The sequence below is a fragment of the Danaus plexippus genome, chromosome Z (assembly GCF_018135715.1).
Source record: "Danaus plexippus chromosome Z, MEX_DaPlex, whole genome shotgun sequence".
Classification (NCBI taxonomy): domain Eukaryota; kingdom Metazoa; phylum Arthropoda; class Insecta; order Lepidoptera; family Nymphalidae; genus Danaus; species Danaus plexippus.
In genome coordinates this window covers 8,913,618-9,026,676 of record NC_083559.1, presented here as the reverse complement: position 1 = coordinate 9,026,676, position 113,059 = coordinate 8,913,618, and the positions used below count along the sequence as shown (strand labels likewise).

The 113,059-nt window shown below is 30.0% G+C and overlaps 1 protein-coding gene and 2 long non-coding RNA genes across 6 annotated transcripts; 2 read left to right on the top strand and 1 right to left on the bottom strand.

The window, feature by feature from the left end:
* Positions 1-1,315: 1,315 nt before the first annotated feature.
* Positions 1,316-73,003, bottom strand: LOC116777877 (glutamate receptor 1-like). Of its 2 annotated transcripts, XM_032671646.2 has the most exons (19): positions 72,762-73,003; positions 51,064-51,216; positions 45,112-45,239; positions 43,564-43,693; positions 27,833-28,086; positions 26,875-27,024; positions 21,717-21,923; positions 21,065-21,172; positions 20,248-20,476; positions 18,489-18,577; positions 17,621-17,788; positions 12,687-12,818; positions 12,489-12,577; positions 11,782-11,920; positions 10,252-10,379; positions 7,830-7,944; positions 5,820-6,062; positions 4,712-4,778; positions 1,316-3,645 (listed from the first exon to the last, which is right to left on the bottom strand). In XM_032671646.2, exons 1-18 carry the CDS (start codon positions 72,859-72,861, stop codon positions 4,719-4,721), a joined length of 2,622 nt encoding a protein of 873 aa, XP_032527537.1. In that variant the 5' UTR covers positions 72,862-73,003; the 3' UTR covers positions 1,316-3,645; positions 4,712-4,718. The 2 variants fall into 2 exon arrangements, with proteins under 2 accessions (XP_032527537.1, XP_032527536.1); XM_032671645.2 differs by lacking the exon at positions 4,712-4,778.
* LOC133319994 (uncharacterized) lies at positions 35,534-36,477 on the top strand. The gene is made up of 3 exons (XR_009753470.1): positions 35,534-35,624; positions 35,974-36,171; positions 36,279-36,477. It is a non-coding gene; the product is annotated as an uncharacterized LOC133319994 (long non-coding RNA).
* LOC133319993 (uncharacterized) lies at positions 36,563-46,122 on the top strand. Of its 3 annotated transcripts, XR_009753469.1 has the most exons (4): positions 36,563-37,040; positions 37,586-37,681; positions 37,782-37,809; positions 45,120-46,122. It is a non-coding gene; the product is annotated as an uncharacterized LOC133319993 (long non-coding RNA). The 3 variants fall into 3 exon arrangements; XR_009753468.1 differs by lacking the exons at positions 36,563-37,040; positions 37,586-37,681; positions 37,782-37,809 and adding an exon at positions 42,780-43,165; XR_009753467.1 differs by lacking the exons at positions 36,563-37,040; positions 37,586-37,681; positions 37,782-37,809 and adding an exon at positions 43,547-43,814.
* Positions 73,004-113,059: the final 40,056 nt, after the last annotated feature.

Sequence of the window (113,059 nt, the reverse complement as noted above, 5' to 3'; positions counted from 1 at the left end):
GCAGGGAGGGGAGCTCCAACAGTGCCTGGGACTTGCGGCCCAGGTGTAGGTTTAAGAGGCCCCTATCTAACGCGCGTTAAACGCTCACCTCCACTGTCCAAGCTCCTCTCTCTATCAAACCAAATATGAAACGAACCTGCTAGGGCTGCCTTCGACACACGTTCCAAGAATGAACTGTTCTTGCCAGGCCTAAGTCTTTTAGCAGCTTGTAGAGAGATTTGACTGTTATACCTCTCGCTCCTACTTCTACCGCGTACAAATTTACAACGAACATATTCTTAGTGAGTTCGTTAGTGAGCAATAATACTTGTTGAGCTTGATGGCATGGTCTTTGGGGATGTTGGTTTTCTAAGGAACCGTGAGCTCTATTAGTACAACAGCTCTTTAAAATTCGCGAATATAAAAATATGTCCGGTCTGGAGGTCGACGCACAAATATCCTCTGGTATCTTATATTGCTTCTTATAAGTGTCCATCATTAAAGTGCAATCCGAAGCCACTTTAATAATAGAGTAAGGCTTGACATTTGATTTTGTAGCCCTAGTGCCTCCTCTGACAAAATCTACTGATCGTTGGTTCGTGGTTTTTTTTTTCCGCTCTTGCTACCGATAGACTAACCGCTTAACGTATGACTTCTAAAATCCTATCGTTACGACGCGAGTATTGACCGCTATCTAGGAGTACCCTACATTCAACTGCCTCCCCGCAGGTGCAGCAAGTTTTTTCGGTACCTTGGCCCAATCTTACTAAATTACTCTGATCTGGGAGAGTCATCAGGAATGCATTGAGGTAAAATTTTAGCAGTGTTGGCGACCAATCATGAATTAAAGTGCGCTATTTTAGTGCTAATGGGATGCAAAAATCTCCTATGTGTAGCCATTCATTCTGCATTTATAAGCATATTGCATGGATCTTATATTTAGAATTCTCGTCTTGCCGAATAAAGGTCTTTAATATATCCGTATATTTGGCCTTCCTACTTGATCCTAACCCTTTGTGCCCCTATCATAAACTGTTTGTGGAATTGAAGTCTCGATTCTAGCTCTAGAGCATCATTGTCTTTTGGGAGTGATGTAACGACGTCATCCTGGGATGTCCCCAGGATATGTCTCTTGGAAACTCTCAGGTGTTTATAGAGCTCTGATGGCCTTTTTAGACTCATCCCAAAACTATTGCGATCCCTGAATAAAGTAGATGAGTCAGCCATAAGCGCAGGCCGAGCCACCACTTCAACATCTTTATGACGCCTGCATCTAACTTTGACAAAAGAGTTTTATTAAAATCATAGACGATATAACATCAAATAAAATAGCGTATAAACATCAAAATTTTATTAGAATGAAATATTATAATTGATAACATACATGATGGCAGTGCTAATATTGTATTGATTTAATTTAATTTAAATATTACGTTGACTAATAAGTTAAATAGTAAGTTCATTATTATATTGAAGGTGAAATATTCACTAGCCTATGGTATTAAATCTGAAATAAGGACATTGTTTTATCTTTAAAGAAATGATTGTAGATGTACTTAAAAAAATTAGTCAACAGTGCTTTTTTAAATACCTAGCATCATTAAGATTTAGGATTTTGTCGATAAAGGGTGACAGAAGTTTCCAACGGCAATCTTAATTTTCTCTCTATATAACTTAACTAGTGATTGATAGAAACTTCGGATATTTTCCTGACTTCTCTGAGTTTATCTTTATTTACTAAATGATTGCAATTCGTTGTGGGACAATCATATTTTTTTTCAGACTCGTGTTTATTTGTTTCCCTGTTGTTTATGTCCATAACTTGTATCATTGAGTTTCAAATACAAAATGATTTATTTTGTATATTGTAATTCAAATTCATTTCTAAATAAGTGTCATGCTTTAAAGAGACAAATGAACACATATTATAGAAATGGATATTATAAAGCAATTACATATTTATTATAATTATAAATATATGATAAATAAATCTTCCCTGACTAACATTATTTAAGATACATCTACAATTTATTTATTTTAATTACATAAAAAATGTCCGTATAATAACGTTGAGAGTTAAAGAACAGTAATTATTATCACATATTACAAAATTAAAAAAAAATAAGTCACATATAAAACTGATACGTGATGTGACTTCTGTTGTCATCTTTGGTACATACCAAATTATTGTTTTATATTATTTATATAATTTTATAAGAAATTTATATTTATTTGTACTACACTTAAAAGCACAAGCAAGGTGAATATATATTAAGAGAAAAATAATATGTCTAATTAGTAAGAATAAATAATTATTCTAAACTTATTTTATAATGATAGGTTCCTTATTGATAGATTAGATATTTTCAAAATATTTCAAAGGGAAAAAATTTTATAAGCTAGCCGAAATTTTAAAAATTACCGAAATATAGTTCTTATATCAAAATGTGTGAGAACAGCTACATATTACTTTTACATACTTTTATTATTCTTATACTTAAGTGCACAAATTATTTTTATGAAGTTTGTGAAATACAATTCACATAAAGTATTTAGAAAAAAATAGTATTAAATCTAATTTAAAACTACATGGTTCAATATTAAAATAATATGTATGTTATTTTAAACACAACAAAAAAGTTTCGATAAGATTGACAACTCTGTCCCGAGTTAGATAAATATTGTCAATATTATTTAGTATTATTACTAAAACTTTATTATATTTAAGCATAACAATTGATTATCTGGAATTTTTTTAAACAATTGCTATATTTCCTACATGTGCTGAGTTATGATATAATTTAACAAATGTATTCATGTTAAATGTATTAATAGGTGCATAAGTAAAAAAGGTACAAAACACAACACCTGTCATATAAAAAATGGAACATCGTAAGATTAATAATATTATAAGTATTAATATTACTAATTCATATCGTCTAAATAATCTAAAAAAATTAACGACATTCAATAAACTACAGAAATAGTTTTTAAGATATAATGGCCTGAGTAGTTTCATTATTATAAAACCTTACTCTAAAGAAGAAATTAATATTTAAAGATTTTTGCAGCCCAATTGTGTTGTTTTTTCGTTATGGACTTAAGCTAAAATCGTCGCACAGACAACAAGAAGTACTTTTCACGTAGTTACTTCTTAAAAATAAAGGGTCTCTCAAGATTGACTTCAAAACTTTAGTAGTTGATAAATACCATCTTGTCGAATCTATTCCCGCAATTTAATATAATTATTTAATTTGTCATATCGACATAGTTGAAAACAATTTACAAAAACACGTGCAAATTGTGTTTTATCAAATTTTGTGATGCAATATTCTTCTTGGGTGTTTGAAAAGAATAAAGGAGTTATATATTACAATAATATTTGAATTTAAAAATAAAAAACACTTAATGCGAGACCCCTTATCATAAAAATCATATACATAAAGGCTTGGATTACAGAAAATTAAAATTGTTATAAGATAAATAACATAAAATGGATCAGAAAGTTAGAAAAGACAATAGTTACAGTTGATAGAGGTCAACATTATTAGGTTTTGATAAAGAAGAGCGACGTAAGTTAACGCCACTCTTCTTTGCGGATCAGACATGCGTGAAATTTGCGTGGGCCGTGTCGTCTTGTGAGATTTGAGTCCCAGCAGCGAAGTACTGAAAACATGTAGTAAGCACCAATGTTAATAAATATTGTCTTAATTACTTTTCAAAGTTGTGATAGGAGAGTTCTCTAAATCATGATAATAAGAATGAAAATTTTTTAACTTTCCGTTTCAATATATTGAAATATAATGGTTAATTGATAATATTATTTTTTTACTGTAAATTATGCAAAGAAATAAAATTGCAAGCTAGTGCTGACAACTTCGATTAAAATTAGCTTGATTATGCGCCAGTTAATAGTCAATACAAACCTTGATTTAATCTGTTTCAGACAAAGAAAATCTGTATAATATTTTCAGTATTTAAAATACACACAAGAATACTCACACACATAAATACTGCTTACGTTTTGTACTGTATAAAAATTTTCTGCATGGATATAGATTGTAAGACTGTAAGTACATGAATTTAAATCAAATAATATACTTCTTAATATCATTCTGCTACAAGTAGGAGAACGTGTGACGTGGTTCCTAATTTGGAGTGGTGTAAATTATACAAGCAAAAAAAAACATAATACATCGTTAGGTAATAGAAATACATATGTATATGGATACATATCTCCCACTTATAATGAAACGATGACCTTTTCACTGAGAGAGTAAACTCGTTATAGCATCGTTAAAAAAAATTAAAATTGAATCTGCAGTTAAAAGGTATTTATATTTAATAATTAAGACAATAGTGATATGAATGATGGGTCTTTTTTGACAAATTTTCGAATGAATAGCCTTTCTTTCTAATAGTCCATAATAATTTCTATTATATATTTTTTTTAAGGTCTTATCACACTTAAGTGAATTGTAAAATTTGTGTTATTGTTCATGCAACCAAAATGTCAAATTTGTTGTATACGAGTATCGACATTCCAGGAATTTATAAATGCATAGGAAAGGTTAATGCACTGTTTCAAACACAAACATAGGATAATATAACATAACAAATGAGCTGACTCTTACTCTTTTAATAAAACTAAAACCTGCGGTAATTGTAAGATGTGTATTAGGGATTAACATTTTAACAGATAATAACTTTCGTAGCACTTCATATAACTTACGGAATGTCTAATACATCTTCCGATGTCTATTGCCCATTGTTTCTCTTCCTAGTAAGAAGTCGTTATACTAGGACAAAAAAATATATTTATATTTATTCTCTGTTGCTTATTGAAAGTTTGTCTAATCTTAATAGCTTTACCTCAATAAATCAAAATTGGTTCATATGAAATGAAATTTTAGTCTTACCTATTCATTGCAATGACATTTTTCTTTTCCGTTAATTTATAGTTGATTGAATTTTTTAAATTCTTCAACTGTAATTAGATGTAAGTCCCAATATAATTTTTAAATCTACATATGAGGAAATGTTCATCAAATAGTGCTTTTTATTTTAACGTAGAGGCAAATTACAACATTATCACTTTGAACTTTGTACAAATTGAACTAGATGCTGCCCTGGACTTGGATAATTAGCTTGGTTTGGAGTTTAGCAATGAAAAGCGGTAGGCTGATTTCATTGATTTAGTTTATCTTGTATCTAGATCGATAGATACCATTGGTAGATACCAGCCACCATATCTTAACAGGCTAAAGAAACAGATGAGAAGGATCTCATTGTTTTTCTATTACCCAACGACATGTATCTTTGAATCTTTGACTTAATTTTTCTTCCATTCGATCAAATTACGTTAACTGCATTAATTTATATGTTATATCTTAATATATTTTATATTAAAATCATAGGTATAAGTTATATTAAGCCTTACCTTTAATAGACTCTAGAAAAATGCAAAATGTATTGGAAGTCTTTTATGTTCTCAGTTATATTTTATACTTATATTTATCAAAGACAGAAAATTACAATTACTTTTTTTGTATGTTGAAAGGTCTGTAAAGTCATTAATAGATTCTTATAGACTATCGAGAAGAAAAATGTCATTTCTTTAAACAATTTTAAGTAAATTAAATATTATGTGAAAATCCTAGAAAGAAGATAATTCTGTCAACTGTTTTAAATTTTACTATTCTGTCGCAGATCACCTTTTAGTTGTTGAATTGTGTAAATGTCCCACTAATCTTATCATATAATTTTACTTTCGTGTAAGTAATACTAAAGTGTAATAATGGATCATGATCTCTCTTCCTGTACATGGTTAACTAACATACCCCAGAAAACGCAGACCCGTTCCATCCAAGCCTTTCCTGATCACGCGTCTTGCGTTCATGGGTGGCCATTTTAGCTTTAGCTCTTAAAGCGGCCCGGAGCGGAACATTTGCCTTAGCAGCTTCAGCACGACCGTGTTGACAAAACTCCAGTAAAGCTACGCCAAGAGCCACCGCAAGACCACAAACAAGTACGTAAAAAACTCCTGCAACTTGGCTTAAAGTCATCTCCGTTATAGTAGTTTCCTGAAATGTGAAAAGCGAAAATGCGTTAAGCTCTGCTTCGTTTTAAATAACTTATTTACTGTAGAATATTCTTATTTATTTAGTTCTTTTATACTTTTTGCCCTACGAAAATTTATACTGAAGATGCCTTTGCACAGAAACTGTAAATATTAATTCTTCATTTAAATGTAACTAAGGTTCTCAGATAACTGTACTGGTTTTTATTTTTTTATGACTACATAATCCCCTTACTTTCATTAAAATGAATACTCAAATTTTTTTTTTTTTAAAGATTTATCATGGTAAAAAATAGCTTTCTTCGCTTTTAGCTTTCTATCTTAACTACCTTGATTCAAAGGCAGATATTAAAAAATCTTTATATTTAGATAAATTTTATTCAATTAATTTTTTTAATTATTAGCAAACCTGTTTTTGTTATTTCATCTCAAAAAAATTTGGTTATTAAAAAACGGTTGGCATTTACATATTAGCAAAATTAAAAAAATGGCATAAATGATATTATCATTTTATGCAACTAGTACAATAATCAAATATTTAAATTAAAAAAAAAATTTTTTTTACTTACGAACTTTCTAACCATAGTTGAAAATTAGAAACGGTTTGATGATGCAGTTTTTGAACTCATTAAATTTTATAACACTAAAGTAAAAAATATAAAAATACTAAGAATATAATATATTTTACCTTATTAATATACAATAATATAGTTGGCTATAACAAACAACTTAATAGTTAATTACAAGATATTATTTAAAAACACACAACTATGCCAGTAACTTCCGCTATCCCTACAGCAGGTGAAGAATTCGCTTTGATGTTAAAAATAAGCGCTACTGAGTAGTAATAGAATTACTACGCCGTTTTCCGTGTAATTAGTTTCTGTTGCTAACTCATACGTATGTAATATTTCAAATACTTTAATATTGACAGATTTTTCAATTGCAGTTATTTGTTAGAAGACACAAATATTAAAATGTTACTCAAAAATAGATATATACAAGTAAAAGTTATAACAGCCGTTTCATAATTATATTTTAAATAGATAGTACGGCCAGGTTCAGTAATCTCCTTTCACTGGTGTTTCATTTTGTTGTGAATTGATGGATTTATTCTAGATTCATGTTGCAGACGACATATGAAGTTCACGATTATTATTTTTATATCGTGCAAAAGATGCACAGTGCTTAAGCTTTATTCAGATTCATATTTTGGTCACGTGATATTTTTAAAACATCATGATATTAAGTTTGTACAATCGAAATAGTGAATATACAATACATAACAAACGTCTTACATAAAAAAAATATTAAAAAAAAACATTTATTTAACCGTTTTAAAAATCCAGTGTTAATAATATATTGTAAAGAAAAGTGAAACAGCAAAAGAAAATTTTAATTAATAACAGTAATAAATAAAAAAAAATTACTTGTTTAATTAGTTACTATAAAAAAAAATTTTTTCATTTTATGGCAAAAATTTCTGCCCCGCTGACGACTCCTTTTAAAAAACAGTTTTTATTAAGTATTTAAAAAACTGTTAATTATGACCATTTTGCATTTTTAAAGTATTATTTAATAATAACGTAGTCTTGATACAGTATAATTAATCCTAACATTTATTAAAACTGTCAGATCAGGACTATTTTAATATAACAATCCTTATGATTCTGACATTTTAATTATACTAAAATTTTACAGTGTGCGTTCCTTTGATCTTGTGCCGTCAACATTAATATAAATGTAGAGGTTAAAAATAAATAAAGGGCACCTCATCTTTCACGAGGTCGCAGTCAGGTTTGTTTGTAGTCAACAGCCACTTCTTCCATAACTTAGATATAACACCATCTTTCTTCATATTGACGATCGCTAAATTTATTCCCTCCCTGAAATCGATGTACTAAATATTAATACATAGAATATGTAATGAAGTTATTTTATGTAGATAAGTAATGCAGGTCTATTCATATATTGATAAGATTATTATTAGTACATGGATTAATATTGTTTTGCAATGGTAAAGTTTTAAAAATATTATATACATATATCTATATCCGCCCTGTACAACTTACAACCTCTATACAATTTTCACCTTGATAGTTTGGTTACTTATAAATTTAAGGATTGAAATATAAATCAGGATACTAAGCTAGTTGTACATAATTAAAATCACAAGCCGCAAACACAAAATCCCATCTATAATTTTTAGTTAGTTGGTTGTTTTTTTTAAATATGGCCTTCATCCGTGCAAAGACGTGCACAGTATATTCTGCCAGTGTCGCGTAGAATGGAGGAGACACGAAAAAATACATGTATGAATATGAAGTGAAGTGATATCTATATAGATAATGTCACAATATGAATTTATTAGTATTTCTAAAGTAGTTTTTCCCTTGACAGTCAACATACATTGTTCCTCAAAAAATTATTGAATCAAAATTAATGTACGGTAAAACGCTTCCAACCTAGAAACGCCATCCGTTTTCCCATTTTAAGAAATATTTTGTTGGTTTTGCTTTATAATTTACAGAATGCAAGAAACGTTTCTTCGTCGTTCCTTTTCATATTTATTTTTAATTTTTAATTCATATCTATTTTTTTTTATATAATGTGAATTTTATATTTTTTTGAATCATAATCGCAAATCATGTTCCATAAAAATACCGAAATATAAATTCTAAATGCAGGACAACCCACTTTTGACAAACCCCGCGTATATTTACGACTATTCAAAATTCAACCGGGAATTACAGAGATTTAGACTAGATATCGGCGCCTCCCCGCGCTGTAGTTTACCAACCAGCCCGCCTCCAACATGTATTACCTCGTTTTTATTTATGCTATCGTGCCTCTAGAAATGGACTTTTACCGACCATTAACTTTTTCCAATTTGATCTTTATAGGATTTGTGCACTTTTCTCGCTTATATTTTGAAGCTATTTTAGAAGTTCGACGCCATAATTCACTTTTCTGCTTGAAGACACAATATAACGTATAGGTTGTTATTTAGCTGAGCTACATTGATCTTTGTTTATGCTCATTTGAGATCCTTTATGAATTAAAGTACTGTAATCGTTCCCAGCTTCTTCATAAAAGGTTGATTGTAATAAGTTTTTTGTATCATATCCAAGCTTTGGATGATCTTAATTTTTTATTGTTTCAATAGATTATAATTGTTGTCCGACTTTATAATAGTACGAATACAGATATTTTTTTACTTAGTTATGACATATACATGAGAATTTATATTTAAAAATAAAATTTAAAAACGCTTTTAATAAACCATTTCATTTTCGGGACGAAGTAAGCCTTCTCAATAAGTTGGTTCACAACGAAATGTGACACAAAAGTTATTTTGATATATCTAGCAGAAAATATCTATGATTATTATTGCTAGAAAATAAAAAGGTAAGAACTTATGTTAGATATAAATTTTGAATTGCAATCAAAATGTTTTATTCTTAAAAATGTTGCTTACAAGACGAATCTTTTTTATATAAAAATTAATTTGCTCAGACCAATCATTTTAAAAGGGATTTTTTTCTAAAAAAAAATTCGTAATGTTCTTTTGACCACTCGCGCATACCATATTGCCCGCTAAAACAAATACAACATATCGAAAGAACGAAGTAGTCGCCACAAACTCATGTTATTACAGACCTTAAAAACTTAGTTTCTGGACACAGAACGAAAAACGTCTTTTAGAAATAGATGTTAATCACATATTTAAGATAAAACTTTATTGTAAAACAAAAGAAAATTACCAATCACTTCAGCCTGTAGATTTATAATAAAGAATACTTATGTAAATTAAGTATTTGTTTAGAATTATACTTCGCATATATTACTATATATGTGTACTGTACACATACTAGTGTATTGCAAGATCTATTTTCATTATAATAAATATTTCAACTTAGGTATGTTGTAATATAGAAATGCAAATAGAGAACTCAATATTTATTTTATAATTTTCTTTTATTATAGTTAATTCTATTGACTTTTGTAAGAATATATTTTAGTTATGTTGTAATGAAAAGGTTATTCAACAGTGTTATCCAAAATGTTACCAATTACTTCATATGCTATGTAATATTTTTAAACTAAATTATACAATTAACGTCACAAACTGCATAAAGGTTAAAACATTTAAAACAAAAAAATAATAATAATATTATAAGTAGCTTTCTTACCTTAGAGAAGATCCCTTAGCCATGGCAATACCAAAGTTTACTTGCTTGTATTTACATGCACGGATATCTCGATAGTGAGAAAAACTCATATCGAAGTCACTGACTAGATCAGGGTTTGTGTTTGGGGTCTGTAAGTATATTTAATTTTATTTTATTACTACATATGAAATTAAAATTATCAGTTTTTGCAACAAGCTATAAGGAAAATATATCAAATATTTTTGTTATATAACATGTGTATATATAGAAAATATATAAGTGTATATATAGAAAATAAATAAAGGCAAGAAGATTAGTAAGGCAATGTTCCTAAATAGCAACTATTTAATTGCTAGGTACAGACAAATATCTCTAGATAAAGGAATTAACTAACTAAAGAAAATGTTAAACTATGAAAGTGACTATGACCATACATCCTTTTTAAATTAAAAATATAAGTAATATAAATATATTCAAAGTCTATTTTTTTTATATTGACACTGTGACAGGTTTTTATCAGGTTAATTCTGCTTCCACTTGTGCAACGTGTTTACATTTTATATCCCGTGTAGTGTTCCAAATGTCGTTGTGCCGTTGCCGTCAAAGAAAACTTAGATGTAGAACAATGTTAGAGAGCGAAAATGAAGGATCTTTTGCTCATTTTGGGAATTTCCAATGTGTTTCTAAGAAGTAACAGAAAACTCTTGCTTCTGGCTTTTACAATATTTTAGCTGCTCAGTTTTATGTTTATATATATAAATAGCTCCAATGTATTTTTCGATCACCGCTGCTTTGCCAACTATATATATATATATATAAATTTGACGAAGGCTTTTTCAAATATCCAAATTGTTTCAAATATTAAGCTATATAATTCTCCGCTTAGCTGATTATTAGCTGTTTGTCATATAAAAAAATGGATGTAGTTTAGGTTAATACAATGTTTAAGAAATAAATTATATCTTTACATTTATTATATTGTTATTTATAATCTTATTAGAAATATCAAAATAGAACAATTTACCATTGATAGTCACATTAGAAGTTAGGGTCTCATAATTAATGAAATCGGAAATAAGTGTACCCATTTGTTATTCATGGCGCGTTCTTACAAACGCAATTCTGAGTTGCAATGTTCTAAAATACTCTTAGTTTGACACTATGCGGTTAATAATTTATAGAGTTTGCAAGGATACTTCAGAATTGAATCTTAATTCAATGCAATAATAATAAGTAGATATTAAACAAATTCAACTATTTTATCTCAAATATATTTTAAGATGACATAAAAATGTTTACATGTACGATAAATAAAACGGACAGATATAAAAACAAAAAAGCATTGTCTATGGCTTTGGAATAATATTATGTCAATTATTAAAAAAGAGATATAAAGTGTGTAAATTAATAAACTATACATTTTATTAAAAGTAAGTAGTCGGTGTTTTAAAGTAAAATGAAAATGATATCTGTTTGCCATGAAACGTCTTCAGACAGTCGCCTTGCTCTATATCTACTTTTAATTATATTTTACCTGCTATTGTGCCTTACTTCGTTTATAGACTCGTATCTAATAGGTTGCGAGATGCGTTCAACAATCAAGTATGCAGCTAGGTTTGCAGTGTATGAACACACGAGAATTAGTGCGAAGAACCACCATACGATGCCAACTATACGACCCGATAGAGACCTGATAAAAAAGGAATAGTTTCATGTAACAAAGGGGCGGATTAACTAATTAAAATGTACATTTTATTAACAAAATCAGTTTTAGCTCTTTTGCATCTAGTATTCAATATTATAGATAAATTATTATGTTACAGAATTTTAAAAGATAAAGTAGTACAAATATATATAAAAAAAAGTTGCCGAGAAAAAAAGAATATCACTTTACGAGTAAGTATGTATGTATGTATGATATGATTAATAAATCGAAACTCATAAAACCGGACCACTCAATGTTTATTATATCATTATTTTTGATGTAACAGTTGTTTTTCTGTAATTGTATGTTTATTGAGCCTCCTATGCCAGTTATAAATGTGCCATACTGTTCCTAGTATTATACACGCACATTTTTACACAGAACAGGAGTATTTTATTTAAATTGTCTTGCTCAAGATAGCTTTCTTCACCGGTCCTAATACTGCACTTTTATATTCTTTAGTATTATAGTTCAGATAAGTTTATATTTTAACTATAGAAAATTTATAATTATTAAGAAATCTAAGTAATTATATCAAGTTATTATAGCTTACTTTGGTACAACATCACTGCCTTGCTGCATAAACGATCCGAGGGAGAACCAAAATGAATTCCAAATGCTGAATTTGTTGTGCAAGATAATCTGAAAATATAAATAAAATCATATTTTCTGAAAAATAAATCACACAACTTGCTAAGTTTTTCATTGTATTTCATAGTATCTTAAGAATAAATGCATTGCATTATTTTACCTCATTGGTATTGCTAATTGGGTGTTCTAAATGTGTATCGGTTATAGACACAGATCGCCACTCGTAGGGTGAGAATCTCGACACTAAGAATAGTACTATACTGACGGCAAAAAAACTGAATATAACACATAGCTGAAAAATAACATAAAACATACGTTACATTTAAGTATTAATAACATATAATTTAAAGGTAAAGTACATTAAGAGTGATCAGTGTCGAAAATAATTTTGAGCTCAACGGTCTAATTTAAAATATTCATCTATGTTAAATTTTTAAGGCAAAGCGATACGTGCAATGCTATGACATCTTTATTTGCTTATGATGTTCAAGATCAGAAAATAAAACACTGTAGTGTAAAGAAGAAAGAACCAAAAGTAGGTAGCGGTGAGTTGGACATTATTGAACATCTAAGAACGACATATATTGTTAAACAAAACAAAAATAGAGCGATTACTAGTAAATTTATTAAACTACGTACGCACATTGCATTGCATCAATCAATTAAATTTATATTTATATGTAAAAAAAATAAAAGGGCGTGATATTACCAAACTTATGAAATAATATCGTACCAAGTTCTAATACAATCGTATCCATATTAATTACTCATTCCGGTAATTGTCTAAAGCAATAATAAAAAAATCAATATAATTTTAAGTTTTCACAAACGCGACGTACAAATAAGGACACCAAAATCCTTTTTATTTCTAGCAATATTCCAAAACAATATGAAAGTATAATGAATAATAACAAAAACTTAAATTCTCCGTGGCAACAAAATATTGATATCTTTCTGAATACGTCACACTCTAAAATAATATTTGATCTACATTAATATATAAGTTGGTTCAAAACTATCAATCATAAAGTTTTTATTAGACGCAACTACAGTAAAAACCTCATTTTTACGCAATTCTAGCAGGCGATTCGTTTTCTTTTTAACACGTCTATGTATTTAAATTTTGTTGTTGGACAGAACTCAAACCTTCCTTACAATTTTTACTTTTTTATATGCTTTAAATTTGAAACGAACTTACTAGGGCTGCCTTCGAAGTACGTTACAAGAATAAATTGATGTAAGTTCAGGACAGGCCCAAGTCTTTTAGTAGGTTGTAGAGAGATTTAGCCGTTATACCTCTCGCTCCCACTTCTACCGCGTATAAATCCACGACGAACCTATTTCGAGTGAGTTCGTTAGTGAGCTAGTAATATTTGTTGTCCTTGATGGTATGGTCTTTGAGGTTGTTGGTTTCCCAAGGAAGCGTAAGCTCTATCATCACAACGAGCTTTAAAATTCGCGAATACATAAATATGTCTGGTCTGGAGGCCGACGCACAAATATCGTTTTTGACGCACAAGTATTGTTTTTCATACGTATTCATCATTATAGTTCAAGCCGAAGCCGCTTTAAGGATGGAGTAAGGCTTGACATTCGATTTTATAGCCCTAGTGCTCTCTCTCACAAAACCTACTGATCGGTCGTTTGTGCTTATTTCCCTTTGCGCTCTGGCTACCGAAAGACTAACCGCTTCACGTATGATTTCCAGAACCCTATCGTGACGACGCGAGTATTTACCGCCATCCAGGAGTATCTTATATCACCTTATATCACACTAACAAATGCTTAGCAGTTCCAACTGCCTTCCCACAGATATAGCAAGTCTTTTCGATAACTTTACCCCATCTTACTAAATTACTCTGATCTGGGAGAGTCATCTAGAACGCATTGAGATAGAATTTTAGCAATGCTGGCGACCAATCATGGATTAAGGTGCGCCATTTTAGTACTAATGGGATGCAAAAATCTGCTATGTCTAACCACTCTTTCTGCATTTCTAAACTCATTGCATGGATCTTATATTTATCATTCTCGTTTTGCCGAATAAAAGACTTCAATATATCCGTATCTTGGACTTTCTTACTTGATCCTAACCTTACTCTGTTACTTACTCTGTTACTCCTATCATAAACTGCTTGTGGAATTGAAGCCTTGACTCTAGCTCTGGGGCATTTTTGTCTTTTGGGAGCGATGTAACGACGTCATCCTGGGATGTCCCCAGGATATGTCTCTTGGAAACTCTCAGGTGTTTATAGAGCTCTGATGGCCTTTTTAGACTCATCCTAAAACTATTGCGATCCCTGAATAAAGTAGATGAGTCAGCCATAAGCGCAGGCCGAGCCACCACTTCAACATCTTTATGACGCCTGCATCTAACTTTGACAAAAGAGTTTTATTAAAATCATAGACGAGGAAAGGCCAATTTAAACGTGATGTTAGGTAATTATCGTAGATCCAAGCTTTTTTAACGTTACTGATCTGTTGGCTATCTACCTTGTTGAGATCGTTTAAAAAGCTATCTACTATACCTTCTAAAGATAGAGTACAACCTATATTATCAATCTTCCGACCGAGAAATTTAAATGGTGCATTTTCTGTAACCGTAGAAATGCATTGACCGCCTAACTATAATCCCGGATCGTATGAGGTGTATCTTGTACTCCGCCTACCGAGACACAGACAGTAACATTTACTTGGTTTTGTCCTCAATCCATCGGTCCACTCACAGAATCTATCCACTTCATCTAATAGTACTTGACAGTGTTTGGGGTTACGTGTCAGTATTGCGAGATCGTCAGCGAAGGCTAAAATGGATTCCGTGTATTTATTATTAAACTTGAACCGATACCCCCATTTTTTCTCGTTGCTGATTAGTTTATCTCCTAAGATATTAATTACAATATTAAATGCAATTGGAGATAAACAGCAACCTTGAAATAGTCCTACATTGTAACTAAAAGTTTTTGAATGGCCTTCTTTAGTTATTTAGTGATATCTAAGATTTCACCGCGTATACATTCAAAATATAGATTGAAAAAAATAATAATTAAACACAAATTTAACACTTGAATAAACGTATTAATTAAGATTAACATTTATGTTTCTTTAGTAAACGCTACTTTACTAAATATTTGAAAGTTTCATTTGAAGGAATCTTACGTATTATAGTAGACACTGGAAATCGTTTGAAAGTCGATTAGCTATTATAACAAAGGAGCTATATAAAAATTCAGGAGTTAAAAAAGTAAAAGAGTAAGTAAAGGAGTAAAAAATCAGGCATTAATTTCGCCTAGACGAACGGACGGACTTACGGAGGACAGAAGGAGTACAGTAAGACGAACTACTGACACTACACATAAGTTGAAATCATCGAATACACTGAGATGTTTTTCATGTTGGAGGGATGACATAAAGTAATTTAATTTTATATCTTAAAATGCTATATATTTATGTACATTTATAAGTACATCAGTAACGTTTTTTGTGAATTCCAATATTTCCCATTGCAGATAATTTAATTGTATTTGAAATTCATTTAATAATAAAGGTTATGTTCTAGCCACTTAACGTACTTTATTAAAAATCCCTATACATAAAATAAGTTACAAAAAATAAAAAATATACATGTTTCTTTCATAGTATTAAAAATCTAATTTATTATAATGTATTAAAATATTATTTAAACACAAAATACCCAAGCTATTTTGCATTTTCCACCGAATTTTGTAATTTCGGTAATTTACATATAGTAATTACACTCAATGTACAATTAGAATTTCAATTTATTCATTGTAATGGAAAAGACTAATGCGAAACCTTATAGTTTCACTATAAATCAGTTAACTAAGAGCTTCGTACTCAGACCAAGAACTGTCATAAACATGGGGGAATAAGCTTTTATCGGATAATGCTTGTAGACGTCTTAGACAGTTATAAACACTTAAATTTTTACCGGGCTATATGAAGATCTTAAATAAATAACAAATATATATTATTTGCAATAATTAAAAAATATAACTAAGGTTAGTATAGTAACATAATAATAATAATTTGTGAAAATTATATTCTTCATAAACAATTTTAATCTGTTTACGTACACTATTCGTACATATAGACATTCATAGGACCTCACACTCTATACGACTTTGACCACTAACATTTAAAATGAATATTAAGCAAATAAGCGAAGCACAACGTGGAGATAGAAAAGTAGATCACAGAAAATTTGATTCCAATATGAAGAATAAAAATTAGCTTCCTCATATCTTAAATTAAGCTAAGTGGAATTAAGAACACAAAGAAACTATCTCAAAGAAGATATAAATTTTCAACGGATAACAAGAAAAGATTAAGGAAGAAAATAAAGACAACCACAAAAAATAAAGAGAACAATTATTTGTAAAGGCCGAAATAGTGAAATGTAGTATAGAATTTATTGATCTAATTTAAACAGGAGCTTAATAAAAAGGTTGCACATTTGCCATTTTGAAAGTGCACAGACCAATTTGGTATTTTAAGATTAAAAACTTTCAAGGGAAAATTCACTATTTGAAACGTTTACAAGATAAATTTAAATATTAACAAAATTACAACATCCAACTGATATTTAAATAAATACGCCAATCAATATAACACGAATAAAATAATAGTATATATTTAAAAAAAATTCATTATTTTGGTTCAATATGTTTTGAGAATTAAAATATTATTATCAAATAGTCGTAAAATTCGACGTGAAAACTGTTTATTGGGTTTGCATGAAACTAGTGCAACATTAAAAAACCATTGCATGCGTTTTAAAGAGTTGAAAACTCTTACTCCTGTTGATTACTTAAATGAGATAAAAATTAATATCTTAAAATTATGTCACGTACAGTTGTGGTTATGAATATTTAATAAGCCATATATTATATCACTCTTTACTGTAAATTGATAGTTAAAAATTGTTAAACATTCTTCTTTCATGATAATAAAAAAAATATAATAATAACGGCGCTTTAAAAATTAAAAATATACATATGGTTAAAAAAATATATACACTTTCAGATATACAAATTAAATTATAATTTATTATCTACAATTTTTTTAACTCACCCAAATTTCCTTGGATAATGGCCGGAGAAAACTAAAGGTACCAGAGAGATGCTTAGCATTTTTGGCTTGTTTAATCGGAGTTTCAATCGTAAGGAAAGGCTCACTGAAATCGATTACTTTCTCTCTTTCCGTGGTAATTGCTAGCGGCGCCACAGCTATTTCAGAGTCCTAGAAGAATATTGTTTTGTAAAACTTAAAAGTATTACAAACATAGTTTCCAACCATATTCCTTATCAGTATATCAAAATAACAATTTTTTTTCAGGTTCATATTTATCATTATTTTTCTTAACAACAATGTAAAAAATAATAATTTAAACACATGTAAAGCTGAAGAAAAAATTTAAATATTTCAATTAAAATTTGGCAAACTTCCGTAAAGATATATAAATAGTTTCCCTTTATTACTTTTTATATCTATGAGTACTTTACAACTAGCGCAAGCTAAATCTCATATATAGACGGATAGACTTGAAGCTTGGGCGGATATTAAATACTTGGCTGAACTTTAAACAAACGACTGAACGCCTAAGAGCAAAATACAAGATCTCTAATTCTAATGATACTTTACATTTATTCCGCTATTTATGAAGTACAGGCCGTTTTAATTCAACTATGGGTTATTTGGTAAGTTGCTTTAGTAGTATTTGTGTAAAATCCTGCGAAGCCAAAGAAATATCTTTTGAGATTTGATATAAAATAATAATAGAGGGAATTCGATTTAACTTCATGCTGATATACTTTAACTTAGGCTATTACAATTAGCTCATATACTTCATCTTATGACAATTGAAGCATCCTTTCATAAAGATATTTTGAAATACCAATTCTACTAAAGTATTTCCAATTAATAAGGAGACAGGACTTACCTTTCTTAATATTTCTCCCACAAGTCCGGACCAAATACGATGTGAGACTTCCTTACCAAACTTGCCATCTCGAACTACACGTATCTCATCTATAGAAAAATTACAATTAATTGAACGTTGAATGTATTTTTTACATTTACAGCGGATCAAAGTCTCTTAATGAATTGTTGTTAAATCTCACATATAATTTAATTGATTTTTACATTTTTAAAATGAAGTAGTTGTTTGTTTTTTTTTTCATAGAGAATCGGTCCTTTTAGTTTTTGGAAGGATATAATATCTTTAATTTTTTCATAATTCTACTTAGAAAAAAAAATATTTTTAAAAAATGAAAAATATTTTAATGAACATGGGTTAATGAATTCAAATGGGTCTTGTAGACAAGCCAAAACTTTTGTAATGAAGATAAATCGGAATGTAGCATAACTATTATTTATTAAATTTTATTTTAAAGGAATTATTAACCATACACCATTTTAGGTACCCGGCTATGTAAAAAATATGTACCAAGAACAAAAGTTTGCTGTTTAGGGTAATATTCTTACTGCAAAATTTTATTTGATATCTGAAAATGTTTCATAGAGGTAGATGAAATAAATACAAAACTAAATTACTCCTACCACTCCTTAATCGATTTTAGGGCAATGTTTTATTTGCATCATTTAAGTAAATTGCATTTGAGACAAACGCCAATGTAAGTCATTACGAGTGCGTCTTATTTGGTTCGAAAATTTGGTATATTAGCTTTCCTCTTACGTAGTATATTTTCTTTACATAAATTTAAATTTGAATGAAACTAAAAACTTTGTCAAGTTACATAAAATGACTGAATGTGTTTTAAAAAAAGATAAAGAGTTGTGTGTTTTCATTTTATTAAATTTTCGCTTGCGTAAAAAGAAATTTCCTTGCAAAGGGTTTAATGTATGGTGGATTAAGGATTTCGATGCTTTAATATTTCTTTTATTTATTAATTTTTTTAAAGTTTGAGAGCCGAGATAAACATTATCACAATAAAAATATTACATATATTACATTTATTCAAACCGTTAGTAACAATGACCGATCTTTTCTTTATATTTTTATATATAACCTAAATTTATATTTTTACAAACAGTAATGCTCTGGGTTTTTTCTGTTTTTACATTTTATAAATAGACTTTCAACAAGACATTTCCCATGCCACAATTTAACTTAGAACTTTATACAGATATTTTGTTCTTCTTGGGATCATTTTATTTTCGACAGAAATGGTAGAAATGTTGTGATTCCAAAAGAAAGAAAAGATGGATAACTACCCGTTTCCATAATTTACTCCAATAATTTTCTTTTCTGTGTTGGTCCTACAGTGATTAAATTAGTTTGATGTCATTGTAATTTATATTTCCCTAATTCTAGTTTCCCTAAGCATGTCTATTTTTGGTAAATTCAATTGTTCGTTATGGTCATGAACAGGGATTTGTTTATTTTTTAAAAAGTTCCTAAAGTAGGTAAAATTTATATAATTATGATAGTTTAATTATTCCGTCAAAACTTTTGTAAATAATATACAAATGTGTAAAAAATGTCATGTAATATTTTTTGCAACATGTTAAAATTTTAGTTATACTTTGAAAATATATCACGTATACTTTGATTAAGTATTTATTTATGTGGTTGTGCTAGTATTGCCAGAAAAAGCTTCAAAAACTTGTTGAATAATAATATGTAATTATAAATTAATATATATAAAAGTTTAATCCTTTAATTAAGTAAAATTTACATTTGATTCCGAGTTTAGCGGCAATTAGATCAACCAAGTCCTTGCAAAATCCATGAAATTGGTCTTCTCGTTGCCCATATTCCACCGGCTTCATCATCATAAAGGGATCTTGTAAAATTGTTGTAATTGTGTACGTTTTATTTGTGTCGAAGAAAACGGGAGCAGTAGGTAGTTGAATATTTTTTGAAGGAACAAGCGTTAAACCTTGTTTATCTGTCCATGTTGCGACCTGTGTTAGAAATAATTTCTTGATATTGATATCAATTTATATACATGCATTTATTATTTTGATATGTCAAATGATCAAATGATCAAATGATCAAATGATCAAATATCATTTAAAATATTTTTGATTAATTCAGTTATAAATATTTAAAATTCTAATACAATTAAAAAAGCTAAATTGTAAGTCTATTGCAAAACAAATATAAAATATATATAGGCGGAAAATTATAAAAGTTGTAAAATGTACTTTTGGTATTACTATGGATATCGGTGGAAATTGATGAGTCCATCGTTTGAAAACCGAAAGCCTGAAATTTGCAATCTCCGGAGGCTAACTTTGATCCACATTAATGATGTCCGTGAGATTAAAACTATCGATTCAAACAAACGAGGAGTTTATTAAAAACTATAAGGATAATGGTTTGTTACATTTTTGATTTTTTTCTTTTTATAAAAAAACGTAGAATATTTGAGTAAATATATTTTACTTAAATTGTAATTTATGACTAAATATATATTTACTTCTATTTTTTCTGTTATGTCTAAATAATTAGGCATAACAGAAAAAATATTGCAATATAAAAAACCTTACCTTCACCATAGCACTTCGCACTGTCATTTCCATCACATGCAGCGTAAAATTACAACGGTGCCCTTCTTCATTAAACGATATATTTCCGGTTAGACCCTCGATATCCGTCTAAAAAAAAATTAGTTTTGCAAAAGATTTTGATATACAGCTGTGAGAACATAAAATGAAGGTGACCTCAACATATGTCCAACGAAATGTTTTCTAGTTTGAAACACTGGTTCAGAAATCACTTTTTATCTCAGATCCTTGGCCCTTTCTGTAACTTATGTGAATGGTTACAGAGGATCGTAAATATTTTTTATACTCTCGACCTACATTATTCGATTTTTATTATAGTTACACGTGTACGATAAATTATCTTATTATTAAGAATATAATCTTAAAAAATAAGAAAAAATCCGCAGTCTTTTAAAATTATATATATAACTTATACTACAGCTAAATATTTGTTTAATTTTGATATTTTATTACAAAAGCAGTGTCAAAGTCTTTTAATTCAATTTTCTAAAGCAATCGTCGACACAAGAAAGTTTTTTTACTAAAAATACTCTTGAGATTTGAATGTTTGTTATTATTATTTTTATGTTGTTTAAAATAAATAAATAACAGTCTCTATTTTAAGAGACATTTCAATGTTTTTAAGTTTTCTTACCTTCTTAATAAGTCTTGATATTTTATCTCCATGCTCAAATGGTACTACCCAGCTTTTTCCTGGATTGCAATCGATGACTTTGGTTGAATTCGCTTGAGCGGCAGCGCGGCGGAGGGCACTTCTAAATGCGTCTGGTTTTTTTTTCCACAGGCGTCCTAAGGCATCCATGAGCACCTGCACTCCATCATACATAAGTGCAGTTTGAGCCTAAGACAGATGACCAAATGACATACGTAAACTTTTTAAAACAGTACTCAAAAAGAAGAAATAATAAAATATTTACAAACAGAACTCTATAAGACAACATTTTTTCGTAATTGACAGTAAATAATATAAGCAACCGCAATTATTAAAGTTTAAACTGTTTTGAAGCTGATGACACATATTTTATACAAAGCCCATACTTATGGTTTCATTAGAATTTAAATTAGTGAAATCTACATAAACGCGTTATTACTCCACGTCGAAATTTTCTTCGAGATCCATATTTACACCTCGAGAACAAACTTTATGTTACGCGAAGGGTTATCGTAAAATTTTGTTGATACTGTGCAATAAACGAAGTTTACAGATATAGTCAATGATTGTGTCTATATTTTTCATATTCATCGACGTTTTCTTGTATTTTACGTTACTAACTTTGTTTTTTATTGGAATGGTTAACTTTGTTTCTTAGACCAAGCCAGGAAAAACAGTAATAATCAAACTTTAGTAGGTTTTGTAGAATTGAAGAGTAAGCTTTAAAAACGCTCAACACATTAATAGAAGTATAACTGTAACTTTATAAGTCTCAAAAAATATATATTTTCTTGTAAGCATTCAATTTTTTGTTAACATTTGTTTAAATTGTTAATGATTACAAATTATGATGTATAATTAGGATTTTATTTAAAATTTAGCTTAAGTATTCCGAATTTAAGAAAGTTCTAATATAGGTTCAAAGCGTTATGTTTCAAATCAAAAATATGTTTTTTTAAATGAGCCTAAAAACACATATTACTCTTGTGAGTTATATATTCGAGCTTTATTCTACTTTGGTACATAGTTTTACTAGATAGCGTAAAAATAGGTTCTTAAAAAAATAAACCTGAAAATTTTGCAACTTTTATTAACTGTTTTAGAAAACAGACTTCAATAACAAAATTGTTTATATGTATGGAAATTTTAATAACATCCTGATTTAAAAGGAGCTTAAGGTACGCATTATCAACAATATATCATCCATACATTCGAAAGTCTTGTAATTCGACTTTCTGATCAAAATATTGATGTAAAAGTATATTTTTTCTAAGTTTTCTCGTTTTCCCCCGAAGATAAATATGGTTTCAGCGATAATTTACATGCCATAGAAAATATTTTTTTTTAATATATTAAAGTAAGGTTAACAACTTCTATTTACTAATAAGTTTAAAAAAAATTGTATAATTTTATTTTTTTAAGATATATTTTTTAATACATATAAGATAGGAAACCTTATAGCTCAAAGAATTTATGTTTTAAGTTTACTGATAGCTAAAAGATGTCGGAAGTAATGGGGTTGTTAAATTCGCTTAAGTGCTGATCACTGTCACATCACTTTCGACGTGGGTCTCCACCGTCCTGACTGTTCTTTTTCAGGAGACTCGATGACCTTGATTTGAAACTTGTCGATCCAATTAGTTTGGTCAGCTCAAAGTACTGCCAAAGGGACTAAAGAGACCAAACCATGAGGAAATTAACTTCCCGCAACAACGCCAAACAACAGATGTTCTGGTGTTTATGTTCGTTCTGTGTGTTTTAGAGGGCTCCCTCACATTTCTTACTCACCAGACTGTTTTTTCCATCGGCTTAAAGGAAGAAAGACTGGTAATTCTTCAGAAAAAAGGTAAGAATAGCTGAATCTTCCTTTTGAGATTCGTCTGATATACTTCCGGGAGGAGGCGGGACTCGTAGTACGAGCAATATCTACTCCTATCAGCGAAAAACTCTTGTGCTCGAGGACAGATTTACCGGATTGCTAACTGGGATTCCGGTGGAGGAGACCGTCTATAGGTATCATCAAGTCACGGATGGGGGTTTGCTATGATAAGTCAAGGTCAAGGGATTCGGAATCCTTCTCTTTCAGTTAATAAAGGAGGTCCCCGAGTCATTAGGTGCTTTTTTATTTGAGGGATTTCGCTTTGGTTTACCTGTCGTTCAAAGCAGTAAAATTAATCTGTAGAATCGATGGAGAAACGCAGGTTGAAGTTTGTTGCGAAGAATTTGTAGGGATCTATTTTGAAGTTTCTGCTGTGGAACTTTGCGTAGGTTGCTTCGTAGCTACTTATACTGGCTATTTATGTGATCCGAAATAAAGATTTTTTTAAAGTTATTTCTCTTCATAATAGAAAATGAAACGCTTGTTTAGATATAATGTACTATTACTGTAAAACAGTGATTTAGTGATAGTGGAAAATTTTATAACTGAAATGACTTGAGAAAACAGTTATTATTGATTAACTCAAATTGGCATAGTGTGAAAAGATTGTATTCCCGAAAAAGTTATCTCTAATGATAATTCCATTCCTAATCCATCTAACTCTTTTGAAAACAATTTTTACATATATATATATTGAGGACTTATTAGTGTGAATTTCTTTTATCAATAAAACTCTTTCAGGACTACTATGTAAAAATATACATTAATGAAACATACTAAGTGGAATTATGGAAATATCCCATTTTTAAATATATTATAATCATTTATAGTTAATAAAATAAGTCTTATTGAATTGTATCACTATTGATAAGGATTGTAATGAGAGGGACTTAGCTTCACTAATTTCATCTAAAAGCAAAACCATGATGATATTAATACTATATCGATTTCTTTTGAAGTTGTGCAAGTTATTATGAAGGATACATTACCCTATTAAGTAACGACCACGCAATTAACAAACGGAGCTACGTGAGTGTTTTTATTACATGGAATTAATATTTTATTAACGTTTCTACATTCATTAAAACAAGGATAGGGTTATTAAAAGTTTTGAACTATAATGTTTGATTTTTAACGACTTGTTATATCAATACAAATTATAAAAAAAAATTCGTCGCTGAGTCTGTCTGTCTGTTCGTGATGAACGGAAAAAATTATTGCACCGATTATCAAACAGTTATTATCACTATGTGGTAGCGTGATTCTCGAGGAAAGTTTTAGTATATAATTTGTTAACTTTTTGTACTTAATTATGTATACGTTAACGATATTTGTTGAAGATGTTGGGAATACATGAGCCGTCTGAGAGCTTTTAACGAAAACGCTCCCTTAAGTCTTTGAGATATAACAAAATAATATATGTTGGAATTGTGTATCTTATATAGGTCTACAGTAAAGTCCCCGGTGGCATATGTCTATACCTTAAGGATAACATACTATATAAATTTTACAGCTTTTAGAAATTCGCATTCCTAAAGCGTTTCTTAGAAGCTATTTAAATAAATACGGTATTAAGTCTTATCAAAATAAATAACTTCGTTTGTAAGCCTACATCAGTATCTGTAAATTACTTTTTAAATCATTTAAATTGGGTGTATTTGAAAGTTATCATGATAAAAATTTAATAATTCTCAAAATTAAATAGGCTATTTTATAGTTTTTGTAAATAGCCACTGCGAAGCCGAGGCTGGTACCTAGTGTATTTATACAATTTTTTGACTATTAAAAAAGCGATAAAACACATACAGGTTAACGAGGTTTCAATTTTAAAGCTTAGTTATAAAGCAAGCAACAATTTTTTTTTTTGCACAAACTAAATGTAGAAGAAATACATTGTTACGGAGAGCAACCGAGCAGACGGCCTACCTTATGGAGGTAGTACCGTCGCCCATGGACATCCGCAACATCATTTTGCGAATGTGTTGCCACCCTTAATTGGGGAAGATGGGGAGGAAAAGGTGGGAAAGGGAGGGAAAAGGGAAAGGGTAGGAAAGGTTTCGATAAGGGAAAGGGCAGCCGGCAGTCTCATTCATCGGACGAAACGCAGCTATTAAAGGCTTTTCTGTGAGAGGGTGGTATTTCCCCGGTCGAGCCAGCTCATCTTCGAGCTGCAGTAACTTGACCACAGCTAGGCTCTACCACCTCAAAAACTAACAAATATTTTTAGTTTTGGTTTGAAACTAACAAATATTTTTACTTTTGGTTTTGTACGTTGGTGATCTTATTTCATAATAAATTATTTTTACATTATTAAAGCGTAAAGATACGTTCTTTCAGTAATATATAATTTAATAATCATAAATTATACTGCAAAACATAAAATTATTTCGCAGTATTAAGTATTTAATTCAGAAAAATTTTTGAGGTAACGAAAGAAATTTTCACAGTTTTATAACTAAGATAGACTAATGTGTATACATATAAGCATAAATATATATAGATTTTTTCAAACAATAACATTTGTAATCCGTAGTTACAAACATTGGTTTTACATATATATGCACAATGAAATTTATAAACATGCCTGGTACAATGTTAATTACTATTTAATGAAGAGTTATTTATATTCATAACAAAATATAAGAGATGGAGTAAATATCTAAATCAGTTTTCTCCTATTACCTTTTAACAGAAACTTAATTTACAACCTGGCATGTCGAATCATTGGTTTCTAATTTTATAAGGTCTTTTTGATTTTTGAACTGTCACTAAATGTGTTAACTATTGTAAAATTGGCAATAATAAACTTGCTGTAGCAATATGATTTTATGTTATTTCTATGTTATAAGATAACAGATGATATAAGGATAAATTACATTAATATTACGACGTAAAGTCTTGGTACAGTATAATATCCATTACTTCCAATGAATAGGAAAGTGTGTCATCCAAGCAGCCTCATCGGATTTAGTCCTACTTTTCTATAAAGTAAGATAATTTTAAAACTTGTCATGATTTTTTTTTATACTTTTATTATGGAACGGGAATGAAATCAGCTAGCTTTATTCTCAATTATTTCAGTTTCTACAATCTGTTTCATAAATTCACATAACTATAATATCATGTTTAAATACAATTAAACTATATTAAATAACTGTTTTTATGAGGTAATAAAATTTAATGATTAACATCTTGGACGATATAATATATTTTAAATAAATATGCTAGTCCTAAAAATCCTTTCATGAAAAAGCTACTCACCGACACGGTACCCTTAAACCGGGGATCCATTCGTTTTAAACCTTCCATAAAATCCTTTACATTTTTTCTAGAAAGATCGACTATACGGAATCCGGTAATATTGAGTGCCCCGTACTCCGTTACCTCATCCTCCCAATGATCGTCCATAACCTGTAAATGAGAATGCCTTGAGTTACTCTGTTACGTGATTGAATTTAAAGAAAAAATTTGTAATATATTATTATTTATAAATTTCAATAAAAAATATGAAAAGTATAATAAATTTGTTTTTATTATTAAAGGTTATGAATCATTCTAATCTTTTTGTAAAAGCAGATGTCTTTAGATAGCTAATAGTGTCCTGTTAGTGTCTCGTTAGTGTTGAGTATTGAATTAAAATTATTTCTTAAGTGAATTTTGAACTGACTTTTTTTATGACATCTAAGACTTTCGCGGGTATTCATTTAAATGAAACAAATATTTTTCGGATTATTCTATGCGTATTTTATTATTTTATTAACTACATACTCCCGACGCGACGTTGTGGTTACTTTGCAGGAACCGTGATAACGGGCAGACGAGATGTGAATGTCTGTCTGTGTGTCTGTGTCTGAGACAATTAGGAAGTATGTAGTTTTTAAAAAAAATAAAATACGCAAAGTATAATGCGACAACCATTAGTTTCATTTGACTTTTGAAAGTAGATAAAATAGTATGCAGATTATTGGAATACTTGTATCTTAAATATTTATAAATAAGTCAAAAGATCTTAAAGGAAAGTAAATGACATTGAGTGATTGACCTTACGTTGAGTTATTGTGATGGTGCATTATTAAAATTTATTATTATTCATTAATATTTTCAAAATTTATATACATTATGGTCAAGAATTAAGAGCACATAGTATAATATTGAATCCAGCGTCTTCTTAATTTGACTATGATTACTTTAGGACTATTAATAATTCAAGATAACTGACCAGTCCGCTCAGCATGTAATGGTAAGTCCGACGGCCTAACTGTACTTTTCGTACGTGTTCCACAAGAATACTTTTTGCATTTTTAGCGTTGCAGTCCAGTACTATACGCTTGTTACTCCACCGGTCGTATTGTTCCAATGCTAAAAGGAAATCCATTGCGTCGGATGCATTGTATATGCGTTTTACTAAGGATATTTTAAATGCTGTTCTGCCAGGCTGCATTGTCTGATACAGTTGTTGTAAGCGCAGTAAGCCTATAAAAAAGAGGAATGAAAAAAAATGTTATCAATAAACATTGTAAGTAACAATAGTCGTCTTTATTATTGTAGATAAAAACATTTATTTTAAAAATTAATTTTAATTATAATTAATTGAACGAAATTAACTCTATCTTATAAGATGACTGTAATGTAAAAACACTTCCATTTCGAAGCATCTTATCTATAAACTGAAAGGGCCAATTGAACTTTGTTTCAAAGGTAATTTAGAGCATCGTTTTTTACATTCTCAAACTTTATAAATGTAAAAAATAAAAACATTTGCTAGGTTAATGTTTAGAGATTAATGTGATATATCAATTAAAAAAATACTAATGTTTTGGGTTTCTGCAATTCTCCACGTATAATTGTAAATTAAATGAACTAATAAAATTTATTATGATAAAAGACGTAAGGCTAAAATAATTTTACCTAAATTAATAATCAAACAATAAATTAAAAATGAAGGAAAATCTTTTAGGAATTACAAGAGTTGGAAAATATAGATTTTAATAAATTTATGTAGCATAAATAAATACTGCCAAAAAACTGTTGGTATTTTAAATAAATTCGAAATAAACCTTTTGAAAAACTTTAAGATTTTCACAACCGTATTCTTGTGTATATAACAGCCGGCTACATCTATTTGCCAATATTCCTAAACCAATTGAAGGCCGCACGCATTTTATCGAATTAAACGCCCCATATAAAATAAGCGATACGAAAAAAGGACAATGTGTGCTTCGAAGAGGCAAAAAATAAAATCTGTTTTCTGTAGAAAAGCTTTGCTTTTATATATTATATACGTGGTACGTTACTTTGAGGCGCGGAATTGTAAGCTTTTTTCTCTCGAAAACCACAGAGTAAGATAATGTAGACGAAAGTTTCACTAAAGTATCGTTGAATAACGTAATTTTAGAAATGTTTATCAAGGTTTATGGATAAGCATTAAAAGATGTAAATGTTTCTAATTTTAAAAATAAAAATCATAAAAAGGAAGAAAAAAAGTATGGTTCAAACTAGCTTATTTGGAAAAATAAGACCTTCAATTATCAGTGTTATATATTTTCTCAGAGTTTCAATTAAAAATAGTAAAGAAAATATTTTAGCCAACATAAACAAGTGTGATATAGAAGAAGTTTTATTCTTTTAATATTATTATCTTCTGGTAGGCGCAGGTTATTTAGTTTCTAAGCTCAAAATGTTTCATTTCTTCAAATTCAATAAATAAATTCAATTCTTAATCCTTTAATTCCAAACTGTTTCGATGTTAAGAGACAAATGTGCGGGTAGCGTGGTGAAAGTTTCTGATGCCGGACTATTTGCAACATGTGACGCGTTTGAACCCGTGACCCTTGAGGTTTCTGTCACCACTCGACTAATGGCATGTGACGTCAGCTGGGCAACATTAGTTATAAACTTATTGTCCTTTTTGTGCCTTTTTCATTATATTAACACGCTTGGTCCACTTTACTGTTTATTACAAGTAGTTTGATCAAAAATACTTTATTTTGGCTTGGTATCATGTCATAAAAATTATAATATTATAATAGAAGTATTACGACATGGGAATAGTAAAGATAGGTTTTTTATTCAATGCTTATATTAGCATTTGCAACGTTAATAAGAACCGATAGGATTTCTTTGCGTTGTTTCCTAATTGGAATTCAGACTATAGTTATGATAAAAAGTATTATCATCTGATATTACAAAACATTGAACTTTAAAATATATGCATGTCGTTTTACGATTTGAAAATGGTAAAATAATTTAATACTCCTTTTTTAAAAAAAATATTTTAATTATAATATTTAACTAAGTTAGTTAGACGAAAATATTTCCCTTTTTAAAAACTATTGTTCAATACAAAACAACTTTCAATGTCGTGAACAAAATGAACAGAACTGCGTGATCTGTGACGTTAGAAACATTTAAAAGCTTATCTTTCAGAAAATAATATAGTTGTAATTTACTTTATTAGATACTCCATACAAACAAAATAACTTTTAAAAGTGGACACAATTGAATTTAAATAACATTATCGTCACGTATTATTTACGATCGTCAGTAATGGAAGTCGATTTTCGTAATCACCTCGCTCGGCGATCATAAAGTTTTATTAAATACGAAACTTATTAAATAGCTGTAATTACGGGTCGTAAAGGCAGGAATTAAAAGCATTTTCGTCGCTTTGCGGCTACGGCTTTGCGGTTTGTTCACCTTAGGTAAATTGTTGTGGAAAACAGTTGTTGTTGACGAGACTATAGCAAGATGAGAATAATTTAGGAAAACAAAAAAGTTTTGATATAAAATTGTATTTTTGAAATGCAAAAACATTTATAAAACTGTGGTTAAACTGTACTAAATCGTATACTTCTTAATATTATACCATTATTCATAGTTTTACTAACAAATACGTGTTTATTATAGCAAACGACTAGAAGTACTCATCATATTTTGGAAAAGTTTCAAATCTATAATCTAATAGTGTTTGCGAATGGTACATACACTATCACGATTTGATGTCGAGTATACGTCAAGTAGTGTTGTATACATGTTACATCAGTTGACGTCGGTGTTCCATTAATATCTTTTATATGCATTAAATATTTACTAACAATGACTATGGTAATCGATTATGGTGGCTAGTAGATGGAACAAATTGGTGAATAGAATGCCTCTATCGGTAAATCTTCCATATTGAAACTGGAAGGCCTTCGTGAAACGATAACAAGTAAAAGCAAAATTTTCACCCTAAATACATAGCATTTACAAAAATTTTGTTATTTTAGTACACTTAATCTAAACAAGACATTAAACACCATACCTATATTCAAATTGAATATAGCACCACTTTAAATTATATTCTGTGAAACTCATAACTCTTTGAATTAAATTATTTTCTACGAGATGAAAGTTATCGAAGTTTAAACTGTATTAATAATTTAAGAATGTACAAGATCTGCCATACTTAAGCTTGTTTGAGCATCTTAATGCTTTTATTCAAGCATAGAATATTTAACGTCATAATTGAGTTTGATTAAGTTTTTCGGATCATTTAGTGTCAATTGTACGAAGGAAATATTTTCAAATAAATTTTCATTCCCGCGTATTCTCAAGATCGTCATTGCTTTCCTCAGATATATTTATATTGAATTTGTAATAAAATTTGGTAATTATTGACAAAGTAATTTGAGAGAAAGTTATATATATCTGCTAATCGGTTACTTCTTTAAAAAATATGTATCAAATAGAAAAAATATTTTTCCTACAATATGAAGGAATGGAAATAATAATTTGAGCCGTGCGCTAGCTGCCAAAATGTTATATACATATATTTTTATTTTCAACTAAGACATGTCCTTTTAATATATATATATATATATATATATATATATATATATACATGTCTTAGTTGAAAATAATAAAAAAAAAATTATTGATTAATAATTAAAAAAGCCCGGCTTAATATCATAAAAATATACTATATAATTGATAGGGTGGGTAAATGTAGTGAGCATTGCATTTGTAAAGATAATTTTTGTAGTCATGAAAGGTTGGTAGTCAGTGGCCAGTAAAAAAACATTTTTAAATATAAGGCACCTTTCGTAAAAATATCCATAACTGTATTATTACATATTTAAATTCACTCTATAGGATCTTAAAAAAATGAAAAGTAATTTTGTCCCACATCTAAATTGACAAAATGGTGTAAATGACATTAAAAACCAATCAAGTTTCTTTGGATATTTTTTACTTGGACTTATATTGTTGTTCAAATTGTTTTGAAGTTATCATGTTATTTGGATAATATTAAAAGTTAGTTTTTCAGTTTCTTGTATGTTTGGTTTACATATATAATCTAACATTTATTTACGAATTAGAAAAATCTTCATGATGGGAACTTGCAAAAGAATTTAAAACAAATTTAAAATATACTATAAAAAATTTAATTTATCAATATCCTGCTAGAACAGATCTTTATGCAATTATAAGATTTTTTAAAAAATGCTTTATTGTTCATGTTGGCCTTCATACTACTCATCAGACAAAGCCAAGCCGCCAACCGCATCATTGAGTACTGGTATGTTGTCTCATGATGAGTTGTATGGAGGATGGATCTAAACAGTTCCCTTAAAATTTAAGCCGAGTGTAAATTCAAAGTGCACTTACATTAGTGATCTACACTGTAATGCCAGACCACAAAAATCTAGTGTTTCTTTTTGTAAGATAGCAGCAGATTCTTTTTACTGTACACGTGGCGTATTTCATATACACAAAATACATACTCGATTATAATGTAAATTAGTGTACCAAGATATTTCTGTATTTTCCTTATGCCAAGACATGCTGTCAGCGGCCCAGTCACATTACATGCCAGAAATTTTCAAGCCTTTATGCTACTGGACACCGGTGTGAACAAAATAGCTGGTGTTTACCAAACGCAGACCAGAAAACTGACAGATTATTTGAAAGACCCATTCAGGCGGATGTTTCCTTTAGCAACCTACAGCGGAATTGGTATATTTTGGAGACTTTAGTGTCCACCATCATGGCTTCCTGTTCATTTATAAGCTAACTGACCGGCCTGGGAGAGAATGAGTAAATGAAGGTACATGGATGCCGGATGTACAAGTACTGAGAACTTTGCGTCTTTTTACATGCTTTTTATTTTAAGTAAATAAAGTTAGTGGGCTTGATGGTAGTCTAGCCATAGGATTTAAGACATCTGTATACCTGAGCTGTCTCCTGCTCTGAAATAACTGTTAAAATGCCTAAGTCTTGGAAACTTCACAACGTGGTACATGTACCTAAAATAGAAAGCCATGCTGGCCCAGCTAATAACCGTTTGATTTCGATTACCTCTATAGGCTTTAAAATTACAGAACGTATATTAACGGACATTAACTATAACTTATAGAAGGATTGTTAATACGGATCTTCCCAGTGATGGATAATACGCATTTCGACAAAAACAGTCGACTTGAATGGTGAAATTATAATTGAGTAGGTATCTCGTTACACAACTAGGAGTGATGATCTTCTCAATGACCATACCGATGATAACAATACCGATTTTGCTGAACTTGGTTGTCCAAAAACATAAGTCTACTATAAATTTTTGACCTTTTGAGGGAACGTGCTCTATGAGAACCTATTAATGTGGATTCAACACAGTCAAGAGCCAACACGATATTCCTGAAGGGTGTGTCTTCTCTGCAATTTGTTTTATGCTAGGCATTATCAAGCTCATATAACCGGGTGTTTTTGATTTTGCAAATAGAAGTATAATTGTGGATTGGTATATATGCAGCTATTGAACCAGCGAGGATAAAAATAGAGGTAATGAGGCTGGAAATGGTTTTCTATGTTACTTAAAAACTACAAAGTTAGCCGCCGCAGGGAACGTAACAGGCGTTGGGGATCACGAGACGATCTCCAGCCACCGTAAGCGCGGGTCTGCGGACGGTGAGCAAGGGTAGCTTGTCGCCCGATCAGAACCAGACGTAAGCGTATGGCGCGTAGCGTACCACAACCGCCTCAAGGAGCCATCAGACCACCACAGATGGGGCTCTAGAGCCGTTGCCAAGCCGGATTGCGGGTGCAAGCGCAATGATTTACCGCGGCCTGGCTCAGAGCAGGAGAAGGTACGGGGGTTTTTAGTCAGTAAGAGCCTGACACTCCCTTTTGCCCCACCCAGGACAAGAGCGGTCATATGATGATTTTCCCTTTTATAAAAAAAAGACTGAAGGAAATTTGGTGTCTTTACAAAACTTCGGTACATTACCTTAGACCGGGATAGTTTCTTTGTCACTACACAGCACAGGTCTAATCGTGTGTGAAATACTGCTGTCACTTTTAAGCGGTTTGTATCTAGGGTCACTTCACAGCTTTTGACTCTATGGAGAATCATTGCAAATAGAAGTTTAATATCAAGTTTTAATAAAATCTATCTTGTCAATCTTGAGTCCCAGTCGTAAAATATCTAGCTTGTTGTTATGACATAAGATTTGGAGAGTGCTCAGGAATTGCACAACTTAACTGCTTTATACCTTTTCTACTATTGAACTAATCGAGGCAGGGGCCTCTGTCCTTACATTGTAGACCTTGCTCTCAGGCAGATGAAGCATTACGCTTCCTTCTTTAAGCATACATAACGAATAATAAATAACGGGAAAAAAATTATTTAAAATATAAATTTTTAAGATTTATTCTAATACTTTAAAATAAATCCCTGTTTGTTGGTTCAAAAGGTCTAGGGAACATTTGATCTCTTCATTTTCCTTTGCATACACTAAGCCTTTCGACGTACGCCTTACCATGCCTCTATATTGATACAGCCACGGTACTGATATTGAGCAAACATAAAATTTATTATTATGTAATGGTTTTTGTGATGTCACTAGTAAAATACGTAATGGAGTAATGTCTGTTTAAATGTCTTAACAAGACATTAATATTAATTCCTGATCTTGGGGTCCGTCAAATAGCTGGTGGACTGTTCATCTATTGTATTGTCAAAAATCAAATGTCAATTCCAATCCCTGCTTTTGTAGGCATAGTAACGCAATATTTTTTTTTTCGACTTTTCCCTTGTATTTATTAATAAGATAAATTAAAATTTCCTTTTCATATGATGAAAAATGTTGCCCCCGGCTTTTCTTTGATATAGCAAATTAGGTAATCTTTTTTTCACTTATAGCTTGAAACCAATTTATGCCAATAAATTTATACTATTTGGATAGTTTTTAGCTAGTAAACTGAAAAGAAAGTTTTTTGTGTGCCAAATATTTGAATCAACGATATATAAAATTTGGTCTCATAAGCAAACAAGTGACGTATCGAGGGATATATAAGATCATAGGATAAAGCGGTGCGTCGCTGCAAAACATGTCATGTTAAACGCAATTACCTCAAATTGGTTGTCTTATAACAAGAACTAAATTTTTCATCATAGGACGTAAATATTTTGGGGGAGAATTATATTTTTGAGAGTTTGGTGAAACTGGGTCTAAGTCTAGCAGTGTATCCGCATGTCATATCATCCAACATTTATATAGCTTTTTGATACCACTGAAATGTGAAGTATTCCAGCTAAGAAGTAAAAACGTTACTGTTCCTTAGTGGACTACAAACCTATTAAATTGCTAGTCTTACCATTCAATGTTATTTTCGCTTTACGTCCAACACTACGCAAAGTTGGTTTTACTAATACTACACAAATTTCTTAACAAACTGTCAGGTTTTTGTATTAGTTGCCGTTTTCTGTGAAGGAAACTAGATCATTTACTGTCTTTTTTCAGAGACAAGGTTAAGAAATTCTTTCTCACCTGACCTTTTTATGATTCTTCTGTCTATTTATATAAGCATTAAGAAATTTTTGTACACTTTTTATACATTTTATAAACATGTAATAATAACACAAGTATATCTTTTATTTATAGATTGAATAAAAACTCAAGAATGGACGGATGGACCAATTTGGGTAATTTTGGACTTGAATTATTTGTCGAAGTCCAGAGAAGGTTTTAAAGGTAAATATATATGAAAATTGTTAAATATCTTTAAAATTATTTTCATGTAGATTGCTAAGTCTTAAGTTTTGTCACAAAAAAAAATTTAAACGAAACCATAATATTGGACAAACGAGAATCAACTAATATGTCGATCCATCCTCTACGTCGACTGTTGGCCAATACTTTAGAAAAAGAATACATCCTTCTAAATTTGTGAGTCGCGATTACCGCTACATGTGCGAGAATACTCTCTATTTCGGTGATTCTTTCTAATAGGGACATTTCAAGTTATGTGCTCTCTTTTGTTGATCTTTTGTGATACTGACACTTTACTGTTACGTGCACGCAAAAAGCTTTTTGGTTACAGCTCTGATGACGCGAGAAATATAGATATAGAAAATAAATACATTACTCTGTAAGAATAGCTTTCTTTAAGGAGCGATAGATCAACAGATCAACAATTCAAATGGGGAAGTCGATAAGTATTGTTCTCACAATTCGCGTGTGGATGGAACTAGTGTCCAATAATTACAAATGTTCCTTTATCAGAACAAAAATTTAGCAAGTATGTTCGAAATAGCATTGGATCGATAGCATTTGATAGACATAATATAATATATAACCATAATATTTTCATTTTGCTGACAAAACCCTTGCTGGCGAACCAACAAGGATGTTTAATTCACCTACCATTTACGAAGTGGCTGTTGTTACTGTGGGAGAAAGTTTATAATCTAGAGAGATTATGCTACATCGTCGGAAAAATTAATTAAACAACAACAACAACAACGCTCTACACCAATGGACTTATGATGCGTTTGCAATGTGATTTCATCTTCTGACAAGGATAAAAGGATACCATATTAATATCAATATAGTAGGTTACATAATATTTTTAAATTAATTTTAATCGAAATAATAATTTTAAAAATATTTATTTTTGATTGCAGGTACTTGAACTAACAAAAAAAGTTAGTGCTATGAATAGTCTCTTCATTTATATGGTGAAATATGTAATATTTTGAAATGTCAACTACTTTTTTATCAGCTTTTTATCAGCATCGCCTGTGTGGCCAAGTCCGTTATTGGATGTACTTTGTAGAATTTAGTCAGATTAGTAGACAAAATAAGACTAGATGAGATTGATTCATTAATTTTAGCTGGAATTTCTGATAAAACAGTCGACCCAAGATTGCATGCAGTAACTACTGCATGCAATCTTGGGTCCCAAGCAAATAGACCTTGGAAAGTTTTCAACTATAACTCATCCTGTATGTTTGACTGAAAATGTTCAAAGCGATACCCAAGAGTTTATTTACGCACCACAAAACAAAACAAAAGATATAATTGATCAGAATTGTATGATAACTGTGTATTTTTCAATAACAAATTGAAAATCTATGAATAGCCAGTATTTAAAGAAAACTGTGTTTTGTAAGTTTATTGTATATAAAAGTTTATGTCTTTTATTTATCGATCGATGATGATAATCTGCCGGGTCAGGTAGTTAAATAATATAAATTAATGAAATTCATATCTCCCATTCCTCTAGGGTTCTGTAGAAGTAATCGCTCTTAGCGATAAGGTCACCTTTTGTACTTTCAGTCTTTTGTGCTGTTCTTTTATATGTATTTTTTATGTACAATAAAGAACATATATTCATATATAGTACAATTATAATATAAAATTACAAAAACACTTGTATACAAAATTCATTAATACCAATTTAGTATTGTCAATGATAAGATACTAGCTTAAAAATTATTATATATAAAAAAATATATATTAAAAATTTATCAAGTGCCAATTTGTGTATAAATTTTTTTGAAGCAGTATTTTTATTGAGAAACTAAAGAAATATATATGATGCGTTAGCGTAAGTAGATGAGAGAATATAAATTCGAATTAAGTATTTGTTTTTAATATTTAAATAGTTTTTTTGTTAATAATTCATTAATAACACCACTATAATATTTCAGAAAAGCATGAAATCATAACGGTTATAGAGATGAAGAATATATGATCACTATATTTATCAAAACGACCACACCTAAATGCAAAATCAAGGGTCATATGTACGTATACATACAAATGTATTTGTAATTTATATATGTATTTTGTTTAAATTAATTCACCAAGCTTCTATATTATAATCAAAACTTAATACTTTACTAGGAGCAGGGGAAAATCATGTTCCGTGAAGGTAATTAATGTTCATTATTGTTTATAAGTTAAAATTAATGTAACTTCGCCTATAACCCTTCACTCTGGTCCTTGAACTAAGAGCCACCTGAGCACAAGTTAATGTAATCGATACCTGCAATGTTCTTAGGATTTACAAGAGAGTTGTTTTTAATCAAGCTAATTGTGTTCCATAAAGTTTAATAGTTTAGAAAATTCTCTATATGTTGTTTACATTTCTCAATTATAACAATGATTTAAACTTCATGAATTGAAAAAAATCAAGAACTGTATAGCTATTATTTATAATAAGTCCCAATGTTAAAAAAAACAAATATTACAATAATGAAAAACGGTACGTATTAATTATTTTTTGTCTTTATATCAATTCTCTTAATAAAGCGAAAACCGTTAAGATTCAAAAATTTTATTAAAAACTATAAAAATGTGTCAATTTTGTCTCAAAATTCGTGTTTTTATATCGCCAAGCTTAATCAAAACTAAGTACTATTTAAACAAGTAGTTATTTTAAGTCACCGTTCAAGGTTCCTCGCCCTAAAATTTACAACAGGACGTTAATATCAATACCAAGGTTGTTTTCAATAAATTCCCATTTCTACATTACCCGAGTTACTTGATGCTACGAGTGAGGATATAATTACACTAATTTGAATATATCTTGTTTGGATTCATTGCTTCGCTTGTTATATTTACGGGCACATTCTTTTAAATTTATATTTTATATCAATACAATAAAAATAAATTTATTTTCTAATTTATTTATAATTCGATAAAAATTTACGGCAGTATTTCCAACTTTAAGCTCGTCTTATAAGCTGTATTTGTGTTGATATGACAAAATATTCTCATAATAAAATTCGAGTTTAAGAAGGCTGGTATAGTATTATGTGCATTTGCGAAAGACATTTCAAAATGCTTCTGAATGCCTGCCATATCCCGGAGCTCGAGCAATGTGTGACTTACTGTGTACAGTTTGCTTGCATCCCCTGAATAAATTGAATGCCGATATCGTCTCGGTACTTGCTATGCATACCTCTATACGTTTGGATATACAATGTTTTATCTCCAGCTTATCGGGTAATGAAATCAAATGGTAGCTGGCGGGTAAAAGAGAATTGTATGAGAAAACTTAGACGAAACGGATAACATAATAACAGGTATACAAATTCAACATCACATTTGTATACGAAAAACTAATAGCATATGAGCAATGAATGATAAAAAGCAATATAAGAGTAAAGTAGAAATATATTTCTTAATATAATATGATGGTTTGAAAGCATTTAATATCACGAAGTGGATTTGTATTATATTTCGTAGCAATATCAATTCTATTATTATATAACTCGAATATTTTTTCATAAAAGTTATTTTTTTATTTACAAATAACAATAAGAAATACTTTGATAAACAAAAGTTATAATTTTTGTGTTTCCAAAATTACTCAAAATAATATTATCAGCGCATGAGTATGATATAGTCAAATAGTCAATTTCTACATTTATTTGTAAAAAATATTCACAGTGAAATAAATTACTTTGTAAAATATTGACACTGTCTACTTAAAGGCGATTTTTAATATCTTTGAGTTATAGCAATTTGTAAAGGTGGCCAAGATGTGAATAGAAAATTTATTTAGCGTAATTGTGATAGTATTTTTATTAAAACAGGGACTTTTCAAAAGCAAGGTTATCTGCGAATTCCCATCGCTCCCTGTCCAATGTCAACTAGGTAGATCTTCTTGAAAGTAGGAAATTACAACACTGTGTCATTGACTGGGGAAATAAGAATTGTTGAACGGAAAAGTTTATTAATATCTTCAAGATGTAGTAGTAAATATCCAGTTGATCCAAAACATTACCGCCGTCGCAGAAGAACTTTATTAAATCAGCGTTCTTTATTGATTGATGTGTGCAGAAAATAATTGTACTTGAATTCATTATAGGTACGATCGTTGGACGTTGGCTCTAATAAGATCCAGGTTTTAAGGCTGTATAAAGTTATAACACATCAATAGTGGTAGTTGCAATTAACCGGAGTTATATTGCTGTTTTGAGAGAACTGTATTAATTACCCTTCAATCATCTTAATAATTTATAAACAAATTAATTGATAAAAACTGAGAAATAAAAAATAAATTTAATATTTTTTTAAAGCGGGAAAATCATCATTTGACCCTTCTGGGTCTGAGTGGGGCAAGAAGGAGTGTCAGACTTTTTCTGACTAGAAACCCCCGTACCTTCTGCGCCGAGCCAGACAGCGGTACATCATTGCGCTTACATTCGAGACCCAGTTTGACATCCCAGCTTGATCCCCAATGCTCGTAGCGTCTCCTGCGGTAGCTGGGGTGTGAGAAAAGTCGATCCCTCACGCGCGCCGCATCCTCCTTAGTTAGCATGATTGCTTCGCAGAAGGAGAATACAGCTTCAAAGTAACTCTCGCTCCGCACCATGGCCTAAAGTCAGGTCGGGCGTGAGAGGTCAAAGCCGCCGATCGCTACTCTAAGAATACGGCGGTGATCAGCCCAAGCTGGGCACTCCGCCACCGTAATGATAACACCCATATGTTTCCTACCTCAGAGTCCGAAACATTTACCTCCCGAAACTTTCATGCTTGGTAAGCTAGTACATCAGGCGGAGGGTAAAAACGCCAAGGCGTCTCTTCAGCCATTCCTTAAAGAGGGGTCTTACTGATCCGGTGCGGAGTTTGGCCCTGGTGACAGGCTTCAGTACGCAAACTGAATACTTGCGTGAGCGCTTTCGGCTCTAGATCCCATGGCGATTATCTGTCAAGGAGGTTCGCTTCCTCTCAGGAGATCGAGCGATACCCACGGAATATCCGAATTTTCGCGACCCTCTGGGACGCGATCAGGGCACGAGCTGGCTGCCGACTTTGGTTTGGTGCCCAAACAGGGGCCCCATAGAGGGCCGTAAACCGCACGATTACCGAATATAACCTCCGGCAGAACTAAAACCTAACGCTGTCGCTTCTGTATAAACAAGTTTTCAATATTTATACGTTTCATTTTTGCTAAACTCCCTGGGTTCGATATTTAAATAAAAACTTTTAGAGTAGAATTTTATTTAATAATAACGAAATTTTTTTGGAAAAATTCACGATATTTATTGTTGATAATATTTCCTGATATATGTTTTGGTAAAGATGCCTTTCAGTTTTGTCTAAAATTGTCTAGAATGAGTGTTTTATGTTAGAATTTAATAATTATTAAATTCTAGTCAGTTTGAATTTCATCATCAAATAATTTTGTACTTATTTATGTGAAGAAAAAAATCTTAAATTCTAAATAGTTTTTCCGCAGATAAAATTTTTATTGAAGTATTTAGGTTTAAAAAATATTTGACTGAATGTATATTTATTTTTATGTATATTTTTGATGTATAATGACTTGAAATATAATTGTGAAATCAAAATATAAATTGAATTTAAATTAATACTGTAAATACAGAAAACTAGAAGGAATAATATATAACCACAATAAAAGTGGTACATCGTTTGCTTTACTTAAAGAACAAAGCGAGACCACAAAGACAGCTCAGAGTGCAAACTATTTCAAAACAGTTCAATAAATAAGTTGTCTGATCCGAACCACTGAAGATAAATATTGCATTTAAATACAGACATGACTATTATATAATTCTGCTATAAAAAATAATTCACTTAGTCTTTACTGCTTAAAAATTATATCCGATTCTTTGTCACATCAACAAAATATGCTGTCTTGTTGGTTGGCTAATGAGTATTTAGATTTTTTACAAATGAAGTATATATAACTTATATGATTAACTATCAATGTTTTATAACTAAAATGTAAAGATGTGATAGGTATTACTATTAACAATTAGATAGATATAAGTATTCAACTAGTGTATGTGTATACGTGCTATAAATGCAAGTACATGTATAAATTACCAATATCCTAAACATGTCCGAGTTTGAAGATATAATGTTGCATGGTATTATTCTATATTGCTGTTTTTTCTTTACCTGTAGGTGCAAAACCACGTTAAATTCGTTTTCTTCATATAAACAGGTTCATAAATATATAATTTTTACTAATATTATGTCTGAATAAAATGAGAGACGATGTAAAGTATGAATCACGGAATTTCATTTAACTCTACCTGTTCGTGTCAAATAAGACTTTAAGAGAGGTTATAAATTGAATAATCGTCGTCTATTATGTCGTAGCGCTAAACTATTATGTGATGTCGCAACTAGACATTTATTGCGTTTAGTGTATAAGGACATCTTTGTAGGTGGTTCTAACAAATACATAAGCAAAACTTTTAGTGTTCATATAGGGATCATGTATAGCAACTCATTGACTATAAATTGACGCGCTCCATAACTTGAACTAGTAAGTTGGCTAGTGAGGTGTTCAGCTCTTGTCTATAAATATTCTTACATACAAAGCCCCACAGGAGCTTGAATAAAGATAGAATGATTTGAAAATGAATTGAAGTCAAATTTTTTTAGTAACATATCTAAATAAAATGAATGAAGTTATGTTTAAAATTATATCATAGTCATTGTTGAAATATAATTATAATTTTATTTTTACTCATGCGATATGAAATGCTCTTGGAGTACATTTAGACGAACCGTCCGATACTTTTTATTTGTTTTTCTATAATCAAGATTTCTAAAAAGTAAGTCAAACGTCGCATAAAATCTGAAAATAAATACGCGTGTATATAATATCGTAATGGTTAGTTTTATATAAATTCTATTTTTCTAATCAAAACAGCATTTCCCTTGAAAGTATCCCACCTCCCAAGTTCTCAGGGCAGCATTTGTTAGATATGTACCTATTCATTGGTCCGTTTTAGGTTGACTTTTGTATGAAATAGGTTTATAACATTATATAGAGGCAAAAAATATAATTAAAATTTTTAATTATTTTATATCGTGGTTATCGTCGCATTAAACACGAGCTATTTTTAAGTTCTAAAGAACTACTTCTTCGCCGAGCTGTTATAAACCATTATACTTGTTTTTTTTTTTTTGCTAAAAATATCAATACTTATGAATAAAACTGGCAAAAGATTACTTTTACTTATTATTTTTTTTTGAACTCTACTATCTTAACGAGTACCCACTTTAAACCAAACCATAATTATGTCATTATATTTAGGGTTTAGTTATCAAGTTTCGAATACAATGTTCGAACAAATTAAATAAAGTTGGCGATGTTCCATTGGTGATAGGCACACCATTAGACTCGGCTGTGACTATTAGTGTTCGTTCCCGTTTTAGCCGCAATCTCTTTCAAGTCGACATTTTATTATCGAACGAGTCAGCTTCTCTGTAATCCCTGGAGTTGTACGGTGGACCATGTGAGTACTCGAGCATTATGACCCTAATGCTTTCAGGCATAAAGCTACGGTCATACGAATATAACTTGCCATGTGTACCTCACGATAAAACGAAATGTAAAGGAAATAAAATCAAATTGAAGGAAATAAATTAGTCGTCTTCATAAAATTTTAACAAAATAATGAGTATTAAGATAACAAACAAGACACAGTAACGTCTAAATGAATAAAAAAAACAATATACAAAAACACAGAGTTGTAATTCTTAAAAAATACAATATTTCATTTGGAATATTTTAGCTGTCTACTTAAAATTACACCCAATGCCTCTAAGAGATTTGGAAATTATAGTAATGTTGGTTTTTACCATCCATCAAATATAAATTTTGAGTATAAATAACTACTATATTAATACTTACCATCATGGGAGTCATAGATGTAAATGATTTCTTTCCATCCGTAGTGTACTATTGTATCGACGATTGCCCTGTGGTAATCCGGCCGCATGCTAACCGCGTGGTCAATTAATCCCGACGATGGCGGAATTACCTGATGACGTAAATAAGATTAATTTCTTATAAACAAAGGGGTGCATCGAAATCGCAATCATCGCATCGCAAATATCTTAACATCTTAGTCAATAACAAATAAACTTCTGATGTGATAAAAAGTACGTAAGTCATCTGTTCAAAGGAATTTTAGAATAAAACTTTCTTACTTGACTTATTTAGTCTGATAGAAAGGTTTTCTAGAGTAGAATTGAAATTATGAACATTATTTTCTAGAATTTCCGGAAGATATTTAAGTGGATAATGGTAATCAATCAAATTTGCCGGTGACACATTAATCTTAATGTTTTTCCATTTCAAAAAGTATGTGTTGAAACTGCTTTCGAAAAAAAAGTAATTAAGATATTTCTCAATAAACTAAGATATATTTCAAAAGCTTTTTGTTGACATTAAGGTATATATTTTATTTTTAAAAGGTAATTTTTTAGAGAATTCCATAATTAAAAGTATACAATGAAAATGTTAAAGTTCTGTTTATCACAGCTTTATCGGGTTTGACAAAATATGGACCCTTTCTGGGGCAAGATTTAATCAATTCTTTGTTTTTCAATATTTATGAATTGAAAATCCTTCGTAGTTATTGTCATAAAATTCTTTACCGTCTGCAATATTTAAGATTATTTTGTATTGTTCGTTTTAAGTTTTTATCACTGTTTATATGTTTTGTTCTTTAAAGTCTATCCTAGATATCTTTCTATATTATTTTTAACTATAAAATCAAAATTTTCATTATATATATGTATGTGAGAGTTGAAGAAGATCAGAACTGCACAGCATATTTAATAAAATGTTCAATAACTGTCACGTACATGATGTTCAAGATAATGGAACTTAGTGAATTGTTCGTTTCACAATTGTTCTATTTCAAATTAAACAATTCTTGTCATGTATAAAATTGGACTAATCGTTAGGAAGGTGATATTTTATCAAAACAAATACTTCATTTGATTTAAGAATACACTGAGGCTTATAATTTAATATTATCTATTGTTTTAAAGTATTAATAAAGCTTTCAGCACGCTTACATTATTTTATTACAAATAAAGTTATGTGAATTGTCTTAAAAACAATACTAATTGTGGTTTAAATTTTTAAATAAAAAGTATGTTTTGAAAATTTTTGTAACGTCGTCACTTCATCAGGTCGGTCACAGCAATCAATTTGGGGGCATGGTATGAAGATACTGCTTTAGAGAATTTAAATTATTCATCTTTATACTCTGACTAATGTAGAAATAAGAAGCATTTGTTTATTTTATAATCATATGAAATTTAACTTCATTATCTATTTCTTATTATAGTTGGGACAATATATGGTCAGAATTTATCGAAAATGAAGATAAATAAGTAATTAAAAAACCCAATATTGTTTCTTGCTATATTAAGGACTAAATATTACCTTTTCAGGAAACCACGGTGTAACGAACGGCATTTGAAATGTGTTGGTGTAGGAGTGCAGGGTATCAAACGATTCCGGAGTGACTGCACCCAGCATCGCAAACACACCTCGCGCAAATTGGTTGCAGACTACGGACAAGGATACATACAATTTATGATAATTGAAATAGTTAGATAGATAAGATTGTGGTTTTCAGATTGAATGACTGAGAATAATGTTTAAAAAACAGAACAGCTTCGATCTCAGTATCTCCAAAGTTAGTTAAATATTTAGTAGTAAACTACATATTTATGTAGTAGTCTATCCTTAAAGGTTTTTTAAAACTTTTAAATGTTAAAATAAATGAATTTGAATATTGGTTAAGCAATAATTTATATGAAGTGGTAGTATAAGTAGTATAGTGATTAAAATTTGGAATCTATGTTATGTCTCCAATGGGATTCTAAAGAAATTTTCTTTGACTTGTAGAAAAAAAATTAATCAATAAAAACGAGAGTGTCTGGATCTCAAACAAACTGTCAAAAGTTTTCATTGAAGGTTTTTAATAAATAAATGTAAAATTAAGTAAATTTTACTGAATTCAAAAATGTCACCTGAATAATAAATTTCTTGCCTAAGCAATCAAATTCAAATGATTAGCCTTTTTAATGTACATGATAAATTTTATTTTTTATTTCAGCTAACAGGTTACGAGTAAAGTTAACGCCTTTTTTTATCGTTACAAAAGCCGTTCAATTATCTAAAAGTCTTAGAAAGTGGTCATCGTATTACATTATTTCCCAACCGACTCGCACCTCCATTGCTGTAATTACACTCTAACACAATTACCCTAAAAGCCTGTCACTGGAGAGAAATTTAATGAACTTTGTAATAGATTGAATTGTCTTAAAATTAATCTGCCTTTCACCTTTTTTCTTCAAGGATGCGAATCTTGGTAAATGTCTATTATATTCTATCCTTGACCATTTTTATTGAATTATCGTGTAAAATATGAATATATCATATATTGTTTTTATTTTTTATTTTTCGTAATGAATACCACTCCTTAACCCAAAATAATGAACCTATTATGTATAAACTATGTGATGGTTTTTAAAATACTTGACTTAAACTCTAGTGCTTATAGAATTATAATATAAAACGTGCAGGGCATAAATATATCTATGGTAGCAGTCAAATAAAAACTGTCATAGTATCAAGTATCAAGTAGAGTAAGAGGAGTATCATAAAACACAGTAGTCATAGCAAGCAGCGATTACGCGAGTCAGTTAATCATTGATGAATTGCTGGTACTTACAATGACACAAAAAAAAAACGCAAAATCAAAAGGTCTAAGACAATAAAGCGCGTTCTTAAAAAACAAGATATTCTTTACTATTTATGAAAAAAGAACATTGATATAAAAATTTTCATTTTATATATTGAACATAACAGGTAGACTCTCATTTTTAGTTTTTTTGTGTAAAATTTAATTAAAAATTAGTTTTTGAAAATACATTTGTTAAGTTATTAGCTGAATTAAAAATCATAAACGTTATCGCGACAGACTATTATTATAAAAAATTTCTTTGAAATTCTTCAGGACAAGACCACAGGATATAAAAACTGCTCATTACAGCGGATAGGCGCTCATCCCCTTACAAGCGATTTGCTTTTGTTTCTACTTTTAATTTCCGAGACAGTATTTTTGTATTGTTCCTTTTTTCAGAAGCTTATGTTATTTTTCGCCTTTCCGCGATATCTCTGAGACGCAATGACCGAGGATTAAAGCATTAAGACGATAAGTTTTTTCCAGAAACGCCAATAAGGATGATGCTTTTGTCAAGAAACAGTATTTACAGCAGCTTTCACAAAAGGATTGTTTGAAACTTTTAATGAGCATATTAAAAAATTACCTTTGTCTGTCCCCGTTCAGTTGATACTCAATAATTAATTATAATTTTATATAGACAGGGGAATAGGTACATTCGTATTAATAATTAAATATATTAAAAAAATCTAAAAACTAAAATGTAGAATGTAAATGACACAATATTATTTTTATTTTCGTAAAAGTCTAAAAGCCATTTTGCAAACAAACACATCTAAAAGTATCAACTTATCAGGGACGAGTTTGTGATTTTATCTTACATTTTGTCATGTTACATTTTTTACCTAGAAATGTATCTTGTGCATCAATTGTGAGATAAAGGGAGCTTTTACATATACACACCATAAAGCTTTTATGACTAGGTGAGGTTAATATTATGTGGGATGAGGGCTTTGAATTTTAATGCTAAAAGAACCCTAGCTTCTTTTGTTTTTGCTACACTTTTCGCTTATAAAAAGAAAGTTTATAACAAAGAGTCATGTTAATACGTATTATGTAATAAATAATTTAATTATAATACTTATTATTTATAAAGTTTTACTCATTTAAACGTGTTAATAGCACTAAATAAGGAAGTCCAAAAGTTTGAGAAATTTTCATACCTTTTATATTAAGTTGTTACAGTGTTAATACCAGGGGCTATAAATTGAAAATGAGTAAAGTTACAAGCAATCATCAAATCAATAAAAAGCTCCAATCACTCAATGTCAACAATTCTACCGTTTCTTTTGAATGGATATCCTTTAGAAGACCGTGAACCTGAAGTCGAGTTTTTCCACCCAGATTAAATGGCTGTATAGATATACGCTTTTCATAATAATCTGCTATGTACTGTCGAAAATAATAACCAAATAATAATCGTGAAAGATGAAAATTCATTATCATCAAGTTTTACATGAATAAACAAATGTGTTACGTTATCATATTTTGAATAACTTACCGCAATTTATAGTGGCAAGATAAAAAGTTCTACACGATTCACATTTTACAACTCCCCCGTTACGTTTTCAAAGAAAATTCTCTAAAACAAGTTAGAGACTTGAAAGGAACTATTAGCATCTGTTGGCAAGAATGAGAAAAATATATTAGAGATCTTTACTGAAATATGTACATCGATAGCTAAAGTATAACAAAACTTTTTTCAACTCCATGATATTTTATAACAGAAATTAAGATTATTTGAGACAGCATTTATGAAGCTATTTTAAATATTCTAATATTATAGTGCAATCTTAAAAGGAGCAGATCTCACTAAGAAAGTTATTTTCCAAGAATGTTTATTAATGAATTAATTAATCAAATGATATAAAAAAAAGTTTTATAAGGTTTCATAGCACTTTTTTTTAGTATGTGAATTTAAGGGACTTTCACTGTACAAAACCTACCACATAGTTTTCTTATGTTACAAATTATATAATCTTTCTAAATTGATGCTCAATATTTAGTTATTACCGCATAAAAGGTTTATTTTAAATTTTTAAAGAAAGAAGTTATGTATGTAAAATTGCATTCGAAGACTAATGTTCAAAACGATCCCTTTTATAGAAAAGGACTTTTGAATGCGCAGATTTACAAAAACACAAGTTATATATTTCTGAGCCCCTGAAACACAAAAGCTTTATTAATTTAATGATATAAGTAAGTGGACGAAAAGCGCAAAATACAAAAAGCAAGTGTTTCACTGCTTCTGTCTTATTCTACGTAACCTTGGTTTAATCGTTGTCGTTCAGAGAAAATAAGTTTCTTATTCTTAAGGGTATAAAGTACTGTATTTAAGAACATAAAGCGGCAATTCAGTATTTACTTTAAATTATAGTTATCGCGCTAAAGCTGGTAACCTCCTACAGTATGTCACAGATGAAATATTTGGGGACAAATAACTCTTTGGATAAACTAGTTAGAATCTGTGTTATTTAAGATACGGGGTAAGTTGTTATATTACTTTTTTATGTTCCAGAATAAACAAAAATAAATGGACCTTGAAAAAAAATTAAAACTCGATAAGTAAATAAGAATATTATTACTATCATATATAGAGGTATATATGTATATCATTCTAATACAAATGTAATCTATAATTTCTTATAATGCGTTAATCTATCATGACCTCATACAACGTATTATTGACAATATATAATGTTTGCATCATTAACCAAAAATGCATAATTATTTTTTTTTTACTAAAAAATTATAATATTCTAACAACATTTATCAGTTCGTGTCATATTGCCGCACCAGTCACAGGAGACGATAGCTTGTGCATTAAGAAAAAATTGGCACGAATAACAAAATTTTGTAACCGTTGAGTTGTTCGAAAGTAGACTGAATTTACTTCAGATGTGATTATCTACTTCTTACCTTATCTTATCTATCACAGGAGGCTTTTTAAATTGTTTGTAAAATTATAAATATAATTGCTTGTCAAGACTGCAATTTTAGTATCAATAACGACTAGCTATAAGAGCTGACATTTGCGAGACCTAAAGAATTTATTTTGTTTCCAACTATTCAGAATTGTCACTAAATATTATTTAAAGTGTCAAAAAATAATCTCTACAATATTAGACTTGTAGACTTGAAAACTTTCATATTTTAGGACACTCTGTCCATTTAAGTTAGCAAGTTACAACTCTGAAGCGAACGTTCCATTTGTCGTACCATTTCTTTATGAATAAGAAATTATTCAAGAAGGGATTAAATTAAATAAACATCTGTAATAGAATGAAAATAAAAGCATGTTGTTCGAACAACAAATGTGTTTTTTAAATTGAGTTACACATTATATTTTTAATTATTTTTCATGAGTAAATGGGAATGTTAAAAATAATTGAGAATATTCAATATAATATAACCTCACCTTAATTGTTTATAACCTACTATGAAAATTCAAATACATGGAAAACATACATCTCAGTTTATATGTTGATAATATTAAACAGGTAAGGGAGAGAAAAGGAAGTTTCGAACTCATACATAATAATACGTATTTATAATAAACTTATTTATTAATTAAAAATAAATTTATTCATCCTTATTAATATTATTTTTTCATTTAACAAATGTTGGACATTAAACTCCACATTGGAAAAAAAATTTATACTGCTTAATATTTCAAATCATTTACACTTTAATAACAGTAATTAAAATTAATTATACAGCGACTTTGGAAGTATTTTGATATGGCTTTAAGTTTTTACAATTAGGTAGTTTTAGTATCGATGACAATGAGTAAATTTTATAAAATACAATATATTTAAAACCATTCCAGATTGATTAAAAATAAGTGATTACTTTCAGATTGAATTTGAAGAACTGAATGTTTACTAGAACCGTCTCTTCTTACTATACTGAATCCGGGAAACGAATAATTTTCGAATTTGAATTCAATTAGTTTTATATGTAAACTCATAGGATAGGCTGGGCAATGATTTAATTTATTAGTTACTAACAAGAAATACTAAATATTGTAAGACAGTATTGGTTAGATTCTAGTTTATAGCTTTTACAGAATAAGTTTCACAGTTAACTCTTTATTCAGTTTTTTTTTTTATTTTGCGGAATAAAAATGTTCTTAAGAAATTATACATTGTTCTGTATAAATTATCTAAAAAACGAAGCTTTTTAAAAAAAAATCTTATACATGGTTTCTTCTTCATAAAAATTCGTAGTTTGAAAACAAATATCCAAATCATAAAATCTTTAACATTTTTTTTGTATAACAGGAGACAGAATTTTGATACAGATTTATTCAATAGTAGAAAAGTTTTTATATCTCTATCCTCTCTACGCTGTAAACTTTTATCACGTTAACAATATTATGTAATTTTAAAGCAAGTACTTAATTCCATAATTCCTTAAAATGACTTCAATAGATTATAAAAATCACATGCAATATAATGCCACTATGCAACAGCTAACTGAGAAATCAATTTAGTCTAAGTTTTCTCGGATTCATGATGCCTTATATAAAAAAAACACATTAAAAAACAAAGAAAAGAAAGATAAGCATATAATTACTAAAAATATATCCTTATAATATCCATAAATATATCAGTAAGTATATAGTGATAAGTGATACTTACTCAGGCGTGATAGCTTGAATGCGTCAGCGGTGTTGATAACATCGACATACGCTTGAAGCTCCAAGCGACGGCTGCTGATATTCTGATTATGAACAGTCATTGCGTATTTGAATACATTTTGTATTTCCTCAGTATTCTGATCGAATATTGCACCTGGTAACATAAATAAATGGACATAGTTTAATTTATCTCTCAATGCATTTTCAAGTCCTTTTATTTTTAGTAAAATTTTAACATTTGTCGATGTGTTGTAACTGAAAACAGATGTCACTAGGGACTATTTTGCCGTGCTAGAGTGACCAAGTTTTTTGTATGTACGACCCAATATGCAATTTATAAGAGGGTGGCTGTTTACTGGAGTAATTGGTGATGGGATTTTACACTCATTACCTAGGCGTGCTCAGTGGATGTGTGCTTGTTCCCTATTAATAGATAGTTTTTTTTTTAATAAAGCTATTTATGGACTTAAAAATGTTATTATTTATTAAAATATTTAATGGGTAAGCAAAACGAAAATAGAGGAAGTTAGGTATTACACATTCAAAATATATCCTTTTGCCAATATTACAGAATAAGTTATTTCGTCTGTAGGATTTCTGTAAACAGATCTAGACATTAAGAATTTCTTATTAAAACAGGAAATGATTCTTACGAGAAATCGCTTTACGGCGTAAAACACTTCATTTGACATCTTTATCGGTGTTCGAAAAGGCAGCCCGTATTCCAGGGTGTCATCGACTAATATATGACCACCGACCGGAACGTTTATCTGAATCGCCTGTTATGGCGGTTGAATAGGACTTGTATACAACGGCGATGAGACTATACACAAAATATTACCTCTATCTAACTTTTACTATATAATAAAACATCTTTTAAGTAAAATACAAGTGAAAATTAATGACTAAGAAATTGTCTTAAAGAAAAAACATACAAGTTAGTAAGATCTTGATTATTATATTATATCATTAGGCTGTTAGCATCAATAGGCAAAAATTATAATTGAAACTAAATTCTCTTTAATGTTATTAAGTGTTTTAAACTGTTATAACTTGTCTATCTTTTTTTATTTTCTTCATCCAAATAAAAATTAAGTTTTGATAATGTGTAATAGGCACAATTTTTTTTTCAAATGATTTAAGCATTCTAATGACGAAAATTTTTGCATATCTTATGAATCAGAGCTAAACGTTCTATAAAACGATTATTTCTCCACGTGGACACACTATCCTTATGTCTTTTTTCACTCCCACGAACATTATTCTGTGAGAGCCATTCCGAAGCTCCATTCTCAGTAATATTTCTTCCATTTGCTACGTCATTTCTTTCTATATCACGCCGAAATGTTTCATTCCAGTTTATGGAAGTTCGGCTTTCTCTGCAGCCGTATTCTCTTAACTGATTTTAGTAATTGTTTCGCCTTGACTGAGCGTTTAGTGGAGGAAAAACGTTAATGATCTTTGAACGAACTAAATGGTTTTCTTGCCAGGGTAGATTGTTTTATTGGCATCGGTTTGTTCTTTTGTAGGAGAATTTCTTGTATTTCTTTTAAAATAATGTGTGTTATTTAACTACAACAAAAATTCAACATTTTATTATGTTATATATAAAACTCGTACTTTTTCTTTGTTTTATGGTTATATTTATTATTTTTCATTTTAAAGTTACATCAATTAGAGATGAAAAAAGGAACTGCACAGACTGGTTCGTTTCAAAACGAAAAAACACCTAACGAATTGAAAATTTAAAAAAAACCATAGTTAATTGTTTAACGTTAAATCACCGAATCCTAGCTTTTTTTATACCAAAAATGTTCATATTATGTTCACCTGTTTTTGTAATTTTTAGACTTTATTAAAATTATTGCGCATAAATATCCTTATGAATTTTCATATATTGTAAATGATAAGTTCAAAGTAATTTTGTATGTAAAAATTTAACTATTGACTTTATTAATGCCATATACTGAAATCAATCATAATCAATGAAATAATTTAATAATCAATTCATAAATTAAAAATAATTAATCAGATAAATTCTACAACTATAGTCTTGTGACGAACGACAGACTATAATTGATTTTATTGTAAAATTATTATTATTGTAATATTTCATTCACTTAAAATCTCGACAGAAAATGTTTTTTTTAAACTAATATACACTATCCTCGTAACAATAATCTTCAGGGCATCATTTTTACAGCATCCGCTTTTAAGTGTTCGCAATGTTTATTTTATTGGAAAATATTTTCTCTCATACAAAGTTAATTAACCATAACAGTTTAAATTGCTCTAACAGTGTTAATGAGTTTTGTTCTATTCCTAACTAATTAAGTGACAATAAAAGTCCTTATTGTTTCCTTCTTTTGCTCTGAGGACTGTTTTTATAAATTGTAATATTAATACGTCAATATTTAAACCTAAACTATTATTATACCTATATAGGTATATACAGATGGCATATCATTGAAAAATGTTTGACAAACGTTGTTTTGATAAAGGATATTATTTAAATTTAAATGATTACAAAAAATTCATTATAATTAAACTGTGACTTACATTTTTCGAAGATTTTTTACCCCTAAAGTGTAGTAATTTCCATATTGTAGCATTTTTATGAAAAGAAATTTTAAATATTTTTTTATCAGAAAAGTATTTTAAGCCCACTCACAGCTTCGTGGATGCCACGTGTAAATAATTGTTAATTGCATGATCTTTTTAATACTTTGTTTATATTTTCGTCGTTTTCCTTTTTCTTTTCTATTTCAATTTCCTCTTTAAATATATTTTAAGATTCAAAGTATGTTTTTTTTTTCTTTTAACATAATTATTTTTAACCGTGTGGTGTCCAATAAAGTGGCATATAAATAAATTATATTGGATCCATATAAATTATATTTCAAGTAAAATAGTAGGCAAGAAAGATAACCATAATTGATGTTGAAGTCAGTAAAATATTTATTTATTATTTTTATTATTGTTAAAGCAGTAATATAAAATAAACAATAACCTCTCACGATCTTCCGTGGTTGAGGATTTTATCGACAATTGTAGGATACAAATTATCATTATTATTTATCTTTATAATGTATAAGTAGTAACTAAATATAAAGTACAGATTAAATGATCATTGTATATTAAATATTTTTTGCTAATATATATTTAATACTGGATTTAATTCTTTTGAACTTAGAAGGAAGTTAATGTAATAATGAACACAAAAAACTTAATATATTATGAAAATAATACGGTTTTGATGGCTGCCTACAATATTTATTTAAAGTTGATATTGAAAATAATATTTAGTAATGTTTGTCCTTTATCCACTAATAAAATGAAAATCATGTTACTATACAGACTTAGTCTTGAAGGGATCGTTGGCAAGAAGTTGAAAACTTATAATTTAAAAAATCTTGCCATTGAAATATTTCTTTTTAATTTCATTAGCATTTTAGGTCACAAATAATGAATACAAATTATGCTCATAGTATTTTACACATTCGCTTAGGACCTGTTCTAGGTAACTACGCAGAACTCAGTGCCAACTCACTGAACTCAATGAGGTGACAAAATGCTGCAAAATAATCTAAGAATAAACTCGGATCTTTTAGCAACAAAACCTTCAACACAGAGATTGAAAAGGAGTATTCGACTTTTTTTTCTGTTATATGGATTGTTAAAAGAAATATAAATAACATAAAATAAAATATACAAATGAAATAATATCTATGTATCTTTTAGTTGGCTAAAAAAACTGCCTGTTACTTACTACGGCTATAAATCGAAATCAAAACTTCATAAATATCATGTACTTTTTTTTATTTAAAAGTTTTCTACAATATTACCAATGAAATATATAAAAATGTAAGTCATGATTTATTTGTATTTTTTTAAATATTTTATATAACTCGTTAATAATATTGTTAAAGCGAATATGATATTCTAGAATCTAGACAATTTAAAAGAGCCTGTCTCTCTTTTGGGAGTGGACGTCCGGATGTAAGGAAGACCTACAACGAAAGGATGGACGTCCACCGTGTGTCTAGTTTTCCAATGATAAAAAAGAGATGTAGGAATTGAAGTTTCCAATTCCTGCGTACACTCTTCAAAGTGTGTCCTTTGGAATACCTAAACAGTGGCGGAGAGGACAAACCCTGAGAATCTCCTGCACCGAGCACCATCGTCAGGGATGAGTAGCCACTGACATTTATTTGTAAAGCAAAAGTCAGAAGCTATGGAATACAAATGATGAAAAGGAAAAAATAATCATCATATTTTTATTGCTGAAATATAGTTAATAGGTATTATTATCTATAATATCTTAACGGTTATGTGTATTTGTAGAGTTCAGAATATATAGTTAATGTAGATAATATAAAATTCATTACAAGGTTAGTTTTGTTGCTAGATAAATAGGTTGATTCAAAGAGTAAGACACACTTTATAATGGGTTCAATATTCCACTGAAATGACATATAAAATAAAAGAAAAACATAAAACGTACGTGCATTTCATATTCCTGTTGGCAGCTTCTGTCGTGTTTAATTAACTAGCTGCAACAATACGTCTGAAATAACGCTGTATACATTCCTCAACCGAAAATAAAAAAATGATAAAATGAAAATAGAAAAATATTTTTAGGACTAATTGTTTTACCTTTCAACTTTTAATATTATATAGGCGGTGCAAAGATTAAACAAAAACAAAGTGTATCAGAACAAGTTTTGCAATGTAAGAAGTACATATTGGAAAGTAAGATAGGCAAGATAACTTTGCCCTATAATGGTAAAAACTTTATCCAAATATTGTTAAAAGTTGGCGCTGCTATTTTTCGAGAACCAAATATGGAATACTATCTTCAACAAAATATAAACGGAATTTAAATGAGACATTTAAACATGAATAAAATAAAAAATTGTAATTTAACTTAAGAGCCTCAACGGTTGTGACGTTGTATATATCATTTTAGAAAAGCTTTATTGGCAGCTTTTGAAGGTGGACTTTTGATAAAGTTTTTGAACTAAACTTTCAAATAATGACCAATTTCCCGGGATAAATGTAATTCGAGAGTCTTTCTTACAAGAAAGTGAAGAAAACAGCTACAAATAAAAACGTGATATTGGAAAATGATATTACTATTACATTAAAAAGGCTATACATTTATTGTGTAACATAACTCCTCATTATAGTTCTATATCTATAATTAACTCAGCACCATCACGTTATAGTTTTTATCAGACAATGATAGTTCGTTACGCCTAGCTCGTTTTCAAAGAAATATTTTATTTTGTTAACCGCAAATTACAAATACGGACAGGTTTTATTGTTCTATCATATTTATTCTAATAAAATACATATAACATCTGTAATTGTTAGTTGAGGGTACCGTTAAATTATGACGATGTCTTAATTTAAATTGAAACGAATTTATATTTCTCCAAAATACCTCTAACATAATTCCGTAAGCGCGAACCATCCATGTGCTAGTATAGTATTCCACCAGTTTCCTGACATCGATATGGGTGCCGTATGGGACACTCATACTACTTGCAAACAAACTTATTTTTCTTGCAAACTTCCCCCAGAGAGGACGGGATCTCGTAAGAGATCCTTAAAGAAGAAAGAAGCTTCTGAAGAGTAACCAAAACTCTTATACTGTCCTCCCGACCAGGATATAGAGTGCAGGTGTGATGTTATTCTTTTTCAAGAAAGGTGATAATAATCCAGACAAACTCTAAAAGACAACGTCCTTATTTAAAAACTTATCGACCACTCTCCTTCTTGAAATATCTTGTCTACAAGTTATTCTCAAGAGTTGTTGTTGTTCTCAAGAGTTGTTATTCTCAAAATGCGTGAAATAATCTAAACGACCGAGTTGTATAACTAGCCCCTTGGAGTTTGTGGAATTTGAAACCACCTTTGGTTTGACACCATCGTAACCTAGGCTGGGCTGATTGTATGCCTAAAAACCTTTGAGATGTAGCGAATTGATTATATGAACTAAATATACTTATTAACCATTATACATTATGTAACCTACTTTTGTACCTATTTAATGTACGATCTATTGCAAATAAAGTCAGTATCTACTCGGCAGTTTCGGCTTTTATTCCTCTCTTAGGGCACCACACTACATGGCGACCCTGCCTAAAGTAGATTCACGCGCGCAAGTATTCTGATACCGTCCACCACCGCGTCGCCGACCAATTTTACATATATGGAGTGTGATTTATAAACAACGTGTTCTCATCACAATGCAATCGTCGGATAATGAAAGGAATTAAAACTTATAACAGTGACGCTAGTGTATTAAAAGTGTGCTTAGAAAATGGGGAAACAGTAGTCTAAAGAAGAGAACAAATTGATAGCACAAAATACAGCTGGGGGCACAAATGATGCACCAATTGAGGAGTTCCGATTTCATATGAAAACGTGGAGCATCCTGTTATGCGTGGTGGTACTCTGCCTAGTTTTGGGAGTCCTATATGGGTTATTTCGGATAAGTTGGAAATGTCATCTGAGGTAGATACGACAGGAATCTGAGCTGAACGCGAGCAGCAGCAGGGTGTGACAATTCTTTTTTCGATGGCGCCAGGCTTACCCCGATTTGAAGATCCATGACAGCAAAGTGTAAAAGTGTTAAAAAGGAAACAGGAAATTTGGCAGTTTAGCGACGGATTGAGAAATCGTAGAATTGGTACGATTATTACAGCTAAAAGATTTGAAAATTTTAAAGACGTTTCAGGCTGCAATCCACAAGGACATTCCAGGTTCAAATTCAACTGCTGAAGTGTTTACACTAAGAAGGCATAATAATAATCGTTTCCCTAAAAACACTTCCAGGCCGCTTTCTCATCAGAGCATTCCAAGAGGTACGACGGACGACAGTCGCAAACTCGGACAAGACAATTTGCCCAGCAGCCACAATCTCAGCCACTGGGAGCGCCCCAAGACAGAACGCCACATCGAGGTAGAACTTTTAATAATTATTCTAGGGTTATACACCATTCAAAGGACAGATTCGGGCAGTATTGACTGATGAGTCACAGCCTCAATCAAGTTCTTCCACTCAGAATTCGGAACATGAAAATGAATTTTATCGTGCCTAAAACATATAGTATTCTAGCTAGCGATAGTAGTTACTTCATAAAATTACTTTATAAAAACAGATACTCGTTTAACTGGCTCATAGATACGGGAGCTTCAATTTCAGCTATAAAACGTAAACATGTTTTAGATTTCGACATTCCAATTAACAAATAAAACATAACAATAAACGGTATAGGTGAAAAGTACAGGCTATCGGATATGTATGTTTACATTTGTCAGTACATGGGCAGTGTGTTAGTCATAAGTTTTATGTATTTGACACGTTATCTTGTGAATCGCACGGTATTTTAGGGCAAGACTTTTTTAGGAAAGTATGGAGCGGTAATTGATATGAAATATAATAGTCTATCTTTATGGATCAGTGAATCTAAACAAATATCTTTGCAATGAATAGACTCATGTAGTCATTTATTGTCGTTACCTGCCATATCAGAAACTATTCACTATATTAATACCAGTTTAACAGAGGAATGTGTGGTATTTACGAAAGAAGTGTGCGAGGGCATATTCGTAGCGAGTACTTTATTACATCCAATCAATGGAAAAATACCAGTTAAATTTTGAATTCAATATCAAAACATATAACTTTGTCTGAAATTAAATTTAATTTAGAAAATTTAAAGGGATATAATATTTAACTTTGATAAAATCGAGAAAAGTGCATCGTGTGTTAAAACACTCATGTCAAAATTACAGTTAATTAATTTAAATAAAGAGGAAAGGATTAATATAGAAAGTTTATGTGCGAAGTACCCCAATATCTTTTATTTGGAAGGAGACAAGTTATCAACCACTGATATTTATCAACACTCAATTCAAGTAAAATCGGATATACAGCCAATTTTTTCAAAACCTTATCGATTGCTTCATGCTTTAAAAAATGAAATTAAAAAACAAATTGATGAAATTTTGAAAGAAAATACTATTGAGCCATGTCAAATTGAATGGTCGGGTCCAATCTTGTTGGTGCCAAAAAAAAGTGACCAAAACGGAATCAAAAAATGGCGTTTGGTCTTAGATTACAGAAAACTTAATAACAGTATACATAATGATAAATTGCCTCTGCCAAATATAACAAAAAATTTAGATTCCTTATCTGGTTGCATGTATTTTTCTCATTTAGATTTACATCAACGTTATTATAATGTAAGCTTAGACCCAGACAGTCGCAAGTATACTGCTTTTTGTTCCGGACAGTTTCAGATGACTAGAATGCTTATATGTTTAAAGACTAGTCCTAGTTCATTTTCACGTATGATGACTATGGCAATGTTTGGTGCACCAAGATGATTTAGTTTGTTATAGTAGAGACTTACCTAGTCCTATTAAGAATTTGCAATCCTTTTTTGAAAGATTACGTAAAGTTAATCCGAAGTTAATTTCTCAGAAGTGTATTTTCTTAGAGAATAAACTACTTTACTTGGGTCATATTGTGTCAGCAGAGGGTGTTATACCAGATACTGATAAAATACAAGTTGTTAAAGACTACCCAGTTCCTACTAAAGTTGACGAAATCAAAACATTCGTTGCCTTTGTAAATTATTACAGGAAATTTATTCCTAACTTTGCTACAAAAGCACATCCATAATAAATAATTTGTGTTGGAAAAATGTTACATTTAAATGGGATGAGAAATGCCAAAAATCATTTGAACAATGGAAACAAAATTTAATATCCCATCCTGTATTGCAATACCCCAATTTTTCGGAGTCTAATTAATTTATTTTACAAACAGATCCATCAGAATATGGGGTAGGTGCAGTTTTATGCAACAGCGACGGCAGGCCTGTAGCCTATGCTAGTCGTAGTCTTAACAAAGAAGAAAAAAGATACCCAACGATTGAACAAGAACTGCTTGCAATTGTATGGGCCGTGAAGCATTTTCGTCCATTTTTGTATGGTAGGACATTCAAAATTTAGACCGATCATAAGCCACTTATCTATTTACTTGGAATACAGGACCCAACTAGCCGTATAATTAAATTTAGTTTAACATTAGAAGAATATGATTTTGTACTTGAATATTTGAGAGGGAAGAATAATTCTGCAGCTGACGCACTTTCACGTTTGCATTTAACTTCTGAAGACTTGAAAGAGATGAATCAAACGGTGATGAATGTAATGACGCGGGACCAGATGGCTAAGCAAAAACGGAATGCTATTATTTCTAAAAACGGTTGGCCTGATCAACCAAAAGTTGTAGAAGTACGTAGCAAACCGAAATATTTCACGGGATAACGTTTCATAAGCGCTTATGAATTAAATCGATATCGTAAATTGAAAGAGATAACGCATGAGAAGGGATGTTTGAGTTATGTGCCCTCAATGAATACAATTTTTATTAATTTAGCTTCTCGACCGCAACTATCGCCAGGCGAATTTGTGAGAGAGCAGAATATATTTTGTGAGAAAATAAATAAAAAGGAAGTACACTTTATTAACACTGAGAAAAATAATACATTTTTGGAAAAATGTATAAATGAAATAAATAACATAAGTAATTGGTCCGGACCACGTATATATATTTTAAGAGGAACAAAGAGAATAACTGATAAAGACAATAGGTGTGTAATTTTAAACGATTTTCATATATTACCCACAAGTGGCCATGCCGGCATAAGACGAATGGTAAATAATATAAAGAAATATTATTTTTGGCCAAAATTAGAAGCTGATGTTACAGAATTTATAAAAAGATGTGACAAATGTCAAAAACAAAAACATTCCTCACATTATACTAAAAAACCTATGACAATAAGTTCAACGGCAACTTTGTCGTTTGAGAAGATATACTTAGATATAGTAGGGCCGTTAGACAGAGATAACAATAATTATGTATAAATTTTAACTATACAATGTGAATTGAGTAAGTATATTGAGGTAAGTTTTTATGTATTTCTTTTTTCAATTTACATGTCATAAATAAAGAAAAAGTGATATTATTAATAATGTCACAAACTTCTTTGATACACTTTTTTATACTTTATGGATTTCTCTTTTTAGAGTAGATTTAAAAGAAATTAAAAAAATCGTTGTTATTGTAAGCAACTACTACTCGTATATACTCGTATATGTAATGACACTATAAATCTAAGGACCAGAAAGTAATTTGTTTGATCATGGATTATTATTATTTGGCAGTTCATTTGGTAGTTCAATGGTCTATCAAAAGTATTTTTAATGTAGTTGTGACTTTTACTTTTATATTATAGTAAAGTTTTAGTTTTTTTTTACAATTGGTAGGTGCAAATAGAAGAAAAGCATATCCAGCATTATATGCTCTTTGGGTTTTACACGGGTTGTAACGCAACAGTTTTTACCAAAAACATGTGAGCTTGCATTTTGTTTCCATATATTTCAACACCATGGCACAAGTTCTGTAATAACTTGTTCTATTTTGAAGGTCGCTCTATTTATGACTTTGCAAATATGTGTTGAGCGAAGCGAGCGGAACGCTTTACTGTCCAAACTGGTCATTCATCTACGTAGAAGATCTCGCAAACCGAATATCCAATGGAGTATGGTTTTCATTTTTTTGTGCTAGTTGTTTAATATTTTATTAAGTACTCAAGTATTTACTAAAATGTTTTCTATTATGCATACGTTTCAGTATTTTTTTTATGAGAAAGGTGGCAAACGAGTAGACAGCCTACTTGATGGGGAGTAGTGACCGTCGCCCATGGACATCCGAAACATAGATGTTGCGGATGCGTTGCCAACCTTGATTGTTAAGGATAAGGGAGGGATGGGAGTAAAGAAATGGCAGGGAAGGGTGGAAACAGGTAAAGGGCAATCGGCTCTCACACTCATCAGACGAGACGTACCCACTAAAGGCTACATACATCACGCCTGTAAAGAGGGTGGTACCGCAACGGTCGAGCCAGCCCACGTTCGAGCTGTAGTAACTTGAACACACCTAGGCTCTACCACCTAAAAAGATTCTCTACAGAATGTAAATTTTCAGGTTCCAGAAATCCTTTGACAATCAAAGACCTTTCTCTGGTTTCAAAAGTGTAAAGTTTTTTAATGAAGACTGCCGTTGCTTAAGATTTTTTTTTTGTTTTGAAATTCAAATTAATCAAATCATTGTCATCGGTTGTGAATGTTACATTGATTTATTTGGAGGAGATTTAATCCTCACTGTCACTCCATGATTTCAAAGAACAGAGTGTTTACCGCCACTTGGGATTCAGCGTAGCCGTTTTAGGGGTGATCTTGTCTTTTCCGACTCCAACCCTTCCTTTTTACATTTTCGGGCTGGACATCAACAAAAGCTTCATTATTCAACTGCAGTAGATGTACATAAATTTAAAAAATCGAACCACACGAGCGAGTCGTCGTCGTCGAACCTCAGTAAGATGTAATGTGGTGCCCTAAGAGAGGAATGAAAGCCGAGACTGCCGAGTAGATACTGACTTTATTTGCAATAGATCGTACATTAAATAGGTACAAAAGTAGATTAACATAATATATAATGGTTAATAAGTATATTAAGTTAATATAATCTATTCACTACATCTCATCTCCACCACAATAAAAAAATAAAATAAACACTAGAATTTATTTTATTTTAGCTTATACTACGAATGTAATATGGAATAATGTTATATTATAATTATTGTCTTTACAAGTATTTAATACATAAACTTTTAAAAAAATTTCATTTTCATTTTCTATTAAAATCAAATCATTCTGTTTATATGTCACAGGGTTTATATTTCGATCATACTTATCTTTTCTTTTTAATTAACTAGCTAATAAATTTTCTCTCGCCTCTTGTTGTGACGTTTATAATCTGAATTTGAGTTCTAAAGGATAATTTTCAAAATTGTACAACGGAACAACTTGTGCTGATTGCAAATTAGATGGTAAAGTACATTTTTTCCGGACACCAACTCATAGGGAGTAAACTTAGTCTCTATATGCACTGCAGTGTTGTAGAAAAACACCAAAATGGAAGCCACATGCTCCAAGCTTCTGGGTGATTTTCTGTCTGTATTCGCAAATGTTTGATGTTTGTGAGAATTGTCTAAGGTACCTTTCATAATAAAATTGTAAAAAAAGATTATTCAGACTTTTTTGTAACACCTTATTCAAAACTATTGCTACTGAGCTAACTATGAACCGTTTATTAAATCTAAACAGAGGAATTTTGTAAGTGTGACGTAAGTATTGCTACACCGGCAAACCGACTTTACCGGTAGATTGCGATTAAGGAGTATTTCTTTCTAAAAATCTCCTGAAACGAACCCATTGAAAATTTGAAAATTTTAACATTGTATTTGTAGTTTTGTGTTTGAGACAGTAAGTTAATTCCGGTACAAAAGCTTTGATTTTTGTTAATACCGCTGTCAAGGACTATAAAATTTGTGAGTATACCTCAGTGTTAATCATATGGAGCTACAAGTTCCTTAAGACAATGCCTTTTGGTAGTCGTTGTGTTGACAATGCTTCTAAATAGAGTCATATATACATTTTTTTAAGAAAATATATATTTTGAGACTAATACCAATGCCGTATTAGGGTGCCAGTAAAAAAGAGTTTGACTGAGGATAGTTACCAGTTTTACATATGTACAAACAAAGAACAAATAATGAACCCAGCAACGTGAACTATGATGCTGATTTGGAATGGAAAACTAAAAGTTTGTTTAATAGAATTGCGTCATAGTTACATACAGTACGTATAGTTTGTGTCCTTAAACTTTTAGTCCTCTGCTTAAATTTTAAGTCTTTCTTTTTAAAGACTTTTTTGAAAAAGAAAAATATACTCGTATGTAAAAAGGGAAGGATCTTTTTTTAAATATAAAACTTATATCTTCGTATATTACTATGATACCAATTAAACACAATATCTGCATATCTAAATAACTTAATTTATTAATATTCCATTGATCTTCATTTAAAGTACATCTTTTGCAACTTGCATGCACAAAAATTAATAGAGCAAAACAACAGCTAATATCAATAACAACTGTGCACTGATATCATACAGATTTATTACGCGCCATAAACTTGATTTCATTCACACTTAGCAAAACAATAAGGGGAAACCGATTCAATGGACATTACTGGATGTCTGCTGGTGTCTGATATTTATGAGTTTCGTGCTTGTTTGAAATACTACTTGTTTAAAACGTTTTTAGTTTATTTTACCTCTTATATTTATTTTTTTATTGAAGTTCATTGAATGTATTATAAATAATTTATGATATATAATTAATATGTCAGTTTATTTTTTATATACAATTATGTTAAAGAAATTTTTAGGATCCACAAAAATATATCAAAGGTAAAGTTAGTTTTTATAAATTTATTATTGCTTTGTTTATCTTGCTAGGTGCTTCTAATTTAAGTCAGATTTGTGATGTAAATTATTCCCAACCGATAAAGAGATTTTATTAGGACCATGAGCTCATAATTCATGTTGGATGTCTAGATACCGTTGTGATATTTATTGGACCAATATTTTTTTGTGATTTAATTTAAAAATATTCTCTCGTCCCCCATAACACACTTCCTTTCACAACATAGTCTACGAAGTAACTGGTAATTCAAATCAAGATATCACAATAGATTTTATTAATTATGTATGTAATTGCATTTATTATTTAACAGACAGCAGGTATCGACAGCAGAAATTTTCAGTCATAAATAAACTCAATCATAAGTTAAATATTTAACTTACCTATACCTGGCAAATCAGCAGTAATATTTATGACAAGAAGGTTAGGTAAATCTTAATAGGCCTTAAGTCAAAACTATATGTACTCGTATTTCAACTTCAAAAAATTTTACGGAATTGAATGTCATTTCAAATAATATGCTAGGAGGAAAGGAAAACAAAAAGAGATACTAAAAAAACGAAAAAAGAATAGGAGAGGAAAACTTTTATTGTAATTTACTACGAGCCATATTTCATTATTATATTATTACTCACAATTTATATTGGTTGAACATTTTGTTATGGTATATTAACCGTCACTTATCCTTATATAGATGAAGTAACAATACTTCAAAGTGATCACCAGTTTATTGTTACCAGATACGATTAAGGGAAAAGGCAGAATTTATACTCATGTTCATTGGTTCTAATTCAAACTAATACAGAAGGAAACGAAAAAGACCTTTTTTGCAGTAAAAGTAAAATTAAAAGGAGTTGGTGTTATTTGGATTCGATATATATCAATACTCAACTTACAAGAATTTAAAGTACCACATCAGTTGTTATAAAATTGGTTTACTCAAATAGCGAATAAACACCTTCTTTATAAATTTCATTTTTGAAAAAGTTGTATAATCATAAGTTATTATTTTTCGAGCACCAATTTGATGTCGTTTAATTTTTTCTTAATTATTAATTAGTTCGTTGTGTAATTTTTTACTTACACTGGTCTTATAACGGTTATTTTAAATATATTCAAAAGAAATGTTCGCTGCAAGATATGTACAAAATATTGAATAATAACTTAAAAGAGAATATTTAAAATTGTAATATTCATCATTGATCAAAATCTCAAAAGTCTAACAAAATGTCTCATGCGAACTTGGCTATGTGATAGCTTTAGCATGAATGCTATAAAAAAACCACATGGGTTAGCGAAGACTTTTATATATGAAACACACAAAAGAAAATACTTATATTACCCTATTTTCTTATTAGATTCAAGTTTGAGATATAAGTTTATAATGACAAGTAATTTCATGTTTTTTTAAAGCATTATAATATTATGTGACTAGCTTAATGGCAATTTTTATTTTTTACGTATTACCGTTAATACAAAATATAATTATTAAAAGAACATAACATGTCATTGGTAATGCAAAGTTACTTTTGGAAAACCTTTTGTAAAAACGAAATTTCCTGGGAGCGTCACTAATCATATGATTTAAATGTTTATATATATTTATGTAGCTCTCGCATCAAAGACCAATTAAGTATTTTAAAGATTTCAAACAATAATTTTGTATAATTCAAACTAATAAACATAAAGTGTGATATAGATCTCGAATTAATTTCTTGTTATTTATTTTATGATTAAGGTTTCATGAGAGATGGAAGCAGAATAATCATTTTAATTGACAAAGAAGCTCTTTACATTTGCAAAAATAAAGTCATTGGTGCCATTTGGTGTTCTCATGTTAGTAATGACACAAGATAGTGAAAAGAGTCAATTTATACTACCGAAAAAAAGCACATGTGAAGCGTATACTTGGCAATTCTCTGTAAGCAAAATTTTATTCGATTGCTAGAAATTATAGAACACAGACCAGTGTAATTTGGAATGAAAACCGCTGTAAACATTAAAAGAAAAAAGCTGTCTAAACAGCATACCTAACTTATATGTTGTTTCTGCAAGGTTCATAAGTGATTTAAAAAAATATTTAAACATAAAAACTCGAAGGACCTTTAGGCACGAGTAATAACAGATGCGATCAATGAGGGTGAATTAGGTGAGCGACAACTTCGGAATCCGGGAACATATAAGAAGCAAAGTAAATAAGTCAAGACATTTCGGTATAGGTTTACTAAATGCTGTAATTTTACTTCCAAATAAATGATTTTTGAAGCGCTAAATATCAACATCTCATAATACCTACCACTCATAGTCACCCTTCTTAAATACAAAATTACACATTTTTGTTTCCTTTAAATAATACGACTTATTCTATTATTATCCAGGATTATATCGTAAAGATTTAAACGATTTTCATTTAAAACAAATGAAAATTTTTAAAAGTTTCATTATTCATTTTTTTTCTGAGATGCCAGTAGTATACTGCCAGTTACTTCTTAATAACTAAATGGAAACTTCTAAATACATGAGCAAACACATATCAATTAAATCCAATGTGCCGTTAATTACCGAAATGGTTACATAATTACAATTAAATGTTTCAGTTTAACATCAGCTTGCATACATGTTTTGCATTAGTTTTGTATTTATTGATTGTAAGCCCGGAACTTTGAAGTTTACTGAAAAAAAATATCATAACTGTGCTACACTAATGGTTAAGTTAAACTGGTTTTGCCACTACAACTGTTATAATTTTTGCTATCTAGCAAATTATTGGAATAAAAGCATTTTCAGAAAAAATAACGAGGCTTGATTTTAATCAAATGAGATACATTTTAAGTAAAAAATAAGAAATAGTTGACACAATGTCATGTTAGAACAAGTTACGATGAAAATAATTTTTTTACGGAAGGGAATCTCTGTTTTATGAGTTTTATGCTATTTAAGATTATGTTGAAAGCATGAAAAATCATGCACATATACCTCCGCAGAAAGGGTTAAGTTCCTAATATCAATATGGAAACAAAGGTTACATGTAGTGATGTATGATTGTGAGCTATTTATGATAATTAAACACATGAATATCCGAAACAAGTCTTAAAACTCCTAATTTAAGTAATAAATATTAATTTTCATCTAGGTTTGTAGAAATAAAACAAAATTTTATGATATAAGATTTATGATTCCGTTTTATTTATTCCTGGAATTAATATGCACATAGTTTTTACATCCAAATAAAAAATATATGTTGTATTTGTTTAAAGTCAGAAAAGTACCATATTTTTTTATGATTTCTCAAAATTTTTACGATCAAATAAATATTTATTAATTTGATGATAAAATAAAAATGAAGACTTCCTTTTATCGTATTAAAGAAAGACAAGATGCGTTTTAAGGAGTGTACGAAATGAAATCATAAACTTATTCTGAGCAAAATTTTACTGTAATTACGAATTTTATTGTGTGATGAAATTCATCACTTAAAACTTGCATGGTTTAGAGTTTTTCACAAAAATTTAAAAGGGTGACCATCTCTGGCAACAACAATTGTCAATTGCTTTGATCTACCAATTAGAATTCTAGACAAAGGAAAAATAAAAACATCGTATTCTCATTTATACTATTCTATTCGTTTTGACAACCACATACAATGACTAATGAAGTCAGACATCAACAATAAGTTCCGTTTCAAATAAAATAACATTTTTTAATGAACTAATATAATATTATTATAATATACATGCAGGTTTATTAAAGTCTCAGCGAAAAATAAAAGTTAATATTCTATGTATAATGGCCACCTTTTGCTTTTGCACGAACTTTCAATCTGTTTGGCCCCAAATCTATGGATTACCACTCAGTTTCCAAGAGAAATTCCGCCACAGCATGCTCCAAAAAATTTTAAGACACAATGGCATACAATTGTTTACAGCAGACCGTGTAGTCTAAAATTGAATTTTATTTGAAGTTTAAAGCGTTGGACTCTGAGATAGATAAGGGCCACTCTGCAGTTCTTATAAAGTCCGCAACGTTAGTATCAAGCCAGGTAGCTTCAAAAGAAATCAAGGTAGTATGTGCCTTTTAGGGAGGAGCAGAGTCCTGATAGGAAGTTCATGGTATATTTTAAAAACTATATTGCTGACTCGAATCATAAAATTAATCAACACTTAAATAAACCTAATATTTTTTGGATTATACTACACGTATTTTATTATTTTTAAAGACTACAAACTCCTGATGTTTCGATTACTTTATAGCAACCGTGATCACGGGCAGATGAGATGTGGATGTCTGTCAGTTGGCCTGTTATTTATTATGTACCGGCCACGATTTCTTATTTTTCTGGCGTACCGCTCTGGATGCCGGCAGAATGCGCTTGCCGTGTAATTCTGTCGTAGTATAATCCGAAAAATATTAGTTTTATTCAAATGAATACCCGCGAAAGTCTTAAATCTCATTAACTAATACTGTATTTTGATATATTTGGTTAATGTTTTCATTCCTTTTCACAAAAGTTTTGTTTTGTGACTCCTTGATAAGTCCTACCTTTCTGGGCCTTTCACCTACGAATCGCGACAAAAAGCATTTTGATCGATCCACTTTCTTTGGGCATGTCCTGTATATCAATGATAAGCACTGAACTTCCAAACTTGTTTTCTAATACGCGATAAAGCCCTAGCGGGAATCTTTATTTCTCGTGATAACATTTTCTGCTTCCTAATGGGGTTTCGACGGATTCTGGTTTTAGCAACATTAATAGTCTTTGTTGTTTTAACAGCATGCGGCCGCCCCGATCTGTTTTGGTCGCTAACAAAAAAATTCTTGTTGTATCTATCGATAATACTATTTACGAACATGTGACTTATACCAAACTTTTGAAGTGTCTGGTATATGACAAATGGCTTCATATCCCTTTTGTGAAAGGAGATCACTGCAATCGTATTATCTTAAATACCCCATTTCATGAGATGAAATCTCTTAGCATTCAATAGATTCAGGGTGCGGGTGCCGGGTCAATCGCGTTGCAGGGAAAGGAGCTTTAATAGTGCCTGGCACTTGCGACCCTGGAGTAGGTTTAAAGAGCCCCTATATAACGCGTATTAAATGCTCATCTCCACTGTCCAAGCTCCTCTCTCTACTTAACCAAATTTGAAAAGAACCTACTAGGGCTGCCTTCGATGTACGTCACAAGAATGAATTGATATTAGTTCTGGACAGGCCCAAGTAGGTTGTAGAGAGATTTAGCCGTTATACCTCTCGCTCCCACTTCTACTGCGTACTAATCCACGACGAACCTATTTACAGTGAGTTCCTTAGTAAGCTCGTAATTTATATTGACCTTGATGGAATGGTCGTTGGGAATGTTGGTTTCCGAAGGAAGCGTAAGCTCTATTATCACAACGCGCTTTAAAATTCGCGAATGCATAAATATGTCTGGTCTGGAGGCCGACGCACAAATATCCTCTGGGATTTTGTATTGTTTCTCACAAGTATCCATCACTTGATAATAACCACGAAATTTTATAATAACCACGAAAAATTATGAGAACTGGCACAACGTCGAAAAAATTTTTTTTAAAGACACGTGTCCCAAATTATGAAATATCTGCAATGATGCTGAAATGAAAATAAAAATTCTTCAGAACATCATTTAGAAGACAACTGGTAATTTTTTACCACATTTAACTCATGCCCACACCTGAAGATCCCAAACCAGCGCATATTTTTGGTAAAAGACCGTATAATTGGCCAACAATATAGATACTACCATCAAAGTCATGCCGCCAATCGAATTATTATTTTGTCTGATTATAATTTCAAGGCCTTGTTCTACTTTCACCCATCTTATTAATCTGTTTCAAATAGATCTCGCAAATAGCAAAGGTCCAATTCTAACTTACAGGTTTTCGCGGTGCATACTCGTCCTCTCGCTCAGAGTACACGTCTCTAATATATTAGGTTCGTACTTTAATCTTGCCTCCCATCTTTTCCCAGTCCATTCTCACCAACTAGAGACTAATTAGCCTTACTTGCTTTTTGACAACAAATCAGATTCTATAACCTATAGATTTGACACACCTTACTTCGGTTGTTTATGCTTCTTGTTTTTCCATCAAAAATTTCAATTTAATTATTTTGTGCATTCGTTCTTAAGTCGTTGTATGATTATATTACCGATGGGTGTGTGCCAGCAAGTACGTTTGCACATTCCAAGATTAATATTAAGCTATAATATTATATTAACAATAATTTTTACTATTTAAGACAAATTCCACTATTTTCATTTACTAACACTTACAAAAAACTTAGCTGAATAATTGCATGAACTAACTCCTTACCATCGAGTATAAAATAATGCAAGTTTTATTCTTTGTTTATATTTTACAGAACTTAGTAAGTAGACTTGAATTTAAGTGTTGAATTTTCAAACTATATTTTGGTGCAACGTTTTCATATAGACAGTCTATAATGTATGAAGTGACTAATCAACAAAAGCTTTATTTCTTCAATTAGGTATGTCAGTTGCTTTAAAAAATTAAAGACTTAAAAAAATTTAAAATTATATTATATGCGTATTAAACTGTAGTGTTCTATGTAGTTATTAATCATTTTATTTAAATGGTTCCAATACTACAGTAAAAATCATTTAATTTTTATTTTGCAACGTTTAGTTTATAGCTTTAGTGCTGTTAGGTTTTGTATTTTAATAACTTCATGATCAAGCCACATCACTCTTAACACAAACGCTTAATCAAGTTTGCTCACTAAACACGTCGTTAACGAGCGGTTGAAGTATTATGGTATCATATTGATAACTTTATAGCCGATATTTAAACGCAGCTCGCATAATTAATTATGATACCTTTAATATGTACATATCATAATACATTATATTATCTGAAAATATTTATAAATCATAGACATCGCATTGAAAATTAGTACGCAGAAGTGAGATAGGGCTGGTTATTTCTCCAGACAAGCAGTGGATCGATGAAGCCGAAACTTGTTGACCGATGCATTGATGATTTAAAAAATCTGGTAGTTAACAGCTGGATGAATCCTGCCCAGGTCCGGAACCTTTCACGTATTTTCAGGAAGGCACAAATTCAGTATTTGATGGCGTGAAACTGATTTGATTGAAATGGAGGGAAAAATGTATTTGCAGTATTACCTTTGAATAGTATTATCGTACTGAACGGAATTTCTGCAATATACGAGAACTTACTTCAAAACCAATTAAGTAGTTTTCCGTATTGATAAATAGTCAGAAAATGAATAACAATTTTCTGATGTGAAATAGTAGTTGGCCTTTAAATAAATTTTCTTTTTTTTACGATTTTCTCCAATAATACCGGGAATATTTGACTGATACTTGGCTTTTTTCCCATTTATAGATTTATATATGGTTTGCATTTGTTCATATTCAATTATAGGAGTACTATATATTACGACATTCCATTAATTGCTTTTTCATACATTCCATAAATTACTCATTACCAAATTAGGATAAAAAATTAGGTTCAACCGTATTCTTAACATTTTATTGGACTATAAATAAAAACATGATGTTATTGACTTGCTAAGAAAAAGTTAAAAGTATCGGAATGATACAGAACTGGTCAATGTTATATCGGCACAATATTTTCATGAAATTAGATTATTGAAAAATAATTCTCAATACAAATATATAGCAAGTTAGTGAGTATAACAGTAAAGCACAACTGAATCATATGTTACAGTATTATTCGTTAATCGCTTGTCTACTACATAATTCTTGCCTGTGAAAGATGACCTTCAATTGATCGCATTCCTATTTTTTTCTTTTCTTCAATTGATTAAAAAGGTGCTTATTTTTAATGACTTCTTTTTCACAATTATTTTTGTTAATAAATTACTGTAAACAATTTAAAAATATATTATATATAAAGTAAATGAAGAATGCAAAAGTAATTTTACAATAGGAGAGCGCCGCCAACAACGTGAACACTGTCCAAATATTTTCTAACGCACGCCCAAAAGCTGTTTTCTCACTTGATTTCGGAGTAGTGAGAGGGAGGTACGCGTTGGGGTAGAAAGAGAAAATCGATATACGATTTTTCACCGCAAGATACATTGAGAAAGCGAGACGGAAACAAAACATGGTACTCCATTGGACTTCATCTAAAGAGAAGTATCTTCACGTGACAGAAACGTTACAAATATAAAATGTAAAATACCGAATATTTAATTGGACAAAATTAAGAAACAAAATTAATATCTTAATTAAATTTACTAATGGACTATTTACTTACCAACAGCAATTTTTTCAACGGCAAAAGATTGTCCCGAAACTACAGCAAGAAACGATAACAATAAGCCGGCAACGAACACAGTTTTGTGGTTATCCTCCATTTTCCCTCTTTTCTATGTTAATCTTTTTAATGTATTCTTGACTGCCTTTCTCACATGCTAATTTACTTGATTGGCGTGATATACAAGCTATTTAAAGATATATTAACTGATATTGTTTTCGGATGCTGTGTGCAAACCTATGACTTAGGGGCGACTGATTGCTCGTCGGGACGGGCTGTAGCATGGGACGCGGGGGGCGCCCCCACCGCTACGCTATTCGGGATATACGCCTACCGTAATATACTTTGTTAATGGTTTAATTTTTTTATAATTATCTTTAATATTTGGAAATAATTTTATACGTTCAACGATATTTTTTGATCTTAGTATGAAAGTTAATAAAAAAATTGTAGAAGTAATATAATGTTTTTAACAACTTATTTCACCACTGAAATATACTCTTGGCTTTAAGTTCTGACTTAATTTCTATTCCTTTTAATTTTCTACATTAAACATAATTTACCAAATTAATTTAATAAGAGTACATTACCATGAACTTCCTATAATAACTAGATTGAGTACACAATATGTATGTATGACGATGCGTATAGCTTGTTGTAATTTCTGTATTGCTCATTATTTTAAACTAAATTGTTAGTATTGTGTTTATGACTATTTATTTGCGTTAACACAATACTATCCAGACTGTAAACTACTCTATTTCTAGATTAAAGCTAAAAGATATTTAACTTTGCCTAATTTCGTCTTTAGAAACACAAAATTTACATTTTACGCACTCCAAACTACGACTGCGCCAAAGTTGTTTCCGTTCGCGAGATAGGAATCAAAGTTGCCAAAATTTGCAATGTAAATATCTTTTTATTTTGTCTTTGAACTCACAGAGATCAATTCAATTTGTCTAAAAAATGTAAGTATATTTTAACGGATCTCATAGTCATCTGAAATGAAAGTGGAGATTTAATAATCAAATGTATTTTTTTGCCTAATTTACAAATGACATTTGAAGTATCTTGATAAAAAATATACGAGTATAATTATATACTCATAGATCAACAAAAAAAAAAGAAAAGCGAGATATGCCAGGCCGTTTAAAAAAAATCAATTATGATCCTATTTTTGTTTGATCCGGTTAAGAAGTAAATTAACTTTTTATTTTCTTGGCCTACAGAACCAAAATTATTTTACTTAAAAATTATATTCTATATACAAATTTTCTTCGTACGTGGAGGAAATCTTGTAAGTATTGGCGTTAATGTGAAAACAACCAAGAAAACAAATTGAAGTTTCTAAACATTGCAAACTAGTAACAAATTAAATTCATCTAGGCTTTGTTGAGTTTTTTATTATATTTCCCCATTTTTAGTTTTCAAATAATTTATTCGCAGATAATTTTTAAACCTAAAACGCTCACACATATTGAATAAACCAAATGTTGTCGGTCATTTCTTAAATATCAGAGTTTTTTTTTATGAAGAGATTGTCATCTTAATTAAAATGAAGTCACCTATCTCAAGTAGACTTTTAAGAACTTTATGTTTCGTAGAAAATATGAACGATGCTATTCCTTATCAAACAATGGCCATAAATAATATTAATATTTGACATAAATAAAATAAAATATTTATAAATTTATGTCTAGTCTTTCTTATAAAAAATATATTTTTGAAGTTGTTTGTAAAGGTTTCATTCTTCTTTTATAAATTCTCTGATTATACCTAACTGATACTGTTTAACTAACATACTAAATATATTAATTTCACATATGATGCAATACATTTAATTTTATGGAAACAAAATTAAAGTAGTAATAAATATTCGAACAAGAAAGTTTGTAAAACGGGCAAAAGATGTAAATTCTTAAAGAACTTCCGTATTCCCTTAAGTTTTGTTTTCGTTTAATCTTCATAGATATATTTCATACATTAGGTGAAGGCAGCAACTTGCTATAATATTATCTGGATGGTAAGGAATAGTAAAAAAAAATATGTTACCAATGTTACGGCGAAATAAACAACAATCTGGGCCAGAATTTGGTTTTCAAAAATTGGTTATCATATTAAAGTTAGCTTTATAGTTTTAACTGGTTTCAGTGCATTCCATAAAATGATTGTGCAATTTCCTAAATATTTAATTACAATAGTTACATTTTGTGTAAGTATGCGTATGTTGTATAGTTTTCTAGCTGGAAATAAGCTGAAAGTATTGTAATGTCCTAAAATAAGATGCCAACAATTTAAAATTTTTTAATATCTCACACTATTTTATATTAAGAATCTTAAAAATATTTTAATATTTCCTTTTTGCTTTTGCCATTAAATGCAATGAATATCAGTTTCTTTAGAATTAAGAATTGATTTTGGAAGTGTACGTTCTCTTCAAATTAATTATTTTTTATTTGATCAAAGCAAATTTTTATAAGTAATGTTCTTTGTAAGTTCTATATAACCTGGAAAATATCACAAGAATTTAATATTGTAAGCCTTCACATGTTAATTCAGTTCTTCAGTAGCCAATTATGACTCTGCTCCAATACTCCGAGTATTTTCTACGAGATAGTCTTAAAAAATGTACCAATTAAAAAAATAATAATTTAGTAGTTTCTTAAAAAAACTTTATTTACAAGTTTTGCTTTTAATGGATATTACTTAATTATAAAATTCTTGAACATTCTTGGGAGAACTTTATACCTTCCGGTTAGCAGGTTGAGAGAAAAGTTAAAGGTTCAAAATGAACACGTTTTCGGTATTACAAGTATTAATTAAATGAAATCAGAGATTCAAATCCCGATAGTAATTGAGAAATTATGGGTTGTTTATAGAATTACAATTCTAGTAATAATATTTAAAAAATAAAAAGAGATACCTAAAATTGTATTGTCTTTTCATTAAAAAGGGTTTTCTTTTGGCTTATAAAAAAAATAATGTTAATTTATATTATTATGTTTTTAGTAAGGTATAGGAATAAAATATTGATTTTTTTCTATAATGGAATATGCAAAATCTCATTTGAAAACTTAATACGCTTATTATTTGAATTTTTGTAGATTACTCTTACCCACAATAAGATTCAACAATCTTATGGATTAGAAGAGAAATCAAATGAAAATTATAATATGAAATAAAACGAAAAAATCTTCTTTGTCATTATCAAGACCTAAAAGGAAATGAAATTATTACAGTATATAATCAGATAGTGTGGCAAATATAAATATATTATTCCTTTTGTATGGAAAAACTTGACAAATTTATTAGTGATCTTCTTTTGGGTCACCCAGGAAACCTGATGTTCTCTGAAGTTTGTCTATGGTGGAATTGCACAACAATTTAGAGGTAATCAATGAATCTCGATATTCTTGTTATGTTGAACAACAGATTTTACAACCGATATTTTATATAATTTATGTTTTATACATTTTATCATTTGCTTCTTGTTGGCTTTCACTCTCATTGCTGCGTTCATAAAAACCATCATGAAGTAGCTTAAAAATGTTAATTACGAAAGTACGAATATTTATAAAGTTGTAATTGTAATTGCTTCCTTGGTCAATGTCATTTCTACTGAAAATTTTTAATAATAATATATTCAATACGAATTGAACGTTAGTCGCAAAATAGTGCAAACTGTCGATGACGCAGGGTTAAAGTGACCAGTTTTCACTTGACGCACTTTCATGCTTCATAGCCGGATCCCCGCCTTGGGACCTCCAAGCAAAGCTCCTCACGTCGCTCAATTTTTGGCGGTCGAGCGAAGCGAACGCCTGATGCCTCGACAGATTGAAGCACGGAGGACGGAGCTCCGCCAGGTCCTGATGGCAGAGTGGCAGACGCGCTTAGCGCAACCCACGGCCGGGCACGCCGCTGTAGCGTCGGTAAGGCCCGTTCTAGAGGAGTGGCTCAATAGGAGCCACGGCGCCCTCAGCTTCCGGCTGACGCAGGTACTTACCGGACACGGATGTTTCGGGAAGTACCTTTGTCACATAGGCCGGGAGCAGACGTCCCAGTGCCACCATTGTGGTGACGGCCGCAACGATACGGTGTTGCATACGTTGGTGGAGTGCCCAGCTTGCGCCGAGCAGTGCCGTGACTTGGTCTCGGCTATTGGTGATGCGGGAAATCTCTCGCTTCCGACGGTAGTGTGTGCTATGGTAGGGAGCGAATCAGGGTAGGGTGCCATCGCCACCTTTTGCGAGGCTGTGATGCTAGCAAAGGAGGTGGCGGAAAAAGAGAGAGAGGCTGCCTTCTATCTCCCCTCCCGCAGCAGACGAATTGGGCGCCGAAGGGTGGCCGAATTCCGGCCACCGTAGAGCGCGGCCTGTGGACGGCAGATTCGGGGCATCGTGTCGTCCGAAAACAGTTGCAGACTTCGAGGCGAGGGCGTATGTTCCGCGCGCTCCTCATAGTTGAGTCCTGTGGCCGGGTGACGGCCGCAGAGTGACTGACGGGGCCCACCTGACCATCTGTTGGGTCAATACTTGTTGGGGGGGTTGGCGACGAATTCTTCGGCGATACCCGCCCCTCTGACATATGGGTACATGAGGAACACGGGTTGGTTTTTATTCAGTAAGAGTCTGACAGTCCCCTTCGCCCTTCCCCGAGGGCGGCGGAGCTCCATGAGGATTTTCCAACCCGACACCAAAAAGAAAAAAAACCTACATGCTCCAGCACAAGTGACATGCACCGAGGGTACGAATAATATAGGTAATGAGATCCTGTATCACTAGCTGCATAAACGTTTAAATCCTATGAATGGCCTAAACATAAATTATATATGTTTGATATTGCCTCGGTTCATTGTAGCCTAGCGTCATTGTCGTCAGGTAAAATAAGTCCCTCATTATTTTATGGTCCTAAATTATAGTTTCAATTTTAAAACACAAAATTCATTAAATATGAGCGTAATAAAATATAGTCATTAGTAATGAGTATCCAAGAAAACAATATGATTATATATATATAATATGATGATATGAATAATCGTGTATAAATGCTGTTGGTACTAATATATTTGTAAAAGGAAGTCTTTTAATCTAATCCTGATCTGAAAGAAACGAGGCCTACAGAATAATTACTGGAGTTGGCCTTAAGGTGAATATAAAAAGCTTACTGAATGCAAAATTTCTATTTGTTTTTATATATAATAAATAAATATAAGGCATCAGGGCTACAAAATCAAACGTCAAGCCTTACTCTATCCTTAAAGCAGCCTCGGATTGGACTATAATGATGGATACGTATCCGAAACATACAAAATGATAGAGGATATTTGTGCGTCGGCCTCCAGACCAGACATGTTTATGCATTCGCGAATTTTAAAGCGCGTTGTGATAATAGAGCTTATGCTTCCTTCGGAAACCAACATTCCCAAAGACCATGCCATCAAGGTCAATATAAATTACAAGCTTACTAAGGAACTCACTGTACGCTGTAGAAGTGGGGGCGATAGGTATAACGGCAAAATCTCTCTACAACCTACTAAAAGACTTGGGCCTGCCCAGAACTAATATCAATTCATGCTTGGAACGTACTTCGAAGGCAGCCCTAATAGATTCTTTTCTTTTTTTGGTTAGGTTAAGAGAGGAGCTTGGACGGTGGAGGTGAGCGTTTAGCGCGCGTTAGATAGGGGGCCCTTAAACCTAAACCTGGGTCGCAAGTCATAGGCACTGTTGAAGCTCCTCTCCCTGCAACGCGATGGACCAGGCACCCGCACAGTGAACCCATTGAATGCTAAAAGGTTTCGTCTCTGATAACTACTTAAATATACAGGAAAAATTAAATTTAAAGTTTTAAGTATTAAAATTAAGAAAGATGATTGGTGTGTTTAAATAACTAATGTGTGACCATGAAATAGTGCAATACAATGAGTTCTTCAACACATAAAAAAGATTTCATTTTTCTTCCTGGATGCCGAGATCTTGAGCCACTATCAAACCAACTACCAACTCATCGCCAAGTTCTAGTATTCCTACAAAATAACAAAATCAGTTCTAGCACAGATCAATTAAAATAAAACTAATATTTTTCGGATTATACTACGCGTATTTTATAATTTTAAAATGTCTCGACATTCACATCTCGTCTGACCGTGATCACGTTTGCTGAAAAGTTATCGACACGTCGGGAGTATGTAGTTTTCTAAAAAATAAAGCACGCGTAGTACATCCGAAAAATATTAGTTTCATTTAAATGATAATTACATTTAAGGTAAAACTTGCATTGAAAACGTAGGTGCCGTTAGCAATACTGCGGAAAGAGGTGTGAAATTATTAGTACATTACAACAACATATTTAGTAAAAATGAGGAAGAAGAGCAAACTATACTCCACGTAGTGGAACAAAATAGAAAAATAATTTCTACAAAGACAACCAAAAAAAAGTTAACAAATATAAGGTTAAGAAAAAAGAAATTTTCCTGCACCTCATTGCTTCATGGCCTGCTATGTTTCTTAAGATTTTCAATATTTAAACACAATTTTTTATAAAAACCAATTGGTAAGTAGCACAGAGTCCTGACTTTCCCATATCAATTTTTTTTCATAAAATTTTTTAGCTTCAAAGTCAATGAGCACCCTTTTTAACATTAGATAGGAGTCTGATATTTAAAATATACAGTACAGATATGGGTAACAAAATAATAGGGTGGTGGAAAATCTACCAAAAAAATTTTTTTTTCGCTATATGTAAGTGGACCTCCACATATGTTTATCAGGGTCGTGTTAGATGAAAATAGAATAGAAAAACGGATTTTTATACATTATGCTAAAAAAGAAAGAATAAAGCTACAAAGAGCTAAGCTATAAGAGAATAAAGCTAAAAACGCCCTAAGTCCGGAAATGTTATGATTTATTTTATTATTTCTAATTATTGATTACATAATGACATTTTTGTAAATAGAAATACACAATTCTTTGTTTCAAGAATTTTATATTTTTACTATAATATATTTTTACTTCTAAATAAATTATTGTTATAAATATATAATGCTCGTCGTATTTATAACCACTTAACTTTTCATATCAAATATTAAAGTAGGACTCATATTATTATTAGTATTTTAATATTGTTTTTATTTATTCGACTAGATGGTGCTTGAATATTATTCCACCCTTTGGTAGATAAAAATAAAGCCGTAGATTGGGTGCGCACCATCTCGTCACATCTCGTCTGCCCGTGATCAGGGTTGCTGAAAAGTAACCAAAACGTCGGGAGTGTGTAGTTTTTTACAAAAATAAATCACGCGTATATTATCCGAAAAATATTAGTTTCATTAAAATTTCTGTAGTATTCATTTCTGATTTCTATACTTTAACACTTGCTTGATGAAAAGTTTCTGCCATGGACTACAACTCAGAAATTTTCTTTGGTAACAGTAGTAGGTCGATTACAACTCTCAGGTGACAGATATAGTCAGCGTTTATAAAGAGTCCTAATTTGTTTGTATCTAAGGTTATTATAGTTTTTACAGTTATCTATAAATGCTAACGGAGACAAAATCACCTGGCCCCGTACGTCATTTCTTTCAGAATCTTGGGGCTATGATTTCCAACTTTATTGTTTTCTTGTATGTCATTCTCCTTTGAAAGTGCTATTTTATGTTCTTTTAAACAATCCCATATGAATGAATATGATAAAGTAACAAAAGTAATCAATAAATGCTATATTTCAGTATTATGGTTAGTTTTCCTTAACATTCATGTTTAAATGTATATACATATGTAGTCATGGTCTCTTTTTTAAGCTCCTTTGTGCCGTTTTCTAGCTTATTTTTTATATTCTAATGTTATATTAACTATTATGCTTATAATGTTAGATAATAATTTATTGATACATGGTAGCAAGGTGATTGATGTATAGTTTTCAAGGTCTTTTGTGTAGATTTTCTTTTAAATTTGTATTATATTGGATTCACTCTTTTGGGACAGAATTGTGAAGTTTTGCAGAATCAAGTTGAAAAGTTCAGCCAATGGAAGTAAATAAAATATGACTTTTTTGACCTACATTTGGAATGATGTTTGATCCTAGAATTTTTTCAATGTTACTTTTTTTAAATGTCACAATTATTTCTGTTAACTACATTTTTTTCAACTGTGTTTTTCTTATTGGATCTTTTAGATCGATTTTTTTTTTCGTTATTGAATGCTGTAAAGATTCCTGTAAACTTCCGTTACTATTGTAAAAATGTTTTTTATCATGTAGTTCCAAATGTTATTCTTTCTAATCCTCTACGCCAGCGTTATTGATTCTAAACATCTAGAAAGCTTGTATTGTACTTCCAATGGTTGATCTTCTGTGAGAAAGTGGTGCTTCCCTAGTCGGGCTAGCTTATGTTGGAGCCGTAGTAGGTTCTACCATCTTTCGTATTTCGTAGTTTATTTTTCTATTCAATTGTATACTAGGTACCAGCCCCGGCTTCGCACGGGCTCTTTATAAAAAATATGAAACAGCCTATTTTATTTTGAGAATTATTAAACTTAAATGAACTTTCAAATGGTACGCCCGATTTAAATGATTTAAAAAGTAATTTTCACATACTGATGTAAGCTTAAAAACGAAGTTATTTGTTTTGGTAAAACTTAATACCATATTTATGTAAATAACTTTACAATAAACGCTTTAGAAATGCCAATTTTTAAAAGTTGTAAATGGATATAGTATGTTATCCTTAAGGTTTAGACATATGCCACCGCGGACTTTACTGTAGAGCCTATATAAGATACACAATTCCACCATATATTATTTTGTTATATCTCAAAGACTTTAGACAGCGTTTTCGTTATAAGCTCTCAGACGGCTCATGTTTTCCCGACATCTTCAAAAAATATCGTTAATGTACACTCAAGTAAATACAAAAACTTAACAAATTGTATTGTAAAACCTTCCTCGAGAATAATGCTATCGAGTGTTGATAACTGTTTGTTAATCGGTGCAGTAGTTTTTCCGTTTATCGCGAACAGACAGACAGACAGACGTGGCGAGGAACTTTATTTTATAATATGTTATATTAATAATAATTGATATATATTGATTATTCAATTTTTAAGATGATGTTGACACGTTATTAGGCAAAATAGGTAGTTATATCAAGGCTATGTTTTAGATATCATAATAATTTAGTTATATTTATTTTTTATGACAAATCAATAATATTTAAGTTTTCCTTTAAGAGAACTATACAAACTTTTCGGTTTTCTAAAATTTGACAAATTAGTTAATTAAACTTTTAAGAAGTAAAGGGAATATTTCAAGGTATGTCTCTGTTTCTAGATTTCTTTTGTTTGCCGTAATTTTTCTTCTCTCCTGCCTACTCTTTTAATTCATTGTTTTAAAATTCATTTCCGAATAATATTTATAAACTTTGACAAGAAGTTTCCGTTAATTCAGCCCTAAATTATATAAATATTTATCGTTCCTATAGTTATAATTTTTTTTATCTGTTCTCTTGATTATCAACTCCTAGTATCAAATTTTTATTATCAACTGCCCTAACCAGACAGCTTTCGTCTAACTTTTGCTATTCTTTTCTGCTACATTTGCAGGGACTTCTTTTTCTGTTTCTCACATATCTATTCTAAGGTATCTCATAATGCTTTATTATTTTATTTTTTTTGTAAATATTACTTTATTTTTTCATATAGGTATTACTATTTTTGTTTTGAAGCAGTAGTTTTCTGCAACTAAACACATATATTTGCACTTGTTCTTTACCATTTTGTTTTCTACTGTCTCCCCTTATACTAACAAACCCATGTTGACGACTTTCCGCTGATGTAATAAATAAAGTTGATAATATAAAGCTTTTTAGATTACATTGCAGGATTTTTTTAAATCAGGAAAACCTTTTATGATAAACAACACAACTAATTTTACAAGTTCATTGATATTTATAAATTAAGTATAATATGAGAATTTCAATTCAAGTCCACTCAAACCTTTTTTAGATTATTTTATTTATTAACTTTATAACCGAAGAATATAATTATATTGTTATCGAAATTGAGACGATCACATATTTTGAAATCATTTGAAAAATTACACAGTCACGTTTTTGTTAAATATTCACAGCACGTTTTTTATACTTATTGTATTTTACTACGGCTGCTGAGAGTCCAATCATTCAGTTACGAGAAAAGTCGTCGTAAAGAGACTAGTTCGAAACTTTACAGCCCACCCGTGCTTCTGCACGCTTAAAATTTTGTTGGCAAAAATATATCTCAAGTGATATATTTTTTTCTCGAAAAAAAGAAATATATATTTTATGCTAGTAAAAAAGAAAATGATAAAATCTGCAGTAATCGCTTCCAAAGAACAAAAATTAAACTTTCAAATACAGTTGCAGCAATTTAAGTATAAGTTTATTTAAGTTTAAGTTTTTTGTTACGAAATTATAATAAAGTTAAAGCCTTTTTCGAACTCTTCACTTAGTAAACATATCCAAACGTAGTGTAAGAAAATATGTATTTGAAAAAATAGGAAAAAATAATCATTTCAATTATTTATTTAATAGTTCCCGCATAAAAATTATCTACCCTTTTACTTAAAAACTTTTTATCTTGGTTACGATTCAAAAGTTCCGTACGTTACTTGTACATGTTTTTTTATAACACATTTCCATATCTTTGTACCGAATCTAATTTGACATTCACATTAAAAGGAATAAAGAAAGATCCTCAGGAGTACCATTTAAGCACTCCATTCGCTGAGATCTTTTAAAACCTTTCTCGCCATTAAATCACCTTGAATTTTTGGATAACTTACCGCTTCCTGAGGGAGCAATTTTAATCGGAGGCTTTGATTTCGTTCACTAGATATTAAATAGGACAGATTTTGTTTCTTGGTTTTTATCTGGATGGACCTTCATATGAATTATCTTCCAATATTATTAATAATAAAATAAACAAATTGTTTTAATTTATCTTACTTAAATAAAAATCCCGTAAAGAAAAAAGTTTCTAGAATACAGTGAATAAAATTTATACAAAAATGTTAAATACTATGAGACGTTTTTGTTACATTCCTTAGATTACAGTTGGTACTTCTAAGTAAATGTTAAAAATGTATAATAATTTACCACAACTCGACCGTGTTGCAAATAAATGACATCGAAAATAAGTAAACTCAATACTCAAGTGAAAAGCTAAGTTATTACGAACATTAATGATAATATTTCTATATTATTAACAGCTGTAGAAGATCAAGGTTAACAAAGTAAAATTTTAAACAGATATATAATACGCAAAAATTGTTTTTTTTTTTATAAGTATACATAATAAGTGGTTACGACTTTTTTATTTCTAATTGAATATTTGTTTAATGTTAAAATTCTCATATAATTTTTATATGAGAATTTTTAAATTACTTGCAGATGATATAAAAATTTTGACGATGAATTTTCATATTTATTAAATTTACCTTAAATAACAAAAATTTTTTTTAATTGATTAATATGGCAAACTTAAAATTAAATAATATTGTTTGTGTCGCACAGCTTATATGTGTTTACTGAAAAGATTAATTATATATTCAACATCATGCCATGTAAGCTTGTGCTTTGCTTTCGCCACTTCATTATCACATTTAAACACTGAGATTTGGAACGTGTATGTAGAATTCTCACTAAATGTCATTATAGCTAAGAATTCAAGGGTTTGCACGATAAGCCTTTGTTCGTTGTTTTAAGTTACATATTTATAATGAATTATAAAAAGCGTATATGGTTTTTGTCCTCCGTTGCCAATTCACTATTAATTATCAATTTTAGGCGTTGCCTAGGCAAACTGGGATTTCGCAGAAGATTTATTAGAAATAAATTTGGTTTTTCGAAATTATTGCCGTTTAATAATTTTTAAAATTTATTTTTTATTACCCTTGTTTAGAACTGTTGCTATCATGCATTAATAAAATTCATAAAAATAAGTATTCAAAACTATTATTTATTCCTAATGAGTGATTATAGCATGCATTCATAAATCTTTTACAATCAAAGTTATGTTAAACATATCTTGATTATAATTGAACAAAATTTCTATTACACTTTGTTTTTAATCATTTATATAAGTTGTTAATTGGAACCTAAGGAAAGTTTGCTGGTTTAACTAAATGGTCAGTGCTAGTGATTTCATTCATTGTCAGTGTAATGCATTTGTCGCAACATCCTGCAACAGCGTTCCCATTAACAAGTCACTGTGAATATACGGATCTGCATCGCAGTAAATATATACAAATATGTTAAGTAATACATAAAGTGTGATTATAACTGATGTTATTTAATTAATGTTTGTTTAAAATGTAGTCGAATTAAAGTTTTTTTTAATATTAGAACTGTTTAAGACTTGACTACTTTCCTACCAGACAGTACACCTGCCTACCTTTACTGTCTGAGTAAAAATCTATTAACTTTTTTTTTTGATAATCAGAAATTCAGAGGTAGACAAGCACGTTGAAGATGTTTCCAAGAATGTGGTAAGGTAATATTCCAGGTAATTGAAGTATATCTATATTTTTCTTATTTTATCATGTTCTCTAAAATCCAATAACTTCAAGCATCTCTGTACTTCCTCTTCTTTGTGGCAGACATGGAAAGATATTTTCTCATGTATAAGGATTTCTTTCCTCTATAATCGTCATGTCAGGGACAAGATTTGGAATATTGTAAATTTTAAGCACAACCTTTAATCTTCTACAGTTTTACACACTTTTATTTTATAGTGAAATTTTGGTATATATGTATGTATTGTATACAGGTATATATGTATGTATTGGTTTATCTATATTATTGTTTTTATCTCACCATAAAAGTTAACTGAAAAACAGTTGTTATAAGTTTAATGACTGTTATACGAATTATTTCTTTGGGACAAAATAAATTTATAACAATTCTGTCATCATAATAGATTTGAAAGTTGTTTGTATTATCATTTTTAATACACCATAAAATATTTAGATGAGATTTTTTAAATTATGATTCGGTTCATTAGTTATTCACGGAAATTAGCGGGAAAAACTTCTTACAAACATTTCTCGTTTCCATTTGTATTTAAAAATACAATTTATTTTTTTTCATAATTGACAAGTTAGAAAATTATTAAATGCATTTAATTGATTCGTATTTTGTGGTTGCTACTATTTTCATTTTTATTTGCAAAACTCTGAAAAATTCATATATCGATTTTGTGAAAAAAACAAAAGAATTTTTAATAAGAATAAAATAAAATTAATACAGCTTTCACAATTTTCAACAAGTGATTGCTTCTTGAGTAATTGTAAATAACTAAGTATAAGTAACTTTGTTTGACATTCATTGACAAAGAATATATGCTCAAATCAGTACAATAAAAATGTCTCTCTTTCAGTAATTATTATCACGTTGGAACGAAGCATGTTTTTATAAAGCGGCACAAATAAATTTCCTTCTCCTTCCACTACATTGAAATGTAGTCACCTTTAAAATTTCACGGACAATTAATTTTTTTCTTAAGATTCGTTCATTTGAAAAATTTTCATTATATTTTTTTGGGTACTTATTTAAATGCAGATTGATGTTCGAAGATTTTAAAATTGAAGTTGTGTTCTATATTATGAATACCATTATTAAGCTGCTCAAATTAACAATGCTCCATATTAACAAAGAAATTATAGATCTTTATATCTGTTTAAATATTTGATTTAAACAGATATTATTGTTTAATAAGCAAAATCTGTTTAAATATTTGTGTTGTCCTTTTTAATGTATATATTTTGTTACTCTAATGATTGCCAAGGATTCTTTTTTTGTTTTTTAATAACAATTTGTCCGACAACAAAGAATGTTAAATTTAATTTGTCTTAAATTTGAAAAGGTATTCTAAAATATAGAATCTCCTGGTGCTAGAGATATTTCCTTTAATAAAACTTGCGGCTTTTGTTTCCTTAATTGAAATCAAATTTCAAGACTGGCACAGCTGTGGCTAGAAAGAGGAAAATTCTAAAAATTATTAATTTATTAAGATTTTAATCAAAGTTATTATTTCCTAGTATATTAATAATAAAATTTAAATTTGCAAAGATATTAGAAACTAATAAATCTTCTTTTTAAATATGTACTTCTATACTTGTACTTAATCGTAAGCTGTCTTTTTTGGGCACGCGACGTACATCCAGTAATTTATCACATCCACCCCTCTTCGTTAGTCTGGTCTTATGTTCGATTCATTCAGTTTAGTATGTAAAATTATGAATATCTTTGAAACTTCTTTATGAATACTATTGTTAATACGTTTTTATTAGCTTGGGTTACATATATGTATGTATGTAACTGAATCTTTGAGATTCATTTTTTAGGCTTCTAGAAGTCTAAATAATTTGAAACATTGTATACGTATCGAGGACCAGTGACAATGTAATAGTTTGATTACAGTTTTCCATTATCCTCATTAGGACCGCCAGGATTAATGAATTCTTTTATAGATCCTCTGTAGTGGAGTGAGAGAGATAGAGCTAGTGCATCTGAGTTAAATTATTTCTTAAATATCTTAAATTTTATTTTGAATTGATTAACTATGAATGATTGTTTGACCTTCTACTACTGTAATATAATTTCTTTGTAATTGAAAATTATTTTCTATTTTTTATTACGGTTAACTATAGAAGCGTGTTTTTTAGTTTTTTTTTAACTATTATTTATATATACTTTATTATGTCTTTTATACTTTTTTGTGTATTTATTAAAGATCTTTCATTATATTTATATTCAAGTCAATTTTAATTTAATATCAAAGTAATTGTAGAGGTTAATATATTTATTTAAAATAAAAAAAAGTTCTGTTTTTAAATTCAAATAAATATATTTGAAGTTGATAACTATTTTTATAACTAAATAATTGTGAGAGTAAATTTATTTTGCTTGATTATGAATAATTCATCTCAGACTTTCGACCATTTATTTTACGCCCTTGCGTTCTGCATTTTGTAAGAAGAAAAGCCAATGCCCCAATTCTAATAAAGGCATATAAATTTTTTTATTAAAATTTAATGTTGATACATATGCATACTTTAAAAACATAATTAATGAATAGTACACCGAAAATATTATTGTCAATAGTATCAACATCTTGAATGTGCACCCTTAAATTCACAACTATTACTATTATGTAAGTACATAAAATATGCTATCTTGGCAACCTTACCGCTAAAGAGCGATCTGTTCCAGATAACAAGGAACCAACAAGGAAGGGTAAAATATACATATACTCGTATATATACTATTGATGGGAATATATAAGTGAAAATAACTAAAACAAACAAATTAATATAGTGAGCATATAATGTTAATACATACATTTTTATTATTCCTGATTAATAATAAGTGACGAAACCTCTTAGCATTCAATGGATACACCGTGCTGGTGCCGGGTCTATCGCGTTGCAGGGTGAGCAGCCTCAACAGTGCCTGGGACTTGCGACCCAGGTGTAGGTTTAAGGAGCCCCTATCTAACGCGCGTTAAACGCTCATCTCCACCGTCCATGCTCCTCTCTCTACCTAACCAAATTTAAAAAGAACCTACTAGGGCTGCCTTCGATGTACGTTCCAAGAATTAATTGATATTATTTGTGGACAGGCCCAAGTCATTTAGTAGGTTGATAGGAGATTTAGCCGTTATACCTCTCGCTCCCACTTCAACCGCGTACTAATCTACGACGAACCTATTTCGAGTGAGTTTGTTTGTGAGCTCATAATATTTATTGACCTTGATGGCATGGTCTTTGGGAATGTTGATTTTCCAAGGAACCGTAAGCTCCATTATCACAACAAGCTTTAAAATTCGCGAGTACATAAATATTTCTGTTCTGGAGGCCGACGCACAAATATCCTGTAGGATTTTATATTGTCTCTCATACGTATCCAAAATTATAGTCCAATCCGAAGCTGCTTTAGGGATAGAGTAAGGCTAAACATTTTATTTTATAGCCCTAGTGCCTTCTCTCACAAAACCTACTGATCCCTTGTTTGTGGTTATTTCGATTTGCGCTCTGGCTACCAATTGCGTATGATTTCCAGAACCTTATCGTGACGATGCGAGTAGTGATCGCTATCCAAAAGTACCGTACATCCTATCAGCAAATGCTCAGCAGTTTCAACTGTCGTCCCAAAGATAATGCAAGTTTTTTCGGTAGCTTTACCCCATCTTACTACATTACTCTGATCTGGGAGTTATTTGGAGCGCACTGAGATAAAATTTTAGCAATGCTGACGACCAATCATGATTAAGGTGCGTGATTTTAGAGCTAATAGGACGCAAAAATCTCGTATATCTAACCACTCGTTCTGAATGTCTAAACTCATTGCATGGATCTTGTATTTAGCATTCTGGTCTTGCCCAAGAAAGGACTTCAATATATCCGTATCTTGGGCTTTCCTACTTGATCCTGACCCTACCCTGTTACTTTGTGCTCCTATCATAAACTGATTATGGAATTGAAGTCTTGAGTCTAGCTCTGAAGCATCTTTGTTTTTTGGGAGGATATATCTCTTGGAAGCTCTAGGTATTTATGGAACTCCGATGGTCTTTTTAGACTCACCCCAAAACTATTGCGATCCCTGAATAAAGATGATGAATGATGAAACCACAAGTTCAACATCTTTATGATGCCTGCATCGAATTTTGATTAACATACTATAATATAGATAATGACACAAAAGGCTTTTATTGAAATCATAGACGAGGGCCAATTTAAGCGTGCGTAATTGTCGTATATCCAAGCTTTTTTGACGTTACTGATCTACCGTTTAAAAAGCATTCTATTATTCTTTCTAAAGATGGAGTACGACCTATATTATTAATCTTATGACCAAGAAATTTAAATGGTGCATTTTCCGAAACCGTAGAAACGCATTGAGCGCCTAACGATAGTCTCGCATCGTATGAGGAATATCTTGTATTCCGCCTACTGAGACACAGACAGTAAAATTTATTTGGTTTGGCCTCAATCCATTCGTCCACTCACAGAATTTATCCACTTCATCCAATAGCACTTGACAGTGTTAGGGGTTACGTGTCAGTAATGCGAGATATCGTCAGCGAAGGCTAGGATGGATTCTGTGTATTTATTATTGAACTTGAACTGATACCCCCATTTTTTCTTGTTGCTAATTAGTTTATCTACTAAGATATTAATTACAATATTAAATTATATTGGAGATAAAAAACAACCTTGAAATATTCCTTCATTGTAACTCAAAGTTTTTAAAGGGCCTTCTTTAGTTATTATAGAAAACTTTAATATTGAGTTATATGATCGATCATATCACTAAGTAGGGGTAGAAAGTTGTACCATCTTAGTGCGAATAGCGTTAATTCATGTTGTATCAACCCGAACGCGTTTTCTAAGTCTAATCAACAAGCTGTAATTTGCATCTTTTTAACTCTCCGACAGCAAAGTATTATGTTCTAGGTATCCAAAACTCCAAGATAAAAACTCATTCTCGTTTTATGGCCTAAAATACATGTTGCTGAGCATGATTTGCATCATTCGTACATAGAACTGAGAAAAAGATTTTAGAAATAGTATTTGTTAAGGCTATCGGTTTAGTATCTTTCGGATCAGTAACTCGATTTTTTTTGGGAATGAAGACGAAAATTGCTTTCCCGAAGCACTCCGGGATTTGCTTCCATGACCAGATTTTACCGTATATATTTATGAGATGTCTACGAACCGATGAACATATTTTAAAGACTACATATGGGATACCATCAACCTGACTCCGGGCAATCGTTTTCAATAACACGAAACCTATCAGCATTCACATAAGCATATCATATATATGTAAAATAAATAATTTCAATTTATGTCACATACTAAGACAAATTGAAGAAATGATACTTTATCAAATGCTTAAATGACTTGTCTGACTTTGCAACTTCAATATGTATAGGAAGTTCATTCCAAAGTCGAAAAGCAGTGACAATACCAGAATTTATGTAAGAGGTAGAATAGCGGAAGCTATTAGAGTAAAGTTATGCTTAAATCGAAAATAGTTATTGTGAGGTTCACGGAGAAGCTCAAACCGTACTTTTAAATAATATGTAGTTGAAAAGTTGAAGAAGATAGAGTAAAGAAGAGGCAGAATTTGAGTGTACCGACGGCAACGGATAGGCAGCCACTTTAATTTTATGCGAAATAAGATATATATTGATTATATTTCTAAGTCTACATTTCTAAGAAGTCCAAATATAAACCTTGCAAAGAATTTGAAGGTGATTGAGTTTGATTAATATTTCGTCTTTAAGGTCCAGATAACAAGTGTCTGTGTAGTCTAAACTAGGAAAAAGAAGAGATCGAGCAAAAACAATTTTGGTAAATATTAGGAGAAAATTACGTTATCCTCTTAGGAACCTTCAGATGCATACATTCTCTTGCTCAGCTTAATTAGCTGAGGACCCAGGACAAAGTTTTATCAAAAATGACTAGAAGGTTCTTTATTTTTTACAAAACGAAATAACAGTGCCATTAACAATGATGACCAGACCTAACTGATAGTATTAGAAAGATTACTGAGATTTGGTTATCTAGAGATCGAAAAACGTACGTGGCAGAAAAAAGAAATATTTGATCCAACAGCGTTGATAAACACTAAAAATAATAGGGAGACAACATGACACCTCGACTCTCTGATAAACATCATCATAGACATGACTCCAGTGTGAATACAATTTATTCAACGGGAAAAGTTGCCAGCAGCCATGCAAGTTACTGTGAAGCCAACCAATGTCTGATGGAAATATTTAAGAGAAAACATTGCAAGCAATACATTAAAGTACATGGTATTGAAGAAATCAAGCAATGTTAATGGTTTTCCATGCCTCATCTGAAGTCTTCAGTATTTTTATCTTACTTTATGGGTTGGGCAGGAGTCCAACCCATAAAGTAGCCTATATCTATAGAAATATATAGGGGCTTAATTGGGAATGAACAAAATGTTCAAAGATTTTTTATGAAAACAGAAAATTTGGCCGGAAGTCAGCAAGACATCGGGAGTTACTTAGTTAAGTTACTGAGTTACATAGGGACTTTTATAGGGAGTGGAATAATGTAGGCTCCTGTCAAGTTGGAAGGATATTGACACATAATTATTGAATGCTTGAATATCGAAGTGAGAGTAGGGAGCAAGACGACTAGAATAAGTAGGATCATTTTATGACAAAAGTCGTAAGAACCAACTATAGCGGACCTTACAGATAAAGTATTCTTTTCAACATCACATTACTTTTGTATGGTTATGATAAGGGATGAATTTATAATAAGGTTTTCAAACGCAAAAAAGGAGTTTATTGTAAGATTAGGGCTGTAGAAAAAGCTTAATATTTAATAAAATAATTTCAATGACTAGATTTGCTTGATTAGATATTATTTTGCTTGCAACGATTATTTCAGAACGTGTCACGTTATCTCTTATCGATAATATTGTGGAGATGATTTCAATACCAAAATGATAACTAGCTATATTGACAATATCCTAATGTGATATCCGTGCGTAATATGTATGTAATTATGATTTCTAGTTTTGTTTCAAGCGATGCTTTTTGATATAAGACACATCTTAAAAAACGTATTTACAAGTATTTTTTATATTTACTATATGGTCAAAAGAAAGATCAGCAACTTGTGTCGTATATAAAGTAAATTTCTAAGTTTAGTATTAATTTCATCGACCTGAAAATTTTCTTTGTGGCACCCCATCTCATTGAAAGCCTTAACTAAACACAGGAAGGGTGAATCTGAGACGATTTCAAAGCATTCCTTTACATCGAATTTGTGCTCCAACTGTTCAGGATTAAAATTTCTTGCAATATATACCAATAGTTTAGAAATTTTATCACTATGAGTTTTGAATATTAAAAAAAAAATAAAATATGATTAAAGTATGTAGAATTTTTATTTTTTATCAAATGAGTGTGCGTGTAAATGAAATATTGACAGTTTAAAAAATTAAAGTTTATAAATTCTTATTATATTAATATACTAAATTGTAGAATTACGAAACCATATTTTGCTTTTAAACTTAACAAACAAGTTGCATGAATCTGATCCGAACGAGTGGGATAGTTTTAGTAAACGAACGCTTTATCTCTATCTGGAACCAATCAGCTGTCTAACGTATTGACACTAGGACCGTTCTATACAAGTAAAATGCGTCTAGTGTGCTTTCAACCGCTACCAAAAGCAATCTGTATCAGTCCTTTTATGCCGAAACAGTTAATAGACTTTACTCTGGTAATTATTATAGTACAAATTATCATTTCTATTAGGAATAGGTTAGCAGAATTATCAATGATATTTCAGTTAAAAATTTAAATAATATTTTATATTAAACTCGTTAAACACTTTTTTGTTTTTCATAATATATAAATTGTTTATTCCACAACACTATAAGATATTTGTCGCTATGGTTTTTTATTGAGATCCTAAACAATAAAATGTGCTAAATTTATATAAATAATATTTAACTGGCTTTTCATTATCAAGTTTTTATTGTTATTTTCTACATTACACATATATTTTGCAAATCGTGCAAAATTTATAAAATATATTATTTAAAGTAATATTATATTAAGTTTAATTTATGTCCGTTATTTGTAACTTTAATTACTTTTATGGCTAATTTGATTACGACAACTGAAAAAGTGGTAGAAATTACAAACTGTATTTTTAAAGTAAGTAAAATTATTTTTCAGACGTAATGGCAGCTGTTGAAATAAAATTGTTATTTTTAATCAATGAATCCAAAAAGTAGATCTTTTTAATAAATCGGCACAGTTCTTTCAAAAAATTCTAAAATAAAATGTTCCAATATGGTACAAGCGTGAACGCACTTCATCTTATAATTCCTTAGAGCCATAGAGAATCCATTGTACCCTAAGAGGATCAATGGTATAGATTGTCGAAGAAACGAATAGCCCCAAGTTGTATGAAATGTTGAACTAAAACTGATTCGTTTAAGGTATAAGAAAGTTGAACTTAAAGTATCAGACCATAAAACATAATAGTATTTCATCTACAATATATGTCCTAAATTGAAGTGATTAGATAATATACTTGAAAACAGTTACTTGAAGGACCAGTTTATAGAAGTTACTTATATAAAAATATCTTTATGCTCCAAAACTTTTAACTTTTCCAAAAGGTTCCAAATCAATTTTCATGGGTGTCCATGTACTTTGCGTCTACGGTCCCGATTAATTTATAGAAAAATGGTAAATAGATAAAAATTAGTTCTCTTGATTATTCATAACATTTACGTAAATGTGACCTCGAAATAGAAGTTTCATTAAAACTGTATGATGGTTTTCTTACAGAAAAATATGTGACACTTGTCTTTACAGTAATCGATTTTGCCATAATGCGTCAAACAATTGTAATTTACTATCTGATATTTGGCAAGCACTGGAGTCCGGAAAACGAGTTATAATTCTCGAGACTGGTCATAAACGACATAAATATATTTATGACAAGTGATAGGTGAGCAAATAAATATTTCCATTGACTAAATAGAATAAATGCTAAAAATTTTTTATTTATTATTTATACGCATTGACCAAGCGTCAGTTCTAAAATTGAAATACAAGGCAAAAATATTGGACGTGAGATATTTTTGGGAGTAATTAAATTAAACTACAATAGTTTAACATTAAGATAATACTATTATATAAAAAATATTTACTTACATTACGCATTTAACCTTTTATTTATTGGATTTGAAATTATCAATTTTAAATTACAAATAAACAACATATTACTGCTTTTTTCTGATACATAACCGTTTGACAAGTTGTCATTTTTATTTGTTGTATAAGTTATTAAAAATTTGAAATAATATTGGTAAAAAAATATTTGACAGATACTAAAAAAATAAAACTCTAAAAGTAATTCAAGTATGACTTATGAATAATGTTGACTAACTAATAAATAGAAATCATAGATAAAAAAATATTCGATGCGATTGCACCACCAATTGTATTAAAATAATAAGATGCGTGCTACTAGACCTTTCTTTAATGACAGGTGTACCACTATCGTTATGTTTGAGGGAGTTATTTTTTTGTAATAGAAGAACTATATCCCAACTCAACAATCGCTACGCCAACATGTAGGCGTGCTACGTTACAGGCTTACTAAACCAATACAAGGTACAAAATCTTTTTAAAGTTTCATCCAAATAGAATAGAACGTTAAACAGGATTATTAAAGAAAAATAAAAGTAATAAAACAAGCCGTGCCTGTCGCCGATGGAGGGGATCGAGGAGAGGGCGTGGAAAGGGATACAGCTACCGAATCCCTACTGCAGTCGGTGGGTGATTCTCACTGGCGACGGTCGCGTTAGATAGAAGCAACTTCGGAAACTTTTCTTCACGATTTGTTAATGCATAATTATTTCAAATAAAATGTGAATAAAATACCGAAAGAGGGCTCTAATTTAAGAACCATGTTTCCGTTAAGGATGCTTGTAAGACTGATTCAAATAGTGGTTTTAGTTTTGATTTTTATGTACTTTAACACAATCATCAAGTGGCAAGTGACGACTCAAAAGATGCAGATTATGGGTGCAGGAGGTAGGCACATTTTTGATATAGAATTTAAACTTTTTCTTTAATTTTTTATTTATTTTAGGAATCGTTATTTATATAAAAATTATCTAATCAAAAATCTCACATGTAAAATGTTGATTATGTATGTATATATCTTTGTAAAATGTCGTTCTTATATATTTTTTATTTTGTCCCTACCATTAAAAAGATATACTTTTTTACGATAAAAATTTGCATATAAAGTTTTGGAATTCAAATTTAGGAATTGATAAATATCTATTTTTTTTTCCTTATAAATAAGAAATATAAATCGTTTATGCTGGATATTAATAATATTGACAAGGAAAAGTTGTTTTTAAATATTTAATTGAAAATAAATTCTAATGCGAATGTTTATAAAATATGTTTTATAGGGTGTTAAAAATATACCTGCAGCCATACTTCCCTCCTGGGAGTGCGATAATTTTTAGTAGGTCTGAAAAACTTTTACGTCATGATTTGACAAGGATATCAAATTGGAAGTTTTTCAAAGATCGGTTGGGTACTTTGTTGTTGATGATGCCTAATTATAAAGTTATTTTTGAATTAAGAACTTCTTAAATTTTCCATTCACATAAACAATTCTTATTTTTAAAACAACTTATTTAAACGTGATGTGTGATCTGGACAATTTGGGAATATAATTTTCATCGCATTTTTATAAGTATAAAGAGTCAGTTATCTTATATACTTATTTCTATCGTAAAAAAATATTTAACTACTTTTAGTTGACAAGACAAAAGTGTTTGGAAATTTAATTATATTTTTGTGTTGTTATATTTTATGTACGCTTGACATGACTTTAAGTTTATTCTGGCATCTCAAAATTTTCAATATTCTGATATCTGAAATGGGAGATTTCTGTAAGCATTTTAAAAAATGTTTTCTATAGAAAATGGATACCATGAATTAATCTGCATATGCATATATTATTTTGTTATCAGATTCTTAAAATTATGAATGTATTAATAATTAATTTGCTTGTAAACCTAGGCCTTATTTTAATTATTTCATTGTAAATTATATCGATTACAACTTGCCTGTTTCTTTTTATACATATAAAAAAACTCTGTAAAAAGCTATTAGTCCTGTTATTGATTATAGTGGTTTTTAATTTGTGTCTTGACAACTAAATAATGTCCATTTAGGAGACCCACATCTAACAGTCAATAAAACCAAGACGCTCAGTTTATAATTATCTTTTTTCCTGCTTATTTTACAAGTTCAGTTGATCATAAGTTGAAACTTTTCTTAAGAAAACCATCCTTACCGCTCGGAAATTATAAAAGTAATCATTTTTATATTTTTCTATGTTTACAATATAACAAATTAAACAATATGATTATTTCAAATTTCCCAAGTGGTAGAAATATATTCATGACGAGTAAAAGTTTATCTAGGTTCAAAATATTGTTAGTTGTACAAATAAATACGTATTTCGACATTACAGCGTAATAGCAAATGTGAAAAATGTCTCGAAATAGGTAAAGTGCTCAATATGAAGAGGGTGACTTACTGTGTAGAATAACATATTTTTAATAGACTCACGTTAGTAAGGACGGCTTTAGTAGACTAACCACCCACGAATGGCTTCCCGAAAAATTGTGCAAAAGCTAAGGTTGATTCCATGCTTTAAGTTGGAAATCAGATAAGAGAATCCGATGACAATCTTTGGTTGGGTTTTCGTCTCTCCACAGTCTAAACAGCAAGCTCAAAGTAAAGCTAAAGCTAAAGTTACATATCAAGCCCCCACTTGATAAATAAGGCCAGTTTTGTTATAATTTCAAGTCTCCGTTGAATTTCCATCCTTCATATAATTAACCAAACACTCCATTCACAAATAGGAAAGGTGAAAAATAAATAAAGCAAGTTTCTACAATGCTTCACTTCTTCTTATTTAAATTACATCTTGACCACAACTACCTTGAGTTTGATAAGCCACATTTACTTAAACTCTTCAGTAGAGTTAAGCTTTTTAGAAGAATTTACCTTCAGCCATCAAGACTGGCTGTTTTTAAATAAGCTGAAAAACCATGCCGAGAGATAATATTTATCCTAATCGCTTATATAGTAAGGTAAGGTAGAAGGGTGTGGGATGTGAAACACAGTCAATTTCCTTGGCCTACCTGTGACAACAGATCCAGACTGACACCATAGAAATTTCATAACAATTACCTCTGATAACTCCTCTACTCCTGACTATTTTGAGTCTACATCACAAAGATCACTAATCAGCAGATACTGAGGTCCCTGTACCTGGTACCTTTACCTTAAAACTGCAGACCCTGCTGATAATTATCTGATTTTAATAAACTCCATATGTTGAAAGAATACGGAATGTAGATTTAGTGGACATCTCAGGGCAAACATATCTTCTCAGTGGCAAATAGTATTTTGATATAATCGGTCACCTGGAGATCTCCTGGTGCATGCAGCATATTTATGGAGAAAACTCTAGTGAACAATGTCCAAAATCTAAGAGTTTCACTTTATCATTTAAAACATTGCGACCAATTTAGTCTTTAAAGAAGAGTCAATGTAATTAACTTCTTACTTTACCCGGAGTTTTTGATAAATCATTATTCATTTTCATCCCATATATGTATATTGTATCCTTTTATGTCAATCAAAAGTTTTAAATTCACAATAAAAAAAAATTATGCTGTACCCTATGGTATAATTTTAAATGTAATACGATTGTTTTGTTTAGTTTTCTTTGTTTCCCTGATCTATCTTAAAGGGTTTTCAATATATTTAGTTTAATAAATACATTATGAATATATAATTTTTTTCGATATTATATGTACATACATACACATGATTATAACTACAATAAAATGTAAAATAAATAATGTAATGTAAAATAATTTTTTTAATCTTTCATGGATCAACTACGGAAGAGGTAATAAAAATAAAAAAATAAAACTGGCTACGAGGCGACTTTTTATGAATAGTTACCGCCACAAATCTTGAGAAAAAAAAAATATTTTAATTTTTTTCAATAGACTACTACTGGATTCAGGATTCATTAATCTCAAAATGAGCTCTAACTAAACAAACTAAGACTGTTAGTTTAATTTTCAGCTGCAATTTAGAACGGAATTTTCAAAAAATATAAATACAACTGATTGTTAAGACATTTTGGCAATACATATGTAAGTGTTAATGACTATGTAATTTAAGCCAAAATTTCTGATTACAAATTTCATTTCATTGGTTCTTCTTAAGAAGAGAGTTCTTAGACCAGAACTGAATACCGTTTTAACATCATCTCAGTATTCATACCAGAAAATTTTGATGGCAACAACTATTAAATTTTATTCTCGTAATTACTCTGAAATTCCATTTCTCTATCATGTAATAGGATTGCCTTGCCATATTATTTCGAATGTTTATTTAAAATATAATGTAATGTCTTAAAAGGGCTATTGCCATCCTCATTTTGCGAAGCCTCTCAATGTTGAAAAAAATTAATACAAAATCTATAACACAACCCCCGCTCGTTTATTTAAAAATACAATATCATTAAAATAGATTATTACATTTACATAACAACGATTATATAAATATATAAGAGACATTATTATATGTTTTTTTAAAATAACTGGTTAATTTTAATCTATTATAATAATTCTTATTTCAGTTCAAATCTTATGTTAGTCTTGTAGCAATGATTGTTTATTATCTTTTCACCCTATCACTATCAGTGTATGACATACAGCAAATCATTTCATAATTCGTAAGCAAGAGTTTAATAGGGTTTTATTGTTTAGTTTTAATGCTATTGTGAGCATCCAAAACAGATGTTCAATAGTTACAAATGATCATAACACAACAAGCATGACTGCATGTAGACTATATTGGCCATATAGATCGATTGAATAAGGCCTTCCTGTTAAAGGATGCCCTTTAATTAAGATCTAACTTGCGATAAGTTATTCTTAATGTTAGAATTTAATTGAATTTCACAATAGATATAGTTGGTTGAGTTATAACATTTATAGGCAGTAATAGCTATATTAGTCGAATGATTATCTTGGAGTTTAAATAATTCATAAAAATTATGTTATAATAAAAATGTATACAAACATACCCACAAAAATTGCACTACGAATGCGGCTAATTTTATAGATGGGAATATAAAATGCTAACAAAAGTTAGGTTTAATATTAACGGGTAGTATTTTTTTGCCGATTTAAGAATCGCAGTTTCTATTAAAAAATATACTTTAAGGTTATAACAGTAACATATTGCATACATGTTACTGTTATATATACATAATTGGAAGCATCTCAGTCTTAGTTTCATGTTGGATATATTTTCTACGGAAGAAAGTAAACTTAATCCTTTTCTGTTTTAATTACTTATAAAAGGATTTAATTTCTCACTACTTTTACTTGTTAGGATTTTACACAAAAGCTTTAAGAGTGAGCTATAGAAATTATAGTATAAAATAAGTTTATCCTAGTATAAAAAAAGTTTATTAAAATCATCTCATTAAAACGCTGTATCGCTGTTATTAAATTATAGGTTAAGATTGATAGGTAACAGTATTGTTAAGTTATATTACTTGCATCCTTACCTTAGGAATACCTTAGTATCCATTCAGTATTTATAAAAAAGTAAATTGATGCAGGCGTGCATCAAGTTTTTCCTGGAATAGACACTAAACTTTCCTTACTCAGGGATTGCAACTATAATTGTTCTAAGTTGTATTAGTTTATTTACGCAAAGTTTATCTTTTGGCCAGTAAAAAACTTTTTTGGTCTTTGAGTGCACCTATTATCACTATTAGTTTTGAGAGAGTTGATGTTCCATATTTGACCTACCTCTTAAATTCTTCTCTGAAGGACCCTGGGAGATACATTTGTCCCAGAGGCGCATCCTAGAGGACACTTCACGCAGAACAAGATGATTGCCTGAAAATGTGAAAATGAACCGCCCTTTCGCAAAATGCCGGAGATACGTGTAAGGTGAAACATGAGAAAACATGAAATAGACAATAAACGCACATATATTGTGAAAGTAGAGAAGTAATGCCGAAATATCATGAACAACATTTTAAAATAACGTCCAGGTCATCAATACACTCCGTCTTAAACAGCTCGGGTCTTTACGTATTCACATGGGAGATTATAATGTTCCATTTATTTATAAAACAAAATAATATGTATTTTAATGCAAAAGGAATGAAATTCGTGAATTTAGATAAAATATATTTATAATATTTTTAAATATAAAATAATCATAAATAGAAAATAGATATAAGTAGGTAAATGATTATTATATTTATTTATTTCGTGTACGTCTAATGCCGCTATCGCGCTATGATTGATAATGCGAGAAATAAAGGAAAATATTTTTTTCATGAAACATAAATGGTTATTTCCCGATTAAAATTGTCAAGAGATATCAAAATTGGTTTATAGTATTGATGGTTTACAAAGAAGCTACTTATCAAATGGTTCACAAAATGTGATTATATATTCTATAAAACAAATAATAACAGTTTATAAAGTGTTAAAAATTTGAAAACGTTGAATTAATTAAAAAAATAAGACCATGATAAGTGATAAAAAACAATTATATGCGCCAAACTTGTATATAATATTTAAAATCTTTCAATGTCCGCATAGTAAGAATTATTACATATTTACTATACCAAATTGTTAATCAAATACGAAACTAAGTTTATGTGCAATTAACTAAAACTGTGATTTATTACGTGCAAGATTCATGATCTGAAACGGTCTCTTATTCTAATTCGGGTGAGCAGTAAAATTTAAATATTTTACATTCTACCGCCCTACCTAACATATTACATAACACTTAACCTAGTTAAAGTTTATCTACAAATATCTTTTTAAAAGAATCAAGACTCACACATTAGTGGTGCCATACTAACAATTATTATAGTTCAAACTGAACTTACATGTCACGATTTCCTCGAAACTAAGATTTACCGTAAAATTATAATCTCTTTTTATCTTGAAAATATCAAAAATAAATTGTTTGAAGGAAAATATTTTCCAAAGCGACATAGTAATATCTAAGAGTTATGTAGATATTAAACTTAATGTTTCATATTATGTTATTCAATAAGGCGAACGGAAAATGACAATAACTGTTTTTATTGAAATGACTATGTGTAAAATGATCTGCATTAATCTCTTTCCCTGAGCACATAATCGAAGTACATTAATCATCAGCTTTTTTTTCAAGAGCCTAGAAGCTTGACCTTATTTCATTTAGCACAATTAGGCTTCGCTGCAGATAAAACAAAGCTCTCTATTTGATATGCGATATCTTGATAGCAACTTCTAAAATAATAATTGGCTAATGGATATCTGGAGCTTGACCACACACTAGAAAGAATAAGAAACAATAAATAATTAAAAAGAAGAAAACATTCTAAACATAAATTATTATTAAACAAAGAATATAATAGATATTGTCAATATAAACCAATAAAGTTCGTGTTTAATTACAATATATTTATGTATGATATCCATAAATCAAAAATAAAAAATTGAAACGAACTCAATACTAAACAAATTAGAAATGTAGTAAAATAAGCAGTCGAAGAGTAAATACATAAAATTAAAAGACGCGAGCAAACATTTATACCCACATACATTTATACACAAAACATGAATTTCACGCATAAATATAAGCTATGGTAAGAGAATAATATTTTTTATTGAGACTAAACAGTAATAAAAAATTATAATTTTAGACATTACTTTAGACCTCAATAATTTCTGTTTTAATATACCACTTTGATACTATCAAACGAACAATTATGTTATTTAAACAAATATGAAAACTTGTAAAGCTGAAATTGCCTCTATTCTTTGGTCACTTTTCCTCAGCCCGTCTTTGCAATATGTGCGCTGATTTACAACGAACTTGGCGATTTTTTGTGGCGAAGTCACAATTCATAACTGAACCATTTTTCTCTTACATGACGGATTGGTGTAAAGGGGAATTTTTCAATTCTTCATGTTATTGTTTACTTTCTTTTCCAACGATATCAATAACTAAATGTGGTAATTAAATTTATAGGAAAATAAACTTTGGTAATGTTAAAAATTAGTTATATCTTATTAAAAAATGCTGATACGAATTTAAGACTCATTGTTATTAAATATTGTACACGTCAAGTAATTCATTTCGGATAAAATCTTTGCAATACTAATAGATACTATATAAATAGTGATAAATTAAGTACATAATAGTTAAAACCTTTTATTTTGCAAATAGTTTTAAATAGTGCAAATAATTTTATTCTTGGTAATTGTAATAAGGTATTAGTACTTTCTTAATTACTTTTATTAGCTTTGATCACAATAGATGTCTACTTGTCTCAACCCACAATATCTTATCCGAACATCTTGGCTATCAAATTGGATACAACACTTAACCCTCCAAATGTACACTCGAACTTTACTCTGAAACAAAAGGGGATAGAAATTGGGTCTGCAATACCATAATCTGTGGGTCTAACAGACTATATGCCATTATTGTGATATAGAATATTGCTATACTGAGAATGTAATCCAATAAATTAAGTCTCAATCAAGCTAAAACCTCTATTAGTTATTGGTATTCAGGCTGGTAGGATCTTTTATTTAGTCACCTACAGGGATCCCCCTAAATTGAGGCTGCCTTTAAAACAAACATTTTTATATTAGACCTTACAATGTTTTATATTTAACTATAAATAAGAAAGTTACCATTAATATAAAAACACTCATAAATATTACAATAACCTTGTAAATAACTCGACTATTTATAAGCATCTCTTTCTCTCCCCGTCTTTGTCTTTTAATAGTGGCAAGTGATAAATTCCGAATTGTAGTTAAAGTTTTCCATGTTAAAAAATCAACATTCACCGTTTAGATATTATGTTATACATACGCTGATTTTTTGTTAAAAAATTTAGTGTCGAGTAAAATTATTATGAAATTACTCCCACATATAAATAAAACTAAAACATTTAATAATAGTTGTGGTGGCCTGGAGGTTAAAAGGCCCGCCTCTCATACGTGAGGACGCGGGTTCGAAACCTGGCAAGTACCAATGTGATCTTTTCCGAATCATATGTACTTTCTAAGAGTATTTAGACACCACTGACAGACGACGAAGGACAACATCATGAGGAAACCTGGTCTTATAATTTCTAATTATAAGATTGAAATCGCCAACCCGTCTTGAGCAAGCGTGGTGATGAATGCTCTAACCTTCTCCATGTGAGAAGAGGCCTTTGCTCAGCATTGGGCTCCTATAGGCTGATGATGATGATGATGATTTAATAATAAAGCCAAAATTAGTTTTATAAAACTTCACAAAATCTCCTTAACAATGATTGCCAACTAACGATTAAACTACTGTCACAATCACCTAAGAATAACTAATCGATTAATAATAAACCAAAATTGTCTTACATTATTTTGGAAAATGCACGCACAAAACATATGCCGTCGTCTAACGTCTAACTTATAGCGCCCCTCTTTTTACGTCATGGGTTAAAAATTATCATTAACCGGTTGTAATTCTTATATAGGGTATTCTGAAATATAATAAAATAATTTAAGACAGTGTTTTATAAACATGAATTTAAAATATCGTTATTTAAAATAGTGACATAACTAATCAATAAATTCAATAAGTCAAGCAATCTTTTATTCTGCTTCGTGATACTTACTTTTAATACTACAAATGACATGAACTCCGTCTAAAGACATTAAGTCATTATTTTAGTTTGACATAATGTGAAAAACAAAATAGTATAAAAAAATAAATTGTTAATAGATAATCATTATATTTTTAGTATATATATTATTTCAAAAAAATGGCCATTCTATTATTAAAATCAAGATAGGTGCAGTCAAATGCACGTGCTACATCGTTAAAAAGAGATTTTAACGTGTAAATAAAAGGATTTCCGTTCTCTGCCAATTTTATTGTTTGTGGTGATTTTAGTTTTAGATTAAACAGAATTTCATGTTCGCCTTTTATAAAGCAACATTTGAATACGTGGAAGTTTGATATTTTTGATGTAATTGTTTAACAATCAATTATATGAATGTTTTGTCTTTGAGTTTTAATATCTATTATAACTTTGTGAAATAGTTTTACTTTATTAACTTCTTTAAAATAATATGATATTTAGCGCATTTATACCTTTTCATATATAAAATTGTCCCCCTCTTTTAATTTAAAATGCACTTATAAATCGACACTATAATCTATACTCTTTACGTATATGTTAACTTCACCACCGCAGAGGATTTAAATGGGTTAGTATACTCATCGTTTTTGGTCAAGAAAAATTTTAGTTCATTAGTGGTCTGATGGATGACGTAAGCTGATATGTTTAGTTTAATTCTAATTCAATATACAAATATCTAAGTAAAAGACTAGACTATTTTTTATTGTGATTAATATATCGGTATGTGTATATCTTAACAGGTTTGCATACATTTATGTAATTTCAAAACATATTTTTTTTTAATAAATAAAATTATCACTTATATAATAACAAAATATATTATTGTTGAAAAATAAAGCTGCAACCAACAGCTGGTCATAAAAAAACAATATGAAAGAATTGACACAGGTGGCGGTCCAAAATATATTTTTGAAGCTATAATAAAACCAAAACAACAAACTGTACAAATAATAAAAAATATGCTAGACACTGTAATGAACTAGTTAACATTATCGGTTTTGTAGAATACCTATACTGTTTATAGAACTAAAAACTACCAAGCATAAAATATAACATAACTCCAAAATCTGGTCAAACCTTACATACTGAGCCATTCTAGTCGCCAAGAAACCTTGCCAGCCATTTCACAACTGCAAACTATATGCACTTTTCACCATTCTAACTGGCTTTCCAATCTATTTTATTGACTTTGTGGATGTTAACCAACATAACGGTGCAGTAAAATCGTCAAGTGATCCCGAAGTTTGCATTTATATGAAGAATAATATACTGAGTGGAATATTAGTGAGATGTTAAATTTATTATAAAATCTCGAAATGGATGCTTCTTAGTTATTTTATTAACACACTGATTTTTATTAAAATTTATCAAACTTTTTTTTGTTTTTCTTAATCTCAGATTATTCAGAGTTTTGGAGACTATCATAACAACTTATAAAAAGTTATTAAAATATTATTTGATCACTGATTGTAAAGTGTTAGAGGAGATTCTTCCTACAAGAAACATTTTTACTAAAAGATGACTTCCTTACTTAGTAAAGAATTGGTACATTTTTTCTTGATTTTTCTGTAATATGTAATAAATTTTGACCAAATTAATTAATTATTTACGTGATAAGCAACCCTTGTTGACTCACGCTCGAGCACTGAAATGTTACCATATTTTTTCTGTTGAAGTGCTGCACTTGAATTCAGCGCCAGTCATCGTTTGGCCAGTTCTGTTTTCGACTTAAAATATATTTCCTCTATAAACACATTTGTAATTTTAGTAAAAATCCAGAGATTTTTTGACTTAATTACTATCACCCATTTTTACTAATATAGCAATGATAACATTATTGGATTTTTATGAGAAAAGTTTAGAACGGTCAAATTTATTTATTTGGAATTAAATTAATTAAAATTAAATTAAATTTCTAAAATATGTGCTATTCAATATTGCACCTTCAATCAGTACTTAACCATAGTGCAATGAATATACACAATATACACATTTGTACTCGCTCATATTTATATTGCAGAACTAACTTATTTATTCATTTGTGATTTTTTTAATGAAAAGGTACTAAAGGAAATATATTATTCAATAACAAATAATAAAAAATAATTGTTAAAATTTAATTAACCAAGCAAACTCGATTAATAAAAAAATAATAATAAATAGAATGAAATTAGTAAAAATTATTAAATAATATTTTAAAATATTTAATAAAACAAAAAACAAATTTTTTATAAAATTTTAACGAATAATGATACACTAATGTTTAGGGTCCACATAGATACGAATAATTACATTTTATATGAATAGAATCAACATTTTATCCAATATCTTGAACAAATCAAAAGTTTTTAAACCATCGGTTTTTGCAAGATTGTTGTAACGGTTACCAATTGTCGTTAAATAAGATAAGGGACGTTAAAATTTTCCCTCATATATTCACATTATTCTAAAATTTTTCTGGTGCTATATTTTTAAAGCATCTTTTAAAAGGTCAATCAACTTACCGAATATTATTCAGTATTTAACTTCATTTATTATTTTATTGCATCATTTCTTGTACTTCAAGCAACATGAAATAAAATTATGGAACTTATTTTCTAATTGTTTAAATTCGCATAAAATTGCAAGTAAAATATAAATGAATAATAATAGTCTCAATAAAACAAAATTTAACTAGCCACGTGTCTAAGCATTTATTACATGAAACACATGCTAATATCTTTCATGTGACAAATGTTCGTACATTTAAATACCTTTGAATTACTTAGTAGTTGTGAGGTAAAATGGATCATATTTGCAGTAAGTTAATTTAGTCTCCTGTTGCCGAAACCTTACTGTATCTTAGTTATTCAAAGTAGGCTTCTGTCTGCTATTCTATTTGAGTCATCTGCAGTATTAAGTTGAGTAGCAAATTTCTAGTACAACTTTAAATTAATAGAGTGATATTAAATGCTAAGTTAAAACTGAACATAAGTGAAAAAGTTGTGTATCATTTTAAAATTATAATTTTAATTACATGGTAATTAAATTGCATGCTGATTAGTTCGACTATAACATATATATATAGTGAAAAAATTAAAAAAAGGACACACTGATATAAATAAAAGCTATATTTACTCGATTTTACGCTACATTGCACTATAATGACTAAGAAAGTGTACACCAGAAACTGGACTCAATAAAATATCTATTGCTAAAAGAGATCCCGAAGTAGGCACAAAGGCATTAATTACATCGGACACTTTCGGCAGTTAACCGGCAAAAAGGCGCCTGCTTAATTAAAGAAACGCTTCGGATCGCGAATGAATTCTCGCGCCTCCTTTTTCTCTCAATTTGGCGGGACGGGAGACCATAAAGGAGAAGTGGGACATCGATTTTGCATAAAAAATTAAGCGCGCAGATTTTTTGGCCGGAACTTTTTTATTAATTTAGCAAAACTTTGTACATTAAAATCTAAGTAAATAAATTCTTTGACATTTAACTTTTGAAGATTATGGTAATTCATATAATAGTATATATATATGTATTTAAAATCATCGCGTAAATTGCATAAAAAATTATTAATTAGTGTTGTATTGCTTAAAATATCCCAAGAATACTAATAATGACATTTAGTTTTATAATACCGAAATCCCTTGAAAGCAAAAATTCTAACTTAGTTCCAGGGAATACGACTAATACAAAACACAGCTGTACAGCAAATATTCACATTTTACGCCAGGAACAAAAGACGTCTAGATCGTCGTTCTTGTTCAATGGGATAGAAGATATATAAGTACCGATATATGTAATAAAAATTGGACTCTTTAAGTATCTTTAAAAAGTTAAAATACATATGTTGAAAAAGCTTCACAACAAACCTTATATAAAATGTCTATAAACTCATATAAATTGAGTTGGTAATTACCAATTAATTATAATTAACCTAAAATTATCACAATCTGAATTCGAGATTTTGTCAAACTAGTATCATGTATAAGAGACAAAAAAAGTAAGAATTTCTTTAATTAGACTGCAAAGAATCTGAAAAAAAAGGCTTTATAAACAATAACATTCAAGTAGTTGAAAGTTATTTTAGATGTTATTAAAAATGAAAGCGGATATGCGAATAGGAAAGCAAAGTTATTTTCATAAATTTATGAAAATAATTTAAAAGATGCAATAAGATTTTTAGTCCCCTGTGGGTGGGTGTATATGAAGAGGAAAAATACCGGAGCTAAACAAAAACAAAGCTAAAGAGATTCCAATAAATGAAACCATCAAAATGCATAAACTGTTTTAATTAGTTTTTAAATAAAACTTTTTTGTCTGAAATCAAAAGTATTATTTCCCTTTATTTTATAAATTATTTATCTTTCTCTTAATAAACTTATAAAATCTTTCAATAATATTGAATACAGAAACATTGTTGTATTATAATAATTATTTTAAAACATGTATACGTAAATAAATGAGTATTGTAAATAATTTTAAGTACGTACCACTGAAAACGTATTAAATATATTATTATTTTACATTACTATCTTAAATATATTTATCACTGGGCTTATAATAAAAATAAAAAAAATATATAAAAGTAAGATAATAAAACGATAAAATTTTGCAACACAAGTCTTAAATTGCAAAAATCTTTTCTGAATACTTAAAATTTCAATGCCTGTAAATATGAAGTAACATTATACATTTAATAAAGTGTGTTTTCTAATTTGTTTAGTAACATGTAGCGCCAGGATGCGATAAGGATATGAAAAGCAGCCTTGATATTATTTTGTCACCATCCAATGCTTTATTTTTCATGCCACAATGCATTTATAGTTCTCTTTGCAGTTTACATATTTTACCCCCTTTTATATACATATTATAATTCTATAATTTTTTTAATCTTTCAATCCTTGAATCACTAGTTTTGATTTTGATTGTAGTTAATGTTGTTTTCAAATCCATTTTGTTTTGACTAATACTATAATTTCTGAACCTGAACCCAATGATACTATAATTTCTGATGTACGATAAATTCCCAAGTTAAAGCAAATACATTCTCATCATCCTATTTATTTTCTATAATTTATAGTATTCCACTTTTCTTTTCTCTACAATCAATATTAAATCATGTCATTCCTTATTTGAAATCAGAGTTATTTATAGAAAAAATTGTTAAGTCCTTCAAATAAGACATAGTTACAAAATTTCAGTGCAGATCCTTTTTTTGTGAATTTAAAACTCTTTAGAAAACCGGTTACCGATCCTCAAAGGGGAAAAATAATTTCAGTACGTATACATATAGGTACTGGGATTTTTTACCTTATAGTTAATCACTTAATTTCTGCAATATTTTTTTGGCTTTTAAGTAATAAATAATATATATCTTATAACTTTTATGATTACCATTTTTAAATCAAATAAAAAATGCCAACCGTTTTTCCAATTAATACTCTCCAAAAAGTCCTTTACTTTCTCAAAAGAGAAGAAATGAAGCTGTGTGTCTAGGATGAATACTTAATTTTGTTTATTTTTAATCTAAAAGTAGACATGATTATTGAATAGACGTTTGTGTAAAAAATATATATATATTCTTCATATACATATGTTTTAAGTTAAGTTGTAATAAATCTAAAGCTAACGTTCTGTTATCTTGCATAAATATTTAATATGGTAGGCAATACAAATATTCCGATGAGTTCAATACAATCAAAATCAACGGACAATCACCAATCACCCAATATTCCACCCGTTGCAGTTCCACTATAATGTACCGATACACATCTAATGCTGACATCTGCTGATCCGTTTGATGAATTGTCCAGATTTCTCCCTACAAACCTACGATACGTCTGATAAATCAGAAAGATTTATGTGCCGTGTGATTTCAGATTGGATTATGTGGCTCTGATAAATTAATTGAAAGCATGATGCCACACTGTATTATTCATAAAAAAAATTATTAAAGAGTACTGACATTCTATTTACTATTTACTATAATAAATTTAATACTAACAATAACGAGATACTTTTATTGTAACTCTATATTGAGTCTAAGAACAATGTATCTCAGAAGATAAAATGTTTAAAGCTTACACAATATAGAAAATGACACCATAAGCAGTTTGTTACGTAGATGGACGTCAAGTAGTCTAGAACTTTATTTTTAAATTGCTCTCTAACTAAAAGCTACTGTAAATTAGAAGCGATTGGAACGGTGGACATCTCTTACGTATAGTAATTTTAATGGACCATTACTGCTTTTTTGAAAATTTTGCAACTTACTGACTTTGGTATAATAATAATTTTCTATTGCTACTAGTATTCAAATTCCCATAGGTTCACACATAAAATTGGATTTACAAAAAATATATACAACAAGATATTTTAAGACTTTAAAAAGGATTTTAAATTTCGTAATTTACTATCGCTGATCCAGACGAAATGAAATGAACTGAAAAAATTGTGTTTAACACTAACCTATACAACTTATACTTAGACAAGCATGCTTCCACTCCGATCATAAATCGTGACCGGTAGCAGCAGTGTATTTAACGAAGGGTTCAGTTTACTTTAAATAGTGATAATATAATGTTGACTTCTTACATCATTGTTATATAATTAAGCTATAATAATTCTTTGTAAATTCTTTGTGTGGATTAGTATGTATGAAAAGTATTTATGAAAAAAAAATCTAAATCTACTATGGCGAGCTAACATTGTCGGTGTAGTTAATAGTTTAATATTAAATTACGATATAACGATTTATGATTATCGTTAGCGATTTTACTAAGAAAAATAAAATAAAACAAATATTTACATAAATTCTGCAACGGTGATTTAAGAATACAATGAATTATTCATTTTAAATAAACTTATATACAAAGAATTAACAATGGCTCAAACCTACAGAAATAAGTACAAAAATATACAATTCACGCGAACATTTTAAATACTGTTTTTGATATTGATATATAGTTAATTAACAAAAAAATATTCCATCTGATAAACTTGATTTCTGCTTTCTTGATTAATGCTAATTCTTGATAATAGCTAATTCCCGGAACACTTATTTACAAAAACATAATAACTTTTGCATGTCTAAAGAATTATTTTTTTAATATCATGACTACTATGTTTTATTTCTCAAAAATTAATAGCGGGAATGAAATTTGCTTAAAGTTACAATATACATATACCTATAAAACCTCTCTTCTTATTTTTTGAACCAAACTATGTTGTACTTTTTTCCAGACGTTGAAACTTATACTACCAATAGAAAGCCAGAAGAAGGGGGAAGGGGGGCGGGGAATTAGATGTGAAATCTAAATACAATAGTAAAAATCCACGAAAGCACGTTAAAGTGGTCCCAGGTGTAATAATTTTGGAATTACATAATAGAAACACCGAATTGGCAACATTCCAAATCTTGCGATATAAACGTAGCACTTAATGGTAAAAAAATATGACCTAAGTAAGAAAATTGAGGAGCATGGTCAACTTATTAAAAAACCTTATCATAATATATGAAAAATCCTAGAATAAATATAGTAAATAAATAAATAAATAGGTCAATAAAAGATATACTGAATACATTACTGGTTCTATTGCCATAAATCTTACAAGATATTTATATTTCACTACCAGGTAATAAGCGATAAAAATTAAAATACTTGCGATATATAAATAAATGGCAACACAAAGAACTTGAAAATAAGTGAGCCTTATTTTTGTCTCTTTAAGCGGATTTAAATAAAACGGCGATTGTTCCCAGCGAAGCGAGATTATAAGTATTTTTACGTTTCAACACCCGTCAGATAGCGAACCTAAATTTTAATTATCTAATATAAATATGGTACTTCCCGATATAAAATACTAATTATAGGATATATTTTGAGGATCAATGGACTATTACTTTTGTAGACAAAATAATTGTGCAAATGGATAATAATAATATCTTAGTCAAAATATAATATATATATGTTTATATAGATAATTACTGATTTATTATTAGTAGAAAATTATATTATAATATGGTCATAAAATATATTACTTATATTTTTACGTGAACAGAAAATAGTCAGCAAAATATTTTCTTACAACAATGTACTTGTGTTATTTAAATGTTGTTAGGAAAATGCAATCTCTCTTATAGATTCAATAAATATTAAATGTGAGGTGAAGCAATATCTTTATGCCTTGAAGACCAAAAGAGCCCTTACACAATTTTGGGTATTATTTCATCATCATCATCATCGTCGCAAGAGTCTTTGCAGACTCGTCGTGGTCATCACGTTACAGTAATCCGTGATACATGATGACTTTCTTGGGAAGATAGTTGCAGTGGTTTCCCCTTGCCTTCTGCACCAGCACTTTTTTTTGGAGCTATTTAGACCCCAAGGGTTGCTGTGGCCTGTTTCAGCCAGTGGTGTCTAAATACTCTTAGAAAGTACATATGACTTGGAAAAGATCATATTGTTACTTGCCAGGTTTCGAACCCGCGCCCTCACGTATGAGAGGCGGACCTTTTCACCTCCAGGCCACCACGACTCTTATGTACTAGGGTATTATTTACCAGGATTAAACGATTTCAAAATAATATAATTCAACTTATCATAAATATTAATATTGACATTTTGTTCATATCAGTTACAAAGGTCATTCAAAATAAAATCCCTCCAAAGGAGACTGGATGAAATAAAAATATGTTGCCCTTTCTACCTAAATACTTGGTGAAAGTTACTTTTGTCTAAGCTCGGAGCAATAATTATGCATTATGTTCTGGTGTCTGCATTTATGGAGATGTATTGTGTTTACACCTAAAATCTTGCAGGTACAAGTTTCTGCATAATAATTTAAATAAAATTTTGAATTTAAATAGCAATGAGTATAACGTTTGAGTCTGGCCTGATGTAAGCACTCCTGTCTTG

Bases quoted from the DNA above. Each gene is read 5' to 3' on its own strand.
- LOC116777877 (XM_032671645.2), bottom strand. From the start codon at position 72,861: ATGGAGGATAACCACAAAACTGTGTTCGTTGCCGGCTTATTGTTATCG. The intron at 45,240-51,063 runs GTAAGTATCACT...CCTTGTCCGTAG, and splicing joins ATTCAAGCTATCACGCCTGA to TCTGCAACCAATTTGCGCGA. The intron at 28,087-43,563 runs GTAAGTATTAAT...TCTTTTTTATAG, and splicing joins CATCTATGACTCCCATGATG to GCTTACTGCGCTTACAACAA.